The following is a 128,352-nucleotide window of genomic DNA, read 5'->3' on the forward strand; positions in this document are numbered from 1 at the left end:
GAACTGGTGGCTGCGATGTTATCGGCAGCCATTGTCCAAGCTCCATTCAGTGCCACGGTTCAAAGCCACTTCACAAACAATGGGACACTTCACCACAGGAGGTACAATTGCGGCTAATGTTACCTCAACGAGCTTTGTACAGCAAAAGGCTCCTGCACACACTACTAACCACTCACATGGGCCACTGCACGGTAACATCACAGGCCCTGCAAATGGCCTTAGGGGAGAGTATGTGAAAAATCTATAGCTATATATCTCAGGTAGAATAAAATGTCCACATGATTCACCATTTTCCTCTGCTGTGAATAAACAGCTCCACAGAGGGAAAACAAGGAGCATAGACCAAAAAAAACTATTTAGGGGTAGGGATTTGCCGGAATCTACTTCCTCCCCTTCCCAATCTGAACACTATGCCCTGCATTTTTGAATCCATTTATGAACTCCTTGGGTGGCTCTGTCTGAAGAGTTAATTCCACCAAAATCTCCGTTTTGAGACACCTCAGACTATAGGGACGTTCAGATCTGAATCCAGCCCCAAACTTCACAGGTGAGACTTCTCTCTTTCATGGACCCAATCCCTCTTCTCCAGGTGGGAAAGGTCTGGATCCAGCTTTGTATTCAGAATACATTGAGCCAGACCCCTCAGCTCATGACAAGCTGCACAACCCCTTCGATTTGAGTGGAGTTATTGGATTTGAGTGGAGTTATGTCCTATTTACATTAGCTGAGAATCTGGCTTGCTGTAATGTGTATACCAAGAATCAGCAACCTTTGGCTCACGGCCCACCAGGGTAAGCCCCCGGCGGGGTGGGCCGGTTTGTTTACCTGCCGCATCTGCAGGTTCGGCTGATCACAGCTCCCATTGGCCACGGTTCGCTTCGCCAGGCCAATGGGGGTTGCGGGAAGCAGCAGCCAGCATATCCCTAGACCCGCACCACTTCCAGCAGCCCCCATTGGCCTGGAGCGGTGAACCGCGGCCAATGGGAGCGGCGATTGGCCGAACCGGCCCAGCCCACCAGGGGGCTTACCCTGATGGGCCACGTGCCAAAGGTTGCCAATCCCTGGTGTATACTCATTTTCTTGATAACGGAGTGAAGGAGAAAAGGAATGAAAACAAATACAGACAAACCTCATGGGCCCGTTCCTCTTTCTTTCATTCTATCCCTTTATGTTCCACAATTTGTTTCCTACAAAAGAAAATTGAACTCAGACGGATGTCTACTTCTTAAAATATTAAGATAATTGAACAGAAGCTGTTCCAATCCCGGCTCAGCTCTGAGCTTTGCCTACACACACAAGTTGCACCAGTTCAGCTTAAACTGATTTTAAAATAGACTAAGTCCAAACCCTGTGTGGACTCTCTTGCTGGTTTAAAACTAGTTACGGTGGTTTAGTCTGCAAGCCAGGTTTAAATTGATTTAAGAGTGTCTGCACACAGACCTGCACTAGTTTAACGCCATCATTTTAAAATCAGAGCTTTAGTTAAACCAGTGCAACTCTGGGCACGGACCAGTCCTGAGATTTGAGAATCTCAGTGCAAGCTCGGTACTACGCGTTAGAGGGTTTCGGGACCTTGCACAGATGCTCAGGGAGGAAGAGAGGACACAATGAAGCCAATGGGAGCGGAGACCACTCTAGGAAGCATTGTAAGTGTGGGTAAGGCACAGTTCTACTCCTGTCCCTGCCACAGGCTTACTGGGCAACCCCGTTACCTTCACTATAGCTCAGTTTCCTCCTCTGGAAGAGGAACAACTTCGAAGGGAGTCATGAAGCTAAATCCATGAACATTTGGAGAATGCTTTGAGAACCTCGGATAGAAGGAGCCATAGAAATGCCAAGTACTATTATACTGCATTGGACGGACTTGCAGCTCAGCTCAAGGAGACTATCTGCATGATAGGCTATATAAGGGTTACCAAAAAGTGTAAGAAAAGGAACAGGCCTTAGGCGTCTGTCACAGGGAGGTGCCATCTGCAGTGCAGGGGTGTTATCCCCTGGTGCCATGTGTCCGTAGCCACCAGATCAGGGTGCTACACAGTGCAGTGTCCGCTCTCTCCTTTGTAAATGTCCTGCCTGGATTCCTCATGGCTAGCCCCATTCTCCCAGCACCCCTTCAACAGAGCCACGGGATGGGTTCATGGCTGGAGGCCAGCCAAGCTTTTCAGATAGGCCGGCTCTATATTTACTTTGATAAACTGGAAAAACCTGCTGGGCTAGCGCCTTTTGTTTTATATTCCCCACCCAAGCTCTGGGAGTACAAAAGGCTGACATGCGTGCCATAGGGGTGTCGCTGTCAGACAGCAGGGCTGGCCAAGGACTGCTCTGACGGGATTTCGGCCAGTGGTCCAGGCCCCGGTGTGGCTGTAGGACAGCTTACCCTGGTTTCAAGCAACTGCAGTGTACAGCAAGTTACCAAGTCTCCATTAGGGGGTCTAGCTGTGGGCAACCATCGGAGGCTGAAATTCCCAGTGCAGCAGGCAAGGCCTAAATCAAAGGCTGAAAGCGTGGGTACCTGCTCACCCACTAGGCCCAAAATATCTACATTTGTCTACACAAAACAGGCAAATGTGCACTCACATGGATACATGTGGATAAAGGCCACAACGGCTCACCCACCTCTCTCATATCCTGGGACCAACACAGCTACACCAACACCGCAAACAATTTCTCCTGCAATCCATCCACGTTATGGATTTTAGCAAGAGTTTCTGGATGCAATTTCCTGTGTGCACCTATGTTTTACACTTAAAATTAGGTCATAAAGAGCAATAGATCATTATGTATGGAAAAAAATTAAAACCTATAGGCTTGTTTCTGCTGCTCCCTCCCATTCACGGGTGTGCCCACTGTGCATCTGATACAGTCAGCTTTGAGTACGTGTACAAACCGTAGTCAAAATGTACATGCTACAGGCGACATGCCCCGTGCACCTGGAGAGTCCAATCAACCCCCAAATGGGCAGATGGCCGTGATGTTATCAGCAGCCATTGTCAAAGCTCCATTTAGTTCCAGAGTTCAAAGCCACTTCTGTAAATAATCAGACTCTTCTAGGGAGAGCTATAATTGTGAGCTAGTAAAATGCCAAGGAGCCCTGTACAGCATAAGGCCCATGCATTGTTCTATCAGCTACTTGTGTCTGCCTCTGTACATTACAATATCCCATGCCCTGCAGATCTTTGACTTGGATAAGAATTTTTTTTAATTATTTATTTTTAAAGGGTGGGATTTTTTTTTATATATCTCATCATTGGATATTTCCTTCCACAACATAATGCCTCTTCAAAAACCAAAGAGGAGAATAAAATACTTCTCTCCCCCTCTCCCCGAACAGCCTTCTCTCTATCATCTCACCCCTTCTTTCTTACAACAGAAAACTGAAGACTTCAAATGTTAACTCACACCAGCAGCCTTTTAGAATAGTTACATCCCTGAGAAAGAGTTTACCCACTGCTGAGTCCTGAAATGCAAAAGAACTCTCAAGTCAAGCACTGAGGGGTTTTTCAAGCAAGCAGTCAGACTTACCGGATGTGTATATTGATGATGTAGGGGAAGCTGCCACATTTTATAAGTTTTCATAACTGTTCCCTGGGGTGTCCTTCAGTATAATTACCAGATAATAAGCCTGGTATCCTTAGGAATCCAGTGCCATGGCAGAAGGGTCACCAGTCACTTAACTCTCTTGCTGAGGATAGCTTCTCCCGCCAACATAGCTACTGCGGCTCACTGGGGGCGGTTTAATCATGTTGACTGGAGAGCTCTCTCCCATCAGCATAGAATGGCTACATGAGAGATCTTCCAGCGGCGCAGCTGCATCAGTACAAGTTCTCTAGTGTAGACACAGCCTAAATACCACTGTTGTGACTGGACTGGACAAGGCTGATACTGTAGGCATCCTAGTGATCCCCATCCTGAAAAGGGATTATCAAGGCAGAGAAGTGAGTGTTGGCGCGTGGTTTGATCAGGGAATGAAGAGGCATGACTGCTGGGGTCCATTCTTGGCTCTGTCATTGATGTGCTATCCAACTTTGGGCAACTGACTTCACCTCTTTTGCCTCAGTCCCCTCCGACTGGAAGACGATTGTGATGACTTACACACACTCCACATGGGAACAGAGTTACAGTTAGTCAGTGTTTGTAACTGTGATCGCACCTATCTCAAGGTTTTTCCTTTTGTAGTCTACAGGATTCTCTCCCTTAAAATGGATTGATAGCAGCAAATTAAACCCAAGAGAAACTCTTCACTTATTTGCAGTAAAACCCCCTTTTCTGATAGCTGGTCCATGGGGAGTATAAAAATAATTCTGCTCATGTCACCCCCTCTTTAGATTTCAGTCCGAATTTTTTAAGATCAGAAAAGGACGATACATGGCACAGGAACCTGGAAATATTGAGGTAACTTGCAAACATTTAATGGAAAAAAGAGGGATTTTCCCCAGTCAGGTTTTGAACTAAGCTGGTTTGGCTTAGCTCTCTCTGAGATCTTGAAACGTAACTAACCTGGTTTTCCCCAGTATACACATATTTCTGCACATGCCGAAAGAGGAGCTGAGACTCTCAGCATCAGTAGCCAGCGGGGAGGAGCGGCAAGGGGCTCTACAGTTAATATACTGAGCAAGTCCATGCGATTCAGCACCTGTAGATCACGTGCCCTCTGATCTTTGATGCCTGCCAGGTGGCAGCAATATCCCGTCGTATTCTTTTGTTTACCAGATTTATTCCAGAGCTGTTTTTATCAACTAACACACATTTTTACCTCATGATTTAGTGAGGACACCACTTGGGTTATACCTATATGCCCTGAGACACCTGCTCCCTGGGTCACAAAGATCCCTTTAAAGCTTTTTTTACCACTTTGTCTAGTCAATATCAGCAGCATATTACACTTCTTTGTAGAAGGAGCTAATCAAGTAAGGGACAGCATTGTCTAATGGCTAAAAGGTGGGGCCATTCTCAACTCTTCCTTTGGCCCACTGCAGCACTGGGCAAGTCACTTACCCTCTACCTACCTAGAAAATGGAAACCCTTGCCTGTCTTACAGAGATGTTGTAACAATCTACACAGCTCTTAGGAAGATATTAGTATTAAATACTTTAGACATATGATGAAGTTGAGACTTTTTCCTCGTGATTACACATCACACTAACTGTTGGGAGCAGAGGGGCGCCTCGCTACATACCCAGGACAACCCTGCCAATGACGTGTAATGTATCTAGAAGCTGCCAACCCTAACTTCTTTATGAAGCCCGCTGCATTCTTATATTGAGAGCTCTGTGAAAGATTCCATCCTGGTTTTCTGCAGCTCTTCAACAAGGTGCATTTAACAGGTGAAATTACTCCAACTGGCAACATTTCAAGGCTCCATGTCTCATTCACGAAGAAAAACATGCAGTGCATTAAACTCCAAGCTAGCACATAAAATAAATGTTTCCTTTATTTGCAAGATCCAGCATTTTCTCAAATACGTTACCTGTTCAAAAATTGTTTCTAACATTTATAAAACCAGATGGCTAGAATGTCTATGACTCTTACAAGCTATAAATGATGCCCATATATTGTATGGACTCTAGCATCTGTTAAGAAAACAGAGTTAGGTTTTTCACATATCCTACACATTTTTCCCCTGTTACATGTCAATCTATTTCAAAGGACCAGATCAGCTTCTTTCAGTGAAGTTCAGTCTTTTGTGCGTGAAGACAGTTTACTTTGTTGATGGGTTTTCAGATTTAGCTTGTGAGAAATGGCAGCTGATAACCTTTTCCCTGACCTTGATTTTCTCCTAAAGTTTGCTTGAAATTGTTGCATCTCTACCAACATCTCAGGAACTGGAGGAGGAGTGACATTCTGCAGGTCAGCATACTGGATACAGTGATAGACCCTGGCCTGGACGAGACAAAAGAAGTCTTGTTTGGAAATTTTTAGAGGCTTTTTTTTGCACTTTCAGGCCTTGTTCTGTAGCAGTCGTAGAAGGAAAACAGGCAGCAGTAGTACAAAAAAATGACTGTACTGCGCCCCCCCCGGCCCCCATCAGCCTCCTGTTCAACATCCAAAAATTGCCTGCCTTCCTTTAGAACCTCTGCTCCATCCTAAGTCCTACCTGCCTCTACCCAACTTCTGTTCTTTTCACATTCCTATCATTTGCCTCCTTTCTGCTCCTGTCCATCTTACCATTTGTGCAAGATCCCTCTCCTCTGCAGTGCCTATATCTGAAACTATCTTTCCATTGTCAAGGACTAAAGACATCTCCCTCAGATATTCAGGCCCTGAGGGTGTAGCTTCCAGTGGAAAGACATTAACTTACCTGCTCTTTGTTGGTAACACAGGCTTTTACATCTGGGAGGAATTCAGATAAATGACGCCTCATTTTTTGCTTGTAGGAGGAGCCCAGGATCTCACTCTTCTGTGATAATTACAGTAAAAAGAAGGCAGTTTACTACATTTGTTTCCCTGTGCAAGATTCTCCCTCCAGCCCTCTGTACATTGTCCCTTTTAAACAGCATGTCAGACAACATAACTGGTTTGCTCACCAGCTTCCCCTTCTTTTCCCACTGGTGCCACTCGGCCTCAATTTGTTCATCCATATAACGGGTCAGTCGCTTCTCTTTCTGGATCATTTTTTTTAAATTCAGATTAAAATCTAAGATTAGGTCTGATTCTCCTCGCAATAAATTCGTCAGCATGGAATGCTGCCTCCTCTCCTGGCTAAGCGCATGCATAATGCTTCGAGTATCTCTGGGCACAAAGGCATAAGGAGAGGATTAAACTTCCACAGCAAACTAATAGCCTTTCCCCTCTTCCCTAATGCAGCAGAATGGAGCCCACCCTACTCATTGAACTAGGAAATATTTAAAGCAGATGCTGCATTTGGACTACGCAAAATAATTAGGATAAAATAAGAGAGGACTTGAACTGGAGCTTCTCTGGGTTCAGGAAAAGTCAGCATCGTTTCTCATTCGCCCCTCCCTGCCCTCTTATCTAACATTTTCTCAGCTCTCTGCAATTCCTAGTTCGTGGTGGGACTCAGCACTTCTACTTCTAACACTGGCTGCTCTCCCGAGGCCCAGCTCTGCCCTCACTACTCTCAGTGGTTTCAACCAGAGCTGATGGGTGTATGTGAGGACAGGACTAGACCTATGGAATTTAGTGTCCAGTCAGACAAAGAACAAATCTTCTCAGAGCAGCCCTAGAAACAGAGACATATCGAATGCTTTCGATAAGGCTCCATACATTTTTCTTGTGAATGGAACCCTTTGGGAATGGAAAAATTGATTGAATTTATCTCAAGTCTAAATATTACAGACCCCAAAAAGTCCAAGGCTATATGTCTACACTGCTGACCTTACTGCAGCACAGCTGTACCTGTTGTAAGGTCTCCCATGTATGCTGATGGGCAAGAGCTCACCTGTCAGCATAATTAAACCACCCCCAACAAGCAGCGGTAGATATATTGGCAGGAGACGCTCCACACCGGCACTTTTGTCGGTGAAACTTGTGTCAGTCAGGGGTGTGGTTTTACTGACAAAAATGCTAGTGTAAATATAGTCCAAGAGAGACAGCCCTAAAAATCCAACTTGGAACCATGGAGAAAGAGATTGAATACCTGCTGAACAGAGATTTATAACAGATCATGGCAGCTACTGGGTTTACCCCCCACCCTGCTGACAAAAAATGAATGAGTTAATCAGTTCCTTTAACCATCCCTGTCCATTATTTCGAGTTCAGATACAGACTGCACCAGCATACTGAAACCAGACGTGAGAAAGACAGAGGCTATCGTATTTACCCTCCACACAAGAAAGGCATTTGCTTAAATGTGACTCTTCAAAGACGCATTCCAGTTCACTTACTCCCAGTGCGGGAACTTGCCCTCATTGAGCACTTTCAGGGTTTGAGTGGAACCAACCCTTCGGATTTCCGATGGCACCTTGGCTGACCTCAGATACTGCAGCCCAACGTTCCACAATGACTGCCCAAAGGTCCCTGCCATTTAAACCAGCAGAAAAGAAAGGTCAGAATGAGGGCTGAATGGATAACCCAGACACAGCAATTAACAACTGCCTACAAGCAAACCTCTCACTCTTGTTTGCCTTTGGAATGACTGGCAATTCTCCTATCTCTGGAGAAACAAAGGTTTTTGCAAGTGAAGCCGATGATAAACACAGGACTTTATGGTCATCACTATGCTACAGATCCCTAGAGCTGGGTGGAAATGTATTGACAAAACATTTTTTCTTCAGAATATGCCAATTCATCAGAACTGAAGCTTTCCATGGAAACTTATTGGCTGCGACTAAAATTTCATCAGGAAGATTTCTCCGATCCAGGATGGAATTTCTGGTCAACATTTCCTTCATTTCCCTCAACAAATTAGATTGTTTTTTAAAAATTGACAAATTGGATTGAAATCTTCTTTTTCTCTTTTAAAGTAAAATTTACAGAAAAGGGGGAAATCCTAGAAATGGGAGTTGTATGGCATCATTTTTCTTAACTGCAATACTGTATGCAACTGGTGTTATTTCTACAACCTGGAGGCTCCCAGTCGAGCCTTTACTAAAGACCAACTTTATCTTCCTAAGGGCTGTCACATATTTATCTTTAATGTTTTAGTAAGAAATAGCACTATGCCTGGGATGGCTTCAGGCAGCAGCTGGGCATTGCTAGCTCACCTACAGAGGTTCGTTCCCTCTAAGGCACCTGGCATTGGCCGCTGTCAGAAGACATGACACTGGGCTAGATGGATCTTTGATCTAACCCAGTTTGGCCATTCTTATGTGCAATGTTCTCCCTGAAGATTTTCAGCTGGGTCCTGAGCCATGAGACAACTTCCTTGTAGTTTTAGTTTCACAGTCTTTGGTGAGAGTTGGCTGACACTTTCCGTTCTGCAGCACTTTCCTCACTTTATAACCAAAACGGCATTGATGGGCTCAGAATATTTCTAAGGATGTAGCTTTTTGGTGCATCAGCTGTGGTCCAATTTAGACTGAGCTGAGAGCCAGCCATCCTACCCAAATAAAAATCCGTTAGAGTTAACAAATTGCACTTAAGTTAGGAAGCCAGTTTTATCTAACAAGACAGCAAAAGTGACACATCTATTTGTCTCTTCTGTCTCATAACCAAGGTGGATGTCTAGAAAACACCAGCTGGTATGAATGGCTTTAGCATTCCAAACCATTGTACCTATGTGCCTGCCTGAGAGCATCCAGAGTTTGACGTTGCAATCATAGCTGGACGTGACAATTAGTCTGAGCTTTTCCACATATACAATGTGGGAGACGTTTTTCAGATGACCCCTCCAAGAGTTTAGAAGATCTGGGGGGATAAGGGTGGTACTCCAGCCATCCAGGACCTGCAGAACAGATGACATGAGAAATTAATTTGTGAAGATGCTCACTTGGGAGGTCAACAGCTTTGTTTAAACATGACACAAACCTTTATAATCGATAAATAATCTCCACACCTTATCTCAGCTATTTTTATGGCAGTTATCACCATGGTATTTAAATACCATGAGAACATAATCTACCAAGAAACAAACTTTTATCCCTTCAGGTTTGTGGACAGCAATGATAATGGTATAAAGCTAGTACATAAGAACATAAGAATGGCCATACTGGGTCAGACCAAAGGTCCATCCAGCCCAGTATCCTGTCTACCGACAGTGGCCAATGCCAGGTGCCCCAGAGGGAGTGAACCTAACAGGTAATGATCTAGTGATCTCTCTCCTGCCATCCATCTCCACCCTCTGACAAACAGAGGCTGGGGAAACCATTCCTTACCCATGCTGGCTAATAGCCACTAATGGACTTAACCTTCATGAATTTATCCAGTTCTCTTTTAAACCCTGTTATAGTCCTAGCCTTCACAACCTCCTCAGGCAAAGAGTTCCACAGGTTGACTGTGCGCTGAGTGAAGAAGAACTTCCTTTTATTTGTTTTAAACTTGGTGCCCATTAATTTCATTTGGTGGCCCCTAGTTCTTATATTATGGGAACAAGTAAATAACTTTTTCTTTTTCACTTTCTCCACACCACTCATGATTTTATAGACCTCGATCATATCCCCACTTAATCTCCTCTTTTCCAAGCTGAAAAGTCCTAGCCTCTTTAATCTCTCCTCATATGAGACCCGTTCCAAACCCCTAATCATTTTAGTTGCCCTTTTCTGAACCTTTGCTAATGCCAGTATATTTTTTTTGAAATGCAGTGACCACATCTGTACACAGTATTCAAGATGTGGGCATACCATGGATTTATATAAGGGCAATAAGATATTCTCAGTCTTATTCTCTATCCCTTTTTTAATGATTGCTAACATCCCATTTGCTTTTTTGACTGCCGCTGCACACTGCGTGGACATCTTCAGAGAACTATCCACGATTACTCCAAGATCTTTCTCCTGATTAGCTGTAACTAAATTAGCCCCCATCATATTGTATGTATGGTTGGGGTTATTTTTTCCTATGTGCATTACTTTACATTTATCCACATTAAATTTCATTTGCCATTTTGTTGCCCGATTACTTAGTTTTGTGAGATTTTTTTGAAGTTCTTCACAGCCTGCTTTGGTCTTAACTATCTTGAGCAGTTTAGTATCATCTGCAAACTTTGCCACCTCTCTGTTTACCTCTTTCTATAGGGTTCTATAGTTCTGACACCTTTTTGACCATAAACTGTAACTATCTTGATAGCGGTATGCATCAGCTGGCCAAGTCTTCCTTTTGTATCCCAGTTCCACTGGGAATCTCCTAATGGGTTGTATCCAGTACAATACTAGGGAGTCTACAAAGTCAGGATCTTCTTGGCCCATATTTCTCAATTCAAAGAAGGCAAGTATATTTGTTTTTCCCCTCTTGCTATAAAATCACATCTCGCTGAGCCAGGAAGGGCTGAAGAACCTCCTCCCTTCCTCACTGAGGTGGTGTCAATTTAGTGCAGGTCACCTCCAAGGGTGAGGAGAAAGGTATGTTTTCCTAATGTCACTCCAAAAAGAGAAATAATCCTGGTATTTATTTTGAAAATAATGTCATGCATCAGCACATCTAGTGATACCTTCCCAAAAGCAATGAGACCAATCCACATAGCTTAGTTAATCTACCAAATATTTCAAGAGGTGGTCACTGTGACGCTGGCAGGCCAAGTGCCAGCTCACACCAAGGCCCCTAGGCCTCACAGTACGATGACAAATGCACGGCTGGAAGCCAGTCTGACTCACCTGTGTGTTAGTATTGTTAAAATAGGTATCAGATTTAGAAAAATGGGTTTAGAATTTATGAAATGCTTGTGAGTTGCTGCCTGCATTAATCTCACTTCTAATGTCTGTATCCCGGGTTATAAGATAGCATTTAAGTGTTTACTCTGAAAGTGTAAACCTCACAGTCAGAAGAGAAGCATTACCAAGTGTGAAATATTAGTTTTCCACAAGGGGTGTCATCTCCTGCCCAGCAAAAGAAGAACCACAGACATCAGACAAGCCATTGTGGAAAATCCGGGGACAGAAGACTTTGCTAATTGCTCCCCTCGCACTCACAATGAGGAGACGTGCACAAGCACTCGTCCCACCAGCTTGAACTCTGGGAGGAAGGCAATAAAAATCCACCATGAAGAAACTGATATCTCTATGCTGCTTGAACAATGAGGGGCAAAGATTTCTAAGCATAAGCAAGGGATCCCCAGCTGTTTGCCCTGGGTTAACCCTAAAGGGCTTATAGAGCTTGCATATTACAACAGCTTCTATTACCTTTTGGAACTTAAGACTAACTCATTCGTATGTGTTTATCTGCTTTAACTTTGTAAAGAACTCATTTCTTTTTCTTAGTTAATAAATCTTTAGTTAATTTATTATAGGATTGGCTACAAGCATTGTCTTTGGTGTAGGATCTAAGGTGTAGCTGATCTGGGGTAAGTGATTGGTCCTTTGGGACTGGGAAGTTGTAATTTTTGGTGTAAGAGAGCATCTATCACACAAAGGCAAGTTTACTGGGTGGCAAGATAGATAGGAGTACCCAAGGGGACTGTCTGTGACTCCATGTTAAGCCTGTTATAAGTGCTTGAGGAGTTCACACTTGATCCTTTGTTGGTGAAATCTAAGTATAGAACTCTCAACCAGTTTGGGATTTGTGCCCTGCTGCTACACAGTCTGACCTGAGGCTGTTATTCATGCTTGAGTGCCACTCCAGACAGCTTGACAGTCAGACTTCCAATAAGCTTCTAAAAATGCGTGGGCAATATTTGTGGATATAGGGTGGGATTTTCGAAAGCACCTACATGATTTAGGAGCACAAGTCCCATTTATCATGCAGAGACATCTTAGAGGCCTGCAGAAAATTCAGTTCACTACAGAAAACTCTTGAAATGCCAACCCCACCCTGAATGTGATGAGAAGAGTTTAAGGAAACAAGGCTATGCTACTGCTAATTAATATAATGTATAAACTCTTTACAGCACAGATTCTGAAATGCACTACCTCATTAGTTTCCACAGATGGATTTTTTCCGGCAGGAACTCTGCAATATTTTGGGATTAGGTCACGAAACACGTTCTCATTTCTATGAGATGTTTCTGTCTTTCCTGCCCTGGAAACTTTCTTTACCTCTTTTGATTTGCAATAATTCTCGATATCCCAGATCTAAGGAGAGACTTTGTTAGTAATTTTTTAATTTTCATTTACAGAAACACCATGTTGCACATTCCCCTGAAACTGGCTAGGAAGTGACCAGTCACAATGCTCCCATTCACTATAATATGAGTGATGCATATAACTCACCCCCCAGTTTTCATTCTTGTGACATCTGTAGGGACTAAAGATAGTCCCATTTGCTCTGCAGCTTTGTTCATTCATTCACTGGGTTTTAAATTAAGGTCTCAAGTTTTCACACAGCTCATTACTTTCCCACCCTTTCAAATGGAACAAGCTGTTTGGTCTGTTTTGAACAGCAGACAAGTTACAAATCCTATGACTTTATTCCTTATCTTCAGAGTCAGACTCTCAAAGAGGCTGTTTCTCAGATATCATAAAACAATCACCTTAATATAGCCTAGGGAATCTCCAGTCAACAAGATGAAGTCCTCTGGATCCGTGGACATGGTACCGACTACTGCATCTACATCATCACCATGTACTGCCCGAAATTTGCCCAACATCCCCCCTTCACTACTGACTGACCAGGCATAGATGTAGCCACCTGCAGAGCTGGTTAGCAGAATGGCTGTGTCAGGGGACTGCTCACGTGTCTCCAGGAAAAGTATCTGCAAAAGAGAAAGCCATAGCAACACGTTCCCTGTCCACTCTCACATCCACTCTGATTGCTGGGTAGGTCAAAGAGAAATGTAGATGTCTAACCTTTTCCACAGCAGCTGGGAGGCCCTTCAACTCTTCCTGCCAATTTGGATAGTTTTGCTTTTGGTTGCTGGTTTCAGCAGTATCTTGGTCTTTGGGAGAATCACTGTCTCTGTCAGTATTTTCCCCTCCTGGAGGCTTTGCCTACAGAATCAAAAACACCACCACATACCTATAGCCAGGCCTTTCACCGGAGGCTGATTAGGTTCTGCTCTTCTTGACAGCAGTCTCTGCAGGGTGGTAAGACATGACAGTGATTTTTTGAGGGGCCAATATTTCTTTCAACCTTAACTACAAGAAGTTCTCATTATAAGGCCAAGTCATGAGACCCCCTTACAGAGGTGAGTAAGGGCCAAAAGAAGCAGAGAGCTGTGTAAGAACCATGCAGTGGCAGCAGGGGGTGGGTGGGGAGTGAAAAGAAGCAAGAGTACCAGGAAACCACCTTGAATTTTTACCATTTGCTGTTTATGGTGTGGTTCACTGTGTAAAAGACAACAATGCTTACACTGTGACATGTCTTCACCCCAGCTTGGAACAAGCCAGAGCTTGTTGTGGGTTTAGCCTAAAGCACAAGAGCCTTCACAGAACCATACCTGCTGTGCTTTAGCTTGATCCCGTTGCTTTTCTCTGGACTGTCTTATAACAGATGGAGCAGGAGCCAAATTTCTGCCTTGGCCAAAAAAGGAAACCGAAGGCTTCCCAGTCGCTGAAAGCCTAGTTGAGGCGCTAGTCCTCGAGCCTGCCCAACTCTTTTTCCCAGATTCAGCATAACCGCTCAGCTTTATGGATACTGATGGTTTCTTTGGGATGTTTCCTCTGCTGGGATCTTCCTTACTCTCAGTAAACACCTAAGCAATGGGAACAAAAATTGCATTCAGGGTGAAACTGTCCCTAGAGACTTTTCCCATCTTCCTTCTTCAAACTGCTACATCCCATCCCACCTGCTGGGCTGCATGACTGAAGCAGCAATGGGTTCTTCACTTTCAAAGCAGACCCAGCCATTCTGGCCAGCAACATCACTTTTCTGCTGCAGTAGCTTAAGGAGAAGTAGAATCCCTGTTTCTATTGAGAAGTAGCTGCCAGTGGGACTAAATTAGGGTCTGATCTTTCTCCCATTCATAACTTCTGTGACTTCAGTGAGAGAAGGATGAGCCTTTAACATGTGGAACAAATACCAATGCAACATATTTTCAATACAAGATCTGAGGGTTCATAGTGGTCAAAACTTCCCACAGTCCAGCCTTGTAAAGCATTGGAACAAAAGGAGGGGGGAGAAAAATTGTTGTTCTTAACCTCTGAGGATAGGACAAGAAGCAATGGGCTTAAATTGCAGCAAGGGTGGTTTAGGTTGGACATCAGGAAAAACTTCCTACCTGTCAGAGTGGTTAAGCACTGGAATAAATTGCCCAGGGAGGTTGTGGAATCTCCATCATTGGGGATTTTTAAGAGCAGGCTGGACAAGCACCTGTCAGGAATGGTCTAGATAATACTTAGTCCTGCCATGAGTGCAGGGGACTGGACTAGATGACCTCTCCAGGTCCCTTCCAGTCCTATGAAAACATGATGCATCTTACAAAGCACACCACAGATCTATGCTGTCCCACAGTGTGCAGATGCTAGCTCTGTTCTGTAAGAGCTAAACCAGAATTCTGGGCACTGACATGCGGATGAAACATCAAGTGACTCTTCATGCTCCACAATTTCAATCTGTTCCAGTGATAGGACAGCTGCTGTTTCAGCTGAGATGAGCGTGCTCTGATGTGGACAAGCACAGACTTGTTCTGTGCCTCAACCAACTAGAGACCAAGAGACTGATTAAAAACACAATTGACTGTACTTTAACTATCTTGTTTCCGATTGGCTGGAGTATTATTAATATTCATAATTTTATTTGGATAACTTCTCTATCACTCCCAACTTAGTGTGTAGAGGATCCATCTTGTGTCCAATAGCACAAAACAACTGTAAAATTCATCAGATTTCCAGGTCCCCATTCAGGAAATGGAAGAGCAGGGACGTTATAAATCAGGATTGCAGAACGTTCGTAGAACTAAAGGCACACAGCCTGGCTCCAGCTATCATCCGTACCTAATTTTGATGAGCAACAAAAAATTAAACTTTTTTTTAAATAAAATAATATATTTTCTAACTGTAAATCATAACAGCACAAGAACGGCCATACTGGGTCAGACCAATGGTCCTTCTAGCCCACTATCCTGTCTTCCAACAGTGGGCAATGCCAGGTGCTTCAGAGGGAACGAACAGAACAGGGCAATTTATCTAGTGATCCATCCCCTGTCCTCCAGGCCCAGCTTCTGGTAGTCAGAGGATTAGAGACACCCAGATCATGGGGCTGTGTCCCTGACCATCTTGGCAAATAGCCATTGATGGACCTATCCTCCATGAACTTATCCATGAACAGACTGGCTGAGACCTTGGGATTTTTTTGCCTTCCTCTGCAACTTGGGCCATGGGTCACTTGCAGATTTAAACTAGTGTAAATGGTGGGTCCTCTGTAACTTGAAGTCTTTAAATCATGATTTGAGGACTTCAGTACCTCAGCCAGAAGCTATGGCTCTATTTCAGGAGTGGGTGGGTGAGGCCCGCAATGCACAGGTCAGACTAGATGATCATGATCCTTCTGGCTTTAAAGTCTATAATGCTTTTTGAACCCAGTTATACTTTTGGCCTTCACAACATCCTGTTAATGACTTCCACAGGTTATATGAAGAAGCACTTCCTTTTGTTTGTTTTAAACCTGCTGCCTATTAATTTCATTGGGTGACCCCTAGTTCTTCTGTTATGTAAAGGAGTAAATAACACTTCCTTATTGACTCTCTCCACACCATTCATGATTTTATAGACCTCTCTCATATCCCTGCTTAGTTGCATCTTTTCCAAACTGAACAGTTCCAGTCTTTTTAATCATCTTTCACTTGGAAGCATTTTTGTTACCCTCCTTTGTACTTCTTCTAATATATCTTTTTTGAGATGAGGCAACTAGAACTGCATGGACTATTTAAGGTGTGGATGTACCATGGATTTATAATAGTGGCATTATGATACTTTCTGTCTTACTATCTACCCCTTTCCTAATGGTTCCGAACATTGTTCACTTCTTGGACTGCAGCTGCACATTGAGCAGATCATTTGAGAGAACTATCCACGATGACACCAAGGTCTTGAGTGGTAACAACTAATTTAGATCCCACCATTTTGTATGTAGCGACAGAGGAATCCTATTAGCTGACCCTGTTATAATGTAGTGCACGCATCCCCTCAATTTAACAGTAATCGGAAGGCATCTTTAACATACTGCAGCATTGAATTGTGTAGGAAACAGAGCTGGGCAGCTGTTCTTGAACTTACCCTGTTTGGCGTAAGGGTCAAAGGACTCTGGGATGCGTTAAACCTGCAGACTGCCTGTCCCGAGTCTGTACTCCAGATCACTACATCTCCATCGCAGGAGGCAGTAGCCAAGAGTTGACTGTTGTATTTGGCTATAGATAAGATGTCCTCTGAGTGGTAGGATTTCCAGTGTTTGTATTCAATTACCTCATTTTCTTTCACATCTCTGGTAAGCAAGATCAAACAGTCATCCAGGAAGAACAGTGTATTTAATAAAAAGAAAAGGAGTACTAGTGGCACCTTAGAGACTAAACAATTTATTTAAGCTTTTGTACATCCAATGAAGTGAGCTTTAGCTCACGAAAGCTTAAATAAATTGGTTAGTCTCTAAGGTGCCACAAGTCCTCCTTTTCTTTTTGCGAATACAGACTAACATGGCGGCTACTCTGAAACCAGTGTATTTAATGAAGTTAGAAGGAAGTGGACTGTAAAGTACAACAAATCCCTCTCCAGACCATAATCTACTTCACCTTTTAGGTATTGGTATGTTTAAGGAAACATTTGGTACACAGCAGGGTTAGAGATAACGAGCCAGCAATGGGAACCAAGGAAATACATTTTTACATTGGATCGTGTAACCCCTGCCCACTTCCTACTTACAGGTACCATGTAACTCTTTTACTCCACCCAGTCACATATATCTTCAGATTGATATACAGAATTCCACTGATCTACAGGAAAGACACAGACACAATGCTAAGTTATAACTAGTAATTGCCTGGAAAACATCTGCTCACATATGCAAAATCCACACTTCCCCCATTTGTGCAAAATTTGCACAAATCAGATAATTGTGCACCAAATTACCCATCACTGCTGTCACACTTGGTCAAACTGCATGTAGGAAGGCAGGTTTTATATGCACAATGGATGCCTCTGCAACGTTTGCAGGGTTTTTACAGACAGTTTGATAGTCTGGCCCTAAAAGGGCCCCTTTTCCAAGTAAAATTGTTACTGGTATTTCAGTCTGTCAATCTCCTCCCACTTACTTATCCTAGGAGATAAAACACTATGGTAGCACCACCCTCTGCTCCCTGGCAAGCTGAATCAAGGATAATGAAATGGTGTTTCTACTCCAGGCTGGAGCAGAGGAGAGATGGACGTGACAAGCGCTGATAAAACACATCTCTCTCCTTTCATGCGGTGCTGACCTCCGTTTTATCCAAGTGAGGCATCTCAAGCAGACAGGCCCCATTGTTGAAGTTCCAGAATTTGATTGTCCCATCTTTCAAAGCAGTGATGAGGCGTCTCTCCGGCCCATCAAAAGTCATTGCTGTTATTTCGGTGTGCTTGCCCTCCGAGGTCATAAACTGCATCATCTTTTGCCCAGTCATGATATCCCAGACTCTGACCATCCCACGATGGCAACCACTCACCACCTGCACAGACCACCATGAAGAAGTACATATTGTCAATCTATCAAGTTCTCGGCATTTCAAGGTCATAAGACATAAAGGAGGGGAGCAGATCAGTGCATTAGACATTGATATGTCATTACGGCAGTTTATTAGTGACCACAGATATTAAGGCAGTTTATAATCCTGGCACTCACCTGTTTGAAGTTCCTGTTATACAGGACTGTACATAGCGGCTGGTCATGGGACGTGACTTCTGAGTTAATGGTTTCCATGAATTCTAAATCTCCATAGAAAATTCCAATCTGGATTGAAATAGATTTAAAAAACCATAAACTGCAGAAACAAACATTTCTGCAAAAAGAACCATCAGGATTTGAATAAAAGATGAATTATATGAATCAGAGCTGCCACCTCTAGGCAGTGAATGGAACATAGACTAAAGGTATCTACATGCTTCAAGAACAGGGAAACCATCAGCAAAGATAGCCCCCCAATATTACTATACCCCCCAAAGAAAAATAAACCAGGACCTCAAGAACATCTGCACTGCTGTGTTACTGATACCAAAGTGCCACTTTCGTCCATTGAAATACCCAGACTATAATGTTTTTTCAGGATGGCCATCCTCCTGCAGATACACTGGAAGAAACATTCGGTTACATCCAGCTATTCCTTCTTTTAGGGGGGGATATCTGGAACTGATGTCAGAGCATCAGTTGGCCTGCAGAGCCCTGCATGGATACAAAATTTGTAACCATGTCTGATCCGCAATCCTCAAAGATGGTCCACATATACCCAGGGATATACGCAGATCTGCAGGGCTCCAGATATAGAATTTGGATCCGCGTCCATCCCCAGACACGGTCAGTGAATATCTGCATCTCTATTCCAAACCGCCTACTGAATAAAAATCCAGCATTTACTAATACCGCCACCATGTATCACTGACAGCATTTAGCACTTTATGTCATCAAAGCACTATAAAAACACTTATGGGCAGGACCTTGCAAAGTGCTATGCTCATGCAGTTCCCATTGACTTCAATAGGAACTAATGGCACCCTGTGGAAAGCACTCAGGACTCTGCAGGATCAGACCCCAACAGAGGGCCAAACCCTGCTCCCCTGACGAACGTGAGCAGTCCCACTGATGCTCTGTTCACTTGAACAAGATGAGAATTTCAGTCAAAATCTTGTTTACAATATCCCTGTGAGGTAGCTAGAGAGTATCACTGTCCCAGTTTTGCAGTACAGAGAATGAAGTTAGTTGACCTCCACTTGGCCACAAAGCATGCCAGTTGCAGAAACGAAACTAAAAAGTACATGCTCCTGAGTTTGTCTCCACTAGGCCATGCTGTGTCTCAGTGGGTGGACATTCACCTCAGGCACAAGGCCCCATGCCGGACTGGTTGGGATTTTTTGATGGTTTTTCAACAGAAATGTCAATTTGGTGAAACACAACCTGCTGATGAAACGGGGTCTGCTTCAGCAAGTTTCCCCATTCAACAAAACGTAGAGGAAAAAAAACTTTGAAAAATAGTTGGAACATTTCATTTTAACATTTTCAAAAAGAAAAATACTGGTTCTGCGGTTCAAAACAATTTCTCATTTTGAAACTTAAGTGAGACAGACTGAAAAAGTTTAAAAAAAAGAAAAAAAGGGCCAAAATCAGACATCTCAAAATTATCAAAACAAAAAACATTTCAGTTGACCCCAACCAAGAGCTTACACGACGTCTGTTCAAGCCGGGAGGCGTGATTCCTTGCTGGTGTACAAAAACCTGCCCTGGTTCTGCTCCAAAGCCAGGACAGCACAGACAGCAACTCCGGTTCCCTGGGTTTGTACTTGAGCCGCTAGCCCCCACAACACCTCCACCCACACCGCTATGTTTGGGTGCTCGCTTGAGCAGAACTAGCTCAGGTATGTCGATGCCAGACCTCCCGGCTCAAACAGGGATGTGCTTTCCAGTTTTTTACATTTGTGAACAGTCAAGATTTCAATCTTCCATTCCCATGCTGATGGTAACATTTTCAAACTCTCAAAACCATTTGCAGGTTGGGAAAGACATTTCCTACCCAGCCCCAGTCCCATGTAAGCCCTAAAGATTTAAACGGTGCATAAGCCTTGAGTTGGCCCTTTGCACAAGAGTGAATTTAAATCAACAAGACTAAGTCTTTGAACTTCAGTCAAAAATTAATCCCTCACTGATGTCTGCGAGAAAGATGAGCAAAGAAAGGAGAAAAAATATGTTTTTCCCTTTTGTGAAAGAAAAGGGTATATTATGTCTTCTGTTAAATGGTAAAATAACTAACTCACCTTGAAGGTGGTGCAGATAAGCATATTGTTTAACTCGCTGTAATAGGCATCAACAATCGGGCAATTTCCTAACGAGATAGTCCTGCCAGGAATGGACTGGAGACAAAAGTGATCAAGCAAATCCCAAACACGGATATTCTGAAGGATGCAGGAAAGAAACCAGAAGTCAAAGGGATTAAGGCATTTGTGAAGCACATTAGAGAGTTCATGCTGTTTGGCAGTTCAACCCAGAGGAAATACACTTTTCCCATACGTTCAGGCCAATATCCAAACATGCACAATCCCAATGTAAGGTTTCGTTCACTGCAATAGCCCAGGAATGGAGGCAAAGGACCTACCAGATAGACACCGCCTTCCCCAAGGAAACCAAATATCAACATTCTCCAGGAAATTTTTGTTTTGCTTGCAGAATTCCAGAGAAGGCAGCATTAAAGTATGAAGCTGCACTAGCTTTAAATTACAATACAAGCTATATGAATGGAATGCTTAGGGGGGTTGGTTCAAACCCACAACCTACAAGGAGATTCAAAGCTAAAGCTAAAATCTTAATATTTTAGCCTTTTCTACTGCCTTTTCTTCCTCCCACCAATGTTAGTGAGCTGAGCACAACAGATAAGGATACAATAACAAAGGCTCTTTGTACCCGACATCTGCTCAAGATGGAGCTACAAACAAAGGTGGAATGGCATCACTGAAGATGGCCAGGGACTGAGCAGTGTTACTGATTCGCTCTGGGTTTTGATGGGGTTAAGACAAACAGGGCCAGAGGAAGGCAAGGAGGAGCAAACTGCATTTTCATGTTTTGGGAGCCCCTAACTAAACAGATGTGGGAGCTTCCCAGGCTCCTGGCAGCTATAATATTTGACTAACTGATTCTGGTGCCCCTCGGTACCCTGCACCTGGCCCACAGAGGATGCAAAGATATAGTTTTCTATTCAGCCAAGCTAGTTTCACCAACGTTTACCCTCTTTTTGAAGAGCACGCACTAATTACACCAAAGGCTCCTCTCTCCTGCTCCCACGTCTAGCACTAAAGAATCTCTCTCAAACCTAATACAAATCCAGCTGGTCATTCAGGCACAGCTCCTGCACACATCATACCCACAGAAGTGTCATCTAGTAAGTTCTACTGATATTTAGAGGACGATGCTTTCCCATTGCCCGAGCACAGAAATATATGGCTGCAAATGCAACAAGCCATTTTTCCTTTAATCCGGACTTTGTACTTTGTCTTTGGAGATGCTGAGGATGGTGTTTCTCTTTCCATTGACTATGATGTGAGTCACAGCAGTAACGTGGCCTTTCATCAGCGTTATGGGGCTGTTGGTAACAAATGGATTCCATATTCTAACCAGTGGATCCAATCCCCCGGTCACTAATGTAAAGAAAATACATTTTAGTTACAAAAGAAGGCAAGGACGTACCTAACTTCTCCAGCATCCCATGAAGGAAACACTGGAACAGGACATCAGAAGACACTTAGGCCCAAACCTAACCTGTCTCCTTGTTCGAATTCAAAGTAATTACCACACTTGACACACAGAGGAGAAAACCTAGGACCATGAGATGAGTAATAGGGGGTGAAGCACAGATTGGGAGAGTTCACTGTATCCAAACAGTGTGTGTTCTTCCACAATCTCCAATGGATAGTTATTTTAAAATAGGTTTTTTTCCTACATGTGCTATAAATCTTAAATAAGGCCAAGCCTGTGTGTCGTCACTAAGTCTCCTATTTCTAGTCTAAAACATTACAGCATTCTAAAACTGGCTTAGAGAGCGACAGATTCCACCAGAGAAACACAGTGTCACATGCTTTAATCTGCAATGCAAGTACACGTAAAGGGATTCAGATGTCAGGTGTCTCACATTTCTCTATGGATGATGATGTAGGGAATTTGTATTGATTTTTTTTGCTGATTGATAGCTTCACTGAAAAATTTACTCAGGCCACTAAGAGCAGGAGGCAGAAGAAAAATCTCATTGCCCATGCTCCACTTAACCCCTATTTTGAGGGTTTCAGTGGGATTGAAATGGAATACCATATAGGCCGTGTGCTGGCTTTTACATGAGGTAAATTTCACACATACAGAATACAATCAACCTATGGAACTCCTGCCAGGAGATGTTGTGAAGGACAAATCTATAACCGGGTTCAGAAAAGAACTAGATAAGTTCCTGGAGGATAGGTCCATCAATGGCTATTAGCCCACGTGGTCAGAGATAGAACCCCATGATCTGAGAGTCCCAAACTCCACCATTATGATGAGGCCACTGCCATTAAAGTAACCAGTTTCTGCTTGTCCCCTACATGGCTGCTTAAGACACGGCTCTCTGTATTTGAACTCAGACTCTTTCCCAACACTTGCCTTTTTATCAAAGCTTTCAACACAGCAACTATAGATGGAGTGCAGAGATCAGTGGGGTGAAAAATGGGCTTTGATGATGGTGACTTACCAAGCACGTTCATCTCAGGTGAATAATCGAAGCAGAGAATGCCTTTCTTTAAAGCAATCGTTGATGATCTAGAACAGAGAAAATAAAATGAACAGACTTTTGCAAGAACCACAGCTGGCCCTTTTAAAACATATTCCAGATTTGGTGGGCAAGGCTGTGGAAAATACATCACTTGTGTGAAGGACACTTTATGCTAATTAAACAGGGGACCTCCTGCATAGGTGGGGTGGTCAGAAAAGGGGGAAATACAGACAGAAGCATGGAGAACCAGAAGGAACAGCAAGAGAGCTCTATAAAATTAGCGAAACTCTGTAACCTGCCCTACAATGAGCTCAAACTGAAGCCCCCGATCCAAAACATCCCCAAACTTTGGAAAAGTTCCCCTCCAAAGGGTGTAGCTCAGACCCATCTCTAAGAAGAAATGATTAAGGAAGAGAAGGGACCAGGGCTGGCCTTCAGCACAAGCAGAACAAGGGATTGTTTGGATCTCCACATCCCATACAAGCTCCATAACTTACAACTGTCACCAGCAGGAGCCCAGGGGAAAAATACTGCAGGTCCTTTCACCCTCTGCGAGAATAGGACAGGAAGGGGAGGCAGACTCACTTCCCGACTGCTAGGGCCTCTTGCATTGGGCTTCTACATATTGTTAGGGTGACCAAGCAGAAAAGAAGTTGCAAAGAGAGAGGAAGAGCAGGGTGAAAACTCAAGGCGGAGAAGTGCTATGTCGGGGGGAGAAAAAGAGAAGTTAACCAGGAGAGGCAGGATCACAGAGAACGTGCCCCTTGGTGGCTGGCAAAGAGGAAATGCAACAGCATTCATATAAAGAGAAGAAATGGAGCAGCCTGTAAGGAAGGAGCTGAACACAACCATCCCCGAACCCATTCTTATGGGTAGTACAATAGTTAAGAGCAGGACAAGGCCCGGACTGGGACTATTCAGTGATTTATTATCTGAGAGCCGGGGGTCATAACAGAAGAATAACGCCCGACACTCGAAGAGAAAACACCTGCAGAGAAGCTTCGGCTCACCTATTGTCAGAGGGATTGTTCTCTGAGAAGGAAATGAAATAAAGATCTGGGCAGTGTGCTGTTCTATTATTTTTGAGTCCTTGGAGCTCCATCTCAGATGATATTCGGACCCCAGGGGGACAATTCACCCCACTGACAGCTGTCAATTCCGTGACTTCCACCAACCCATTTCAAGGTACACAACCCACTTCTAAAAGCAAAAGCAGCACCCGTTAAAAATAATGAGTTGGGGGGGGGAGCACAAGGGTGAAAACCATAAAAATGGGATTGGTGCAGAGCAAAAGGCTCAGCTGCATTGGAACAGTAACCTCAATAGCTAGCTCACGAGTGGAGACCATTAGAAATGAAGAAATCGGTCTTCACGAGAGGAAAAACCACTTGCAAACAATTAGATGATTTCTAAATAAAATCTCTCTCTGACTGTGTCCTTTTTATCCCCTCATCATGAACACACACGAGCAAAGATTTGCAATACAAATGGACACAGAGCAAATTCTAAGCCTGCCATATGACCCAAGGTCCGCTCAATCACTAACCAAGCTACTGTTTGAAAGGAAGCTGGATCAGAACTCATGAGCGTTCGGCCACCTTGCCAACAAACCAAAACAATACCATGAAACTTAGTTAACCAGCAGCACAACTTAAATACCAAGTTATGAATACTCAAGGGGTTAGTTAGCAAGTGACCCGCAGGCTGGAATTTATTCACACAAAACTTCCATACAAATAGCATAATAAAAATGTTGCAATGATCCAGGCTAAAGCTGCCAAATAAACTGTTCAGTGTGAATTGCTCACACAGCTCTCATCTACATAAAGGAACAAAACCAGTAATTCTCTCTTCGCAGGTAAAGGAAAGCCCCGTAGCACCACCTGCTGGTAAATCTGCCGCTTCGCAACCGGGCGTCATGAAATTCTGAAATAGCTATTTTAGCATTAATCCAGATTTCCTTGAATTAGGCCAGAGAAAGAGAGAGAGAGAGAGAGAGACACACACACACACACACCACCACACAACTCTTCAGAACTTACCCAACATACAGACACAGCATGGGACAATGTCTCTGGATTTAAGGATGCACAATCATCAGAACTGCAGACAAATCCATTAATAAAGCAAGTTTGTTTAGTATTAAATGCAGATGAACCCAATGTAGTCCCGCACACACCATCTTTACATTCACAAATCACTGGAATCCTTTCCTTTAAACCCATCTGTCACTAGAGGAACATATTTCTACAGTAAGAACACCACGACCAAACAGAGAGATTGTTAAATTATATGCATTATCAACAGAAGACTTGGCATTACTCTCTCCAGAGGCTCCAAAGACAGATGAGTTTCAACACCCAGGTGTCAGCAGCATGCGATTGAGAGTTTAAACTCGACTCCTGGAGGTGGTTATTTAGCATTCACATCTTTTGTTATTCCATGATCGTTTGGACAGATTGCAGATGCAGAGGCCTGCGATTTCCAGGCCAACACATAACTGAGCCTTTTCAAGAGCAATAGCCACCATTGTCAGAGGGATTGATTTCTGAGAAGGAAAGAAATAAAGTCTGGGCAGGGTGCTGCTCTAGTAGAGCAAAGTGTTGCATGTATTGGGAAAGGGGAGAGAAAATGGTGATTACCAGGGGCCAGGGAAAATTGCAGAGGGAGTAAAATTGTGGATTCAAACCATTGGCCGCTATCTGCACAATTTACAGTGAGCCAGCTGCTGAAATATGTATTTGGCCTGTTGCCAGGATGCTAGCTAACTACTGGGCTTTCTGCTGCACCCCATTAGCTTTCAGGAGGCGATGGACTGCTGCCAGCCCTAATGCACTTGAAAGCAGAGAAGGACAGGGACAGAATACAGAGATGACAAGGGCTGGGAAAGAAGGAATGAAAAAAGCAGAAAGGATTGAGGAAGAAAAGACAAAGAAGGAGGAGAGAGGGGTATGTAGAAAGCAGAAGGGGAGAGAAGGGGATTAAAGGAAAAGGGAGATGAGCTAAGGCTGCAAAGAGAATAATCAGAGGAAGGAGTGAAGGGTAGAGAGAAACGAGGGAGGTGAATGGCAGCTGGGGTACACAGTGTATACAGCTTGTGAACACTAGCAATGTATTCAAGAAAACCTCATCTTCCCCTTCCTTAAACATTTTCAGAAACATGGTCTTCACCCTGTGCTTGTCCTGCCGGATGTGTATTACTCTAGATCCAACCCCTGAAACATTTGAATTAGCGATAGGCCTGGACTGGAAACATTGGATGCAAACTCCCCTCCCCATCTCTGATGTTAACTTTGGGGTGAGCTGAACTTTGGATCAGAATTTTGCTGCCCAGTTTCATCCAATTTACATTCACCTGCCCATTCCCCCCACAGCCTGCTGGGCCTGCCCTAATCCCACCCCCTCCTCCTCACAACACGGAGAGTCCTACCTGTGCTGCTCCCCAATGGCAGCTCAGCTCTCGCAACACTCAGATTCAGCACCACTGCCTACAAACAAGCACTGCACGCTTGGGCCCAACAGACCAGGAGCAGCAGCAGCAGGACGGGCACCCACCCCCAGAAAACAGAGCAGAGGACTGTTCCCAAGCTTCGCTACACTGAAGCCCCACTTCACCTTGCCTTGCCTCGCCTCTTGAAGACGGGAAGAGGGAAAAAACAGGAAGTCAGACATCACTGCGGCTGCATTTTGCTTAATTACACTTCAGCAAATCTAATAATAATTTCTTTTTAGCTAAAAAGAAAAGAGTCTAAGAGACTTCCATTTGTTTGTTCACTTTTCCTGTGGAGTACAGCACTTGAGGTTTACAGGACACTAGAAAGAAGTCCAACCCAAGCAAAATTTTAGATCCAAAGCCCCCCAATTGCTAGGGAAGTTTGGACCAAGATTGGGACTTCCCAGCTAGACCTTTGCTCTGTGACAGATCAAACCAAACCCTTCAGCCCAGCAGCTCTGAGGACATTTGGGTCTAGGTTAGACTTCTCAGGTCAGGCCCATCTCTCTAAAATATAGACGACATAATAGAGCTGGAGCAGTGTCTTCCCATCTTCTCTGAAATTTTCCTCAAGAAACTGTTCCGTATCCAGCCATTTTCCCACTGCCTAGAGGCCCCAGAAATGACTGTACTTACAGCCTGAAGTCTGTTGGAAACTTCATCTATTTACAGGCCACTGAGTAGTGTCCGTTATGGGCCCCTTTACCCCCGTTCTGTAATTTAGGTTTCCTGAGCCCTGCCTGAAAGCTGAGTCCCAACAGGATTTTCCTGGAGGAAATGGAATTTTAAGAGAACTGTAACATTGCCTGCTACCATTGTGTGATGGATAATTTACAGAACAGACAAAGAGACCTGTCTTACTGGGGTTTACCCATGATATGTAGTGGAAGTGAAGTAAGCACCATTGCTCTCTTATCAGCTGCTGAGCAGGAGGCAACAAGATTGAGCTGAGGAATGAATCTTATCTGGTGGCACCAGTCCCCATGGAGACCCTGGAAGAGAGAGGAAAGACTTTGCTTAATGACACTGCAGGTCATAAACAAGAGCACAGAGAGCTCATTCTGCGTCATTACAATCGTCAGTGGGGGCCAACAGTGCCACTCCCATTCAGACATTCCTGGGTTCACGTACAGTTTGAAGAAGACAGAAAAACTCCAGCGAAAAACAGTGAAATGTGAAGCTGAGGAACAATAAACACAGGAAAAGTGGGACAAGGAGCAGAGGCAGAAGAAAGAGGGAGAAGAGAAACATTAGGGTGGCACACACAGCAGAACCCCGAAAAGGGAAGGGCATGGTATTTGATTGGATAAGTGCAGTTTTGAATTAAGAGGAGATGGTTCATCATGTACATCAAGAAATGTGAAGAGGGTCATAACTTGGACATGGGGATTGAGAGGGTTCAGACCAAAAGGATCCTTATAGACAAGGCTCTTCTGGGATCCAGGAAGCAGCGGTGCTTTGCATGTGCATTAGCCATTGTAGCGAAGGGACGTGGTCTCCCCCTCTGATTGACGCGGAGAGACCCACTGTCGCCCCTTGGTGGGCAGAACCGGGTCACTCGTGGCTGTCAGAGGAGCAGGACATCTCTCTCCCCCCAGCTGCTGGAGCCTGGCTGCTATACTTCCAGAGACCTGGAGTTGCTGCTGGGGCTGCCAGACAAAGGGGGCACTGAGGAGCTGTTGGGGCTGCCACGAGCTGTCTACCCCAGCGAGGCAAATGATGACCCCAGAACCCAGGTACCCCCCAACTGGGAGTGTAGGAAGGAGCCCAGGGAAGCTGTATAGTGTTCAGCTGTGTGACTGACTGCAAGCTGGTCAGCGTGTGATGGACAGATTCCCCCACTGACCCAGTGGCGGACCAGGGTTAGGGCCTTGGGCTGGGATGCAGTGCAGTGGGTGGGCCTGCATCCCTCAACCCCCGCCACCCTACCGTCAGGGGCGGCAGCCTCCATTTTGCCTTTAGGCCAAGAGGCCTGCATTGGTCAGACACCCACCCGAGCTAGGACACCAGATGGTTTTCCTGACTCTCCCATCAGAGAACTAGTCTTTCCCTAGACTACTGAGTTGCTCTGCCTGACAGCAGGCCAGAGCCCTTTAACTGATTACGGCCCCATCCTGATTGAAGAAGCCAGGCCTAGCGATGTGCCACTACCCTGCCCGACCCATTAACTATGTGCTGCCCCGCTCTGGCTGAACGTTGGACCCAACTGCTGCCCGGCCTGGACTGAGGGCCAGGGCCTATTAATTGTTGGCTAATCCCCCCCCCCAAACAGAGCCGCCCTAGGAGTATTACAGTGACTGACAGGGAGAGACCCACAACCGCCCTACAGCCAGCCAGAATGGTCTGAATTGGCTGCTTGCTGAGCTGCAAGATCCTGAATGGCTGGCTGGCGGAAGGATACAAAACGGCCCAGGTGTAAGTCATTTTGGTTTGCAGAGCCAGCCTTCGGGATGTGTAAACGGCGCAGCCCCTGGTGGCGCTCCGCAGCCCATACTCCGCTCCACGCAGCGAGCGGCAGCAGGTCCCAGAACCCAGCTCGACAGATTCAGACTCCCAGAACTTGCATTACAGCACTGAAAGTAGCTGTGCAGGGTTCAGGCTCCGGCCCCGAAGTCCACCCTCTTCCTGAGGCTTCAGACTCCGAGCGCCCGCCCAAGCTGCAACATTTATGCAACCACTTTTAACGCTATAGGGAAAACCTTGCAAGCCTGACTCTGTAGACCTGCGCTCCGAGACTCACCACTGTGGGCTGCTCCTCAGTGTAGACACACCCCGAACGGCCAGAGTTCTTGGTCTACGAGCAGCAGCAGTAAAGCACACTTTTCCTTTTTACGTAAGAAGACGGAAGGAATGAGAGCAATGGGCGTCCCACAGACCTATTATTAGTAATGTTTGATTATGGCAGCACCCAGAAACCCCACTGTGCCAGATGCTGCACACAAACAGGAAGATGAGGCCTCTGCCCCAAAGAATTTACAGATTAAGAAGGCGAACAACATACAGAGGCTGTGGGAAAGAGAATTCTGCTAGACATTGTACATAATGGCTTTTAAGTTTTTTAGTTTGTAATTTAATAAAGATCAACTTTCCTCAACTTTCTTCAGGATAGGGGAGCAACAGGAATCTATGCAGGAATGGGGTTTGTCCCAAAATGTAACTTTAGACAGAGAAACTCACTGGCACTCGGAAATTTCTGTACAGGCTGGCCTTTCCTTTCAGGAGAAGATGCACTGGAATTCTGGCTAAGACGCCTGATGGAGAAAAGCCATATATTAATCCTGACCCAACACCTGCCCCATTTCTCAACAGAAGTTATTTTAATTGTGCTGAAGTGCACTGAAGGCAATAATAGTAACCTAAACCCCATGTGTGACCTAGGATATATGGTGTACAGGATAGCTAGTCACAAGGGACATTCATTAATGCCTGGAAGGATTACATGGTATTTTCATAGATCCACCTTAAATGTCAAGACACAAGCATGGCACTAAAAGGTTTAAAGTGTTAGCTACAATCCATGCTTAGGAGAAGTATTAGCAAATGCATTCAAACAGGATATGGGCTAAAAGATGAGGATTTGGATCCAGGTCACATTTTATCCAACCCCTCAAAGTTCACAGATGTTCAGAGAAATGGTTCCAATTTGGCCCCACTTGTGTTTCAAACAAAGATGGACAAAAAAGAAAAGTTACTTATGCTACTGGCCCTCTGAGATGAGTAGTCTAGTACATTCCACTCTTGGAGCGCATGTGCCCTTGCGCTGGAGATCAGTCTTTTGGCCAGCAGCATTCACTGGGGCCACATGTGCCTTAAGTGTCCTCATGCTCCCTTACCAAAGGCATAAGGGTGGAGCAGGCCCAACTGCCCCTCAGTTCCTTCCCCACTGCAGAATCCAGGTGTAAATGGCCTCCGTGGTAGTGGGGAAGGAGGATGGGTCATGGAAGTATGGCAAGAGACCACCCTGGCTTAACTAGGAGATCTTCAATGATCTAAAAATCAAAAGAGAGTCCAACAAAAAGTGGAAACAAGGTCAAATTACGAAGGATAAATAAAAACAAATAAAACAAGCATGTAGGGACAAAATTAGAAAGGCCAAGGCACAAAACGAGATCAAACTAGCCAGAGACATAAAGGGTAACAAGAAAACATTCTACAAATATATTAGAAGCAAGAGGAAGACCAAGGACAGGGTAGGCCCGTTACTCAATGAGGGGGGTGAAATAATAACAGAAAATGTGGAAATGGCAGAGGTGCTTAATGACTTCTTTGTTTCGGCTTTCACCAAGAAGGTTGGTAGTGATTAGACGCTTAACATACTGAATACCAGTGAAAATGATGTAGGATCAGAAGAGGCTAAAATAGCGAAAGAATAAGTTAAAAATTACTTAGACAAATTAGATATCTTCAAGTCCCCAGGGCCTGATGAAATGCATTCTAGAATACTCAACGAGCTGACTGATGAGATATCTGAGCCATTAGCAATTATCTTTGAAAAGTCATGGAAGATGGGAGACATTCCAGAAGACTGGAAAAGGGCAAATATAGTGCTCATCTATAAAAAGGGAAATAAGTACAACCTGGGGAATTACAGACCAGTCAGCTTAACTTCTGTACCTGGAAAGATAATGGAGCAAATAATTAAGTAATCAATTTGCAAACATCTAGAAGAGAAAAAGGTGATAAGTGACAGCATGGATTTTTCAAAAACAAATCGTGTCAAACCAACCTGATAGGTTTCTTTGACAGGGTAACAAGCCTTGTGGATAGGGGGGAAGAGGTAGACGTGGTATATCTTGACTTTAGTAAAGCTTTTGATACTGTCTCACATGACCTTCTCATAAACAAACTAGGGAAATACAACCTAGATGGAGCTACTATAGGGTGGGAGCAAAACTGTTTGGAAAACCGTTCCCAGAGAGTCGTTATCAGTGGTTCACAGTCATGCTGGAAGGGCATAACCAGTGGGATCCCACAGGGATCAGTTCTGGGTCCGGTTCTGTTCTATATCTTCATCAATGATTTCGATAATGGCATACAGAGTACACTTGTAAAGTCTGCAGACAATACCAAGCTGGGAGGGATTGCAAGTGCTTTGGAGGATAGAATTAAAGTTCAAAATGATCTGGACAAACTGGAGAAATGGTCCGAAGTAAATAGGATGAAATTCAATAAGGACAAATGCAAAGTACTCCACTTTGGAAGGAACAATCAGTTGCACACATACAAAATGGGAAATGACTGCCTAGGAAGGAGGTCAGGCTTGACAAAGCCCTGGCTGGGATGATTTAGTTGGGGATTGGTCCTGCTTTAAGCAGGGGGTTGGACTAGATGACCTCCTGAGGTCCCTTCCAACCCTGATATTCTATGATTCTATAAGTACTGCGGAAAGGGATCTGGGAGTCATAGTGGACCACAAGCTAAATATGAGTCAACAGTGTAACGCTGTTGCAAAAAAATGAGAACATCATTCTGGGATGTGTTAGCAGGAGTGTTGTAAGCAAGACACGAGAAGTAATTCTTCTGCTCTACTCCGCGCTGATTAGGCCTCAACTGGAGTATTGTGTCCAGTTCTGGGTGCCACATTTCAGGAAGCATGTGGACAAATTGGAGAGAATCCAGAGAAGAGCGACAAAAACGATTCAAGGCCTAGAAAATATGACCTATAAGGGAAGATTGAAAACATTGGGTTTGTTTAGTCTGGAAAAGAGAAGACTGAAAGGGGACATGATAACAGTTCTCAAGTACATAAAATGTTGTTACAAGGAGGAGGGAGAAAAATTATTTTTCTTAACATTAGGAAAAACTTCCCAACTGTCAGGGTGGTTAAGCACTGGAATAAATTGCCTAGGGAGGTTGTGGAATCTCCATCATTGGGGATTTTTAAGAGCAGGTAGACAAAGACCTGTTAAGGTTGGTCTAGATAATACTTAGTCCTGCCATGAGTGCAGAGGACTGGACTAGATGACTTGTCGAGGTCCCCTCCAGTTCTATTATCTTAACAGTAATCATATACAATTACCTAGAGATTCGAAAAAGTGGTGCATCAGGACAGAGACACTGAGGAACAGGGATGATTCTGGTTTTGCAAAACCTGCAACAGAGTTTGTTTTTTCAAAACCAAAACCAAGTACTTTGGATCTAGCCCTGCTTAGGGAATCAGGATGGTTAAGGAGCAAGCAGAGACCTGAGGGCCAGGATTCCTGGATACTACCCCGACCCTGTGTGACTTTGGACAAGTCATGGAAGGTGTCATTTTCAGAGGGGCGAAGCACCTGTCAGCTCCCTGAAGTCAATAAAATCTCAAAGTCAGTCTCATAACACTTCTGTGTTTGTAAAATGGGTAACACTTGCTCTTCCTCCAGGAAGGGCAATTCAGATAAATCCTCAGTCCTGGCTCATCTCTCTAGTATATCAGACAGGAGAACATGTGATGGTCCAAGCATAGCTATAAAGTATCTGTACCTGGTGTAGTTATATAGTGACGGACATTGAAGATCCCATTTGCGAGAACGTCCAGCGAGGAGAAGATCAGAATGTTTCCTTTCACATCGCCAATACAAAACACTCCTTTGTACCCATCTGTCCTGACTCAGAGAGAAAGGAAAGAAAACAGATCAGACCCCCCCATGTACATTGCCACTTCAGGCAAGTATTAAACTAGAGCACTAGTGGGGATCACAAATAGAAAACCCAGTTTTCAAACAGGGCCAGCTTAACTGAACATTTGTGCTTCAATTGGCTCACAGGCACATGTAGTAAACACCCATCTTATGCACCTAAGTGCCAATCTAAGCATGCATAGGCAGGACCTGGAGAGCCTATTTGAGAACTCATCTTTGGAAAGTGAACACCTAGTACCATAGCCGTGCACTGGGCACAAGACAGATGTAGGAAGCAAGGCCGTCGTCTCTCTGGAAGCAGCTTTTTTCAGATTGTCTGAAATTTTTTTTCCAGGTAGTATCTGAAAGCTGAAATGTTGCTCCATTATACACAGCTGCAATTCAGATACAATAGTATTTATTTATTATAAGCATGAATTTGAATTAATAAAAGTGACCATCCCACACTCGGCCCCCTTGACAAAGTTTTAAGGATCCTAAACCAGACTCCAGCAATTATCCAGTGAAAACACTACTGCCAGGCAACCTAAATATGGTGAAGAGGGAGGATTCAATACATTTTCCACTTGACTATGCTTTTGGTAGACTCCAATGCTCACTGAAGTCTCATGAACAACTGAAAGAGAAACATTCAAGAATAATTCTCTGTCCATGATAGTCACTGTCCCCTCGACACACGTGACCGCACAAGCGGCATACCAGAGACAGTGACACTGAGATAAAAGACACTGAGTCCTTCGGGAAGTCATTGAGGGACACAGAAGTGTCAGGCCTATTGGAGGAGCCACACAAAACATATGGCCCTTGCAAAACACATTTTCTTGTTTTTAAAAAGATTCATGAGCAGTTGAAAAAGGGGTGTGTAAAAAACAGAAGAATAGGGTTGAACCTCCCTAAACTCCTGTCACTACACTATTTAGTAAGAAAACAGAAAAGGAGAGAGTCTCACTATTTAAAGTAAGAGAATGTAGGTGACAAATCTGCGGCATCTCACAACTTGCCATTGTCTCTACAATATATACGGTGGCCGCTCAGAGCTTCACAGCAGCAGTAGATAAAGAATTCAGGTCTCTTCTACTCCAAAGAGCACAGATCCATGGCCTTTAAGTGTTAGCCAGTACAGGGGCTGTGGTTCAGTGAGCAGTTCTCTCTCCGTCCAGTAGAGGGTATCTGTGCTCACGAACATCCCCCAGTTCATTGCAATAGATGCATCCGATGAAGTGAGCTGCAGCTCACGAAAGCTCATGCTCAAATAAATGGGTTAGTCTCTAAGGTGCCACAAGTCCTCCTGTTCTTTTTGCGGATACAGACTAACACGGCTGCTACTCTGAAACCTTACAATAGACAGGTACTCATTTCTCCTGCACCCCGCACAGCAGAGGAGCCATGGGACTGTGATGCAAGTATCTATTTTAAAACCGGTAACAGCCCTTTCGGAGAAGCAGGTAACCTACCAGTAATCCAAGGCCGTAACACAGCTGTCAAGCTCAATGAGGGAAAAGAGCCTGTCACATTTGTTGCCACTGATATCAAAGAATTCTGTGTAACAGAAAAAAAGAGAAAATCCCACGAATCTCAAAATTAGCATCAACATCTCGACGTTTGGTGTTCATGCAAAGACAGACCTTTTGAACCTATCACATGCATCTGTGTTTATTTAGACATTCTGCCATGCAAACATGCCGGTTGCTGAACAGGTACTGCAACTGACTGACACTACTACAGCCATACAGAGCAGGACCTCGTGCTCGCTGCAGACAATGGCAAGGCTTCCGTTAACGTCAGTCAGTAGTGCGGGATAGGGTCCAGATCGTCACAGGAGGGAATGATTTGTCTCTATTTACCAATAATCTGATCAGTAGACGCTATCGCCAACAGGTTGATATTAGACAGACACACCATGTCAGTGACCCACATCTGCTGACTGGGCCGTCGTCCAGACTGGTCAAGCTACATAGAAATGGAAACATACATTGAAAACTCAAGTAACCCCAAAGTAGTTGCAAATCCCACTCAAAGCTCACGTAATCAAGCACTACCATGCATCAGTCTATGGGCTTAAGCAGGATGTAAGCAATGCATAGGCATTGGGCTTGCTGTCTGACCTGAGGAGAATTTCCCCCTAAGTTAGCAGCAGCTCTGGTATTTTCCACCCTGAATGAGAGCCCCAGACCAGCACTTATTTTTAAATAGGAAGAGTTTTACTGCTGAAATGGTAGAAAGATGCAGTGATTCAAGGGTCTAATTGATCTTGTCCTATAGTGCTCATCTCTCATTCATTATCTTATGTTTAGTTTATAAGAGGAGAAAACTTAGCAGATAGATCAAAACTTGAGCTGAGACCAGGTGCTTCTGTTTAAAGAGATTCTCCAGGGAAATTAATGCACAATATTCCTTCCATGAGAAATGGTTCATTTTCCCCTTATACTCCCTCAATATTAGGGTTTTTGTGAGTGCTAGAATCCAGAAGAGAAGGCTTTGACCCCACCCTCTGCATCCAGTGTAGCAGAGCACTGCCTTGCCACTTACTAAAGTGATTTGGTGATTTAGAAATACTTCATACAATGGGCAAAACTCTCCCCTCCGATCCATGCTGTGGGTCTCTCATCTGCAGTGGGGGGCTCTGTGGTGCATCCACACTTGTGGAATCGCCACTCATGGCAATGGGATGTCGCACATGCAGAACGAGCACTACATATGCCAAGGAGACACCTGCACCGTGTGTTCAAGCTCCATGAGGGCATGGGTTGAAACCCCCAGGGAGGCCACATCCACCTCATTTCTAGAGGGCTAAATGGGAGGGTGTCATGGTCTGGGAAAGGTTGAGAGCCCTGCATTATGTGGATTAGAGAGAATCTAGCCCTTCACTTCGATCAAGTTCATGAGCCACGTACCTGGACAGTGCGGAGTAGTTTGAACGTGTCACTCCAGTAGAGTAGGATTCCATCCCGGCTGACCGTCAGGAATCGCCCTGAGAGATTCCAAACACTACTTTTCTTGGCCTTTTCATTCCTGTCCATTGCCTGGCCCTGGTTTAGGAAAAACTGCACCTTGATGATTTCCTGGCCTTGGATCCTGAGCAAGAGAAAGGAGTGAGATAGGAGAAATGGAGCAGAATGGTCAGGAAACAGAAGGGTAACGTAGGCCTGTAAGAGGGCAGGAATGGAGCAGGTGGGAACACAAGAACTGAAAGGTGATGACCTTATACAGTCTGATGGGGCACTCAGCACTTAGCAGAAATTTGAAACTCCGGCCCTGAGCTGAGGAGCTTTTGATGCAAGTTAAGTCAGTCTCAGGCTCACAGAGAGAGAGAGAGAGAGAGAGAGAGAGAGACACAAGGCAAAGTGGTGGGAGTGGGAAGGAGATTGTCACACTATCAGGTTATAAGGTTACTGGTGTTCACACTGCAATGTCTCCAACCCCTTAGCACAAAGATACATTACAGCATATAGAGAAGAAAATACCTGTTGGAGGGACTGTCATGTGTGGAAATAAATTGAAACCCGGACACATCACGTGGGATGTTTTTTTTTCAAGCTGGAAACAAATTGTTAGTGAAGATGGGCTGAGCCTTTGGGTGCAGCTTAAAAAACCCTGTATACACAGGATAAACTAGATGATCGTAAGTTTAAGATCAAAAGAGACACTAGGACTGAAGTATTTACGGCGTACCCTTTTTTGTGAGGCCTGGACAACAAAAGACCCACCTGTCCCTTTATTTAATACCCTAGAAACTGAAGCCAGCCAGAGTCTCCATGGTTCTGGAGCATGCTTCTCTAGTCGCTAACCTCCGGTTCATGCTGCAAAGCTCATCTATTGCCAGGCTCTATCCAGGTAGGAAGGAAAAGGGATGCATGACTGGGGGGAGAGTTTTGGCTGGGTTGGAGAGGATCTGAGTTTAAACAAAACAGAGTCAGAAGCAAGTGTGCAAGAGAAGTTAGCCATATTTCACCACACTCGCTCTTTGTTCTTCATCATAGCACCAACCCCAAGTGGTATCACACTGGCAGGTCTGAGAAAGAGGCAACACCTCACTTTCAGGTGACCCCCAGAGAAGGGAGTGTTGTCGTTTCTCATGCTCTGATTTGTTGCTATAACAGCAATAATCTACTGTGTCCCTAGTTATCCTCACAATATGCTACTGAGACTGAATAAATCCTGACAGGAATTCATCTCAAGCAGCCGTTTCACCTAGGCTATTATCTTTCATAGAGGTTGTTCCTTAAATGATTAGAGGCTAGTTTATTAAGCCAATTTCATATGGGAAGATGACATGTTTGTCATTTGCTGTTAAATGATTTTTAAAAAGACATTTTTCGCAGCTAGGATGTCACAAGAACACACTAAACTGGAAGACAAATACAAGCGGCTTTAATGTGGCTCACTCCTCCTCAGACAGTAATGGCTAAGAGCTTACACTGGAATGATTTTCATGGGGGTCTGAAAATGCAGAGGAGATTGGCTTTTCAGCATGTCATCCTTTCCTCTGTACTCTCGTAATATATAGTTCAGATATTCTTCCTGTGAGAGAGAACAATTTCATCAGTATAGTATAAAAAGGAGAGCAGAATTAATTATCTCAAGTCCTATGGTGCTGACAGATGCAGCAAGAACTATAGCAAAGATAATAGGAATAGCAGGAAACTCTGCCTTCCCCCAACATTAAACCAAGGTAAATAAAAATCAGGAAATTTTTGCAACTGCTACATAACCACCATTCTCTTTGATTAGAGCACAGTATTACCCAGCCCACGGAGCCATCACAATCAGTGTCAATTTTCATAAATATGATATCAATATCTTCTTCAGTAATATTCTCCATTATCTTCTTCATTGCCTTGCGGAACTCCTTAATATCCAGCCCTGGGAGAATAAGCACAGTATATTCAGCCCTAAACTTTTCCAGACAATTATATCTATTGAAAAAATAGACTGAACAGAGCATATCAAAATGGCAATTAAGTATCAAAAGCAATTCCCCCCAAAAAACAATGTGGGCAGATTTCTCGATAATTTGCGCATACAAAAAACACATGCAGTTGGATATCTAATTTGCTCATACAATCTATTGCAACTGTGTAAGTGACATATCGATGGGTGCAAATGCTTATAAATTACCTGTTTACATATGCAATTTCCAAATCTGCATGCACATCTGCAGTAGTTGTGCACACTGGTAAGCACCAAATAAGTGCAGAACTTCTTTGAAAGTCTGATCGTGGGCAAACAGATTTTTGAACAGGGGCCCCTAACTAAGATTTTCCTAGAGTGTCTAAACCTGACTCACAACGTGGAGCAATGCTCTTGCCCCTAGAAAGCTTTAGCCCAAGTTTTATTGCCTACAAACCTTGGTCCAGTGCCTAAAGAAGGGAGTGAGGCAGCTTACAGATTTTCATGGCGAGCAGGTTATAAAATAGGAGAAAAATAAGAGAAAATGCTTTTCTGTTTTCATCTAGTTTTCATTTCAATTGAAATTTTCCAGACTGCTCTATTTTCACTTGTACCCTATTGTGTCTGCTGTTAAAATAATCCCTCTGAAACCTAAACTTTACCATTGCAGAAAAATCATCCTGCTGGGGGTGGCTGGGTACAGTACGTGGCTCTCAGACACGCTACGCACAATGTCTCTGTCAGCCAGTATTTAAACTTAGGCTGCTCTTTGGCAATACTAGAGAACTACACCCAGGATCATGCGGGGATGTCCAAATCAGCATCTCTCAAAGTCAGGCTACAGATCATCCCTCCTCAAAGACTAACAAAAAACTCAGCCATAGGGAAAAAAGCCTAAGCATAGAGGAAGGTTAATATCTAGCTACATGTCTAGGTAAGTACAGAACTGGGAACCCGAGAGTTGGGGTTTAGCCTTGGTTCTGACCTGTTGCGACACCTTGGATTAGTTACATACTCTGTGCCATATTTTTCCATCTGTAAACTAGCCTGCTGCCACACTGAGAGCATGTGAGGCTTAACTTATGCTCTTAAAGCAAGTCAAGATTTTCAGCTGGAAGATGCTATGGAAGTATTCATGTCATTATTACAATGTGTGATTTTACCCTATTTAAACCAAACCTAATTAGAGAGAGTGGTAAATTTGTTCTCTTGGCTTCCTGACATCTAGCAACTGAGGAAGAGGAAATCAGAGTCTGCTTCACCATATAGAAACCCAACGCTATCACAAAGAATGGGTGATATAGACTCACTGAGAGAGGTAAGCTGGAAACCTCTCTAGTGGAAAAATCAGGTCCAAAGTAACGAATGAAGCTTGAAGGGGCTAATCTGGTGGATGCTGTTGTGTAGACTGCATGCTTCTTAACAGCAACAGAGATAGCTATGAAACTAAAACAGTGACCAAAAGAGCAGTTATTTAGAAACTGAAATGCTTTGGGAAATGCTGCATCATCACCTCCACCCTTGTCTAAATCCGCTTCCCGGAATGATTGCTCCAATTTTTGCAAATGCTCATAATTGATCTGGTCCTCAACTTGCTGGGCACGGGAGGTATCGGTGGATTCTGGGAACCTCCGTATTTGTTTGGGAGATGAGCAGCTCGAGACAGATTTCCTCAGAAGTCCAGTGAGCTGAAAAAACAGTTGGGATCAAGAACAGCATGTGCAGAGTTTTTATTCCACCCAAGTTAGCCCTCTTTACTCAGGTCTTACAGAAATGGGGCAAGAGCAGGAGGCCAGGAAACATCTTATAAGCAGTAAACTTATGAGCGCATGTACAGATAAGCAAGAGAAATGGCCCCTCTGCCAAAGACCTTAGAAACTGAAGGTCCAGTTCTCTAAACTCTTGTTCATGGAAGTAGTCCTCACTATTGATAGTAGCCCCATGGACTTCAACAGGGGTAAATCCATGACAGTGCAGAGACCCCACACAAGGTCTTGTGCACCACAACTCTCACTTAAGCCCCACTGCATTACTACAATATCATTAATTTTAAATCACTTAAGAAATGCAGGACCCAATTTATAGCTTCCACCAAGCAATTACCTTTACATAGAGGGTTTCATTGGCTGGGGTACAGCCGGCATAGCTAGCTCTCTGCCATCCTCCTGGCACAAGGGGCATGGCAAAGGAAAGACCAGAAATAAGCAGGCATGGCTAAGCTCTCTCTATTCCCAGCTGCTATGCGGGCCCATTTGTCCCAGGCAGCTGGGTGCAAATCAGCACAGCACTCAGGCTGTTTCAATCTGTGCTGTGAGCTGAACTGGCCCCTCTCTGGTCGAGGATAGGAAAGGAGCAAGATGAGCATAAAGCCAACATTCCCTGCACCCACTCAGCGACTGCACAGAGTTTAGCCCCAAAGCCAGGATGAACTGGGCACATTGTGGTTTCAAAACAGGAAACACTGTGGTAAGTTTCAAGTTTAAAACAAAATATTTCCCTTCCCCATCTGATACCTTAAGGTAAAGGTATAACCATTAAAGCTTGCTTTAAAAAAATAAACACATGACCAGCAGTTCTTAAAGTCATTTAAATCTGAGGGAAAAAAATATAGCTGGATGCAGATATTAAAGGGGACATGAAATACGGCACTTGAGAGAAGCAAGGATATCATTCAACCTTCCAAAATATTGATGTGTACAGTTAAGAAAATAAGACCACCACATCAATTCTGCTCCATTTGCATTTTAGGAACACTTGACAACAGCCCTTTTTCACATAACACTCTGTCCATCAATACCATTTCTGCTCATTTACCTTTTGCCCCATTTGATGCTGTTTAAGGCTTCCTTCATCTTCAGAATCGTTGCCTGCCCTGAAATGTTAAATGTAGCTGTATTTGCTTTGGGGGTGGGAAAGAGATTGTAATCATTAATAAGACTGCAAGTCTTTCGACCCTGAAAATGGCTATTCAGGTAATATTTGTATTAAAGTAATTTCAGTATAAATTAGCATAACCTGAAGTGGGACATGCCCCTCTCTATACTGCCTTAAGTACTATGATGTCCATAGTTCTTACTGTAGAGCTATGTAATCCTGAACTCACATCCTGGTAGCTATGGAAGAATTTGATCATGAGAGGTGCTAAAGCAGCTTGACTGGGGTCTCAAACACGCAGCCCGCAGAGTTATTTGCTGCAGCCCGCCAAGCTCCCCGCCCCGTCCCCCGGAGTTATTTCCTGCGGCCGCCAAGCTCCCCTCACCTACAGCTCTCCCCCCGCCCGCCCCACACCAGCACACCAAGTCCCCACTCCTCTGCCTACCTCCAGGCACTTCCCGCCACCAAACAGCTGTTTGGCAGCGCTTAGCACATTCCAGGAGGGAGGAGGGGGGAAGCCACATGCTCAGGGGACGAGGTGGAGCAGAGGCGGGACAGGGTCAGGGATTTGGGGAAGGGGCTGGAATAGGGGCAGGGAGGGGGCAGAGTTGGGGTGGGGATTTTGGGGAAGGGGTTGGAATGTGAGCAGGGAAGGGGCAGGGCCTCATGAAAGGGAAGGAGTGGGGGCAGGGCTGGAGGCAGAGGAGGGGGCTTTTGTATCTTTATATGAAAAAGTGTCAGTGATGTGGCCCTCAGGCCAATGTAGATAAGAACAGCCAAACTGGGTCAGACCACAGGTCCATCCAGCCCAGTATCCTGTCTGCCAACAGTGGCCAATGCCAGGTGCCCCAGAGGGAGTGAACCTAACAGGTAATGATCGAGTGATCTTTCTCCTGCCATCCATCTCCACCCTCTGACAAACAAAGGCTGGGGACACCATTCCTTACCCATGCTGGCTAATAGCCATTAATGGACTTAACCTCCATGAATTTATCCAGTTCTCCTTTAAGCCCTGTTATAGTCCTAGCCTTCACAACCTCCTCAGGCAAGGAGTTCTACAAGTTGACTGTGTGCAGAACTTCCTTTTGTTTGTTTTAAACCTGCTGCCCATTAATTTCATTTGGTGGCCCCTAGTTCTTATATTATGGGAACAAGTAAATAACTTTTCCTTATTCACTTTCTCCACACCACTCATGATTTTATAGACCTTGATCATATCCCCCCTTAGTCTCCTCTTTTCCAAGCTGAAAAGTCCTAGCCTCTTTAATCTCTCCTCATATGAGACCCATTCCAAACCCCTAATCATTTTGGTTGCCCTTTTCTGAACCTTTTCTAATGCCAGTATATTTTTTTTGAGATGATGGGACCACATCTGTATGCAGTATTCAAGATGTGGGCATACCATGGCTTTATATAAGGGCAATAAGATATTCTCAGTCTTATTCTCTATCTCTTTTTCAATGATTCGTAACATCCTGTTTGCTTTTTTGACTGCCGCTGCACACTGTGTAGACATCTTCAGAGAACTAACCACAATGACTCCAAGATCTCTTTCCTGATTAATTGTAGCTAAACTAGCCCCCATCATATTGTATGGATAGTTGGGGTTATTTTTTCCAATGTGCATTACTTTACATTTATCCACATTAAATTTCATTTGCTATTTTGTTGCCCAATCACTTAGTTTTGTGAGATCTTTTTGAAGTTCTTCACAGCCTGCTTTGGTCTTAACTATCTTGAGCAGTTTAGTATCATCTGCAAACTGCCACCTCCCTGTTTACCCCTTTCTCCAGATCATTTATGAATAGGTTGAATAGGATTGGTCCTAGGACTGACCCTTGGGGAACAACACTAGTTACCCCTCTCCATTCTGAAAATTTACCATTTATTCCTACCCTTTGTTCCCTGTCTTTTAACCAGTTCTCAATCCATGAAAGGATCTTCCCACTTATCCCATGACTACTTAATTTACTTAAGAGCCTTTGGTGAGTGACCTTCTCAAAGGCTTTCTGGAAATCTAAGTACACTATGTCCACTGGATCCCCCTTGTCCTCGTTTGTTGACCCCTTCAAAGAACTCTAATCGATTAGTAAGACACAATCTCCCTTACAGAACCCATATTGACTTTTGCCCAACAATTTATGTTCTGTGTGTCTTTCCTATTGTTTCAACTAATTTGCCCGGTACGGATGTTAGACTTACCTGTCTGTAATTGCCGGGATCACCTCTAGAGCCCTTTATAAATATTGGCGTTACATTAGCTATCTTCCAGTCATTGGGTACAGAAGCTGATTTAAAGGACAGGTTACAAACCACAGTTAATAGCTCCGCGATTTCACATTTGAGTTCTTTCAGAACTCTTGAAGTGAATGCCATCTGGTCCTGGTGACTTGTTACTGTTAAGTTTATCAATTAATTCCAATGTAGTGGCCCTTGTAGTGATTTGAGTTTGAGATCCCTGACCTTGACCTTGAATTGAAGTCATTTAAGGCCTGATTTTCAGACATATGCAGAAAGTCCAGCTAAAGTCAATAGGAACTGCATGTGCAGGCCCTTCGGTGTTTTACAAGTTTGAATTAACCCTTACAATGCCCCAAGAAGGTAGAGACATTTTTATTCCCATTTTACAGATGGGGAAATTAGGGGAGAATTTCAGTGCACTTACACATTAATTTACTACATCATCCTAGCAAGGAAGCAGGATGGATTAAGAGAAGGGTTTACTATACTGGAGGGTGGCTCAGAGAAGAAGCAATAAATTAACTAGGTATTGTGAGAAGCAAAAAGTTCCTTGGGTGTCCTGTCTTTCATCACTCACCATGCCACAGAGGGATGAATACTGATCCTATGAGTCTCTGAGCCCACCAAAAAGCTGCTCAGCTTCTCAGAAGTAGACATTCTCCCTGTTCCTGCTCCTGCTGTGTATCCACTGGGGACTTCCAGCCCAAGGCCCTCAGCAAACTCAACTATGATGTCACCTCTGGATTTGTGACATCACCCACAGAACATCAGGCAGACTTCTTTCCCCAGCCTCTGTTGGAAGGGGTTCTCTTCCTTAGAAAGGCTGGGTGGAGGTCTCCATGCCAAGAAGCCACGGAGCAGCCCATTACTATCCCTCTCCGTCAAAGTAGCTGGATGAGGAGAGGGAATTCCTCTTCAATTGCGCCATCAGGAGCAACACATGCACATGTATGCACCAGAGATGACTTGAGGCAGGAGCTCTACAAAGGATCCATAGAACACAAGAGAGGAACATAGCAGAGGCCATTTCCAGGGATTTATGGCTAGAGATCCTTTCCTTTTCCTGCCCTTTTCAAGGACTGCTAGGAGAGCAGTCTCTGCAATGGATCCATAGTCAGGACTCCCATTGGTCTTGGTCATTAAACCAGCCCCTCACCTTCCAGTGACAGGATGATTGAGAGAAAGCCAAGCAGAAATGAAGTTTGTATTTAGATTTTTTTGAGCTGATCTCACCTCAATTGTCCCTCCATCTTAGGCAAACTTGCTGCTTGTTTATTTGATATAAAATATTGAATCATGAAGTTGAGGTTATGTTGAGACTTATGTTAATGTTATCCCACATTATTTTATCCAGGAAGCTTTACTGTTCTTGTAGCTCACATTGGAACAGCAGTAGATTCAGAGAGATCCTGGAAGATTAAGAGGCAACCAGTTTATGAAGCTACTTTGCAAACGGACATCACTCTTCCGGGGCCTTGCTGAAATTTCTTGCAGACCTCAGAAAAAGCACCCTCAGTTCCTGTTTTCTACATTTCCTGACAGGTCAGCCACAGATTTTTAAAAGGCTGCTGTTTGAAAGCTAGCCAAGCTTACTAAGAAAAATTTGCTTTAAAGAGAGAAGCACATCTTCTGACAAACACCACTGTCTTCCAGATCACGTCTCTATGGCCGGCAGGCAAAGAATGGGTTTGTGCCAATATTTTACTTCTATACGATGTAGAAATAAGGTGGCTGCTTCAACCTTAAACAAAGGGTTTTTTCCCTTCACTTTCGTAATATCAGGAAGGTCAAATTTAGCTTTGTACCTGTTTGGGTTGAAGCCTCTCTCGGACAATGCCGACTTGTGCACTGGAAGTTCTTGGCCTCTAGATAAAGATTCAACACCCACATCCTTTTCACAAATTATTTTTTAATTCCAACTATTAATTCAGCTAGTTGAGTGAAGTAGGGGTTTCCAAAATGAGTTTTAAACCTCCCATTTCCTTGTCTAATATAAAAGCTATAGGTTTTACCCAGGCTGTCTCCAATTTTTGGTATGTATTGCTATTTAGGATATCACACATATCCCACTCTCCAGCTCCAACCACCAAATACCAAGGTCTTCACCCATCCCATCCGGAGAATATACTGTTCAACATTCATAAATGATACAGGAATGGAGGTAAAGAGTAAGGTGGCAAAGTTTACAGAGGATACAAAACTACTATCTTGAGTAGTTGCTGACTGCCAAGAGTTACAAAGGGATCTCACAAAACTGGGTGACTTGGCAACAAAACGGCAGATGAAATTCAATGTTGATATGTGCAGAGAACATATGTTGGAAAACAATCTCAACTATACATATAAAATGATGGGATCTAAATTAGCTGTTACCACTCAAGAAAGATCTTGAAGTCATTGTGGATCGTTCTCTAAAAACATCCACTCAGTGTGGAGCGGCAGTCAAAAAATCAAACGGAAAGTTGGGCATCGTTAAGAAAGGAATAGATAATAAGACAGAAAAGCTCATATTACCTCTATATAAATCCATGGTATGCCCACCTCTTGAATACTGCGTGCAGATGTATTGGAATTGGAAAAGGTTCAGTAAAGGGCAACAAAAATTATTAGGGGTATGGAACAGCTTCCGTATGAGGGGAGATTAATAAGACTGGGACTTTTCAGCTTGGAAAAGAAATGACTAAGGGGGGGGGGATATGACTGAGGTCTAATAAAATCATGACTGGTGTGTAGAAAGTAAATAAGTGTTACTTACTCACTCTCATAACACAAGAACTAGGGGTCACCAAGTGAAAATAATAGGCAGCATGTTTAAAACAAACAAAAGGAAGTATTTCTTCACATACCACACAGTCAACCTGTGGAACGCTTTGCCAGAAGATACTGTGAAGGTCAAGACTATAACAGGGTTCAAAAAAGAACTGAAATTCAAGGAGGATAGGTCCATCAATGGCTATTAGCCAGGCTGGGCAGGGATGGTGTCCTTAGCCTCTGTTTGCCAGAAGCTGGGACTGGGTGACAGGGGATGGATCACTTGATTGAATGTCCATGTTCTGTTCATTAACCCGTGAAGCATCTGGCACCAGCCACTGTCAGAAGACAGGATACTAGGCAACATGGAACATTGGCCATACTGTGTGTCTTGAAAACTTCCTTCCTTGTGTGTCTTGAAAACTTAGGATAAAACATTTTCACAGACCACTCTTATGAATGAACCACTAAAGCAGACTGGTCTGTGAAAATGTTTTATCCTAAGATTTCAAGACACACTAGGAAGGAAAACTGCCCAGTTGTGAGACCAAGGGGCTAACAAGCTAATAGAACAGTAGGATTACCAGATGACCACTAACATCAAGCTTCCCCCTCTCAGGGCAGGAAAATCACCAAAGTTCACCATTGAGAATCAGGCAATGAAGCCCATAAAAAGAAAGCTAGAATGTCAGGGGGACAAAGTGTGCTCTGAACCCATCTAATAACAGCACAAATGCTTTCCATAGGAATACGCCACCATAGTAAAGGAAGCAGAAAACCTTCTATTCAATCATTATAGATGGCAGAAACTACCCCCACCTAATAAAACAAGTGGCTGCAGAATCCAATCGTGGGCCCGCAAGCACCAATCCTAACTCCCATCCCAACTTTACAGGAATTGTTAATGAGCAAGAGGTGTTGCTAGATCACCCTCTTTCATAAAGCTCTTCCACCATAACACAGGGAGAACAAGACACAGACACTGCACTAATCCTGAGAAGAGTCCTATCACCAGGGAAGGGAGAAAAGCAGAAGAATGCACACAGGCCATTAGGGATCCTCCACCAACACATAATTTATCTGGATAAGAGCTCAGGTTTTTATTTTAATTTTTTTTTTAAGTTTTCGAATCTTCATACATCAAAACCCAAAGATGATCTGCAAAGGGAAAAATTAAGTTATCTTTCAAAGATGGAACTCTGAGAATAATTTTTGAATCAATTATACCACCCAACTTGTAAGAAAAAGCAGCAAAGGAGAAGGAAAAAAACTCAGCCATGATTTTACACCTGGCAATTCTAAGCTTAAAGCATCACACCTAAGCTATGCTGCTCTGGAACCCACACCAGTTTGCTGCCATCTTTTGTACAGGTGTAATGAAGCTGCTCTGGAAAGTCAAGCAATTTCCAAAAACAAGGGAATGGCACCCTCTTTTAACCAAAATGCAGTAGGAGTTTCTCTCACAGTGACTAGGTGGGCGGCTGTCATCCTCTGCTCCGTATCACAAGACTATAATCACATGGCAGGCATCTGTTGAAGAGCCCCATTTTGCCAGAGTAGATGTATTGCAAACCATGCGTGGACAGTATTAGAAGACTTCAGTACTTACACATTATGCCTTCAGTGCTGTAGAAGCAATTGGACTCGAGTTTAAGAGTTCCTGCACAACGGGCCAAGTTATTTTCTTAATTGCACAAGTGTAGATGAGCTGTTTACACCAACGATGGGAATAGCTACAGAATTTTCATTATTAAGCTCAGAAATCCATAGAGCATTGCATGGTGCCATTTTTCTTTACACTGGGTTCTTAAGACTTGCGTAGTTCCAGTCAGAGCACTGTACAAACAATTCCCAGCTAATCCTCAAACCCTCTGAGATATAGCCACATCTTAGTAAGCACAGTAGGGGGAAGAGAGCTATGATCAGAACTAAAGAAGGACTTGTGGCACCTTAGAGACTAACAAAGTTATTTGAGCATAAGCTTTTGTGAGCTCCATGCATCCGATGAAGTGAGCTGCAGCTCACGAAAGCTTATGCTCAAATAAATTTGTTAGTCTCTAAGGTGCCACAAGTCCTCCTTTTCTTTTTGCGAATACAGACTAACACGGCTGCTACTCTGAAACCTATGATCAGAACTAGTTCCTAGCTCCCAGTGGTGCTCAAACCACTAGCCTAAGAGGATCCCCAAGTACTAGTTCAACTTCAGCTAATTCTATAAATGTGTTATTGAGTGCTAACATCAAAAGCAAAAACAGGATATCATTTGTCAGTGCAACAGTGGTCACATTAAATATTAAGACAAATGAGTGATGTAAATTCTTGGCTTTTATTTGGAGCCTTTTAACAGTTACAGTAAGAATTGTCATTGCAAACCAGGAATTTTGCAAAGATTGAACAATTAAGTTAAAAAATCAGAGTGCACACCTGTAAGACACATTGGGTACAGAAAGATAGATATAAGCTTTTGGTTGTTCCATTTTGTTTCACATAACTGATAAAACTAAATCTAAGAAAGGTTGGTTGTTTGTTTTCTGAAATAGTCATTCCGGCAGAAAAGCACTTAACATCTATCAGCCAATGCTGTACCAGGTCAGCAGAGTAGCCACTTGAGTTTTAAGTTTATTCTGGTTATTTTCTTTCCAGCAACGAAATTATAAAAGACTGCCAAAAAAGTCTATGATACAAACTTGTAAATAAGTTACCTGTATTATGGATTTCCAAATTCTATTTATGACTTGTCATTTCTTGGTATATTAGGGAATGATGCAGCAGTCTGGAATTTCATAGGACTTTGACTTGCAAGACTGAAAGTTTCCACATTGCGTTGTGTAGACTCATTGGATACCAACTAGACATTTGACTATTTTGTGGTCAAGGAGCACAATTCCAATTATTCCTTCCCTTTTAACCTAAGAGATCTGTTTGCTTTTGGCAGAAGCAGAGGTCAAATTGATCACAGCACAACTCATCTAGTGTCATGGTAAACATGGATCCATCCTTGCTCCTCACCAGGTAGGATCTTGTGATACAGAGGTAAAACCACAATGATCCATAGCACGTAGCTGACTCTTCACAAAATGTGTAAAGCCTACAAATGTAATTTCCCACGGCAGGTCACACAAGCCACATGTTGCTATTTTGCCTCGAGTATGCAGAAAGGATAACAGTGATCTACACAGTTATCAAAAGAAAGATAGTAAGTTTTTGACCTCATACCAAAGAAGTAATAGTAGAGAAGATTTTATGTGCATCAAAACCCCATTTTACCAATGCACTTTCACACTGCAGTACTGGTTTTGTTGCCATCAGTAACTATTCCTTAGGATAAGACCTCTATGGACCATTCCAAAAGTCTGCCAGCATGAATACTGGCAGGACTTTGGGGGATTTATCAGAATTTAAAAGGCAAGACATGCCACATTAGCATTTGTTTCTGCAGAAGCTAGTTAGTACTTGTCTAACATTAAGGCTTGGCTCACTGAAACTAACGGCAAGTTTAACAAGATGACTAAATTAAAAGAGATGTTTGCTCAGAGAGGCCGGTGACTGAACCTAAGGTCAAAAACATGGTATTCTTTTAACTTTGGTGTTCTCGTAATGCAATGCATTAGACTTCATGAGTTAGATACAGAGAAACAGACCAAATGTTGCTGTTACACTGCTCCACTACATTACACCCAAGGAAGGGGAAGCCCACAGTCAAACTATGATTTGTATTCACTGTAAGCCTAAAATACCAAAAGAAGTTCTCTCCCAACAGGATACAGGGGAGCCCCAAGATAAATCAATGCAGCAGTAATCTGAGCAAGGAATGGAGCTATGATTTGAGGATGAAGGCCAACGCGGCAAGTAGTGTAGCTTCAGACTGAAAATACCAGGATCCTTTGCTTAGTCTAATCACATCCCCAGAACAGGACGACTCCAGCAGACATGACACTCTTGAAATACAGAACTTTATTTAGAAACGGCTTAAAGTAGAAAAAACCCTGTCAAGAAAAATCCAGGTGGAATATGGTTTTTCAGTAAAATGGAATTTTAGGGCAACAAAAGTCTAGAAGGCCACAAGAGAAATAGCACCACTGCAATTTTAAACAATGGCTAGTTACTTGCATTTTATTTTATTTTTGGCATTCACTGAAATTGGGTTTTCCTCTGAACTTCACAAAGATTCATGCACTACACAACAGTTACCATAAAATGCTCGCCTTCTACACACATTTTAGGACAAGCTACAACCAGAAACAAATGCATACAAGCACATCAGGACTGATCAGACTCAGGGTGGGTGGATCATGTGTCCTGTGGGATCTTGCCAAACACAAACAGCAATGAGAGGAACTTGATAGCAAAGGAAGGGACAGTTCAAGAATAAAGTATCTTAAATATTAATATTAAAGTTAGTCTGGGTACTGTATTTTCTGCAGCAACATTAGCTTTTCTATTAGCTAACACATTTTTTGTCCCCAGAAGGTTACTGTACTGGCAAGTATCACTATTAAGATACACCAAGAGCTGAGGAAGACTTCCCAACAGGCACAAAATAGGTAAAGCCTCAACCCGCTCACTCCCTTTAATACAACAGACACTTGCATAAGGCAGGTTCTGTTAGGTCCATTGATTTAACCAGTACTCTAGGACGGGGGAGAGAATGGGAAACAGAAACAAACATACCAGAAAGGACACCACAAAAATAGAGGGAGACAGGACAAGTAGAAAAATGATCCAGAGAGTGAAGTGAGAAACTTTTGAAGAACCTTCTAGGCAATACGACTAGATACATGTTATTTCTCAGAAAATATAGTTCACGGGTTTGGCAAAGTTGTTAGTCACAATGTCAGAGAAAGATTTAGCACTCAAGATAATTTGTACGTTTGTCTGAGCTCTTCATACTCCCTCCCAATCTTATGATGGGCAACATTAAAGCCTATTTTGTCATTGAGAACTAACCACTTAGTAAGCGACTTTACACAAGGATGAAGTTTTATTTTACTAGCCCCTTTTGAGTAGTCACATTGCCACACAAGGCCTCCCAGACAGCAGTGTAACGTAGACACTTTCTTACCCCATTATGAAGCACATAAAATCTCCTGTCACATCACTTTATAATTTGGCATATGGAAGCATATTTTAAATACTCTTAAGGCATTTTTATTAGAAGTTCTCTGCCGCAATTTCACATTAACTCAATCTTTCAGTGAGTCAGTCATTAGTTTCTCTACTACACACTCCACCTCAGTAAGATACAGAAGAAAAGACTTTCCACAAACCAATGTTTAACCAGCAACCAAACAATTCCGCAGCAAGCTTCAAAATATTCAACCTCTTGTTCCCTAAATATACCAACTAGATGTTAATACTGTTCTGCTACGAAGTGAAAAAGAGCTCCTAACTCAAACCCATTGGAAAAGAGTAAAACTTCTGCAAAGTGCACTTTAAGAAGAGGTACTTTTTGCTTACGAAAAGAAACCAGTGAGTCCTCTAAGAATAATAAAGTGGAGTATTTTACAGTTAAGCACATGATTTGGGGCAAAGAATTCTGATGTTCCTGCTCTGCTGGTACAGTATGTGGACTGTTAATACTCTTCTTGTTCCTCTTGTGGTGCTCCTTCGTCAGGTATCACAAAGCCTTCCTGAAGGGGGAAAGAAAGAATGTATTAATGGAAGCAGATGTCAAATGAGGCCCACTGATCCAGCTGGTTGCACATACCCTTCCCTACAGTTTTACTTGGGATACTGTCAAGGAGGTATACACTCACTTATGAAAGACCAGACACAATACTAGAAAGATTTTCCCTCTCAAATCTTGGATCCAATTGTCACAGAATTTCAAGTATTTTTCCATTCAAACTGAAACTCCTGCGTAACCACAAGGATACTATCTAGAGCTTTAGTACAAAAGATGCCTGCCCCAAAGCACATAGAAGAAAGCAAGATTTGACACTGGCTTCATGGAAGACTTCTAGTTAGAGAAAATTCACTCGCTTGCCAACTAGTAGCTTATGTAAAGGCAGACTTACATCTGTTGCATAAAGAATTTCCACAATCCTCTGCAACACTGGATCACTCTCCCCTTCGTTCTCTTGGCAGATCAATTCGATATTTCTCAGTTTGCCGAAGTAGAAGTCCCTCTCCTTCTCCAGATCTTCAACAGTAAGTTTCAATACATTGATCTGCCAAAGAGTCACACATGACCATTTCTCCACCAGAGAGAAGTCTGCAAAGCATTTACTCAGAAAGCAAGATTCTCACAGTTCACAAAAAAAGCAGCTTTTCGTGATGTATGAGACCACTTTGGGACTAATCAAGACCTGCACTGGTCTATTACTGAGACTCAGTTTACTTCATATATGTTCTATTTCTGTGCTAGACATCCAATTCACATGAGGGATGGTCCTCTTTGCAAATGTTAAGGGATCACTACTTCATGCAGGTAAAAACCCAACCATCTGCCCACCTTATTCTTTTAGAGGCTAAATTACCATTTACATGAGGTCAGTTTAGTTTATAACAGTGTGATCCATGACATCTCACACTGACTACTGCAGCATAGCAGCAGCCATTCATAGTTTAACTGCAATGCTGCTAGATGTCTGCAACAGTGCTGTACGATGAAGTATCAGGATGTAATAGATTTAAGTTAGTGTGTGTGTATGCCATGTTGCACAAACATTTGAATTGTTTGCTATATTTCCAAGACCCAGTCATTTCTTAACTTAAATAAAGATTCAGGTAGATTAATCTAGAGCACTTTCACTTAACCTGACAGTCCACAGGTTTAACACTCACCTGCTGGATCAGCTCTGCTGATTCATCCTCTACTATTCCTACGGGAGCCTTTTTAACCATTCCAGTGCCAGTTTTAGGAGCTGCTGTGGTTCTCTGAGTAACAATGGGCCTTTGAGGAGCTAGAAGGCAAGATGCAGTGTTAATTCTTAGCCTAATCATTTTTAGAACCAAGTCCCCTCAGGAGTTATTTCCATCCATGCTTAGATAGAACAGTGAAGAATTTGAAAGCCAGTGTAATGCAGCAAGAAATGCCCCAAGCTCCCCATGTGAAGTGTCCCTTCTCCCTGGCAAGGGTGTTGGTACCAATCATCGCCATTTTCTTTAAGGAAGAAGCGTCTGTTCTTGCAGCCTTCATTTCTGTGGCTCCCAGGAAACTGTCATCTATAAGAGGTATAGCAATTCTAATGGTTACACACTATCTGACCTGAAGATGCCTGCCATGCCAAACCTACAGATTAAGTGTCTCACATGGAAAAGAGCTTCCTATCCTCCATGAAATAAGAAGTTTAGCACTACAGTGTGATCTCAGGCATATGTATCATGATTTGATTCTGTGTTTTGAGAGACTGGAATCTTTGTGAAATAGAGGAAAGCTATGAACTACCACAATTTAATGCACTGAAATTAAGCAATGAGTCAGTTTTGCTATTTAGGTTATTGAAGCTCTTATCAACTAGAAAGACTTTCGGAAGATCTTCAATGTTTCCTTTACCTGCACTGCCGGAACTGAGAGCTTTCTTGGGTTTGTTCAGTACTGGAGCAACAAGGGTGGGTGCTGGAGCTGTTTCTTGGCCTTGTCGAGCCGCAACAGGGTCATACTCTTTCCCATCATAGTTTGCGTCAAAAAATTTTTTGAACCATTGAACAAATTCAAAATTGTCCTGAAATTTTCCTTTCACTAGTTTGTCCACAGGGATTATCTGGGGAGGGAGAAATAAAGCTTGTTAAACAGAAGGCAAATATTCTGAGAGTAAAGAGCAAGCTCTACAAAGTCACAGACTGTGCTCAGGATTGTGTAAATTCAATCTCTAGTCTAAATCCAGGGAGGATTTCTCTTATGTATTTAAACGCAGGAGTGGTCAAAGATTTTTCTCCATTAGTTGGAATGGAGAGATAATTGGACCCTTAAAGTTGAGTGGCGACTATCACATCTTATACCATTAGGTAGTAAGAATTTCTGCAGTGAGTTCCAATGTCAAATTTGCTCCTCCTATCATAAAGTCTGTCCATCTCTCCCTACTCTACCATCTTAACTTCATGCCAAGTCTCACCTGTTGGCCCACCCCCCCCCACACTCCTCAACACCCAGTTTTGGGATGGTTCCTCTCTCCCCCAGCGCACGCCACCCTGCGAGAAGGGAGATAGAGAATTATTAAAAACTTGAAGGTCAGTCCAAATGGGCAATGACCAAGGCTAGCCATCTGATGGTTATTCAGTGATCTGAGACATAGCAGTCCAGCCCAGTTCTTACTAAACAAGAACTGCACAAAATAAATAGCAGTCTTAGCCCATTCTCTATATCCGGTCAGTGCACCTATCAATTCACCCTTAGATGAGGTTCCCTCAAAATAAGAGATAACATTGAAATGTTAATATTGAAACCTTGTACTGATATTGCTATGCAGTACCCGTTACATGAATAAACTGCACTTTCCATGAACACAAAGATTATTTAAAGGAGGACTTGTGGCACCTTAGAGACTAAAATTTATTAGAGCATAAGCTTTCATGAGCTACACTTCATCGGATGCATGCAGTGGAAAATATAGCAGGGAGATTTTATATACGCAGAGAACATGAAACAATGGGTTCATGTTCTCTGCATATATAAAATCTCCCCACTATATTTTCCACTGTATGCATCCAATGAAGTGAGCTGTAGCTCACGAAAGCTTATGCTCTAATTAATGTGTTAGTCTCTAAGGTGCCACAAGTACTCCTTTTCTTTTTATAGATATAGACTAACACAGCTGCTACTCTGAAACCAAAGATTATTTAAACTGTGAAGCATCACTTTCACAGGTCTACTCTACAGCAGCTTGGAATTTGTGGGAAGTAGTAAAACTTGCAGTCCTTGGGACCATCACACCAATTGGTTGTAGCCACGTCTGGCACAAACAGAGCAGGAAGCTCAACTGCAGTACCTCAGAAGAGTTGTAACAGTATTCTGTAAGCAAACATGTATGTTTCAGATAGTGAAACTCATTCTGTTTGTAAGAGCCAGAAATCCAATCCTAGCAGCTCAATTTCCAATTTTGGGAAGTCAGAAGGGTAAGTGCTGTCATCTAAGCTGATGACTGGCAGACACCCAGATGTAAACAGAAATCCAGGTCTAAGCCATAGGGTTCATACAGCTGTGCAGCTGGCAGTACTGATAACTTGAAACTAAAATGTGTGCACCCAAGTGCAAGGAGTACCAATTACAATTCCAGCTTACTTTGTCAACACCCATTCGCTTAAAACCTGCTTGTAGAATCTTGAAGTTTTGAATGTATTCATGTTCCAGCTTTGCTTGAAATTTCACTTTCTTGAGTGCTACAGAACCAGGGAAGAGCATGTCCAAAAACTGACAGTAGGCAGCACCTGCCAAGAAAAACAGAATGTTTCCATAAGCCATCTTATACAAAGAGAAGTTGGGCAAGGTCATATCTTTTATTGGACCAACTTCTTTTGGTGAAATAGAGAAGCTTTCAAGCTACACAGAACTCTTCTTCAGGTGTAGTTCAGAAGCTTGTCTCTTTCATCAACAGAAGTTGGTCCAATAAAAGACATTGCCTCACCCACCTTGACTCTCTAATATCCTGGGACCAACATGGCTACAACATCTTATTCAAAGTAAGTCAGAATCAGAGACTCCTGGGCAGACTATTTACTGCAAGAGAGGGGAAATATGAAGGTTATAAGGTGGTCCCTGTTATGATTTGAACCCTTATTACACTGCCTCCATAACTCACTGAGTGAGCATACTCATTGGACATGTAACTAGGATCTGCACCATGACATTACTTCAACAATTAACTCAGTGGGGTTGTGTGGGATAGATAACTAGTCATATTCGGCTAGGCAAGAAAACCTGGTTCTCTAACTAGTGAATAAATTTGAGATTATTTTAGAAATTAGAATAAATAAATAAAACAAACAGCACTTATCCACAGTGCTTGGTGCCCTGGGAGTTAAAAGGCCATATCAATCCTCACTCCCTAACAGAAATCCAGACATAATAAAAGTAACAAAAAAGCCAGTGCTTCATTCCACCCACCTCAAAGACCTCTCATTCACTTCCTGTCCCCACATAACTACAATTTAGAACTTGGGGGTCGGGGGGGGGATGAAATCCACTCACCCAGAAAAAAATAGAAATCTTTCCCCAGGAAGTATTAACTTAGATTCTGCAAAGATTTTAATTAACAAAAAAGAAGTTGCCAGCCCTTCCAGTTGGCTGCAGAGGTAATATGTATTTGGTAATAGGTTTGGAAGGTGAACTAGCCACATACATGGGAGGTGCCTATCTTGGAGGGGTTATTTTTTTCCTGATATACCAAAGGAGTCCATGTCCACATTCACTGGTGACAACAGAAGCCAAATACCCTGAACTGTCATACCAAGACCGGTGGCACACTTTTGTGGAAAATTTGTAAGAAGTCCGTTTAACTGCCAAGAACATAGAATTCATAGAATCATAGAATATCAGGGTTGGAAGGGACCTCAGGAGGTCATCTAGTCCAACCCCCTGCGCAAAGCAGAACCAATCCCCAATTAAATCATCCCAGCCAGGGCTTTGTCAAGCCTGACCTTAAAAACTTCTAAGGAAGGAGATTCCACCACCTCCCTAGGTAACACATTCCAGTGTTTCACCACCCTCCTAGTGAAAATGTTTTTCCTAATATCCAACCTAAACCTCCCCCACTGCAACTTGAGACCATTACTCCTTGTCCCGTCCTCATCTACCACTGAGAATAGTCTAGAACCATCCTCTCTGGAACCACCTCTCAGGTAGTTGAAAGCAGCTATCAAATCCCCCCTCATTCTTCTCTTCCACAGACTAAACATCCCCAGTTCCCTCAGCCTCTCCTCATAAGTCATGTGTTCCAGACCCCTAATCATTTTTGTTGCCCTTCGCTGGACTCTCTCCAATTTATCCACATCCTTCTTGAAGTGTGGGGCCCAAAACTGGACACAGTACTCCAGATGAGGCCTCACCAATGTCGAACAGAGGGGGACGATCACGTCCCTCGATCTGCTCGCTATGCCCCTACTTATACAGCCCAAAATGCCATTGGCCTTCTTGGCAACAAGGGCACACTGCTGACTCATATCCAGCTTCTCGTCCACTGTCACCCCTAGGTCCTTTTCCGTAGAACTGCTGCCTAGCCATTCGGTCCCTAGTCTGTAGCTGTGCATTGGGTTCTTCCGTCCTAAGTGCAGGACCCTGCACTTATCCTTATTGAACCTCATCAGATTTCTTTTGGCCCAATCCTCCAATTTGTCTAGGTCCCTCTGTATCCTATCCCTGCCCTCCAGCTTATCTACCACTCCTCCCAGTATAGTATCATCCGCAAATTTGCGGAGAGTGCAATCCACACCATCCTCCAGATCATTTATGAAGATATTGAACAAAACCGGCCCCAGGACCGACCCCTGGGGCACTGCCAACTAGACATGGAGCCATTGATCACTACCCGTTGAGCCCGACAATCTAGCCAACTTTCTACCCACCTTATAGTGCATCCATCCAGCCCATACTTCTTTAACTTGCTGACAAGAATACTGTGGGAGACTGTGTCAAAAGCTTTGCTAAAGTCAAGAAACAATACATCCACTGCTTTCCCTTCATCCACAGAACCAGTAATCTCATCATAGAAGGCGATTAGATTAGTCAGGCATGACCTTCCCTTGGTGAATCCATGCTGACTGTTCCTGATCACTTTCCTCTCATGTAAGTGCTTCAGGATTGATTCTTTGAGGACCTGCTCCATGATTTTTCTCGGGACTGAGGTGAGGCTGACTGGCCTCTAGTTCCCAGGATCCTCCTTCTTCCCTTTTTTAAAGATTGGCACTACATTAGGATTCTATGAATTCCAAGTTCCCTTTTGCCTTTAGTCCTAATGTGTGGTCTAGTCATGCCATCTGCAGCTGTTAGGAAGGGGAAGAATGCAGGAGTTTCAATCAGGCTGCTGTTCCTGCTTGGGGCTCCCACTGTCTCCTCCTGTTATTGGAAAAGAGCTTCTTCTCCCTTCTCCATAACCTTCTGATGGTGCAAATTAAGGTAGGAAAGAAGCATCTGCAACTGAACCCTCCAGCATCGTTTTCTTCTATTCAGCGAATAACTCCAGTGTCTGCCTCTGCTGCTCATGACATTCCCCAGGAAGTTGACATGACCAGTCAGTTTTCATTGAACAGCAGCAAAGCTGTTTCATCTTGCTTATTTCACGCTGTAGAGAAATGAGCAGCAGCACTGGAGAGGTCTGTTTTCAGACACTGGAAAGTGACACTACGCAGTTAAGAGCAAGTATGCATTTTAAAGTTTTTCGTTGCAATGGTGAGTGGTAGGATCTAAGACCTTTAAAAATTAATCAAGATTCTGCAGAAGCTGATGTAGGTTCTCTCACTCCCCAGGGCAAGGTTCTCATGGAGTTCAAAATAAAAGACACCAGCAATCCAAAAGTCTTTATTCTTATTCTGATTTAAAACCTTGGACACTGGGTAACTCAGCTCAGTTCTTTGATTCTTGTAACTCTGTACTTTTGGTTCTTTCTACCCTTGCTGACCATTTCTGCAGCATCTTATTAATAGCACCTCACTCTCCTTTCCTTCTCCCCCTCCTTTGTCCAATCAGGAAATTCCATGTTTCCCACCTACTGGATGTCCTGCCACTGTCTCATACTCACCTCCTAGAACTGAACTATTTTCTCCTGATCCTCTCCACCTTCCTTATCTACCACTACTTTTCCTGTATCCCATGCTCACAACCTTGGTTTAGTCTTCAACTCTTTTTTCCTTCCCCGTATCCTGTCTCGAGGTCTGTTACTTCATTTTTATCAGCATCAAAAGACACCCTTTTGTTTCAATTTCCAGAACTAACTCCTTTAAAATGTGACTCTTCAGGACCATAACCCTAACACACTTCCTTCTCTCCCCCTCCAAGTCTATCCAAAACACCACCATATCAAAATCCTCTCAACTCCAACTATATCACCTCAAATCAACTTGTTGGGCTTTGCCTCCTTACCCCATTAAATTAGAGCTCCTTGACCTCACCTTCAAAGTTCTACCAGTATATTTTTCCCATCTGCTGTCCCAGTTCAATCCTTAAACTCCTCCCAGGCCTGCCACCTTACTTTTCTTTTCATCTTTTTAGTAACCAGCTATTCATAGAAGTTGGTCACCACCACCACTATAAACAGTGGCCATTATCTAGTTTGCGTCTTTCTTTTCGTGTTGGCATGAAAAGATGCTTGGAAAGTCTACTTCCCGTTGATGAAATCCACTTCAAATCCTTCTTTAGAACTCAGTTTCTCCCAGGAAGCTTCCCCTCTCCACATCAATGATTTCACTTCATTCTCCCTTCCCTGAACTTTTGTCCTATATCTTAAACTATAATCTTCTAAGAGGAATACAACTTTCACATTAAATGCAGGGTTTCAGAGACAGTGTCACAGCCAAGTTATAATGCAAGACAACAGATTAACCCTGATTATGGATTTGTCTATACTAGAATTTTAACTAACCACGTAGTTGTAGCAGTGTAAAGGTGTATCATAACCATGTTTTACAGTCTCCAGCTTTTGCCTATTTTGTTTGACAACAGGGCTATGAGCTGAAAGTTCAAGGCTATATGCTAAGTTAAGAGTGGAGCGTACAAGTCTTCAGCTTCCACAAAGCTATAGAAGCAATCCTTTGCACTCACAACTAAGATAGTTTGGGGTCCAGGGTTAGCAAGCCTCAAATCAAGCAAGATCCAGTGACAGACTACTGGATGCTCTTAAAACCCCTATTCGTGCCCTGTCATCAGCCCTCTTACCTGAGCACAGATGTTCAATCTTTGTCAGGTTCAACTGCAAAGACTCGTTGATCCAGGCAATCATGTCATGTCGACTCAAGTTATCACTGGTCACTGAAGTAGAATACACATTAACTGCCATTTTCTGAAAGATAGAAACCACAGATTAAAGTTTCATACTAAAGTTGTATATGGGTAGAATAAGATCTGCTACAGACTTGACTGGTTAGAACAGTAACGTACACCCTGATTTACACCCTCCTGTTGCGACAGAGGGCAGATTCTAACAGGGCCAGGTAACAGAACTAGCTGCTGGAAATACCCCAAGTCATCGGAAGCGGAGAGGAATGGATTTAGTATTTTGTGAGAGACAGATCAGCAGATGCCACCCAGACTTCCCCGAGCACGCTTCCACCCGGACGTCTGGGATGAGCTGGTTCAGCCCTCTTGCCCCTGGCCCCGAAGACTGCCGAAAAGGATAGTCCGCTACACTGCGGGGCAGGGTTCCTGGTGGGCCGTACCGCGTGCAGGTGGCAGGGCTGAGGCCGCTAAACCATTCAGCCGCTGCTCGGAGAAGCCGCTCGCCACCCCCGTCCATAAGCAGAAGCCACCCTCTCCTTTCCCGGTACCAGCCTCCAGGGCAGTCGCCTCCGCAAAAAGCCAGGGCCACTCAGAGTCTCTTTTTCACACCGACACGGGACCGAAGGAGCGCGACCCGCCCGCTCTGCAGGGCTGCCGGACCGGGCAGGAGGATCGTCCCGCGGGGGGCGGTCGCCGCTGGAAGCGTCCCGCCGCCGCCGCCGCCCCCGCGCACAGCTACAGCCCCCCCCGCATCTCTCACCTCTCCGCCCCCGGCGCCCGCACGGCCCGGCCATCGCGGCCCCCGCCGGCGGGGCGCTTCACGCGGCCGCCGCCCCCGCCCCGGCCGTTACCGGCCCTGCCCGCTGGGCGGCGACACGCGCCCGGGGAGGGGGCCGCTGCTGCCCCAGGCCGGCCCGTCAGGGCTCAGCGGCCCGGGGGCGGGGGGGGCGCCTCAGCCGGCCCCCGGCCCCGCCCCAGCCCCAGGCCTCGCGCCGGGCCTCACGGCCTGCCGGCCCCGCCCCCTAGGCCCCTCCCCGGCCGGCCCGCGGGCCCCGGCCGGCCCCGCGACCCCGTTACCTGCCCCGGCTCTGCCCCGTCTCCTCCGCGTTCAAACCGGCCCCGCCCGCCTGCCCGCCCGGGAGCAGCACGTCACGCGCACTGTACGTGCTCGCGTCACTACCCGGCGTCCGTTGCAGCGAGCGTCGCTTGTCACCTTCCCTCGAGTTGGGGGGGGCGAGGCGAGGCGAGGCGGGAAGTAGTTACTAAGGGGCGGGGCCGAGGCCTCGTTGCTAAGGCGCAGCACGGCCCCCTCCTTGGGTCACGTGATATTATTTAGCCCCTCCCCCGTTGAGGGCGGAGGATTGCTGGGGTCGGTCATTGGGCTACCTTGCCAGACTCCGCCCCCTTCTGGGTCATCCGCCCCCAGCCCCTCCCCGCCCTTCGCTCATCGCTTCCTCCACACGGCTCACAGCCCCTCCCCCCCGGCTCACTGCCCCTCCCCCCAGCCCCTCCCCGCCCTTCGCTGCCCCCACACAGCTCACAGCCCCTCCCCCCCGGCTCACTGCCCCTCCCCCCAGCCCCTCCCCGCCCTTCGCTTCCCCCACACAGCTCACAGCCCCTCCCCCCAGCCCCTCCCCGCCCTTCGCTGCCCCCACACAGCTCACAGCCCCTCCCCCCCGGCTCACGGCCCCTCCCCCCAGCCCCTCCCCGCCCTTCGCTGCCCCCACACAGCTCACAGCCCCTCCCCCCCGGCTCACTGCCCCTCCCCCCAGCCCCTCCCCGCCCTTCGCTTCCCCCACACAGCTCACAGCCCCTCCCCCCCGGCTCACTGCCCCTCCCCCCAGCCCCTCCCCGCCCTTCGCTGCCCCCACACAGCTCACAGCCCCTCCCCCCCGGCTCACGGCCCCTCCCCCCAGCCCCTCCCCGCCCTTCGCTGCCCCCACACAGCTCACAGCCCCCCCCCCCGGCTCACTGCCCCTCCCCGCCCTTCGCTGCCCCCACACAGCTCACAGCCCCCCCCCCGGCTCACTGCCCCTCCCCGCCCTTCGCTGCCCCCACACAGCTCACAGCCCCCCCCCGGCTCACTGCCCCTCCCCCCAGCCCTTCGCTGCCCCCACACAGCTCACAGCCCCTCCCCCCGGCTCACGGCCCCTCCCCCCAGCCCCTCCCCGCCCTTCGCTGCCCCCACACAGCTCACAGCCCCTCCCCCCCGGCTCACTGCCCCTCCCCCCAGCCCCTCCCCGCCCTTCGCTGCCCCCACACAGCTCACAGCCCCCCCCCCCCGGCTCACTGCCCCTCCCCGCCCTTCGCTGCCCCCACACAGCTCACAGCCCCTCCCCCCCGGCTCACTGCCCCTCCCCCCAGCCCCTCCCCGCCCTTCGCTGCCCCCACACAGCTCACAGCCCCCCCCCCCGGCTCACTGCCCCTCCCCGCCCTTCGCTGCCCCCACACAGCTCACAGCCCCCCCCCCGGCTCACTGCCCCTCCCCGCCCTTCGCTGCCCCCACACAGCTCACAGCCCCCCCCCGGCTCACTGCCCCTCCCCCCAGCCCCTCCCCGCCCTTCGCTTCCCCCACACAGCTCACAGCCCCTCCCCCCCGGCTCACTGCCCCTCCCCCCAGCCCTTCGCTGCCCCCACACAGCTCACAGCCCCTCCCCCCCGGCTCACTGCCCCTCCCCCCAGCCCCTCCCCGCCCTTCGCTGCCCCCACACAGCTCACAGCCCCCCCCCCGGCTCACTGCCCCTCCCCGCCCTTCGCTGCCCCCACACAGCTCACAGCCCCTCCCCCCAGCCCCTCCCCGCCCTTCGCTGCCCCCACACAGCTCACAGCCCCCCCCCCCGGCTCACTGCCCCTCCCCGCCCTTCGCTGCCCCCACACAGCTCACAGCCCCTCCCCCCCGGCTCACTGCCCCTCCCCCCAGCCCCTCCCCGCCCTTCGCTGCCCCCACACAGCTCACAGCCCCTCCCCCCCGGCTCACTGCCCCTCCCCCCAGCCCCTCCCCGCCCTTCGCTGCCCCCACACAGCTCACAGCCCCTCCCCCCCGGCTCACTGCCCCTCCCCCCAGCCCCTCCCCGCCCTTCGCTGCCCCCACACAGCTCACAGCCCCTCCCCCCCGGCTCACTGCCCCTCCCCCCAGCCCCTCCCCGCCCTTCGCTGCCCCCACACAGCTCACAGCCTCTCCCCCCCCGGCTCACTGCCCATCCCCCGAGCCCCTCCCCGCCCTTCGCTTCCCCCACACAGCTCACAGCCCCCCCCCCCCGGCTCACAGCCCCTCCCCGCCCTTAGCTCATCGCTTCCCCCCACACGGCTCACAGCCCCTCCCCCCCAGCTCACTACCCCCCCCAACCCTTAGCTCATCGCTTCCCCCCCCCGGCTCACAGCCCCTCCCCCCCAGCAGCTCATCGCTTCCCCCCCCCGCTCACGGCCCCTCCCCCCAGCTCACTGCCCCCCCACCCCTCCTCTGCCCTCCAGTCCACAGCTCATCACTTCCCACCTCCCCCCCCGCCCCTCCTCTGCCTTCCAGTCTCCCCCACCCTTACCTCATCGCTTCCTCCCCGACTCACAGCCCCTCCCTCCAGCCTCTCCGCCCCCAACCCCTCCTCCTCCTCCCCCCCAGCCCCTCCTTTGCCCCAGGCAAACTGCCCCCCCCCCCAGCAAACCCCGACCATCCTGCACAGAGACCCCTCTAGGTCCCAGCAGCCTCCAGTTTCCCTGTTTGTTTGGCCTGTTGTCTCTGGGGCTGCATAGGGACCCTGGCGGGAACTGAGCTCCTCTCCTCGCAGGGGAGGGCCAGGGGACTCTAAAGACACATGCACACTTTAGGTAAGAGAATCAGCAACGGCTGAGGCGTTTACTCAGGTTTGTCTTTTGCATAGTGGCCATGTCTCCCCTTACTGCCCAAGCCAGACCTTGGCAGCCCCCAACCACCAAGTAGGACCATGTTCAGCCCCACCCAGCCACCCATCCCCATTTCAGGGAGATAAGCCCTTTCCCGCTTGACCAAAAGAGAACTGGCATGGCTTACCCCACTCTCTAGGACTGGGGTGGGCAAACTTTTTGGCCCCAGAGCCACATCGGGGTTGCACAACTGTATGGCGGGCCGGGTAGGGAAGGCTGTGCCTCCTCAAACAGCCTGGCTTCCACCTCCATCCACCCCTTCCCACTTCCCACCCCCCCTCAGAACCCCTGACCCATCCAACCCCCCCTGCTCCTTGACCCCTGACTGCCCCCTCCCAGGACCCCCTGCTCCTATCCAACTCCCCCTGCTCGCCTCCCCCCAGAACCTCCACACCATCCAACCCCCCCCTGCTCCTTAACCCCTGACGCTGCCCAAGAGGAGCAGCGGGCCAAAGCCCTGCCCACGTGGCGGCATGGCTGCAGGGGAGGGAGGACAGCGGGGGAAGAGCCGTGGGCTAGCCTCCCCGACCAGGAGCTCAGGGGCCAGGCAGGACAGTCCTGCAGGCCGCTGTAGCTTGCCCACCTCTGCTCTAGGAATACATCATCTGCCACTTCAACCTCCCAGGGTATAAAAACATTTGCCAACAGGAAAATAAGGCATCACCAGTCCTCATCACTGGGTACAACAAATGAGTAGCCATTGCTCATCCTCAATCCAGGGCTAAAAGAAATCCTCACAAGATGAAAGACAAGTGTAAATTGTTCTTTAAATCTGCATGGAATCTACCTCAGTACTATCAGTCAATGACTCTGTCTTCCCTGCATTCACATACTCAAACTTCTCATCGCTCCCTAGAAGACCATGTTAGCCTGGGTAGGTGTTAATAGCTAAGGACCTGAATCTTCTTTGTTCTTCAGCCTGTGTTGTACTTTTCACCAGTGCTCTGCACTCACTTTGTATAGCTGTAGATGGAGACACAAGATGCCAGGCAGTGGAGAATTATGTCTCCTTGTTGTATGTCTCCATTGTACATATTGCACATAGCTAGAGACATAATATAGAAAATACCTCATCTTTATGACTACAATGTGCAAAAGCAAACAACAAAAATACAAAGTTTATGCTGCTCCTTGATGCATGTATATTTTTAACATATCTTGCAGTTAGTTTCCTTTTTTGTTTATCTTGAAGATATGTCTTTGCTCATGTGATATGTAGCACTGTAACGTAAGGAGCATGATGAACACAAACAAGAGGAGTGTTTCTTTAGCAATAACTATTTAGAAATTCCTGTCCAATCATGTGAGTTTCTAATGCTTTAGAGAGCAGAAGGTTCACCAATTATAATTTATATATAGTTCTTTTTGCAACAGCCTTCTCTAGGGGCTTCGCTCTCTAAAAAACAGTTCAGAAAAACAGTTAAAACTTCTAATTAGTATCACGGGCTTTAAGAAAAATAAGGGAAAAGTCTTCAGTCAGGCCAGACCAAATTCTCTGGCAGAGAATTCACAGCCAGGAGCAAAGGCTTCTAGATGACCACAAACATCCCTATGAAGAGAAGTCAAGCTGTAACTGATAAAGTACCACTGGCTTCTTATCCACTTCAGAGTGAGGAACAATGTGGATATGATCACCTCAGCTAGGTGTTTAAGATGCTTGGTAGATAACCGTGTGGGTGTGGTAATAACGCTTCTACTCACATGATAAGAATACTAAGTGGACAGCTAACTAATTTTAAGCACATTTCTTATCACCACCATTTCCCAGCACAGTACTGTTTTTTTTTTTACTTTCTCTTGTTTCTGTTAAAAAAAAATTGTCCAGTCGTATAGAAATACTGATTTTAATTAAACTGTGATAAATGTTAAGGTAAACTCAGGGCATTGATCTTTTTTCTTTTCCATAAGAAAAGCAGTAAACTGTTTAGACAAGGCAGAGTTTTGATTTTTCACACTTTGGTACTGGGCCCATTTTACAGAAAACATGAATTATTGCAACACAACAAAAATACAAGCTTGTCGTGATTTTAAAAGATCACCCACAAAAGTTTTGACATTAAAATCCTTAGTCTAAAAAAAATAGCACCAATGAGAGTAAAAGGCTTTTAAGAATCATTAAAATAGAATTCCTGAAATGCAGCTCTCTCCTTAAAACATTTGTATAAACACGTAATAAAAGGCAGATTTCACAGGGAAAAAATATTTTGCGGAAAATTACAATTTTTCATGTAAATTTAATGCCAAGACAACTCTTATTCCTCTTTTCCTTATCTTTGTTTGCTTTCCAAATCTTCTGCATTGTATTTATTAATTTTTCTTTTGATGAGGAAGGGAAGGATATAAAAACTGGGATAGAGAATTCAAAGATGAAGCTGAGTTGAGGTTGTGTGTGTTAATTCAGTCTGAAAAAAGGTCAAAGGCTAAAATAAATGGAGGACTCACATGAGGATTTTGTAATCTTCTTGTCTCATTTGAATTTAAAGTCTCAATTCTGCCATGAGCTCCATGTGGGCAGACTCCTGCAAACATGCAAAGCTCTGTTCTTCTCTGTCGGGTTTTGCGGTCCACCCACTTGGAGCTCAGGGACTATAAAATGCTTTCACATTACAGTAAACTAGGGCTGGGATGAGGAATTAGTGTTCTAATCCAGATCCAGAATAGGTTTAGGGTTCAGAGTTTAGCTTTTGTTTCAAGAGTTTGAGACGAGGTAGGCATGCAAATGCATGTGGAGTTACTCCAACTTTGCACACAAAGGCACCCAATTAGCCAGCTGCATGTGCATTAATGCATGCAGACTTGTCAGTTGCATGCTCACTTGAGAAGAGCATTTTGAACACCTGCATCACTTGAAAATCTGGCCCCATGTGTCTCCTGAGTCACATCTATGTAGTTTATGGGCGTGCAATGAAGAAGGGAGATGATAGGCTGCTTCTTGTCCCTGAGTTGCTTAGAAAGAATGGAGGTAGCACATAGGAGAGCGCTGTTTTGGAATCAGTGCATTCTCAAGTGGATGTCACCTGGGAACAGCTAACTGACAGGGTTTCCAAGTGCAACTGGGGAGGAAGTGCCAAGCAGGACTGAGAGGAGAGCATTACTCAGTCTCTCCTCTGTGGGAAAACCCCCGTCTCCCATGGCTCTGACCTGCTTCCCCCTGCTGTCAGTTCCCAGCTGACTCTGGGCGTCAAGAGGAGGCAGGCTGCAGCTGCGGCTGGAGGTGGGAAACAATCTGCACGTAGATCAAAAACAGCTCAACACAGGGTAAGCGACACCATGAGAGGAGTAGGAAACATGAGAGTTTTCATCCACTGGAGATGATGCCCTCTTCTAGGACCTGGGAAGGAAATGCACAGGGGTCTCCTGCTATCAAGGCGGGGCAGAAGGAGCAGAGATAGGGATGCTCTCATTTCTCATGGATCCCTGTTAAAGTGGAGGCTGCCCTTTAGGAACACTGCTGAGCACAATGCAGAAAGACTTCTGTTTGCCCAGCTTTTCACACAGCCTGCAAGACTGTATGAGGGGGCAGGCAGATGTTTACTTGGCATAGGAGACAGAGGCTTCTCTTAATTTAGAAAAGCAAGAGATGCTTGAAGGCTGCGGAAAAAATGGAAGCCCTTCCAACTACTATCCAGAGTCCATTGGTCTGTCTAGTGCTCGATCCTTTTCTTAGATGCAATGGCATTTGCTTTCAGTCAAATCAGATATAGCAACACTTAATGCAATTCAGCAAAGCACTTCTATAAGCACATGCATACTATTAAGCATGGGCATAAAAAGTGCTTCACTTCACTGGGGCCACTGTTTTGAGTGAAGAACAGAGCTAGGAGAGGACAGAGGAGCTGAAGTCCTGGACTGTTTCAAAAGCATGGCAATATGCACATGAGGGTGCCACTTTTAGGAGAAGCTCTGCGGGGAAAAAAGTCTGACTTCCCTATCAAAGGGTCCTGTGCCATTAGTAGATCTGTCAGAGAGACTGTTCATCATGGTATATGTACAATATGCAAGCGAGCCCTACACACTGGCTTGCCCAGCCCGTGATTAATGTATTTGATGGTGAAATCTTTGAGTCTAGGCTTTATCCAATTCAGGATCCAGCGAACGCCAGTCAGTCTTGGGAGTTTCTTTCAACGTTTCAAATGTTTGTTTTTTCCAGTAAAGGCAGGAAGTAAGGTGAGACCCTCAGCAAGGCGCTGGGGCAGCAGGTCTGCCATAGCCACCATCACGACGGCTGGACCTGATTGGGACGTTCCTTTCTCAGACCATGGCAGTGGATTAGACAGGAAGGTTCCCGTGGCGCTAGATCCATATTTAATTGTTCAGCCTGAAGCCAGATTTTCAACCCTGGTCAAACCCAACTCAGCAAAGGGCATCATCCACTTCACAATGGGTAGCTGACTGCACCTGCCAAGGCCGGGGCCATGCACACAACTGGTGCAGGTGGAGGCCCACCTGTCCCACCTGTTTTGCACACCGTTTTGTGCCTGTGGGCGGGCAAAGATCAGAGTAAAAATGTGACCCTCTATGCTTCTTAACAGACATTAGCTACATGTGCAGGGATGGCAGATGAGATAGGAACAGTGAGACTCTGTCTGATAGACCGTATAATAAAAACTGACTCTCCCGGGGGAGGGCGAGGGGTGTTGAGCGTTTACTCCATGGCAGGAGGGTTTCCTATTCTGTTAACACGGGCCTGCTCCAGCCCCACTGTAGTCAGCAGGAAAAGCACCACTGACTAACCCGGGAGAAGAATCAGGCCAAAGCCCAGGGCAAAATTCCTAGGGTGAAATTTTGGCTGCACTGAAGTCAATGGAAGTCTTGCCATGGACTTCAAAGGGCCAGGATTTCACTCCTGGAGACTTAGTGGGATCAGGATTGAGCAGCACTGTGTTGGCAACACTGTCCAGGTTTATAAAACAGTTAATAAAAATAAAGTTTTGCGGTTTTTAAAAAAAAACAGCATTGAACAAGAGCGCTGCCCCTTCCTGCCCATTTCAGCACATTCGTTTGCAAAACGTTAAGAGAACATTTTCCTTTTCGACTTGGAGCCCAAACCCTCCAGAAACTGATGAATGTTTTACCTTTCTAGCTGTTCAGCAGTTCTTAATGTAAAAATTAAAAGAATGTTTTAAAAAGGAAGGAGTGAATATTGGTAAAACTACAGCCAAACACAAACAACAACATTTCGTTAGCTCTAACTAGAACAGTCATTCTATCACCTCACAGTTCAGTTTCAGCTACATTCAGGTCTAGGAATTTCCACATTCTCATGTAATGCCTTAAAGCAGCAACAAAAGTTTAAACACAAAATTAAACTTTAACAAATAAAAAAAATGTAAAAAGCGATTTGGTTCTTGTATCCCGCTTGTTCGTTCAGTAACCTGACAGGGTTCTTTATACCTGTGGCTACCGTTCTGATTTCTTAGCAACTGTTTTGAGAGGCTGGTTTGTCTTCACAAAAGCTTTGTTTCTACCTATTTCAAGTTTGGTTGCAGCACGCCAGCCAGGGGCTTTCACCACCCAGCCTCTGAATTGCTACTTTTCAATTGTACAGTAAAATGGAATGATTAATGCTCTGTGTCTCATCCACCATACCTACGCTCTCCTGGCTGGGGTAAGCTAGCTTCTGTGTTTGGTATTTTCTAAAGAGCGTTGTCTTCTGTCCCTTTGAAAAAGTCACCCTAACAGGTTCTTTGGTTAAAGAAAGTTTCCTACACTCTCCCTACAGGGCCACACTTCCTTCCCAAAGCGTGTGGCTCGGGGGACCATTTCCTACCAAGTAATGGAGCTTGTGGGCCATTCTCTTCCTTCCCTCTCCCACACAGGCAGTTGAGCTAGTGCATCTTTACCAGAAGAGACAAAGGAATCCCTGCTATTCACAGGCAAAATAATCCTTGAGCGGGGCAAACAGGTGCCGAATGACCGGGACGCTCCACGATCTCCCGAGTAGCTTCTGACGTGCTCCACGCCCCATGTTGGACACATCCGTGTAGTGAAGGGGGAAGCCAAAAATCCTGCAGGGGGAAGGAAGAGAGGAGAAGCTTTTAGAACAGCCGTTACACTTTGATGATGTCTTGTCCTTGTAGTCACTGGGTTATTCCTGAGGGCCAGAACCCTGACCCTGTGCATCGCCCAAGGCACTGGGCTTTGTGCATGAGTTCTCTGGGTGTTCCAGCGGAGGGATTCCCTCACCCACAGACGGTGAGCAACTGTACAGCTCCTGGACTGGAGGAGTTTTGGCCTGTGGCTCTTTGCAGTAGCACGCATGTAGTCCATGCTCTCACCTATGCCCACTTCTGTGTTGTCATGGAGACAGCACCCCCCTACCCTGTATGACACACAGTTGGTGTGGAGTGCCCTTGCATAGCATCACGGCATTATTTCTACACGGATGTCTCATGTGCTGGTCACTATGTTGTCTCACTAAGGGGCACATTTCCACAGGGATGAGGCCCAGACCCCCACTCTGTGGGCACAGTCTCTGCCTACTGTCTCTGCACTGGAAGTATAGGTGAGAGTCCTCAAGCATCTCTCTGATTTGTGCCCACAGTTCCATTTTAGGTACATGTTACGCTCACATTAAAGAAGCCCCCTCCTCCGTTTTACAAATCTGGTCCCAAGACCCTGACCCTGCTCTCACTGACGCCAATGGGAGTATTAGGGTATTTACTTCACATTTAGGACAGTGTTCCATATATGCTACATATTTTTTCTTTCCTGTAGAGATCTGTATCCTGAAAAATCACTTCTGCCCCCATCTGTAAAAGCTTGTCTAGTCTCATGATTCTGGTATGGCTTTTATGTTTCCACATGGCTATCACACACTTCCATACTCATGGTTTTCACAAACCTAACTCAGGTTTATGGGTTTTTTCAGCTTCCATTCAGGTGCTGAAATCTAGTGACCCACGCTACTGTTGGAGTACTTTTCCTTCCATGCATCTATGATCTTGGTTCTCTTGTATTACTGAAAGGCAGAGATAATCTCTCTTCTCTGAAGCCCAGCAACAGGCTACTGTCATACGGAAAAGCCGATGTGCCGACAGTCAGGTGAAATGCAGTGACCGTGCTGCACTTGACTGAAGTGCAGTAATGTATTTATCTGAATGGCGGTCTCTATTATTATTTATTATTACTGCTGTCCACTGAAACACAAGGCAAGTGAATGTATCCAATCACTTGCCTGAAGAGCTCAGACAGACGTGTCGGGCACTGGAGAATCACTGCGCAACGTGGAAACCAGTTTCCACAAGAACTGAACTTTGGAATCCCCCTGAACTAAAGAACAAAGCGCGTTCCACCATCACATGCCTGGACTAATTCCACTGAGAGAACCCCCACAGCAGAGCCCAGCTGTTCTGGCTGAAGAGACCCTGGATGCTCTGATTAACAAATTCCCCTTTCCTGGGGTGCCAGCTTTATTTAAAACATAACCAGGGAAGGGGAAATAAAAGAACCAGACGACACACCCAAGACCTCTCTGCCCAGGGATCAGGACTGGGGGCTCTTTCAGTCATTAAACTGCAGCAAGCAACAGCAAGAGGGAAGCCTACAGAGTCCACAAACCATTGAGAAGTCCCCCTTGTTGGCTCCCTGGGCCATCGCCCTTAGTGACAAGCCAGAAAGCCTGCAGTGTAAACTCCTAGGCCCCTTCCAAGGAGGGTCAACAGATTCTGCTTCTTGCTAAGGAACTGCCAGGTTAGAAAAGGCCACCTCCTATGCCTACTGCACACATCTCTCCAGTGTACGCTGTAGAAGTATTTCCTTTCCAGGAACCAGTTTAAGGCAGGGGGCTTCTAGAGTACGGCCTCACCCTCTTGGAGTCTCACCCTGAAGAGCCAGTGAACTCCATCACAGACTCCCATGGAAAGAGCTGGCAGATGCATGCAGCGCCTCCTACAGATCTTTAAGGGCTTGGCCAGATGGACCCTGCTACTGTGCACTAAAAGTTCCATAGACCCTTTGATCTGAATAGCAGTAGGTCAGTGCGCTCCACGGTACTTTTTGTTCACACTAAAAAGACCCACATGGCCAGTCAGTGCACGGCAGGCTGAAGCGCTGTGGATTTACACCCCAGCCTGCCGTGCACTGACTCTCCCTATAGATATGCCCTAGGCGTGTGGTTCTACCTAATCCCCACCTTTTTTTTCCTCTCCCATCCCTCCACCTCTCTCTGAGTCACCCCTTGGTAGTGACGCTCACCTTTCTAACTCAGTGCACCACAAATTGTCTTCTTTCCCATTCATGAGCACTGGGAGCTGCATGCTTCTCCCCTGCCTGAGGGAGTTGGATTTAGTCGTTATGGTTTGCACTTTCCTCAGCTGAAGAACAAAACAACAAGAGTTGACATGAACTTCTGGGCTTAGTCTTAGGGATCAGATGAATGTTCTGTGGGCTATCCTGCAAAGATCTCGTCCTGAGACCAGGGCTGATCTACGCAGGGAATGATAAAAGGAGGGAGCAGGGATTTTGCATGCCAGCATTTTTAGTATTTGCACCAATATGCATCAGATGCCAGCAACGGATTCTGCAACCACCGGTACATCAGCTCTGAAGAGAAGTGGTTGCACTCGCAGAAGAGGGTATTTGTAAAAAAAAGTATATGGAAATAGATGGAGCTACTTTTACCTGGGCAGTGAAATCCATAGCTCCCAAGAATTAAAAATATCTATAGAGAGATCCAGAGGGAGAGCAGCAATTTGTGGCTCCTGTAGGAATAGCGTTGGCATGTTGGGAACAAGGAAAAGTAGCAGGCCAGGGTTTGTGCCCATTAACCAGGACTGTGCCATATGGCGTTAAGTCCCCACAGTTACAGCCAAACACTCAGCTTTGGGCCTCATTTGTACATTCTCATTTTTGTGTGGACAATACCTCAACAGAAAGCCCCTATGAACAAGACAGAAGCCCAGCATCATCTGTCTCACCAGATCCACAGAGCAGAACAGAGGGGAAGGTAAGGGAGGTGTGGGGGAGGGAGGGAGAGAGAGGTTGGAACCACAGAGAAATCCCTCATTAGGGTTGAAATGAGAGAGAATATCCACAAGTCCAGGAGAAAGCAGAGAATCCTTGAGAGTAAATCAACTAGAGCGTCCACCAGAAAGGACATCCCTTATTATAGCATGCAGTATTATGCGACGGAGCCCCAGGAGGTGCCTGCGTCCCGAGTAAGTGCTATTCGTGGCAAGCTGAGAAATACCAGACTGCCCCAAGGAAGAAAAGGGAAAGGGTTGAACAGCGAGTCTTACCTTTGCTATCCTACTGTACTCCAGGCAGTCCTGAAGCTCAACTCTATCAGTCCTGGAAGCTACCAGAGGCCTGAGAACAGGCAAAGCTCATTACACTCTACAATTAACTCTGTTCTCTAGTCCTTCATCAAGCTTTTCTTTTGTGCAAAATTCATTGCGTCCTCTGCTGTAGCAGGGAATGCGGCATCATTTAAAGAAAAGGTGAAAATCAAATGTAATCCCAGACTGCAAGTCAAGTGGGTGAAAATAAAGCCTCACCATTATCATTTCATACACATGAACACCCTTTGTGAAAGCCCCACACAGCCCTGCTCAGCATAAGCAAGCTTTACGCAAAAGAGGCAACAGACTCCAGAAACCTCCCAAAAGAGAGAAGAACCAAGCAAGGTCATGGGGGAAGCATGACATTAATGGCTGGCCGGGGCTTCTGGTTTTGTTCTTTAATTATAGTTGTAAGAAGTGGGAAATATTTATGACGTTACAAAAAAAAAAAAAAAAACACACCAAGAGATCAGTGGAGTTTTTCTTGGATTCTTTCAAAGACAGTGTGACCGTTGGAGATCTACTTGTGAAGGGGAATAACCTGCACAACAAGTCTGGCAACCGATTACTAGGATTTGTGCACATTCTTTTTGTGCCATACCTAGCAACTGTATCCCTGGCTTGTTGTATCATTTCATTTCCCACCTTAAAATGGCAGGCACAGGTGAGGAGAGAGGTCGTGAGACTCCTTTTCCTACAATGTCAATGAGGGATGGAAACCAAACCTCCACCAGCTTGAGAAATATAAACAGAAAAATGAGTGTTCCAGTGGTAAAGCCCACTGATGCTCAAACGCTGATTCACATTTCTTGACTACTTAAGAGGCTTTAATGAACATGCCTATTTATTAGATGATGCAAGAGCATATAATCTATTTACAAATATCTCCTAATCACATCCCCAAAGTACGGAGCTCTGGGCTCAGATATCAATTCACTTTGAACCGCAGCGTTCTTTAAAGGAGGGTAACAACTGAGTGCTTCTTCCAAGAGAACAAATAAGCTGTTTCCTTCAAATATAGGACCACGCAGGAACCCAGCCGAAAGGCTGCTTTCACTGCTCCTGTCCTTTGGGACTTTAGAATCTTCCACTACACACAGCGAATCCTTGGGATGTACCAGACACAGATGTCACTTGTGTTGCCCACTCCCCCACTCTATCCCTTTCCGAAGTGCTGTGGCTTCCTTACCTGTAAAGCAGAATGGAGCTACAGCTTACAGAATTGAGCTGTTACCCCTTCCCTTCCTGCAATGTGCTGCCAGCTGTCTGAATACACAGATCCTAGGTCGTCTGTGAATCTCTCTCATACTAAGCTTTCCAGAGAGGAACAGTGCCTCTCTCCCTCTCCAGACCATACCTGCCTCTTCAACCACATTATAACGACATTGTACATGCCCTTGTTCAACTTCATTGGCTGGGGTCAGCCATATTACAAAACCAACCGCACCCCTTTACAGGCTGCTAGTGCTGTCTCCCTGCAGAGTTCACTTGTTTCAGGTAATGTACAATAGTTATGCAATTTACAGTGGCTGCCCCTATCCATCAGACACATCATGATGTGATCAGAAATGATTAAAGGGTCAGGGAATGATCCATAATAATACAATTATGGTGAGTCATTGACAGTCTCTCTCTCTCTCTCTCAACAGTCTGAAGGAAACATTTTTTAAAAATTATAGCAGAAGTGATGAGAGAGACACGGTGAGGCAGGTAATATCTTTATCTTTTATTGAACCAACGTCTGTTGAGGAGAGAGACAAGCTCGTCCAATGAAAAGTATTACATCACCCACCTTGTTTTTCTAATACCCTGCGACCAACACGGCTACAACTACACTGCGACAATTGTAGGGTTTTATCCTGTTACAACTGTTGTGGATACCTGACCATTTTAAATTAATAGAAGCAGGTCAAGTAGCAACAACAGCTAGTACAGTCAGCCTCATTTAATCAGCTGTTGTTCATAGGCACAGGTTCTAAATTGGGACATGCGGCTGGTAACTCATTTTCTGCAATGCTCTCAATAGGTTTTCATGGGTAACATTTTCAAGAGTGCCTAAGTCCCATTTTCAAAAGCCCCTTAGGATCCCACGTCTCATTAAAAGTCAATGGGACTTGACTCCTAAGTGCCCATAGATTTGGAAAATGGGATTCAGTCACTTGAAAATTTGACCCCAAACCCACCTCCGTGGGACACCACTAAGACCTCATGCTTTAATTTCTATGCTCAGTTACAAACACGTTAAAGTGCAACTACAGTTTTCAAAATGCAGATGTAACAGAAGCCAAGCAACTGCCCTTTCACTTTCCAAATGCCTATTTCCATCAGGTGCAGCTTTAACTATTTATAACTCCTAAAAGTATTGGCAATTAAAGTGCAATCAAGCATATAAAGTTCAGAAATCCATGAGGGATTCCATTGGTTTATTTTCGTCGGTATTTACTTACTGAGTATTTTGATGTGTGAAAATTCCACCTGCCGTTGCTAGGAATCTCTGGTTAACAAGGTCACGATTAGCATCATTTTATTTAATTGCAATGTAATTTTATTATAACTTTTTCCTGTGAATTTGGTGATGGTGAAAGGGGCTGGACAGAAGGCTCAGGGAGGGTGGAGCCTCTGTCCTGTAGCTTTCTGAGGATGAACAGACTGCAACAATGCCAGCTTTCCCCATGTTGCCCTGCAAATGGGCCTTACTACGGCCCTGGATGGACCATCTCTGGGACGGAGAGTTTAGTTTGAGCTCTACGGTCCTTCCAAACCCTTGTTCCCTTATGCTGAGGCTGTCAGCAGGGGGAAGGCCAGTCAGTGCCACTCACAGTGGTGGGTTTTGGTCCATAGGGAACTGGAGTGTCAGTGTCCTTCTAAAAAGGCAATTGTGCATGTGGGTTTACAAACACTGAACTGGTATCTGTAGAAGCAAGAGACTCTCCACCTGGTGGAAACAGGGTAGTGTTTTGCTTAAGAGAACTGGGTACATTTATCACAATGTCTGTTAAACGTATCAAACCCAGAGTGCTGACCGTATCCCAATCTCACAGCACTAAGCAAGGGAAACCAAGTGCCCTGTGTGGCGGCAGAGGGGAATTCAGATTACTCACTGTCCTGTCAGCTGTACTAGAGTTTGCTGGAGCAACCCATTAGGATGGAGGATAACGAGTTTGAAATTCCTAGTACAGCTCCAGCAAACTGCACGAAGGGCCTGAGCCGGTGCGCCCTGCTATCCAGGGAAGGGTCCCATTGACTTCAATAGGCTTTGGATCAGGCCCAAACTCTACAATTTTTCCAGATTCACATAATTGCTAACGGTAAGTGCAATGCAGAAACAGAACCATTGTTACGACGAAGATAACAGAGCTCTGCAAAGGGCTGTGGGGTGGCAGGATAGTGAGTCTCTTTGGCTCCCAGGAGCTGCACGTGGTGCCGAGGAGAAAAGAACCGGGAGAGCTTCACAAACAGAAGAGTTACCTGTTCATCCCAGGCAGATTGCCCCAGAAATAGCGCGCTCTGTGTGCAGCTGATACCTTGATGGCATCGATCATAACAGGGTTGCACTGCATTCCAAGAGAGAGAAAAAGGGAAAAGATTAAAGAGAAGCAGCTGTGACCAGCATAAACCGCACCACCCAGCACTAACTGCAGCCACCTCCAGCAGCGTTCCAAATCAACTCACTGCACAGAGATGGCTGGCGAACTGCCCTGCTCCTCAGGTAACCAGTGAACAAGGGCTTAAAAGGCCGTCTGTCTAGGACCTTAAATTTCCAAGCGCTGCCGCGGCATCCTCCAGCTCCCTGAAGTCCTGTGTGCCAGTGGCCAGGGCTGGAGCAGCATCCTCCAGCTCCCTGAAGCCAATGCCCAGCATGGGAAGTGCATTCTCTGCTACATACAATTTTAAAAACTCAGTAGATCCTCTCAGAGGGAGCCAGCATAAATGTCTGTCTGTTCTGCGTGCGTACAGGGCCCAGCGCATTGGGGTCCTGATCCAGAATCAGGAATCCTAGGCGCCAATGCAATACAAATGAATAACAATGACACATGTTGATCAAATTCCAGTGTCTCACTGTTCATTACTTTGGGTCAGGGACAGAATTATCCTCCTAGGCAGAGACTCTTACAAGACGCAATAGACGGGCTGCAAATGATGCCACAGAAGTTGCAGCCTTCTCTGTACCACCGTCTTTGTTGTTGTGAGAGTTAATGCTTTGCACTTCCCTAAAACCTTCCAACTGGAAATATCAAAGCACTTTACACTAATCAACGGAAGCTCACAATCCTCCTGCCAGGCTGCTAAGAACTATTAATCCCATTTTACAGATGAGAAAACTGAGGCACAGAGAGGGGAAGCCATTTGCCCAAGGTCAGAGAGGAAATCTGAAGCAGAGCCAGAAATAAAACCTATATCCTCCAATTTCCAGCTCTGTGCATCATCCTCTAGAACATCCTTCCTCCCCAATTGTTTTGTTTGAGCTTTTTAACCTCAGGTCCCTACACAACCACCGCCCATACATATTCTTACAACCCAGCTTCATCCCAGGATGCAAGAGCCTGCCCGTTCTAGGCCCTTGTCTGCAGAGCAGGAACGCAGGGAATGGTCTGCAGTGACTCCTACCTCCAAAAATCGAGAAATGTCCCTTTTATCATTGACTCTCATGGCCACGACATTCTCAAACATCCAGAAGAAGGGTCGCTCTTCGCCTGCCTTGGGACGTGCGTAATTGAGGAGATGATAGAACTCGAAGAACAGCCTCCCAGTTCCCTCTGCAATAGGGAACGTATAAGATTGTGAGGGCTTACCCCAGCCCAGAAAGGAGAGAGAGACTCCCGTCTGCCGGAAGAGCGATGGCGCAGGCAGGAACAGCAAGAGCTTCCCTCACACAGCGCTGCAAATGCGTCTCCACCCTGAACTAGTAGTGGGAACCCCTTCCAGAGGTAAGACAAGCTCAGTCTCCAGGGTCCATTCAGTCCTGGACCTCCCTGCAGCAGGTGCCAACTGGGAAACATATTAACACCATTTATGGCGGCAGTTTTGGACTCCTGTCCACCAGGAACTGGAATGAGACACCAAGTCATTTCCCAGAAACCACCAAACAGTCACCAGAGCAGATGGTAGAATCTTGGAGCCAGCACCAACCCCGGCCGGATATGAACCAGTGGGCTAGAGGTGAAATGTTCCATTCCCCATTACCCACCACCTCCCTCCAGAAACAAACAGTCTTACCATACAGACCCTTTCTGGCAGGATTCACAATAGAGAGATCGTTACAGGGACTTCCACCAATCACCAAGTCAAAAGGACCCCATTCCTCAATCTAGGACAGACAATCAGATTCAGTGTCAGTGAACACCAGGTAACAGCCCTCTCCCATTAAAGTATGTGCCACTGGGGGCACGACAACAATTGTATCACAGGTCTGCACACTCAGCTCACACTTCTCCTTTTCAGTAGTAAATAAAACAAAGTAAATCCCCCTGGGCGTGGCAAGTGTGTTTGCCAGCCCTTCCGTAGAACACATTTCTCTTGGTTATGCTCACGTTTCTCTTGGTTATGTTCCTGACATCATGCACATATGTGATGTTCCCTTCATGCCGGACAGTTCCCACAGCAATGGAATCTTCACAAATCTCAGAGGCAATGTATTTCTCCACTTTAATGCCTAGGTCCTTCAGAACCAGGTAACCTGTTGGGGAAAAGACACCCAGCTTGAGTTCTGGTCAGGTGGTTCTCATCAGTCCCCCATCCTCCTCCATCGGCCCATAACACACACTCTGTGCCACCCTGGTGCTTCATGAGCAAGTGCAAACGAAGGATCTTCTCTATGTCAGTAAGGGTGGCAGAATCTGGTCCTCTGAGCTCCCCCGCCACCCTTGAAGATCAGCTCCATAGAGAGATGCCTTCAACGAACACTTTGGACTTCTCCCAGGAGCACCCATTCATTCTCTCCAGGGTGAGGGAGGTGTGTGCAGAACTGGATCTTCAGTAGTCAAGCCACCTGCCCTGAGACATTTCCCCACTGGGGGCTCCATCTTACAGGGAAGCCCTCAGAGCTCCCTCGCCTCTCCCTGAAAAGAGTGGGCAAGAAGGCTGCTCAGCACCTCAGCGAATCAGGCCCTTGCTTTATAAAGCTCAACTGTTCCAGCTTTCAACATTTATGTCTTGTCAAGCTCACTATATAGAATCCATTCCCCACCCACATCCAGTCCAGGACTTCGGTAGAACTTATATAGCGTGTAACTGCCAAATTCATCCTAGGTTTGGCAGAGGACACAATGTGTGCAAGGACACACTGCCCTGGGTGCACTTAGTGAGCATGACATGGTCTTATGGCCAAATTGGGTGCATTTCAACAAGCTGATGGTTCTTCACCTTGAAGCTCAATTATAGGGTCAAATCCTGCCCTGGTGTAAAAACAAATACAACTCGACTGACGTCAGTGGAATTGCGTCTTACATACAGCAGAACGCAATTTGCCCCAGATGTGTTGAAAGAAAGACGGACAACCTCCCCCACCCAAACAGGCCAGTGGTTAGGGACTCAGCTGGGATGCAGGAAACCAAAGTTCAAGTCCCTGCTTGGTCTGATTCAGAGAAGGGATTTGCACCTCATCTCCCTGGCCCAAGGCGGGTGCTTTACCTGCCAGGCTGTTCGGGGGGGGGTCAGTCTCTCTCCCTCCAACGCAAAAATTAAGACGACATTTCAAAACCTCTGATTTTTTTTTTTTTGCAAACTGGAATTCTCGTTTCCCAGCCAGCTCTACCTGGGACACAATGTTGGCATCAACCTCTGGCTTGATTTGCTCTCACATTCTCCATATCAGTTAAAAAGCAAGCTGGGTCTGTGCTCAGGCTCCGCTGGTGAATGGAAGGGACAACAGCAATTGTGTCTCACGTGCCTGCCCTCTCCCACCACAACTTCCCTCCGTCGAGCAGAAAGAGCAGCTACTCAGATTCTGGACTCTTCGTCCTCCGCATTTAGTTTTAAGGGGTGGTTTTGTGGGTAAAGCACTGGACTCAGAATCCTGGCTCTGCCTCAGGCTCATTCTGTGTGAACTTGGCCAAGTCACTTCTTCACTCTGTGCCTCAGTTTGCCTATCTGCTTAATGGGCATGATGACAATGACCTAGCACCCTGGGGTGCCATGAGGCTGAGTTCATTCACGTTTGTGAGGGGCTTGGAGCTCCCCGGATGGCAGGCGCGAGAGCAGTGTGAATCAGCAAGATTTAATACTGTTAGTCATTCATAAATAATCAGCAAAATTTAATACTGTTAGTCATTCATAAATAAGCTCTCTTGGCTCCTCACCCGTTGCTATGCCATCAAATAGGGACAGCACTCTAATTGGCCTCCTCTCTGTTGCAGGGACTGCCGGGTAGATTTTAGGCGCATCCTGCAATTAAACAGAGAGAGAAATGAAGTAGGCAGCACCTTCAGCCCGGCTCATGCTCCTATTGCAGCAGGACTCCCCTGCTCTGGGTAACATCTCAGTGCCCCACGAGGCAGGCCCAAGCCCTGTCATTACGTGGCTCTCAGCTGGCATCTCTTCAGGAGAGCTTCTGCTGGGGGTGAAAGGATCTGTAAGCCCAGAACCCTTGGGAGACGTGTGAGCAGGAAAACACAAGTCAGTAACACAAAGGGCACCACGACTGGGTCAAATGCTAACAGAAAAGTGAGGATTTTGAGGAGTGGTTTTAAGAATCCAGCAGATTCCCATAATCCCAGATAAGAGTCAGCAGGACCCCTCAGGAAGATGCTAACCTCCCTTTTATAGGCAGCACAAAGGATTCAAGCACTCAGAGACCACAGTGACGCATGCCATACAAGAACCAGAGAGATCAAACATTCCCTGTTGCCTCAATTCCTCCTCCCTCTTCAGCTGTCCTTCGGCCATTCTGCTGCTCTCCCCGGGGCACATCCTCGGCTCAGGAAAGCTGTGATGGCGCCACTGAAGTGCACTGGCTAACTAAAAGCAGCTGAGGATTTGCCCCTCCACCTTCACGTCCATATGTGTAGCTAACATTTCCTCTCTGCTGCTTGCCCTCCTGCTGTATGGCCTGAGGCTGCCCCAGTCCAGACGACTCTGGGTTCTGTGCAAATCCCCACTCCCATGTCCTACACAGCATCATGTCCTTTCCCATCGCTAGTGTCCTTCAGTATCTCTTGCCCATCCCCACATGAGATCTGTTGCACTCCTGCCCCAGGTCGATTTCCTTACATATTCCTGTCCTTTGTCGCTGGTGAAGAAGTCTTGCAGCCGTACGTTCCAGTCCGGCCGGCGCTGTAACACCCCATAGCACTTCTGTGGTTGACACATGTAACAGCTCCAGGGCTCTTGCTCTTTTGCCTTTGCTGAGGTACCTTGCCCTACCAGGACCTCCAAGCATTCGACACAAAAGCACCTGCGCAAACCAGGAGAACACGGTAACTCCGAGTTCCAAAGGCTCCTCCGCTGAGCCACCTTCCACCTCCAAGATTATGCTCGTAAATCTCCCCAGGACAGGACAATATCATGGAGCCCAATTCTCTCATCTCTCCCACCTTTCAGGGAGACAGTAGGTCCCCAGGACTTCTCTGGCATCCCTGTGGAATGCATGTATCTCTAGGTGTTTAGAGCTGATGACGCCAGCTATGTGTTCAGCCAGGGTATTCACGCCCCTGCATCCGGGGCAAGGCACATGCTATTCTCTTTAAGGGCTACGTTCACAGACCCGCTCAGGTATGAGGCAGGCCGGTCTGCTGAGCACAGCACACCACAATCAGGCCCAGGGAATAGTGCTTTCACCTGGGAATTGCTGTCCACAAGCCAGGTCTGATCAGCGGAACTCACTGAGACAACAGTGCGTAAAGAGAAAGGCTGTACACTTTTGGGTTACAATCTGGGGAAGGCGAGTCAGGAGCCACTGGGAAAGTATTACAGAGACTTAAAATAGTGTCTTCTGAACTATGTCTGAAGTGGCTTCTCCCTTTCTCTGGCTGGAGTTTTCAAAGCAGCCAGCCAGCCAGGTCCTATTGAATTTCAACTCCCTCCAGTCTCCTCTGAAAATCTCAGCCCCCATTACTGCACTGATCAGCCTGTCCTAGTCCACACCTATGGGATGCATAAAGGTTGGAGGCCAACATTTTCAGATCAGACTGCTTATCCCATGGCTCCTCAACCTAGGTACTGAAACCCAACTGCCCAGATTTTCTAGCAGTGCTGAGCCCCCTCCCCCCGCAGCGTCTGCCCCAGGAATTCAGTGTTCCCTCTAATTTTTCCCACACGTGCGGAATGAATTTTGTTATTCACACCAAGACGGAGGTGATGTGTGACACGTCACCTCCACCTTGGTGCACATAACAAAATTCATGTGGCAGGGGTGGGGCCAAGAGATTCGGCATCTGGGAGGGGGCTCAGGGCTGTGGCAAAGGGCTCGGGTGCAGGAGGGTGAGGGCTCTGGCTGGGGATGCTGGCTCTGGGGTGGGGCCAGGGATGAGGGGTTTGGGGTGCAGGCTGCCCCAGGGCTTCAGCGGGGAGAGAGAGCTCCCCCCAGCTGTCTATCCCTGCAGCAGCACCTGGGCTGAGGTGGGAGAGGTGCCTCTTCCCCTGGCCGCGGCAGGTCCAGGGCTAGGGGAGAGGCATCTCTCCCCACCACAGCCCTGAGCGCCTGTGCAGTGCTTAACAGGCTGGGGCACAGCCGCGCAGCTGAGAGGGAACTTAGCCCAGGATCTGCTGGAGAAGGAGAACCACCAGTGGCGGGTGCCTACCTGCAGCAGCTGGCATTGCTACACAGCAGCAGCTCCTTGCCTTCGCAGCAGACGGTGCAATAAGATTGGTACCCGTCCTCATCGTACATGTAGAAGAGCTCCAGGAACCGATCCTAGCGAGAAGCACCCAACAGAGAGTTAGAATCCCGGGGTCTGCTGCAGAGACAGCCCCAAACAGCACTAGGCAAGATGGAGAGAACGGAGGGGGCACATGGCGCACGCCAAAACCCCTGAGGCTCCAGGAAGGCTCTGGCTCATGCTGAGAGGCAGCAAGGAGCTTTACCTCTCCGGTGTCCCGTGGGAGTCTCCCAGAGCTCCTGGATGCACAGGGCAGCAGACTCTGCATCCGCACGTTCCCATAGGGGCCGGATCCAATTCCCAGGGGAGCCAATGGAATGAGTCTCACTGACTTCCATGGGCTTTGGATCTGGTGTTAGAAGGGTGCCGCATGCTCTCCCCTCTGATGGGCAGGACAAGGGTGTGGCACCCTGGCTCCACCTTCCCCTGCCCTATCCCGGGAGGGGTGACCGGCACCCTCCCCAGCCTTGGCGCACAGTCACAGCGTGGCCCCTCCAGCATCCCTCTGGCAGAGCGAAGTATAACCCCGACACAGAAAGGTCAGCAGAGCTCCCGTAGGCCCTGGGGCTTCCCACACCAGCTGGTTCTCACCCCACACCGCTCGGCAGCTGCTCTCAAAGCCTCGCAGGCTGCAGTAGCCAGAGTCACTACACACCGACAGTGACCTGACCCAGCCTTCTCCCCCGGCCCCCCCCACCCACCCTCACTAGTGACTTACCCTGCAAGTCTGGCAAAGGCCCCCCTCAAACAGCGGGTGGAATGTGGCTGGGTTTTTTCTCCCGCACGATAAACAACTGTCTGTTTAATACAATGAACACACCCTTTAAAAATAGTGTTATTGATCCCAGTAGCACCTAGAGGCCCAGAACGAGAGCGGGACGCCACAGTGCCAGGCGCTGCACGGACGCACAGTGAGAGACAGCTCTCGCCCCGAAGAGCTCAATCTAGGCAGACGAGAGACACAGGAGGGCAGAAAAGAAGGATGATTATTCCCCGCGTTAACGACAGAGAGCCGCAGCAAAGAGAGACAAAGGGCCCCGATTCAGGTGCTCAGCACCCACAATGGGAGCCAGATGTCCCAGGCAGCTCCGCTCCCAGTTTGCTTTCGCCTTCGTTGCTGTAATCAGTGAAAAGGGACCCCTGAGAATCGAGTGGCAGGCAGCAGCCTCTTTGCCACACACAGCCCTTTGTTTATCACTGCCCCCTCCGTGGCTCTCACCACAGCACCCACCAGGAGTCCACAGGGCCCTACCTGCTAGTCTGCAGAATGAAGCATCTTAAGAGCCAACCACCACCTCTGTGACATAGGTATGATCATTATTAGTACTTTGCAAAGAGGCACAGAGAGTGAAAGTCAGTTCTGAGTCAGTGGCAGAGCAGACTAGAACCCAGCCGTCCTTAAATTGCTACCACCATTCCCGACTGGGCCTTGTCTCACTACACTCCTGTCCCTTCCGGAGTTTCAGTTTTGCCTAGTTTGTAAGGAAACACTGTCCACAAAAACAACAAGGAGTCCGGTGGTACCTTAAAGACTAACAGATTTATTTGGGCATAAGCTTTTGTGGATAAGAAACCACTTTGCCACCGGACTCCTTGTTGTTTTTGAGGATACAGACTAACACGGCGACCCCCCGATACGGTCCATAAAGATAGGCTACTTCTCCCCTTTGCTGCATCCCACTGAATACTGGAATAATTATATTCCAGCCCCCGCCTCATTGTCTCCATTTTCCGTCGACCATTATACGGCCCTTCGCCCCATCTCATTTTGTCAACATGTTTAGGTATAGCGGAATTCCAAGAACAAACCAATTTCTGACCAACTTGCATTTGACCCTTAACTTTTAACCAGCAGACTGATCTCTTAGACTGAAATTTACCCCTGTAAGTACAGAGGGCCAGCGAAAGGTCTATCTACCACGTAGACTCTCCTGAGAGGAGTCAGGACCCAGTCCTGCAAGGATACACACATGCTTCACTTTGTACATTGACAGCAGCCTCAGCGAACTCCAAGGCACTGCTCCCAGCGTCTGAAGTTAAACACATGGGTAACTGTTTGCAGGGTCAGGGCTGTAAATGAAGTTTGCGTAGTGACTGGCCCTCCTGCATTTCAGCCTGAGTGACTGGCCCTCCTGCATTTCAGCAATCTGGAGAACTTCACAATAATTCCACACGGTGGAATTAAACAGGGAAGACAAATTATCTTTCATCTGAGACCGTATCCAAGCACCTGACTTAGCCACTGACTTTTGACGGAGAGAAAAAAGGAAACTAATTACCTTCAAGGCTCCTGTTGTTGTTTGTGACTTCAGAAACCATTTGCTCTTTACAAATAAAAAACAAAAGGAAAATGTGCTCAGTCCTTAAACGATTTTATGTAGCAAACTTTACATATAGCCTATTTAATAGCACTCAAGTTCCTTAATTTAAACCAATATAGCAATATTGCATATTCACACGAAGGTATATAGTATATATTCACATATTATGTACTTATCTTATACAGACTGTGTGTCCTTTTAGGAGCTTTACTCCAGTGGTTCACTGCTCTGAAACAGTCCAGACAGTCCCAAATGAACGTGGGGGACAATACAGTTAAATACATTTTGGCAGAAAACGTTCTGTATCCGTATATTAGCAGGCAAAATGAGGAAGTGCGTGAATGGCCGTGCCTAGATTCGGCTGTCATGCTACACATGTCTATGTGCAGATTAGGGTATGTGCAGATAAGGGCTGTGTGTAGCGGGGGCGTATACAGGTTATGTGGGTGTGCAGAGGTGTGGATACGGTACTGACACAGCTAGACAAATACTCCAGCTCCCACATTTCTGGTGCTACACCAAAAAACCGTCGTTCGTTCAGTGCTGCATGGGAGGGAGTCACAACCTATCACCGTCCCAGAGGGGTTTCTCTTTGGTGCTTTCTATGCCTAAGTTTTTGCTGAATTGTGACACCCACCCTTGGTGCCACGCCCCCCCATCTCCCGAGTTACCTCTGCTCTGGTCCTCCTCCACCCGCTCCTTGCTGTTGTTGCAGAAGTTAGTCTTTAGTCGCTTGGCTGGGGGGCAGTGTTCAGGGGCACAGACCTCTTCAATGCCGTTCTTGAGGGGAGCCACTCCATTCTCTGTGAAAGGAGAGCAGCCTCAGGCTTCCCAGATTCTGTCCGGTCCTGACCCACTACCCTGGCTCATTACAGTCTTGAGAACTTCCAAGAAAGGTGTTGAATTTCTCTCTCTCTCTCCTTTCTTTCTCCCTCATCCTCTCCAAGGATAAGTTGCCCTACTCCCGTGGCCAAATTTATCCTGGTCTAGTGCGAGGACCATGACAAACAAAGGCCAGAGCGCTCCCGAACTAGAATCATGTTACATGTTCTTTCAGTGGGAAGCCTCTTCCGCTAAGACATGCTCAACCCGATGCCATGTTCCCCACAGCGTCTGGCAACGCGGCACCCACACCCCGTCCTTCATGCAGGGATTTAGTCTGAGCTTCTGATGAGACCCTCAACATTCCTGCTGTGCGCCAGGAGAGTTAATCCCGATGCCAGACCTGGGAAAGGGCTGCATGTGCTGGAGATGATTGGGAGATTGGGGAGAGGGCTGGGAGATTTCTTTGCACCTGGCATGGTTCACCCCCCTCTCTTTCTCACACACTGAGCCCTCTCAGCCAGCCATGACTCTTGGAGAGGCGTCTCAAGGGCCATTCTTACTTTTTGCCTTTGCTGGGCATCAAAATATTTCCATAGAGGAGGAAGCTGTGTCCCCCGAGCCCCTCGTGCCTGCCCAAGCCCTGCCTGCTGAGTGAACACAACCAAATAACAGTTTAGTTCCTGGAGCAATATTTTTATGCCAACGGAAAGGTGCTTCGTGTCCTTCCTCTGGCCTTTTGCTAAGCTGCTGCTGGGCACCTTTGTCTACTGGCACCTACTGTGCTACTGCCCAACCAGGGCCAAACGCATCCCTGGGACAACTCCACTGCAACCCCTAGAGTTACACTAGAGACAGCTCTGGCCCAAGGGGATCCTGACCAGCAGATGATGATGCAGACAGGAGGAAAGAGGTTGGCCAAGGCAAATTAATTCCCCACTGCAGGTTACACTGTGGGGTAAGCAGCAGCTAACCAAATTCAAATGGCCAGGTGCATTGACAAGTCCCAACCAGGCCAGCTCTGCTGTCTGGCTCACAAAAGCAGCAAACCTGGAGTTTTCGGTGGTTTCAGTCCCTTGCATCCCATAGGCTTGAAGCCACTGAACGCCCAGTCAATCATGGGCTTTAGCTGCTCTTCCAGAGACTCCCCAGTGGTGCCTGGGAACGTCTTCCCTGCCCGACTCCTTGCAACCTGCCAGAGAGAGAGGAGAAGTTACCATGTTCTGCACAGCCGGATGACAAGTCAAAGCATCTCACAGTGGCATCCCAATGACGGTCTCACTTGGAAACAACCACTCAAGGAGAGGAGTACTAGTGGCACCTTAGAGACTAACCAATTTATTCGAGCATACGCTTTCGTGAGCTACAGCTCACTTCATTCTTAGGAGCTTACGCTCAAATAAATTGGTTAGTCTCTAAGGTGCCACAAGTCCTCCTTTTCCTTTTGCAAATACAGACTAACACGGCTGCTACTCTGAAACCACTCAAGGAGAGAGGGCGAGAATCATGGGGGCTCTCTGTCTTCTAGCCTCTGGCTGAAATGCTGAACCCAGGCGACATGGCTGGCCTGACTTTTCTTGCTTGGATGCAGCCTCCTGTGCCAGCCCTCCCCCCAGACATATGTGCACACTGGGCTCATTCATATCAGCACCTGCAGCAACAGCTGCTCCCAGGGGTGGGGGACGAACAGGCCTTTCCTTGAGGGCAACGCTGCCAGACATTCCAGCAGTGGGTGTGCCAGCTCCGGAGGGCTCTCTTGCTTCCTCCGGGGCTTTCCCTCCCAGTCAGCTGGGAAGAGCGTGCCTGCAACCAGCCACGTCTGCGAGCCCCAACCCAGACAGGAGCAGGAGGAATGAGCCCAGAGCCACTGGCCCAAATTCCAAAGGCAGTGGAGTCCCTGCAGGTTTGCAGTGAGTAACCAGGAGTGGAATGGGTCCCACTGTACGTACGAGATATTAGCGTCACGAGGCATTTAGCCCCAGTGCCAACAACAAGACCTGCTGCTCATCAATCATCAGCAGGGAGCAACTGCTCCCTGGATAACACCCCTGAGCAACTGGGGAGCTGCTGCAGGAGAAGCAAAGATCCTGACACAGAGCCAGACTCAGCAAGACCAGCGTGACTCTGGTGGAGCCAGCAGTTACTCCGATCCCCCGCAGCATAAACGTGAGCAGAGTCCGGCCCCAAGTCTGCACCTCGGCATGGTGCCAGGAGAGCGGTGTGAGCATCACTGAGCCCACCCCAAACAGCTGGGTAGAATCACTGACCCTTTGCAGCGTCCCCGGATCTCAACGCGCCCCCCACATCTTAACCAACACCTTGATAGCAGGAACTCTCCTCACCTCCCCGTGCACGGAGGGGAAGGGTCTTGACGAAGCTTATGCAGTGAGAGAGTAACAGATCAGGGAATGGAAGCCAAGAGTCCCGACTCCGTCACCTGCTCTCCCCAGAGGAGGGTGGCAGCAGGGCTGTTTTTAGAGGTGAAGGGGCCTCGTTTCCTGGCCCAGGCACTTTCACCCTCCTTAGTTTCTTCAGTATTAATGTTGAGCAGACCAGCTGCGCCCCTGCGCCAGCTGCCTCAGTCACTCTGGGCAACACAAAGTGTGCGCCTCACGCAGCAGATCACTAATTACAGCCTCAGCATGGGTGGGATATGGCAGGTTCTAACTTCCCTTCCTATGTCCCCAGTGCTCCCCATGCAGGCCGGAGCCCTGAGAAATGCTATGCCGCCCTGCGTTGCCAAGAGATTCCCGCTGAGTGAGCAATCTTGCAACAAAGCCCAACACTGCTCTCCAGTTACCTCCAGGGCATGGTGTACGGCTCGTCGATAGGAGACCAGCTTATTAAATGTGGAGTGGTTGAAATGCTGCCTAAAAGCCACCAGACCCACCAGCTTGTCTGCTGAAACCTAGTAAGAGAGTGATTAATACTTAATAACAGATATGATTATTATTAATAAAATACAAATAATAATAAGTACCATGCACTTATCTAGCTCCTTCCATGTAAGGACCTCAAAGAACTTTATAAACATTAAGTCTTGCAAAATCCCCATGAAACTAAGTTGCATTATCTCCCCCATCCCACACCAAGGAAAATGAGAGACTTGCTCAAGGCTAAAAAGTGAATTAATGGCAGAACCAGGAATAGAGCACAGGTGTTTTGGCTCCAGTCCCTTGCCTTAGGCACACTAGAGCACATCTATATTTACAATATTTAGTCCTGCAGAGAAGAAGAAACCTGTAACAAACAGAAAGGCAATTAGCAGCGTTTGCAAAAGGTGCTTGAACAGCCAGACACGGAGTCAGCTTGTTGTTTACTCCTCAAAACATCCGGTCACACAAGATGCCTACGTGACATGGTTTGTTTCCCCCAAGAAAGCTCTGCTCAGATCCAGCATCTAGCTCCTAGTGATCTCAACCACCATGCGTCGTCCCTGGGGAGTGGGAGGCAGGGCTCACATTGCTCTCCAGTGACACCAACATGCGCAGAGTTGTTAATGGGCATCTGGAGGGAGACTCATTCAGCCTCTCTCTGCTGGAGGGAGGATCCGTGCGATGGGGAGAGTGGGTGAGTGGAAGGGAGAGTGTAAAGAACATAGGAATAAATGGCTGACGCTTTAGGCTCCAAGGTGCTCTCAGAGGATCTCACCAGGCTAAAAGAGCCCTGAAGCCCACGTTTTCAACCAGCCTCCATAGCATCACCCACAACATTCCTGGGGGCATCCATTTCGCCTGTGCAGAATGGGCAACTTCCGATGCAAATGGCCATCTGCTCACTCCCCTGCCCATTCTGCATGGGTCGGAGGTGGGAGAGCTGCACCTGGACATTTTCAGGTGTGGCTAAGGAGAACCAGCCCCTGTGGCAGAGTGTTTTTCATAGAACCACTTTTTAATCTGAATAACCTGAGAAGTCGGACACTAAAATCTACTCCCTTAATCACAAGCTCTCCCTCCCGTTGTTGTTGTAGGTTTGCTCCGGGCACTCCTGGCGCTTCTGCTGCAGATGGGCTTATTTTCTCTTTTTGTTCTTATCAGAATCTTTGTTTTTGAAAATGAAACCATGCAAAAAAATCCAATCCAGGCTTTGCAAACAGGGGCAAGGCAATAAGATCCTGGAGGGGATCACAACGACGAGACTTGGGCACCCTCTACTGGCCATCTGGCTGCCTCTGCAGCAGCACGGGAGAAATGTCACACAGAACACGGCAACCTGAGTTTCAAGGAAATCTGCAAGACAAGAGTCTCCAGCCTGACCTCTACCTCAGGCTGAGCAAGACTGCTGGAGGGGGGCAGTGAGCATCTGCAGCCCCTGTGCTTTCAACATACCTCGGAGAACTTCCCGTCCCCAAACCATTGCACCCAGCGCATTCCGGAGATTGCCTGACGTTTGGATGTGACTCTGTAGGAGACGATGATTGCAGGCCACCAGGAGAAGCCCTTGATCTTCCCCCACACGAGCTCCCCAATTCCAAAATCTTTCCCATCCTGAAAAAAACCAGGGCAATGCAAATCAGCAGCAGAAAACACCAGCCAGACATTGGAGGAGGAGCCCACAGAGAAGCCAATAACAAGCGCCCTCGAGTGATCGTGAAATTGCCCAGCTGCAATGTGTACACAAAGCATTCTGTTTGCACCTCTCTCACCTTTACACGACGCACATGAGTCAAGCTACTCGTGTGTAAGCATTTACAGGATTGGGCCCTGAAAGCTAGCTCCTACTCCCTCCCAGATGAATGACAAAACTGCCCTTGATGTCAATGAGACCAGGCTCAGGCCCTAAGTCACCAGGGAACAGGGAATTTTGGTTCTAAGCTACTGTCTATAGGAAAAAGAAAAGGAGTACTTGTAGCACCTTAGAGACTAACCAATTTATTTGAGCATGAGCTTTCGTGAGCTACAGCTCACTTCATCGGATGCATACCGTGGAGACTGCAGCAGACTTTATATACACACAGAGATCATGAAACAATACCTCCTCCCACCCCACTGTCCTGCTGGTAATAGCTTATCTAAAGTGATCATCAGGTGGGCCATTTCCAGCACAAATCCAGGTTTTCTCACCCTCCACCCCCCCCCACAAATTCACTCTCCTGCTGGTGCTAGCCCATCCAAAGTGACAACTCTTTACATAATCAAGTCGGGCTATTTCCTGCATAAATCCAGGTTTTCTCACATCCCCCCCACCCCCATACACACACAAACTCACTCTCCTGCTGGTAATAGCTCATCTAAACTGACCACTCTCCAAGTTTAAATCCAAGTTAAACCAGAACATTTGGGGGGGGGGGGGTAGGAAAAAACAAGAGGAAACAGGCTACCTTGCATAATGACTTAGCCACTCCCAGTCTCTATTTAAGCCTAAATTAATAGTATCCAAAATTTAGGCTTAAATAGATACTGGGAGTGGCTAAGTCATTATGCAAGGTAGCCTGTTTCCTCTTGTTTTTTCCTACCCCCCCCCCCCCAAATGTTCTGGTTTAACTTGGATTTAAACTTGGAGAGTGGTCAGTTTAGATGAGCTATTACCAGCAGGAGAGTGAGTTTGTGTGTGTATGGGGGTGGGGGGGATGTGAGAAAACCTGGATTTATGCAGGAAATAGCCCGACTTGATTATGTAAAGAGTTGTCACTTTGGATGGGCTAGCACCAGCAGGAGAGTGAATTTGTGGGGGGGGGTGGAGGGTGAGAAAACCTGGATTTGTGCTGGAAATGGCCCACCTGATGATCACTTTAGATAAGCTATTACCAGCAGGACAGTGGGGTGGGAGGAGGTATTGTTTCATGATCTCTGTGTGTATATAAAGTCTGCTGCAGTCTCCACGGTATACATCTGATGAAGTGAGCTGTAGCTCACGAAAGCTCATGCTCAAATAAATTGGTTAGTCTCTAAGGTGCTACAAGTACTCCTTTTCTTTTTGCGAATACAGACTAACACGGCTGTTACTCTGAAACCTGTCTATAGGAAGTATTGTAAGATTTTCAGAAGAATAAGGGAAAGCTTTTTCTGTTGGCAACTTCACACGCAGCTATGCCTCCTGGGCACTAACATACAGTGCATGCCTCCTCCTGCACTCACGCAACGAGCATGCCCCCTCCTGCTTGTGTCCTGGCTTGCACTATGCAAAAAAAAAAAAAAAAAAAAACTCAGAGCAGCTTTTTCTCTGCATTCAAACAAGCCAGTCTCAGGCGCTCCTGGTTTCACTGATGCCGAGACACACAGGCTTACCACCTTCACACTGTTGGCTGCATCCTCAGCTGGTGGAAACTGGCGAGGTGAGTGAGCTCCACCCATTTCACCAGCAGAGGCCCTTTTCCCCCGCAGAGGTACTAATTATGCTGTGTTATTGGGCATGCAGCAATTCTCCGAAAAGGGCTATATTTTTGGAGTTCAATGTACCCGCCCTCGTCATCCACGCCATATATCATTTGAAAGCTTATTGTGTGTGCGTTTAGATGAGGTATGGGGACAGCAAGCGGTGCTGTAAGCTTGTGGGCAAGGTGGGACAAGGAAACCCAGGCTGGGCCAGTGTCATTTTTTGCATAGTTCCAGGAACCGTGCAGCATGCTTATGACTACAACTTTTTACTGTCTACGTTCATTTCAATGCCACAGTGTGGCGGTGTTGTTTGGCCAAGGCTACCAGACGACAATCTATTAAAAGATTTTTATTGGTTTTGCATGTGCAAGGTTCCCCCTGCCCCCGGAATGAGTATGCTGATTACCATGTTGCAAAAATGACAAATATCAACATTTTGCAATATACTCACATGAACTGTTTTCACGTTGCATATTCTTAGTTTGCCAAAGTATTTCACAAGTCATTAGAATAGGTTTTTTTTTTTATATTTTCAATTGAAATTTGCTGACCAGATCAGTCTCACACTGAAGGTTGCACACCAGTAGCCATAGATTGCATCCCTACAGTTTGTACTGCACAGTGGGTAGATATAGATACATGTGAATTCCTGATGTAATGCTTCTCCACTTGTGAGTTCTTGCACATACATCACACCTAGTCTGCCTGGTACGAGGTTTTAATGTGCAACTGCCTATGCATGCTGTACTAGCCTTTGAAATTTCTAGAAACTCACTTTTTAATTCAGTGGCACTTATGCACAGTATTAGTGTGAGAGAGGACAATCCACAGTTTCACTCTGGGCTTCAACGAGTTCACTAAACAAAAATGACCATTTTGATACTAACGTATAGATCTAATTTAGCACAAGTCAGTGTACTTATACAAAATGAAAAATGGTGGTGGGAATGCTCACAATATACACTGGGAATTTTACCTTTGCGGTGAGTTGCAGTACGGGAAGCTATGGAGGATGCAAGCCCCTTAACGCTGATATTGAAGAGAAAAAAAACTCCCCGCAAACTTTGAAAAATGTGTTATTTGTCAAGAAAAATCAAAAGAATGCAAACCCCTGTCCAAAGCCCCCAGTACTGATGGTGGCAGGAGAGGGGAGTTGTATCAGCGGCTACGCGGTGAGTTTTCGAGTTTAGGTGATGCGCCACCAATGCTCTCTCACAGACGCTGCTTTCAGAAGTACACAAGCAAGTCAACCATGGCACTTGCCAGAGATGTGTTGAATCGAGGGAAGAAAACAGACTCTGAATCTGATCAGAGAGCATCATGTTCACCTGCTTCTATAGCCACCAGAGCAAGCACGTTCTCCGCGAGTGGTCCTGCTGCCGTGCTTGCTTGAAAAAAAAACATACAAGTAAGACAAGACACTCCATAAAACAGAAACATTTCAGAGAGCAACTAATCTAAGGGAGGCACCAGTTCAAGTGGCGAGGACGACATGTTGCACAGAATATCTGTGGAAGGCTTAATTGCTAAGGATGCAGTTTATCACTTGCCCTGCCTTTCTTCCTACCTGAGTAAAATGAATCTTAAATTAAAACCATCTAGTAACACTACAACAATACAGTCGCCTTACAACTCTGTGTTTTATCACCTAGTTGGAGACAATACAACAAGAAGGTTCATCTCCTGTCAAGCTGCTCCAAAGATGTAAAGCCCTGCTTCCCTCAGATGTAGAAACTGCAAGCTATTCCAGTAGCAAATCACAGGCAAGATTAGCAAAACACTGTGGCTCTGTAATTTCATTCCATGCACAGCATGGGCAAGGCAAGTCGACCATTGTTCTATGCCACGCAACAACATTAGCTGATGCTGTCCAAGCTGCTAGTAATCTGAAGCAAGATCTTAAGTCACCCAAATGTTTTGTGAATGTTCTTCCAGTGAGTGAGCCTGACTAACTGCTTTCAAATGATCAAGTGGTTCCTTATAATACCACTTCAACCCTTCAGTCTGAAAGAGCCAGAACGAAAGCCTCAGAATATTATCCAGAGCCAGGTGATTGTAGAGGCCAGCTACTTCTGTGCCCCAACTGGGACATGAGTTTGGTCTTTCTTTGATAGATAAGCAGGCATATAACTCAGCCACCAATGAGTACCATCCTGCTGAAGACACACAGAGAAAGTGCCTCTCAGTTGCAGAATGCACAATGTTTAACAGTTCCGAAGTTTTCACACCACTGCACGTAAGCCTTACTGCACAGCCACCCCGTCAGTTTGGGTCTCTCAGGCTTCACCTTCAGAGACCCTGCATCAGTTATGACGAGCTGAGGCAGCGCATCCCTAGTGCTGCCAAAACCAAAGTAGAAAGACTCCAGGGAGGTGCGTTCATTCCAAACAGAATCGTACCACTTCATGCCAGTGCAGCTCTCATCCATGAAGGAGATGAAAAGATAGACATCAACATAGAGACCGCTGATGGTGTGACAGAGTGCTGGGAACCAATGGCTGGGCCAGCACTCTGATCACTTAAACTCCCATTAATTCCCCCGGAGTGGATCTGAATGGGCCTAATGAGCAGATCAGAATGGGTTTGGGAGGACTAAATGGGTGAATTATCCCATTAGAGCAGAAGGTGGCAGTGGAAGGAAGTACTGAGGAGAAAGGCAGGCAGGCTAGTGGAATTAGAACCAAGAAGGGTCTCTGGATGAAGAGATCTCTTCTCTCTTCAGCAGAGGGATAATGAGAAACAAATGCTGTGGTTTGTGAATTAGTAAGGTGGTAGGAAGAGCAGTGTAAAGAAACTACATCGTGGTGTTTAATGACTGACGGTCTCCAAAGAGCGTGTGAAGACAGACAGAGAGGAGAAGACGGGAGCGAGGCCTCGTCTGTGACAAGTGAAAATAACACCTTCCATTCAATGGCTAGAGCAGTATTTCAAAAAACAGTCTGCCAACAGTCCTGAATTGTTGAGCTTCAATCTAACCATCAACAGGACAGGACAAGTGTACGTGCCTCTGAGAGCCTGATCCTGCGAGATGCATCCTTAGCCCTTACTGCAGACAACAGGAGCTGAGGGTACTCAGAGCTCTTTGTAGGGGACACTGCATCCTACATGCATGGATTGGGTCTGAGAAAAGACCCAGCGAGCAGGCTCAATCCGTCCCTCTCAGCTCTGTGTCAGGAAAGGCCCATAATTACTGGCTAGTGATTAGGCAGTATAGTCCGCAGTATAGTCGCTTGCCTAGGCCAGGACGCAGGGCGAGCCATGTGGGGACAGCACAGTCTCTTTGTCAGTCAGGGCGCTGGAGGGAACCACCAGATCTGCCCCTGTCCAGCAGCACACTGAAGAATCCCTTTCCTACCCTTTACAGCGAGTCCTGTCTCTTCTCTAACACAGGAGGCATCACCGGGAGGGAGAGTGATGCCTGGCCAACTGGCCCTCCCACCCCATTCCTGACCATGGGCAAGAGAAAGGAAAAGGTCTGAGGGGGAAAAAGGCAAAGAAACTAAGGAGGTGGACAACCAAGAATAACCCTGATGGGGGCCCCAAATCCTGGTCCTGCACGGAACACAAAGCAAACAAGCTAAATCCAAACCAACGCCTATTCCTTCAGTAATCTAACCGGTAGGATGGGGGAGGCAGCAGCATCACATGTGCACATCTTCAGGCTAAGCTTTGGTGTGCATTTAGGTGCCTAATTATGTAGCAAAATGCAACTGCACAATTCCAGCGAGCCTCTGACCATGCCCCGGCACTGGGACGCTGTCACAGAGCGATGCTCTGGAACTACTTCATATGAAGCCAGTCAGGACTCTGGGGGCACCTCCACTCTCTGAGCAGCCTGTCTCCAGGGCAAGAAGCTTACACAGCTTCCACCTTCCTAGATCTGACCTTGGAGCATTCAGCATCCCCTTCCACATCATGTGCTTCCCACAGTGAGTCCGCCCGGGCGGGGCTTCTGAGGAAGCCAGAGGATCCTGCACCCCAGCTCCGCAGTCAGCAGTGACTCTCAGCCAGCCAGTAAAACAGAAGGTTTATTAGATGACAGGAACACAGCATAGAACAGAACTTGCTGACACGGAAATCAGTGACTTTCAGCCAAGTCCATCTTGGGGAGTCCTGGGCCAGAAGCCCTGGACTCCCCCTCTTCCAGTCCCCCCAAGCAGACTGCCAGCTTCCAGGGACCCGACCTCCGACACCCCTGTTGCTCCTCCTTCTCTTTGTCTCCCTTCCCAAGCAAAAAGTCACCTGGTCATCACCTGGTTGCATCCCCCTCCTGAGTCTCAGGTTACGAAGGGCACTGGCCATAGCCTGTCTGCAGGCAGCTGGAGCAGCCTCACCTTCCCCAGAGGTCTCAGCCAAAGTCATACCCCCCTATTCCCACCACTGAGGTATTGGTGCAGCACACAGGGAAACTGAGGCACATACAGTATTCAAGCAGAACAGTAAGACTCACATACAACTTAACAAGGGAAAATCCCCACTTCGTCACAGACGCCCTCACCCACGGGAGCAACCAATTCGTCCTCTTTGGCACCTCCTGCTGGAAACAGCAGTGTGTGCAAGGGAAACAGCTCTCAGCCTGGCCCATGGCACACCAGGGATTCTTTTGGAACATCTAAACCTCCGCACCACTGCTTGCCCTCAGGGCTTCTGCTGGGGGAGAGCAGCTGTATTGTACAGCACGGGCTCCACAGAACGGTTAACCAGAGCATCCCGGCTCGGTTCCCTCCCTGGCCAGCACCGCACAGCGAGGGCGGCAGACCCCAGGGTGGAGCAGGGCTTGCAAGTCACCTCGTGCTGACTCAGCCCACTTACTGCCACCAAGCACCTAAACAGAGCCCCGGGCCTCCTGCCCACCTGGCTGGAAGAGGAACCTTGACATGTGCAAGGGCACAGGAGTCAAAGGCAAACAGCAGGCAGAAAAAGAGGTTGCCATGAAATTCCAAATCGCGTGCCGGGCGGGTCCGAGACTGCAAAACCCAGGAGACACCTGCCCCATCTGGGGAGTCTGTCCTAGCTCTGGGTACTGTTTTGCTGTCCCGAGATCTCAGTGAGGACCCAATACCATTCCTGGGTGCAAGACAATGATTTGTCTGGAACAGCCAGAGCTCTGGCATCACTGGGCTCCCCTACCTGGTATTCCACCACTTCCCCTGCAACTCTGCTCCTCTGCTCCCCGGCAACGAGCTCGGGGGGTCCGTTCTGGTCCTCCTGGGTGCTGCTGGCAGACGTGGTACGGCTGCTCTGGGAGGACTCCTTGGAATCCTCTTCAGTGAGGTCGATCAGGGGCGCCTGGACAGACATGCCCGTCCTCCTCTTAGAGCACTGGGGAGAAGGAATAGGGCATGAGAAGCCAGAAGAGGAAGGCAGGGAGGGAAACAGAGGGGAGGGGAGGAGAGAAAGAACAAAAGCATGAAGGGCCAGGAAGGCAGCACAAACCCATCCTGCGTCACATTATCCCTGCAAACAGCATCCCCCAAACGCCCTAAAACACCACATTTCCAGGCTGAGCATCAGAGAGAGCCAGACTCACCCCAGCCTCTTCCTCCAGAGCCCTGGACAGGCGCCAGGATAAAGCTTTGCTCTTGAAGCCACACTACATACCACGTGGGCTCCAGTTCTGCCCTCGCCAATTCAAGCTCTCCCTGTGTGTGGTCCCCTGCCCCAGGCAGAGCCCTACCCGAACAGGAGCCAGGGACTCCAGGTCATTCTCTTCTTTAAGTTTCGTCTCGTGGAGATTCAGACCTGCCTGGAATATCATGCGAGCTGGAGGCTTCTGCCTCAGGCTGCTCTCCCAGCCAGCAGCCCCGCGCGGTCGCACCTGGAACCCAGAGAGGACAGGCCTTGGTTACACCCTTCATGCTCTTTCCCCAGCATAGAGTCAACACAGAGAATACGTTTAATCAGTACTGATGCGTTCCCACAATGCACCGCAAGGGCCATGCTGTGACCATGGGCCAGTTTCATTCTACTTGTAGGGCCAACAGCCATCGGAGAAGGAATTGGGAGTGACAGCGGCAGAGGCTACGAAACGGGCGTGGTCCAGTGGGCAGGGCACTAGCTGGCGGGCAGGAGGCCTGGGTTCTCGTCCTAGCTCTAGCACAAACCAGCTGGGAGATGTGGCGTGAATCCCTCCATCTCTCGGGGCCCCTTTTGCCTCCTACCTTGTTACCTCAGCAAGAGCTCGGTCAGCCTGACACTACCTCTCACTGTGGGACTGTACAGTGCAAAACGGGGCCCCAACCTTGACTAGAGCCAACCGGTGCTACAATAACCATGTGTATTGTCATGTAGTATCTCAGCATCTCATTGCATGGGCCTGGTGCCTCTAAACTACTTGATATTCCACCCCCAAGAGACCCATTATTCTGTCCTTGGGGCAGTTACCTTGCCCCAAGAAAGCCCAGCCCAGATCCTAGAAGGGAATCCCTGTTTAGAGGGACAACTTTTGTTTTCGGTCATTGTGTTTCACTGACTGTCTCTACTCCTAATACCACCATTTCTTGGCAGAGAGGTAACCACACACATGTTTAAAATGCAACAAAAAGGACCTGAGATTTGGCAGCTATTCTGAATGCTGTGGACTCTGGAACACAGCATCTGCAGCTGGGCTGTACTTCGGGGAGAAGGTTTTCTCTCTGCAGTCCCTTCCTAGGCCCTACCCCTCATATACCTATACACACACAGGCTGATTCTGCAGAGGCTCCCTCCCATGGCAGCTTTTCCCCTGTGGTTTGCAGATCTCATGTTCAATGAAACATTGTAAACCGGGCGGGCTTCCTGCATCTGGGGTAACAGAATTTTAAAATAAAACAAGTCTTCAAAGCGGCCTATGGGTGAACAGGCCCTTCAAGCAGACAGAATTTTAACCCCCGAGTTTGTTTTAGAGCTTCTGCCATCGAAAGGTCTGTCCTCACAGGAAGATCTCTAGTTTTGGGGTTTCAAAGTCAACACAAAGTTATGCTGGAGGCCAGAAAGGCCTTTGAATTCATCGTTTGACACATGGAAGTGAAAGGCAAAAGTAACCAGCCCCAGTTGCAGCAAGGTCCCAGCTCGTGTCTGGGGGAGGCAAAGGTTTGCAAGCTGGCTCCAGTTCCTTCTTTCCAGTCTTTCACGCTCAGCCATGCGTTGGCCTTCTCTATAGCACCTTCCACACAAGGATCTCAAAACAATTGAAGAGCACCAGTGAAAGAGCCCTCCAGCTCCCATGCGAGGCAAGTACTCCCCCCACATTTTAAAGACAGGGAATCTAAGGTGGAGAGAGGGGAAGGGACTTGCTCAAGGTCTCACCATCCATGGAGAGCTGGAATTAGAGCTCCGACCTTGCGCTTGGATCACAAGACCATGTACCCTTGTAAAGGAATATAAAGCTTACACCTTCTACACCCCTCTCAAATCCTGGGGCGAGAGGGGAGGGAATTATTGACTGTGTCTCATTGTTGACACGCTCTTCGTTCTATAAACAGGAGATAACCCAGCTATAACTGAAGGCTGTTTGGCTTTTTGATTTTCTTTTTGATTAAACTGTCCCTCAGAATTTCTCTGGTTTGAGAAAGAAGCTAGAGCAGTTTGGCTCCCAAACTGCCGACAGAGACTGCAACAAGGGCCAGACTGGATCAAATGCACGGTCCATATTGAATACATCTAGGAAGCTGAGATGCATCCTTAGCCCTTACTGCAGACAACAGGAGCTGAGGGTACTCAGAGCTCTTTGTAGGGGACACTGCATCCTACATGCATGGATTGGGTCTGAGAAAAGACCCAGCGAGCAGGCTCAAGGGACCCAGGCTTGTCACAGGGCCAATTCCCGCAGCACTTCCTCAGGCCACAGGAGTAAAGAACAAATGAGAAGCACAGAATTTGGCCCACGCAGTTATCAGCAGCACTTCCCAGCTGAGCTGTGCGCCTGTTTCACCGAATGGGCTGTTAAACCACCATGCAGACACGTGCAGTGTCTCTCAAATGCGGCCACCAGCAATTTCTTTGCCGCCAAAAAGCCTGGGCAGAGACTGGGGGCACGGGCAAAGTAGCACACGGCTGCTGCTCCTGACTAGCTGTTACCCAGGGCAGCGAGATGCACTGCCTTGGCGCCGGCCCTGGTGCCACCACAGGGATTGGCACCCTGCACCGTGCAGCCTCCTTGGGGGCTCCAGGCAGTGCCCCTGGAGACGTGGGGCTGGGGTACAGGGCGCCGGAGGAGGCTCTTGTCAATGGAGGCGGCCGCAGCATTCGGTTGCCGGGGCACTCCCCTGGGCAGCTCTCCCACTCCCGCCTGGCTGGGGCATGGGGAGCCAGGCACTTCACACGCAGCTGTGAGTTCCCAACCCACCTTCCCTGGGGCGTCTCTCACTGCCAGGCCACAGGAGGCAATGGATAGGCAGACGGGTTTGTCAGAGGCCACTAAAGGCCTCTAAGGCCACCAAAAGATTTGTTGCGACAACCCCAAGGACACCACAGAATACAGCCCAGGGAAACCAGAGCACAATGTTCCGCGAAGGGAAAAAACTGACCTCCTGAGCCTCGCCGAGCTTCATGGGCCAAGACAAGTTTTCCTTGGCGAGGTCTTCCTTGGCAACCTTCTTGCTCCTAGTGGACACTATTCGTAGGTCCACAGCCTCTACAGGAAAAAAAGTCCAAAGCAATACTGCCCCCAGTCAGTTGCTCTGGAATGGGACCCGCTTACAACAGCATGGAATTTGGTATAAATCAACAAGTCCTGATTTGGAGAAAGAGAGATCTCACCCACGACCCTCCCACCCTAGGGAAGAAATCTGGCCCAACTCTGAAGATTTTGACATTCTCAGACCTCACCTCTGCAGGATTGCGAACCCCAAGCATTCAAACATCATCAGTCAGCTGTCAACAAATTGTGAGATTGCCTTAAAAATTGTAAAGGGTTTTTATTTTTTAAATGATAAATGTTAGGCCTTTAGGGTGCAATAATGGTAACTGCCAGTTCAGAGAGAGCTTTGCAGCAGCAGACCTCAAAGCGCTTTACAGAAGACGTCAGTATCATTATCCTCATTTTATACATGAGGAAACTGAGGCACAGAAGAGAAGCAACTCCCCCAAGGTCATCGGCAAAGCCAGGAATGGAACCCCGGTCTCCTGAGTCCCAATTCAGTGCTCAACCCCCTAAGCCGCGCTGCCGCTTCCTCTTTGTATTTTCAAGCTTTTCTCCACAGCCACACAGGCTAGAAATTTACTCCTTTCTCTTTTTAATTAAAGCTGACAGTCTGACCCAACCACACGATTCCAGGAGCTGGGGCACTGGGGAAATCTATTCACTATTACAAGACTCTTGATAGAATCGCAAGAATTGGCAAAACTCCTTTTGTGCATATTTATTTGCCCTCTGTGTTGCTTGCCTGGCTCAGGGTGGCACAGTCAAATGACTCAGGGAGGCAGAGCACAGCTGGTCACATGATTCAGGATGGCAAAGCCTGTCACATGGCTCCGGGCAATTTGCAATAGGAGCATGTGTTGCCATTGTTAATTATGATGTCTCGTCAATGTGCTCTACGGCTCAGAAGATGCCAGTGGTTTATTATTAACTTGTGCAGCATCAGTGAAATAAATCAAGCACACCGAATACCAGCATGTGAATCTGCCCTACTGCGCTTGCTCACTGCCCACCTTGGACCCAGTCCTGCTCCCTCTCAAGTCAATTGCAAAACTACCTTTGTCTTCAATGAGAGCAGGATCCAGCCTTACAAAGATAAGAGCCACCGTAGAGAAGCCCGACCTATACCAGCACCCAACGCAATGATCTCCGCTGCACCGAGCACCACCCCCAAGAGGTCAGCCGTGGAAATCCAGAGCCCAGCCCATGCTGCGAGTACAGTAAGAGGAGACTGACCTTGTGTATTGAGCCTCCCATTTGCTTCCAAAGCTGGGGGAGAAGCTTCTTCTTCAGCAGGGTCACTGCAGCCTCCATTGACAAAGACCAGCTCTGCCCTGCAGTCTGTCTCCCCATCGCCATGGCACTTGTCTCTTTTCATGCTAGCCTGCGGAAATGATTTGCAGTACAACAGGGGAGAAATTTAGCCACTCACTAAATACAGCCAAGTCAAGTCTGAGAAAGACAAACTGGGCTGCATAACCTACTAAATGCAGCCCAACTGAACATCCACTTAGCGGCTTTCTTAAGGCCTGGTCCAATGCCCATGGACATTAATGGAAATTCACCGACGCAAATGAATGTTACATCAGTCCCTTTCTGTACCCCGTCCTGCTCAGATTCACACACGGCTCTGATTCTCCTCAATGTTGCTCCTTACATCATTCTCCATGGGGCCAGGTAACAATCTGAACGGCGCGTCTAGGCATTAGTCCTGAAGTCAGGCCAGTTTCACATGCCAGTGACTTCAGTGGAGGTGCTCCCAATTTATCCTGGTGCGCATGAGAGGAGAAATACCAATCTAACAGACTGGATGGACATCCTTAATCTAGAGCGGAATTTCTTGTTCCGGATTTCAAGCTGCTGTCCCCAGTCACGCTGGAGGAAAGAGATGTCTCCAAAAAGCCTATATTACCAGGGAAAACCAAGTCCCCATATTGCCACTAGACTGGTTATTTTCCTTTGAGAAATGCGCAGAGGGGATTTGTCCTGTAGCTCAGGGCAATAGGATGAGCTGGGGCAGCAATATTAAAATGCACCAGCCAGACAGCCAGTGGGGACAAAGTCATGCAGATCACACTCAGCTGCAGCTCCCCCTGAATTCCAAGGGGGCTTGGTTGCAACAAAGACCGAGCGAGAGCTGCAGAATCCGGCCCAGGGGACGTGGTTTATTCTAGTTCTAAAAAAAACAAATAACGCAACAACTTTGATTCCTAATGTAAGGAGTTTATCGGGGAGTCCAGACAACACGTACACAATAGCACACTTTCTGCACAAAAATCCACCCACCCTTTAGAAAATAAAGAAATACAGCAGGTTAGCAGCTCAGGTCCCCACAATCGCAGCCCGGCTCCAGCTACTTTGGGAAGGCAGCTGCTGCAACTGCAAAACCTGACATCAAGACAAGGTCCGTTACAAACATTCCGTTTATTGGCATTTACACCAATATCAATAGCTTAAACAACTCTCTTTGTGCACTGGCAAGCAGTTGTAGTGTCTGGTTAAACAGATATAAATCTCCCACTAAAATGCTGCCCGGCCCTTCTCAGCAGGGGCAACCAAACCAAAGCCATTGTGAGATTCTTATCCAAGCTCCTTTGGAGACAGAATGAACCACAAAGTCAGAAATACAGAACCAAACAGGGCAGGGGCTTTTTCAAATGTTTAAAATGTTTCTGATTCTCATCAAACTGCCCACGCACCTCCTCTCCCTGAGGTGAGCTGCAGAAGGCAACATGGCAGAAAACGCGGGTCTTTTTCTGCAGAAGGTGGTGTGAAGGGGGTTAAAAATCCAGCTTATTATGGGATGCTTTAAACTGACTACAGCCATTGCCACCCCATACAATATGTCTGCTGAAAAACAGAGGGCCAAATTCTGCTCTCAGTCACATTGGTGGGGAGCTGGATTAATGCTGATGTAGTCCAGAAAATACACTTCCAGCCCTATCCTGACATTGCCTCAGGCCTCTGCCTCTTCCAATCCATTCTCAGCATCTTCCAACTCTCTCCTCTACTCTTTGGCCTAACCAAGGCTAGTGCATTGTTTTCACGGTGGTCCATAAGGGACAGAGAAAGATGTGACCAGAGAAGCTAGGCAGGGAGGCAGTGGAAGTGTTCTCTCCCCCAGCACTGACATTCAAGGGCCCCCTTACGCTCCCTTCTCCCTCAGCAGACTAGGCCTGTGAGTCCCACTTTCCAGAGGAGATTCAGGAGCCAGGGACAACGTCTGCTCCTTGTTTCATTGGTGCTAGCATACTGAAATTGCAGGGAGCACAAAGGGGGTGGAGCTGAGAGCATGCATCCCTTCCATGAACCCTGGGAGGCACAGGGTCGCAAGCTACTTGAGAGCAGGGGCTCAGCAGCCAGGCATGTTTAATTATGCAGAAGGGCTTCAACTGAAGTAGGGGCATAATCTTGATAGAGTCAGAGTAATTATTAATTTAAAATGTTTTCTCTTCAGCCAAACCACAGGAACCATTTAACCAAGTCTAGAGCCACTGGCCCACCTAATGAATTGTTTATAGGGGGATAAAACTATTTCAGAACTGGCAGTGAGATGGATTCACTACTACTGCTCAGTTGTGACAACTGGCCGAGGGAGGGCCCAATCCTGCTCCTATGGAAATCAATGGCAACTGCCATTCACTGCACCGGAAGTAGGATCTGACCCATTCTGGACGAACACAGCACATCAGCTCTAGGGGTAGGAAATGCATCCTGAGTGTCTTATTAGAATTTCCTCCTCCTTGGTCTAACTTCCCCTCATCCAGCTAGAACCAGCACCAGCTTCACCTTTTCCTAATCAGCAAAGATTCACTGAGAACGACACAGCTACTGTGGATCTAAAGGACACGAGGTTGCAGGTTTGGGCCTGATCCTGCTCCCATACATGAAGTAAGTATTAGGTTATTGGGCCCAGCCCTACAATATGAATAATTATCAAGAGCCCAGCCCTTCCCTATTGAATCCAACCCAAGCAGTGCAGTTCCAAAGTGTTTTGCAGATTTCAGAAACTAACAACAACAAAAAATGGATAAAATAGAAAAGGAAAAAAAAAAAAGGGGGGGGGGGGGGGGAAGGACTGAAAACATCTTCATTGTAGACATAGCCAGTGAATTCACTGTGGTTGCAGCAGGATCACTGAAGGCCCAATTGGACCCGTCACCCATTTAGAGATCAAACATTTATAACTTTAAATAAGTTGGTGGTTTAAGTACGGGAGAGTCTGTCACCTACAAAATTAAATTCTCCGCTCCCCACCAGAAATGTAATGATGAATAGGGTCTCATAACCCTGTACAGGGTACAGGCAACAGTGTTATAACTAAAGTGATTTTTCAAATCGCAATTGGTTCTAAAAGTCTTCATTTTTGCCTAAAAACAGAACCCTCCATTTCCCGACAGCTCCCCACTAGGGGTCATGCTCTTGCTCTGGAGAACACACATGTGTGGGAACAAAGAGGGGCCCACAAGGAGTTCTGTGGAGGGCCTCAATCTCTGCTTGGGGCCTGATCCAATTCCACTGATGCAGACGCAGCAGAATGGGTGCTTAGAGCATTCTCCTGCCAGCACAGCCATAGTCACAGCAACACACCGGTGCACAAAATGGGGTCTGCTCTGCTTAGTACTCAGCACACCATGCGTTTGTGTCGGCCAGAATTTCTCATCACTGTCGCAAACATACATCCTTAATGTCACCCTGGGGCCTCCTGAGCTGTGGATTGTCAGCTGGGATGCACAGTCTTGAGCCAAAGAACAAAGACAGGGCGGGTTTTTGTTTTTCTCCTCTCTCTCTTTTTCTCTTATTCAGACAAGGGTTTATTCTCTCCCCCCCCCCCCCAACCTGTCCAGCAGTTCCCATGCAACGAGGGGCACTTCACCTGAGCCCACATGTCTCCTGCCCTCCCAATATGTCCTTGCTTGGTCCTGTTTTAGTAAACGGAAGCTCCCAGACTATCTCAGAAGCGCTCTGGACCAAAGGGCTGCAGTGCAGCATCCTCCCTTGGACCAGTGAAGGAAGCCATCTTGCTGCTGTGTAGCAGGAGCCATGATGTGACATGAATGTTGTCTACAACTTTTCCCAGTGTAAACCCATGTTTTTCCTGGGACATTTTTAACTCAACTTGAAGGGCCTGATCCTGAGAAGCACAAAGGACCTGCTGTTCCCACCGGCTCAGAACCTGAGGCCCATATTCACCCAAACTCCCATTGACGTCACTAGTATCTTACCTGACTCAGGACCTAGTGAAATCTTCCCTAGGAGCAGGGGGGTGCTGGTACCCATTGACCAGGTCACTGATGTCCTCTCCAGGTAGTTCTGCATCCAGGACCAGAGCCTGGGTAGGAGAATCCTATCTTTTCTCTCTCTCTCAACTTGGACATAAATGCCTCTGTAATCTATGTGTTATAGGCAGTACAGAAACAATTGAGGTTTCTGCTTTCAGCTCTTCTTTCACCTCATCCGACAAGCATAAAGGAGCCGTCTGGACTGAACTTTTAGAGAAGACGTTTTGACCTTAAGACTGGTTACGCTCTTGACACAGGTCATCAGTCAGGTGTCCATCCCACACCTGCCAAAAGCAAAAAGTCCCCACAAAGTGCACATTCAGATCCTTTCCCCAGAGCACAACAACAGTGTCTGAACACAGGGGCAGAAGAAAGAGAGAGTCTCAAGCTAAGTAAACCCCTACAGCTGTTTGTAGCAATCCCACTGATCCAGCACATCTGCTCTCAGACCAAATGAACAATTACTGGGAGCTGCCCAGACTCGCTAGACTCCCCTCAGCTACTCAGAGACCTGAAAGGCCTGCTGACTACTGCAGCTAGCAGCTCAGGGGGAGCAGCATTTCCTCCCCCGAGATGCCTCACCCGGAAGCTGGGAGTAACAGACTCACACACCTCATAAACAAAGGCAGCAAAGGTCACAGTTTCTCTCTCTAGGGACTCCAGGGTCCCTCCACAGATTTCAGGTTACTACTGAATATTAGGAGTTTATTACTAGAGACAGGCCAGACCCTGAACTCTGGATCCAAACATCTTGAAACCCACCCCTACATCCACATCCAAATTTTGCAAATTACCTCTATCTTTAGAATAAGTCTACACCAGAATCCCGGCTTTGAACAGCCCTGAACTCAGGGGATGTCCAAAATCTGCACCTGGGTTTTGCTGCCTGATCACGGCTGGTTAGTACACAAACATTCAAAGTCTGTAGCGGGCAATAAGGGCTTACTCCTGTTTCCACTCCAGCCACCACTGCTACGGAGGGCTTCTCTAACCAAGCTGCGTTTTTCCCTTCCTAGCGTGCATGAGCGATCCCGAGGGAGAACACAGCAAAGACCAGGCACTTGAGTTTAACCACAACCCCAAAGCTCAACCCCAGGCAGGTACGTAGGGCTGGCCCGAGCGGTAAAACTAAATCAAGTGCCTTATCTCCACTGTAAAAAGAAAAGGAGGACTTGTGGCACCTTAAAGACTAACCAATTTATTTGAGCATGAGCTTTCGTGAGCTACAGCTCACTTCATCCGACGCTCAAATAAATTGGTTAGTCTCTAAGGTGCCCACAAGTACTCCTTTTCTTTTTGCAAATACAGACTAACACGGCTGTTACTCTGAAACATCTCCACTGTGTTTTCACCTCCGGCTCCCTCGTGCGGGATAGCCACCCCAAGGGTAAAAAAAAAAAAGCTTTTTCAGCAGTGAAGGCAGGCCCTGGGTATTACAGTACAGCAATCTACAGCAACAGCTCGAATCGTTAAAGAGCTGAATCCTGTAATCTTCATTCAGACAAGGGTATGTTCTGGGCTGATCCAGTAAAATGCCTTACTATTTTTAAGAGGGCTGTGATTTCTTGTGAGCATCTCAGTCAGGCTCCCCCAGCAACACAGCTCTCTAAGGGGGTCTAACGCACGTGGCTTTCAGAAAGGACTCTCCTTCATGGTGAACCCCAGAGCTAAGGAGTTCCGACGTTTCACTGGGGGTCTTTTAGTATTTCATTGAAAAGAACTGTGTGTTGTTTGAAAGTAAACATTCTCCTACAGAGCTGGTATCCCATACACCACAACTGTACCAGAAAGTGAAACAGGCCAGAACGCACCATACGGGCTTCGGGGCTGAATTTTCAAAAGACAGGCTGTATGCTAGGCCTGCAAAATACGTACAGGCATGGAACAGATGGCTATTTGCATGGACATTTTCTTGGGACAGCCTCAGCACTCACTTTTTGAAAATATTGCTTCACTGTCCAGGATGAATGGAAGAGGGTAGTAACCAACCAGTCCAAATGGTGCAAAGCAAGTTAAAAAACTACAAAGACCTGGCCAGGGTGACCCCAGTTTTTGTGACTGCCAGCCCTGGTTTATTGCAGCCCATTAAATCTAGGAATGAAGGTGCACACCCTGAAAAAGCTCTGACTGATACTGAACAGGATCTGCAACAGCCCACCTCCTTATCATCACAGCCATTGTCCATTAACGCACCACTCCAGTGCCCTGCTCCCTGCACTTAGCTCCCACTGAATACAAAGCTCCAGTGAATATAGGAGACAGAGCTTTTTTCAGGGGCCAGCCCCAGACTGAGAACAAACTCCTCCAGGAGCAAAGAACCAACCCAAACCTCCCCATTTTCCGCTCCAAACGCATGGTACATTTCTTTGACCTGCCTTCTCTAGCGTACACAGATAGCAATGTGTGTATATACAGATTATATATAAAAATTAAAAAAAATTAAAAACATCCAAAACTAAACACCCCCCTGCACACACTTCTTCCCCTGGGGAGAGAAGGAGAGAACAAACATGTAATAGTCACAGTTGCTTAATGCATGACTGGGAAGACACTCAGGTACTATGGTGATGAGCACAGTGTAAGAACCTATATAGAACAGAATAGAATGGTTCCAGGTCTTGATCCCGATATTCAAAGCCCTCCAAGAGGCTGGGCCCAGCTACTCCCGGGATACTTCTGCATCTGGAACCATGATCTCGCCCCCAAAAGTTACATCCCACTGAGACAATGAAACTGTTGAGATCAGATCCAGATCCCAGCTTTGCAGCCCAGGCCATTTCAGGTTTGCCATGCTGGGTAAAGATCATGTTGTACTATTCATTGCTTACAGAGCAACACAGATCCACCCCTGCCCTAAAGAGCTTACCGCCTACATTCAGGAGAAGGAAGGCAGAGACAGCCTTGCCTTCTAAACCCTGACTTGAGCTTCCCCTGGAAACACTATTTCCAGGCCTTTCCGCCCTTCGGAACCTGCTTGTCCCCCTAGGCCCCGTGTCCGTCGCTGCTGACTACTGCAGCTTCAATGACCTGACTCCACACCCTCCCAGTCCTCATCAAAGATGCAGTTGGGCTAGTTTCAGTTTTAATTCCAGAGGAAACAGAGTTACCCTCATCAGGTACATTTCCTCTGTAGGTGCAAAGAGTGCAATGGAAACAGCCTGGTTTTGCCTGTAGATACCTCTGTGTGCATGTCAAAAGACCACAGGGAAGCGTTTTACATGATGGCTGGGATGTCAGCCATGACCCAAAAACCATTTGAATGACAAAAAAGAAATAGCTGATACCAATGGCTGATTTGGGAGCTCTGGGCCATCACTTCCCAAATGGTCTTTCATTCTCCCTAAAATAGAGCATTTTCCGCTAATCCTGAAAAGTAAAGAGGTACTTGGGGTGTGCAGTTTCATAAGAAAAGGAACTTCTTGATTTGCAGATGTGCTCGTTAAAAAGGCCAGTCCCTTCCCTGCCCCACCCACCTCCTGTTTCTACCCCCTACCCTTGCTGCCAGTTTCCCCTTTTTCACCCACAATCACAGGCTTGGAGACTTCCCCAATTTTAACTCTACCGTCTGTCTTTTTTTTGTTATTTCATCCTCTCCCGCCCCTGCTCCCACCCCCACCTTCACCTCAACCTGGCATCACATTTTAAAACGACAGCTGCCTTGTCCACACTAGGATTTCACTAATGTGTGAGTCACCATGTGTTAGCTAAAAAGTGGTGAAAAAATACCTTGTTGCCTAGAGAAAGCAAGGCCTAGGCATTTGCTCTGAAGCAGCTACACACATGGCCCATCACTAGTCTACTGTATTCTATTCTATATGGGTTCGTATCCCATGCTCATTGCCCCAGTATCTGAGCATCTTCCAGTAATGCATTGAGCAACTGGGACTAACATCTATCACATGTTATTTGTTCTCTCCGAGTTCTCTAACCAGGGCAAATCCCCAATGCAGAGAAGAGATTAATTACTCCCAGGTCTGGGCTGAAGCAGGAAGTAGCAGAGAGTTGCTATGTAGAAAAAGTTTGTCAGTTTCCACGGCTGTCAGCTGGGCACCTTTCACCAGTGCTAAACACATACAAGCAACAGCACAAAGAGAAATAAAGCAACAAAACCTCACTCTTTCCATCCACGCCTGTTCCCGCCCTCCGCCCCGGGCCCATCATTCAGACTTCAATGCTATAACAATAACCACAGCAATAAACAAGCCAGTCATTTAGGAAGAAATGGAGTAACTGAGTGTACCTGCAGAGAAGCAAGTAAGTGCATCCCCTACAGTTGGGCCCAGGGGAACCTTCGCTTCTTTCCAATCTCCTACTGTCTGTGTTTCCGTGGATCATTTTCTCTAATACACATTTACCAACCACAGAGACCCTAACTTTCAGCTCTTCCCCATGGGTCTCCATCCAGCTGCATTTCCCATCCACCTGGGACTGGGGCAAGCTCCAGAGCTGCTGCAGAATTTGCTTCTTAGGTACCACCTAGCCCCTTCCCCATTATATCACCAAGGGAGTTTCTTCTCATTGGCCTTTGGGAGGATGAAGCAGAATAAAGTGCAGTTTCTTTAACTGTGTCACTACCTGAAGGCTCGGTGTATGGAACCTGCAGTGAAACGTCTCAACACTGAAGAATTCCCTCTCCCCTTCCTTCCCCAGGCCAGGGGTAACCTGATGCCCTAGTAACCAGCCGAGATCTGCTTTTTAAAAACAAAAAACAAAAACAAAAAAGGTATTTCCAGACAACCGGTCAAAAAACTAGGAATGTATCCAAAGGTACTTGAGCATGCAAATGCCATAACTCAGGTCCCAGTGGGGAACCATTACAGCTGTTATTATTTATGCATTTGTATTACAGTAACACTTATGAGTCCCAACTGAGATCAGGGCCCTATTGTGCAGAGTGCTGTACACAGTCATGGAGATAGGTCCCTGCCCTACAGAGACTACAATCTACACAGACAAGACAAACAAAGGAAGGATTGCTATCCCTATTTTACAGATAGGAAATTGAGGCCCAGAGAGATTAAGTGATTTACCCAAGGTGGCATTCTGACTCTCCCCAACCAGCCCACAAGCAGCCAGAGAATTCCCCTGCCATGGGCACTGCATTGTGCCATCATAGGCAGCCCTACACTGCCCCCACTGCACACTTCAGCTGTGGGAGGCAGAGAGTCTAGGGCAGAGAACTGAACACAGAGCTCTTACTGTTGTACCCCCAGGACCATCCTTCATCTCTGTGTAAAAACTCTTCCCAGAAATAAGTGTGAACTTCCAAGACATGACAATAAATACACTGGAAGGCAATCAAGCTGTTTGACCCATTCCTAAAGCCTACAGCTAAAAGAACCCAACACTCTATGTTTGTGGCACACAATTCTGCACATACTCATATGCAACAATCTGAAAAGGAGGCCAAACTGAGGTTCCTTTAAAAATATGGCCCTTTATGCCTAAATCTGGGGAACACTTAATATAATGTTACCTACAGATTAGAGCAGCTCACTGGGTTCTATCTCTGTCTGTGCCACTGATTCATTGGGTTTCCTTAGGCAAGTCATTTAATCTCCCTGAGCCAAATTCATTGTGTTCCAGATAATCCCCATCCCTCTGCCAATTTCCCACCCAGAACATGAGGGAAAATCCAACTAAAAGTCTGGCTGAAACAAACAGTACTAATGTATGGGAGAGGGAAGGTTCCCAACATTAACCAGTGACCTAAATAATGATTAAATTTACTACTGTGCACTCCTGGGCTTTATAAACCCACAGCTGTGGATGTATGAAAATTCTCAGGATAATCCCCAAGTTGAAGCTCTTTTTGCAGCGTGACATTCTTCTCCATAGATTCCAAGGCCAGAAGGGACCATTGTGATCGTGGAGTCTGAGCCTCCTGCACACCCCAGGCCGGGGAACTGCCCCAAGGTAACCCCCACCGCAGAGCTTTTAGTTCTTGGTTTACAATGGCCAGTGAGGGAGCATCCACCAGGACTATTATTAGCGAACATCAATAAATCCGCGGGTGAGACTCTGTACAAGGGTCCCAACAGCAACCCATCCCCGCCCCCAACTACCAGCCCCGATCATCCCACCACCCCCAAGCCAGCTCCAAATACCAGCGACAATCCCCCAATGAGATCAGCCCCACGACCTCAAAGAACAGCCACCAGCCCCAAATCAAAATACCCTCAACCCCACCCCCACCCCGAAACGCCCTCCCCTCCCCTCCCCTCCCCTCCCGCCGACCCCAGACAAAGCCCGGCCGGCGCCCAGCGGGGGCTGCCGGCGCCTTTGCTGCCGATGTCGGACCAGCGGCGGCTGGATCCGGAGTCCGATCCCGAGTCTGCCCCGCAGCGGTCCCGTGCCCGGATCGTTCCCTTCCCTGCCCCCCCAGCGGTCCCGTGCGCGGCTCGTTCCCTTCCCTGCCCCCCCCCCGCCCGGCTCTGCCCCCCCCAGCGGTCCCGTGCCCGGATCGTTCCCTTCCCTGCCCCCCCCGCCCGGCTCTGCCCCCCCCAGCGGTCCCGTGCCCGGCTCGTTCCCTTCCCTGCCCCCCCCCGCCCGGCTCTGCCCCCCCCAGCGGTCCCGTGCCCGGCTCGTTCCCTTCCCTGCCCCCCCCGCCCGGCTCTGCCCCCCCAGCGGTCCCGTGCCCGGCTCGTTCCCTTCCCTGCCGCCCCCCGCCCGGCTCTGCCCCCCCCAGCGGTCCCGTGCCCGGCTCGTTCCCTTCCCTGCCCCCCCCGCCCGGCTCTGCCCCCCCCAGCGGTCCCGTGCCCGGCTCGTTCCCTTCCCTGCCGCCCCCCGCCCGGCTCTGCCCCCCCCCCAGCGGTCCCGTGCGCGGCTCGTTCCCTTCCCTGCCCCCCCCCGCCCGGCTCTGCCCCCCCAGCGGTCCCGTGCCCGGCTCGTTCCCTTCCCTGCCCCCCCCGCCCGGCTCTGCCCCCCCCCAGCGGTCCCGTGCGCGGCTCGTTCCCTTCCCTGTTCCCCCCCCCGCCCGGCTCTGCCCCCCCCAGCGGTCCCGTGCGCGGCTCGTTCCCTTCCCTGTTCCCCCCCCCGCCCGGCTCTGCCCCCCCAGCGGTCCCGTGCCCGGCTCGTTCCCTTCTCTGCGCCCCCCCCATCCCAGCCCGGCTCTGCCCCCAGCGGTCCCGTGCCCGGCTCGTTCCCTTCCCTGCCCCCCCCGTCCCAGCCCGGCTCTGCCCCCCCCAGCAGTCCCGTGCCCGGCTCTGCCCGCCTCCCGGCTCCCCCCAGCCCGGCTCTACTCCCCAGCCGTCCCTGCCAACTTCTGCCCCCGCCGCCGCCGCCAGGCTCCTTCCCCCCACCCCTGCATCCCGACTCTGCCCCCCAGCGGTCCTGTATCCGGCTCTGCCCCCCACCCCCCCGCAGCCGTCCCTGCCCCCCCTTTTCCCCTCCCAGCCCGGCTCCCCCCGAAGCCCCGTGCCCGCTCTACTCCCCTAGCACGGCCCCCCCTTCCCGGCCCGGCCCCCCCCGCGCTCGCTCACATGGGTGCAGAAAGTTTCGCTCCTGGATACAAAGTTGCAGCGATTGTTGCCGCAGCCCGGCCGGCCCCTCCCCCGGCTCTGCCCCCCGCCCCCGGCGCCGCCTGGGGGGGAGGGGGGCGGGGGCTGCTGCCCGGACTCACCGTTCCGCGCCCCCCCCCCCGGGCCCCGGCGGGCGCACGGAGCCGCTCTGCAGCCCGCGGCGGGCGCTGGGAGCCAGGCGTGACTTTTCCCGGGTCTCGAATCGGAAACTGGCAACCGCAACGCTACGTTTACTTGGCGCGTTAACCCTCCCCGCGCCGGGCCGCCCCTGCGGCTGCTCCACCCCGGGGGCCGGGCCGCCGCGCGTCCCCCCCGAGCCCGGGCCAGCAGCAGCAGCGGGAGGCCCCGCAGGTGGGCCCCGGGGGGAGAGAACTAACCCGGCTTGCGCCCCCCCCCGGCGCTGCACGGGGCAGGAGGCCGCCCCTGGCCGCCCCGGCCCCGGGACACTCCGCGTCGGCTCCCACCGCTGGACAATGAACCCGACGGTCCGTGAAACCAGCTGCTTTGTCCCCAGGGGGGGAGCCCCTGCTCCCCGCGCCGCGCCGCGGCCCCGGCGGGCTGTCCCGCGCAGAGCCCAAGCCCTCTTCGGGGCAAGGAGCGTGCCCCCCCCCCGCCCCAGTTCCCCATCGCCCTGGGGACGCTGAAGGAGCCCAATAAATAATACAGTAATGAGCCGTAAATGTCCTCGTGCCGCTGAATAAATACAGGGTAGGCCCACACTGGGATTACCGCCTCCAGTTCTGGTCGCCCCCATCTCAGAAAAGATACCGTAGGGGTCAAAAAGGGCCAGAGAAGGCCAGCGGGACTGAGGAGGGGGGTGGAGAAGCTTCCATCTGAGGCAAGGTTAATAAGACTGGGACTGTTCAGTCTAGAAAAGAGACCACTGAGGGGGGATATGACCAGGATCTATAACACCATGAATGGGGTGGGAAAAGTCAACAGGGACGTGTTAGTTACTTTCACATAAGGAAAACCAGGGGTCACCCAATGAAATCAATGGGCAGCAGGCTTAAACAAAAGGAAGCACTACTTCACACAATGTACAGTCAACCTGTGGAACTCACTGCCAGGGGATGTTGTGAAGGCCAAAGGTATAACTGGGTTCAAGAAAGAATTAGATACATTAATGGAGGATAGGTCCATCAGTGGCTATTAATGAAGATGGTCAGGGATGCAATCCCATTCTCTGGGTATCCCTAAGCCTCTGACTGCCAGAAGCTGGGATGGACAACAGAGGATGGATCACTTGAGGATTACCTGTTCTGTTCAGGTTTCAGAGAAGCAGCCGTGTTAGTCTATATCCGCAAAAAGAAAAGGAGTACTTTTGGCACCTTTTTGATGCATCCGATGAAGTGAGCTGTAGCTCACGAAAGCTCATGCTCAAATAAATTGGTTAGTCTCTAAGGTGCCACAAGTCCTCCTTTTCTTTTTGTGAATACAGACTAACACGGCTGTTACTCTGAAATTTGGCACCTTAGAAATTAACAAATTTATTTGAGCATAAGCTTTTGTGAGCTACAGCTCACTGTATACATCCGATGAAGTGAGCTGTAGCTCACGAAAGCTTGTGCTCAAATAAATTTGTTAGTCTCTACAAGGTGCCATAAGTACTCCTTTTCTGTTCTGTTCATTCCCTCTGAAGCACCTGGCACTGGCCACTCTTGGAAGACAACATACTAGGCTAGATGGATCATTGGTTCTGACCCTGTATGGCCGTTCTTACGTTCTAAATGTTAAATAACAACAACAAAAACACACTGCAATCAAAATAAAGAGCCAATCATCCTATGATGGCCAGCTGGAACCAAAGGATCGGTAAACCCCATAACCTTCAGGTCAACCAGCCTACACAAGATAGAGTCACTTTGCCAACAGCACTTTGCATATCTACACATCGGAGGATTTCAAAGCAGTTTTTGAACATGAATGAAGCCTCACAACAAATGCAAAATCCTCATGACAAGCTAAGCTGGGGTTACCAATGTTTAAAAAGGGGACAGAAATTTTGAAGTCTGGGTGAGAGAGAGACACAATGTGCCCAGTTTCTGCCCAGGACAAGGTATCAGAGGGCATTTGGGGTTTAATGCCCCATGTCTAATTGCCATTATTTTCTGTACCTGATTCACCAGTAGGTTGCTACAGACCTGTAAGAGACAGGAATATTATTATCCCTATTTCACAGAGGCAAAGTGATTTAGCCAAAGTAACACAGGAATACATAGTAGAACTGGCAAAAAGAAAAGGAGTACTTGTGGCACCTTAGAGACTAACCAATTTATTTGAGCATGAGCTTTCGTGAGCTACAGCTCACTTCATCAGATGTATACCGTGGAAACTGCAGCAGACTTTATATACACACAGAGAATATGAAACAAGTCCTGGATAAGCCTTCTGAAACACTGGAGATTGCCGTTTCAATAAACAAAAAGCCACCTAAACCTATAGCTAATCTGCTTTCTGCTGGGAAGATTAAAACCAGGCAAATAGGTTTTATTTTTTGTTTGTTTTTCCAAATTTGGAAAATAAAATGTTTTCATAAGCCAGACTCTTGAGATGTTGTAGGCCATGGTTCAGAACAGAATTTGTGATTATCGCCAAGCCACATTCTTCTGCCTTATGGAGCCACAAACTCTGCTCCTCTGCTAAAATCCTTTCTGTTTCTTTCTCCCCGGTAAGGAATCCAGTGGCACTTTAAAGACTAACAGATTTATTTGGGCATAAGCTTTCGTGCATTTGAAGAAGTGGGTTTTTTACCCACGAAAGTTTATGCCCAAATAAATCTGTTAGTCTTTAAGATGCCACCAGACTCCTTGTTGTTTCTGTGGATACAAACGAACACGGCTACCCCCTGATACTTTTCTCCCCATTGACTCTCCATCTCACTCAAAGCTCATTGGAAAATGCCCCTTTTCATGTCCTCTCCCCTTCTGTTATTTTTTAACTTAGGGAAAGCATTTGGGGGGATATTGTTTGTATGAAAGGCACAGTACAAAACAAAGATGCATTGTACTGGATTATAATGTAACGTCCCCCGTCCCCACCACCCATCCATAGCAACACTACTGGGTAAAATGCAATGATGCTTTGAATCTATTTCTCAACAGTAAAGGGAGTTTGTCTGTGGATCAGGAGGAGAAAGGACATGCCTTTTGAGAGGATTTGGTACTTAAATTAACCTTTATAGATCCTTCCAATATGCTCAGTTCATTAATTCAGCCACTCCTGCCAAATAGGGCCCCGATCCTGCAACTTGTTCTGGGCAAATGGACTCCAAGGCTATGTGCTCTCCAGCATTGCTCCACACACTGAACCCTTGAGTCCAAGTGCTCCCCAGCATTGTTCCACACAGAGCCCTGGGTCCATCTGCCTGGAAGGAGTTGCAGGGTGGGGGCCTTGGAGCTGAGTTTCGCTGCACATCCCTATCAGGGTGATTCAGAGAAGTCTGGAAAGAGACGGTATCCCTCCAGTAACGAGAAGTGTTTTTTCAGAGTAGCAGCCGTGTTAGTCTGTATCCACAAAAAGAAAAGGAGGACTTGTGGCACCGGAGAGACTAACAAATTTATTTGAGCATTTTTGTCACTCTGCTGGTCTTCCTCAGCCCTCACTTTAAATACATGGAGCCCGTTAACCATCCAGCACAAAGAGGCACTATCTGTCATGACCATCATAACAAAACTGCACTGAATCGGTAACATTCATTCCGATCAAAAGGGACATGTCCTCAGCTTTCACTACAGCTGCGTTCTAGTAACATGCACTGGACCCTGCCAGAACAACCGATGGAAAACCTGCAGCCAGAGCTCCACTGCTACAATGATCAACACCCCCCATAACACACCTTTCAAGATCCAGGGGCCCACACAGAGCCGTCCCTTGTGTACAGCGAATTGGGGCGACCACTCAGGGGCCCACGCTTTGGGGGGCCCCAAGGGCCAGTGTGATTGGCCGGCGCAGTCGGTCCCAGAAGAGACGAATCCGCCACTTCCGCCCCGGGCACGGCCTCTTCCTAGGGATGGCCCTGCCGACCCATGCCTATCACAACATGCGGTATAACTCATCCAGCGCACTAAATGCCCCAATAACAACTAGGTGGGTGAAACCAGACAATCACTATGCACTTGAATGAACTGACACAGGAAAATGACAAAAGATAAAGACACCCTATCACTGTGAACACTTTTCACAAAGCCATCACTCTCTATCTGACCTATCAGTCCTCATCCTCAAAGGAAACCTGCAGGACACTTTCAGAAGATGAGTCTGGAAGCTTAAATTCATAACTCTGCTAGGCACTAAGAGTCATGGCCTGAACAGAGACACTGGATTTATGGCTTATTACAAAAATCTGTAACTCTCTACACCCCCTCTTTTTGTCCTATGACTGCAGAGGTGTTAACAGGCCACTTCACCTTGAATGGTCTCTTAAAATAAGTGCTAAGTACACTAAACAATCTGTTCCACCTTGTATTTAGCTGTGACGCCCTAGACCCTAGAAAGAGCTCTGGGTAAGATGGGCTTGTCTCTCTCACCAACAGAAGTTGGTCCAGTAAAAGATATTACACCATCCCCCTTGTCTCTCTAGTAATCATCTCAGCCCTTCCATGTGTAACTCCTGTGTCATCCCTGACCCTGAACTCCTTCTTTCCGACATCTCATCTGCCTGCAGATTGGCCTCTTGCCTTCTCTGCCGCATTGCGTGTGTATACCACTGCCCCAACAGCACCTCTGCTGCACTCCTCATTTATGCCTTCATCTACCTCATGGTCCTCTTCCAAAAACCTTCTTAAAACTTTCCTTTGCTGTTATGCCCACACTTAGGCTGCTGCGCTAAGACCACTGCTCATCCTGCTGAGCCATATTACAGAACAATAGAAATGTAAGACTGGAAGGGACCTCAAAAGGTCATTAGGTCCAGCCCTCTGTGCTGAGGCAGGACCAAGTAAACCTAGAGCATCCCTGACAGGCGTTTCTCCAACCTGTTCTTGAGGGGGATTCTACAACCTCCCTTGGAAGCCTATTTCAGAGCTGAATTACCCTCATAGGTAGAAAGTTTTTCCTAACATCTAACCTGAATCTCCCTTGCTGCAGATTAATACCATTACTTCTTATCCTACCTTCAGTGGACTTGGAGAACAACTGATTGCTGTCCTCTTTACATAAGAACATAAGAACGGCCATACTGGGTCAAACCAAGGGTCCATCTAGCCCAGTATCCTGTCTTCCGACAGTGGCCAATGCCAGGTGCCCCAGAGGGAATGAACAGAACAGGTAATCATCAAGTGACCCATCCCCTGTCACTCATTCCCAGCTTCTTTATAAGAGCCCTTAATGTATTGGAAAACTATCAGGTCCCCCTTGTAACCAAGAGTATAGTTTGGATTAAAAAAGTAAGTAGAAGTTAGGTTTTGCGCCTAGGTTGTATGGGAAATGGAAATTGCTAGTGTGAAAAAGTTAGAAACAAGTTGAAGACAGAGTGTTACGGGAAAGTAAGCATTAGCAAGGCCATAAGCCAGGGTTATGTTACTGTTATCTCTTGGTTATAACTGATTTAAGCAAGGTTTTTAGTGTTTTTGAGAACTGTGAATGTTCTATTCAAATGCTATCTATATTGATAGTATGGGAAGGACATTGGTGCAGATGTTAATTTAAATAATGTGTAATTAAAGAGCCAATAAGAAGGTGGTAGAAATATAATTATGGTAAAGGGCAGTTTAATGTTAATGAGTTTTATCACAAAGTATAAAAGGTGTAGTTTTGCCAAATTGCAAGTGAGCTCCAATTAACATCCACAGACTACTGTTAGGTCCCAGGATTACACTTCACTCTATGGCAGCAGAAGGATCACCCCTGGATACACTACTTCATCTTGGAGTGTAAGTATAACTGTACTATTGTGTAAGTGGTAATTGCATGCCTGTTTGCTAAACTAATTATTTTCCTTTTAAATAAAGTTTGGTAATATCAATCCAAGTGTCACCTAGTGATCCTCTACTAAATACATTTTCTGCTGTAACCGACCTAAAGGCTCAAACCTGAAAACTAAATTGGTTTTATTGCACCCTTCTCTTTAACAACTTAATATTAATTGGGAACATTTCAACTTAAAGGTTACACAAGGTTACATCCCCTCAGTCTTCTTTTCTTGAGATTAAACATGCCTAACTTTTTTAACTTTCCTCATGAGTCAGGTTTTCTAAACCTTTTTATCAGTTTTGGTGGTCACCGCTGGACTCTCCAATTTATCCACATCTTTCCCAAAGTATGGCACCCAGAGCTGCACACAGTACTGCAGATGAGGCCTCACCAGTGCCAGGCAGAGCAGGACAATTACCTTCCGGGTCTTACATACAACACTCCTGTTAATAAACACTGGAATTATGTTCGACTTTTTCACAACTGCATCATATTTTTGGCTCATATTCGGTGTATCCACTATAAACCCAGATCGTTTTCAGCAGGACGACCACCTAGCCAGCTATTCCCCATTTAGTAGGTGTGCATTTCATTTTTTCCTTTCTAAGTGTCCTACTTTACATTTGTCTTTATTGAATTTCATCTTGTTGATTTCAGACCAATTCTCTAATTTTCAAGTTCATTCTCAATTCTAATCCTGTCCTCCAAAGTGCTAGCAACCCCAACCCTCTTGGTGTCATCTCTAAATTTTATAAGCATGCTCTCACTCCAATATCCAACTCATTAATGAAAATATTAAATAGTATCAGACCCAGGACTGACCTCTGTAGGACCCATCAGAGAGGCATTCCCAATTTGACAGCCAACCCTTGATAACTACTTTTTGAGTACAGTCTTTCAATCAGTTATACAACCACTTTATAGTAATTTCATCTAGACCACATTTCCCTAGTTTGCTTATAAGACTGTCACGTGGGACTGTGTCAAAACCTTACAAAAATCAAGATATATCACGCCTACTGTTTTCTCCCAATTTAATTGTTTCCTTGTGCTCCCTTGCATGTCTGTATCCATCTGTTGTCTCTTGTTTTATACTTAGACTGTCAGCTCCTTAGGACAGGGACCATCTTTTTGTTCTGTGTTTGTAGAGCACAGTGGCTAGTCCGTGGCTGAGGCTCCGAAGCGCTCCACAATGCAAAATATGATAAAATAAATAATATCTCGCATCACTTTCATTAGTTCAATTCCCCCTCCTCTGGTCCCCTTACGTCCCAGATTTCCAGACTCCTGCATGGGCAGAGGGCTTCTTCTGTATTCTCAAACAGATAAAGAAGCATCAATGTGCTCCATCACATCATCCTCATCTCTTCACCCAACATTGCTCTGTAATTGTCAGCTCCTTGGGACAGGGACTCTGGGAAATCCTGGCTCCACTGTAGTCAATGGCAAAACTCTTATTGATTTTATAGGCGTCAGGATTTCACCCCATATCTTTGTAGGCATTTGTACAGCACCTAGAACAATGGCCCTCCCTACAACAAATCCAATAACAATAATAATATTTACTACTTGTTATTATTATTCCCCACTGATTTCAGAACCCAGTGTGGATCTGTCCTTCTAGAATTTAAAATCTTTCATGATTTTTTTCCATCCTACTTTATCACATGGACCCCATTCCTTCCCCATCCCATGGGTTTATCTAGCCTCGCACTTCACTTAGTCCCTCAGTCTTGCTGGTGAGCTTTCTTCTCTGCAGTGGAACGACCTCCGTATATCACACTGACCATCCATCCCATTTCAAAGCTCCTCTGAAAAATTTCTCTGCTCATCTCCCCAGCTTGCTCTCCCGGGGTTATATGAAAGACGCGACACAAAAGGAAGTTGCAGTGTGTTTGTTATGAATGGTAACGGAGCAATACGCCATGCCTTTACTGTCCCTGTGTGCTTAAGTGTAGGTCTAACTCTGTTCTGATTGCATGAAAGTCCCCTTATGCTACCGTGCATGAGAACCAGCAGCTTGCCTCCACTCATAGCTGGGCTGGCGCTTCACGCCTGTTGGGAAATTCTCTTTATTCTTGTTATCGCTCTTACAGGACGCTTCCTGTGGGCTGGGCAGGACCACATAATACAGCCCTTTAATTACAAAATAGGTTAATAATCAATGACATCTGTTTAACCAATACTTTCAGCAAGACTGTAGAGCCCAGTATTAAACCTTCCAAAGACAGGCATATAAAGGAACATCACCAACACAGCTCGGAGGGAGCAGACCAGAAAACCTCCTTTTTCTCAGAGAGAGAATATGAATGTGGCAACCAGGGGCCTAAACGAAAGTGATTCGAATTCCCTGAACCACTGCTTTGGGTTTATGTAATCTTTACTGCTAGAATATTCTTCCCTTCTAACCTGTCTTTCATCTAGGGACCCCATAGCCCTTTTCAAACATGAATTAATTCTTACAACTCTGGGCAAGTATTGTTATCTCCACTGCACAGATGGGTTCAGAAATGAACTGCTAAACTGGGTTCAGAAAAGAACTAGATAAGTTCATGGAGGATAGGTCCATCAGTGGCTATTAGCCAGGATGGGCAGGAATGGTGTCCCTAGCCTCTGTTTGCCAGAAGCTGGGAATGGGCGAAAAGGGATGGATACTTGATTATTTCCTGTTCTGTTCATTCCCTCTGGGGCACCTGGCATTGGCCACTGTTGGAAGACAGGTTACTGGGCTAGATTGGCCTTTGCTCTGACCCGGTATGGCCGTTCTTATGTTTTTATGAATCACAGGAAGAGGAAGTGATTTGTCTTAGGTCACACAGCAAGTTAGTGATAGAGCTGGAAGAAGAACCCAGGAGTCCTGACTGCCAGCCACAGCTCTCAGTGCTGCCAAAACTGTTTACTATGTTATGTACACCTACAGTGCAATATTCATAATAATTTGCTCCTGCAGAAGACTGTGATGTTACACAGGGTGATGGGATCCAGAGGGGAATAACCTGGAGGAGGAGCTGAAATTCTGAGAAACAAAAATCTTGTTCAAATAAGTCTCCTGGTGTGAGTAGAAATGCTCCCAGAAAAGTTGTTTCCAATTTCTCTATCAGGCATTACCAGCTCTTTAACATCAACCAGTCAATACAACAAATAGGAAAGGACTTTATAGATTGCAAGGCCAGAAGGGACCATTGTGATCATCTGGTCTGACCTTCTATGTAACACAGGCCAGAGAACTTCCCCAAAACAATGTCTAGAGCAGATCTTTTAGAAAAACACGTCTACCCTGCAGCTGGGGTGTGCTTCCCAGCCCAAGAGACAGAGTCAAGCTCGTGCCCTGGAAATAGTAATGTAGATGTTGTGGCACTGGCTAGCTGCCAACGTATGGACTCACGGAGCCAGGCAGGCTTGTACTGGGGCGGCACAATGTCCACACTGCAATTTTTAGAGCCCTAACTTGACTGGACCGAGTGCATGTCTGTCTACGTGGGCGGGGAGACATGAGACACACTTCCAGCTGCGGTGTAGACATACCCTTAGGGCAGTGGTTCTCAACTCTGGTCCACCGCTTGTTCAGGGAAAGCCCCTGGTGCACCGGTCCGGTTTGTTTACTTGCCATGTCCGCAGGTTCGGCCGATCACGGTTCACCACTTCAGGCCCATGGGGGCTGCGGGAAGGGCAGCCAGCACGTTCCTCAGCCCACGCCGCTTTCTGCAGCCCCCATTGGCCTGGAGCGGCGAACCACGGCCAGTGGGAGCCGCGATCGGCTGAACCTGCGGACATGGCAGGTAAACAAACCGGCCCGGGGCGCCAGGGGCTTTCCCTGAACAAGCGGTGGACCAGAGTTGAGAACCACTTCCTTAGGGGTACAGGTATTATCCAAGATCTACTCCAAATGAGATTTCACTGTAGATCAGACATAATAGAATGCGTGGTCTGATCCATGAGTCTGGATGTCAGGAGGTCAGAGTTGTATTCCTGACTCATTCCTGACTCACAGGCTCACTCTGTGAATTTGATCAAGTCACTTAATCTCTCTTTGCCTCAGTTTTCCCATCCAGAAAACGGGAATGAAAACATTTCCCTACTTTATTGAGGTGTTATGAGGCTCCATTCACTAATGTTGGTAAGGTGCTTTGAGATCCTTGGATAGAAGATGCTATCAAAGTGCAAAACGTCGGTGTATGGTGTTTAGATGTTGCCACAAACAGAATAAGGAATTTTCACAGGCTAATGGGTTCCAACTGCCAAGTAAAGGCTGAGAAGACACTTTTCAATTTAAAGAAAATAGATGCTGAATTGAAGATGTGAAATTTATTTTCAAAGCAGGAGATGCTTATCCTGGGACTCATTTTAAAGCAAATCATTTTTTATGTTTCCTTGTTTCCTTTTTGCCTGCTATTTCCTCTTGCTGTTTGCTCTCCAGTATTGATGGTTACATATTACAAAGGGCTTATCTGCAGCATAACAAATGCTATTGATATCTACTAATGTGATGAGTCAATCAGTGACAAATTCTGCATGAGAATGGCTCAGGACATGCACATGTCCCCACATCTGATGACTGAGGACAGAAACTTTCTTTCAACTTGAGCCTGAATTTCCATGCACCCACGGTAGCCAAAGGGAGTTTTGGATATGCAAGAAATGCAGCAATGGTATGGGACCTAAGAGTCTTCTACATTGAAAGTAAACCAAGTGACACTATCTCCTTTCAGTTACACAGCTCCACACACTACAAGATACCAGTCTCTCCTCATATGTAAATTACTCCATTCTATTTATCGCATTATTTGGCCAACTTATACGCTCTCCTCCTTGACTGTCTTTCTTCAAAGAGTGCGACCAAAACCAAAAAAATGGTCTGAACAGTACTTTATGAAACGCTAGTGCAGCACCATGGACTTCTGTAATATACCTCACTTCAGAGGTATATTCAATGTCCTATGAGGTGTGATTGCTGAGTTTCCTGCTGATTGCTAAAACAGGATATTATGAACATGTATTTTGATTAGAACTCTTCTTCTTGGACGCTCGGAGTTTCCTAGGGATTCCACTTGCTGCATGAGAAATACTGGAACAGTGCTAACTTCCCACCCAACCCCACATTAACAAGTTCTTTTATTAACTGTCTTAAAGCATTCCCCAGGGAAAGGGAGAAGGATGCAAGCACATTGGTTAAGTGCCATATTGTGAAACTTGTCACAGGATCCACTGTCCTACAGAAAGTTGTCTTGCCATTATTTCACAGCTGTTCCTGTAGTGCAATCCTCAGGGTAATTTTGCTTGGATTTTGCTGGGTTTGGAGGATTATAGCTACAAATAGATTTCAGAGTAGCAGCCGTGTTAGTCTGTATTCGCAAAAAGAAAAGGAGTACTTGTGGCACCTTAGAGACTAACCAATTTATTTGAGTATGCATCTGATGAAGTGAGCTGTAGCTCACGAAAGCTTATGCTCAAATAAATTGGTTAGTCTCTAAGGTGCCACAAGTCCTCCTTTTCTTTTAGCTACAAATATTAACTGATGATTAAAATTTAGCACAAATGAGCCTCTTTTATTTTTCAGAGAAAATATGGTTAAAGTCAGGTTTCAGAGTAACAGCCGTGTTAGTCTGTATTTGCAAAAAGAACAGGAGGACTTGTGGCACCTTAGAGACTAACCAATTTATTTGAGCATAAGCTTTCGTGAACTACATGCATCCGATGAAGGGAGCTGTAGCTCACGAAAGCTTATGCTCAGATAAATTGGTTAGTCTCTAAGGTGCCACAAGTCCTCCTGTTCTTTATGGTTAAAGTGTTTCATATACTTAGGACTCAAGCCTGCAAACACTGCCACAATACAAGTAATTTTCTCACATCAACAGTCTCACTGAGTTCAGGTTGTATAAGAAATAATTGTGATATTAATAGATATAGAAAAAAAATTTGGAGTTGATTCTTCTAGTCAGACCATCAGTAAACATCTCCTCTAACATTGGTGCTTTGCGGCTTAGCTCACTTCTGTATAAAACCATTTGGGCTATCTTCAGAACGAAAGGCCCCGTACAATTGTCCACGTTCTCATTTGCAATGGAAAGCGACAGTCAGCGTCAGCAGCATGGCAGTCTGCAGCACTTTCGCTTTTCACAAAGGCAATACATACATACCGGTCACTCAGGCAGCCAGTCAGAGACTTTAAGGAAAAATGGATCTGATATCACATTGACAGGGAAACAGATTTGGTCCCTGCTCTTGGAAAGTTGCAAAGGGGTAGCTGGAGGCCCCAATCAAGTATTTAAGCACATGATCAGTTCCATTGTCTTCAGTGGGAATACTCCCAGTCATCAAGTTAAACACGTTGCACAGCCGATGAAGTGAGCTGTAGCTCACGAAAGCTTATGCTCAAATAAATTGGTTAGTCTCTAAGGTGCCACAAGTCCTCCTCTTCTTTTTGCGAATACAGACTAACACGGCTGCTACTCTGAAATTTGACTTCAGTGGCATTGGGATGGAGTGCAGAGGGCAGCTGTAATGAGAGTAAGAAGGTGACACTTTTACAATCAAATAGTCACTTTTCCAGCCATAGTTACAATTGAGGCCCTTCTCCAGCAAAGCACTTTAGCCTGTGTTTAACTTGATGACTGGGAGTATTCCCACTGAAGACAATGGAACTGATCATGTGCTTAAATACTTGATTGGGGCCTCCAGCTACCCCTTTGCAACTTTCCAAGAGCAGGGACCAAATCTGTTTCCCTGTCAATGTGATATCAGATCCATTTTTCCTTAAAGTCTCTGACTGGCTGCCTGAGTGACCGGTATGTATGTATTGCCTTTGTGAAAAGCGAAAGTGCTGCAGACTGCCATGCTGCTGACGCTGACTGTCGCTTTCCATTGCAAATGAGAACGTGGACAATTGTACGGGGCCTTTCGTTCTGAAGATAGCCCAAATGGTTTTATACAGAAGTGAGCTAAGCCGCAAAGCACCAATGTTAGAGGAGATGTTTACTGATGGTCTGACATGTGATGAAGGGGGCGGGGGGAGGAATACCTCCAAACAAAACTGGCAACCCTACAAGGTGTCTGGGGAAGGGCAAGGACTGCCCGGGAGGGGGAGCAGGACACGGGGTGCCCATGTAGGTAGGGGGCAGAGTGTGGGGTGCCGGGGATAGGGGTGTGGGAGCCCAGGTGGGGAGGGCATGGGGTTCCCAGGTGGGTGGAGGCAGGGCACTGGGTGTCCAGGTGAGGGGGGCACAGCACAGGTGCCCAGGTGGATGGGGGCAGGGCACAGGGTGCCCAGGTAGGTGAGGAGCAGGGCACGCAGAGCCTAGGTGGGTGGAGGTAGGCCACTGGGTGTCCAGGTGAGGGGGCATGGAGTTCCCAGGGGGGCAGAGTGTGGGGTGCCCAGGTGAGGGGGCATGTGGACCCCAGGGGGTAAGGGTGTGGGGGGCCCAGGTAAGGGGGTGCAGCATGCCCAGGTGGGGGAACAGGGTGCTGAGTGCCCAGGTGAGGGGGCACAGGGTGCCCAGGAGGGGGGAAGGACACAGCATGCCCGGGTGGGGGTGCACGGGGTGGGGAGCCCAGGTGGGGAAGCAGGGAAACCTGGTGAGGGAGCGTGGGTGTGTCATAAATATAAAGGGAAGGGTAAACACCTTTAAAATCCCTCCCGGCCAGAGGAAAAGCCCTTTCACCTGTAAAGGGTTAAGAAGCCCAGATAACCTCGCTGGCACCTGACCACAATGACCAATGAGGAGACAAGATACTTTCAAATCTGGTGGGGGGAGAAACAAAGGGTTTGGGTCTGTCTGGGTGATGCTTTTGCTGGGGACAGAACAGGAGTGGAGTCTGAGAACTTAGTCAGCAATCTAGCTAGAGACACGTTAGATTCTGTTTGTTTGAATGGCTGAGAAAATACGCTGTGCTGAATGGAATGGAGATTCCTGTCTTTGTGAAACTTAAGGTTTTGCCTAGAGGGATTCTCTATGTTTTGAATCTGATTACCCTGTAAGGTCTTTACCCTTCTGATTTTACAGAGGTGATTCTTTTTACTTTTTCTTCTATTAAAATTCTTCTTTTAAGAAACTGATTGGTTTTTTTTATTGTTCTTAAGATCCAAGGGTTTGGGTCTGTGGTCACCTATGCAAATTGGTGAGGATTTTTATCAAGCCTTCCCCAGGAAGGGGGGTGTAAGGTTTTGGTGAGGATTTTGGGGGGAAAGACGTTTCCAAACGAACTCTTTCCCAATAATAAATACCCGTTAGACGCTTGGTGGTGGCAGCGAAAGTCCCAGGGCAAAGGGTAAAATAGTTCGTACCCTGGGGAAGTTTTAACCTAAGCTGGTAAAAGTAAGCTTAGGAGGTTTTCATGCAGGTCCACACATCTGTACCCTAGAGTTCAGAGTGGGGAAGGAACCTTGACAGGATGTCGGGGGGGGGGGCCCAGGTGAGGGGGTGCAGCAGGCCCAGGTGGGGGGCAGGGCGTGGGGGGGACAAATGAGGGGGTGCAGGGGGTCCTGGGAGGTCAGAGCATGGGGAGGCCCAGCTGGGGAGGGGTCCAGGTGCGGGGCAGGGAGCCCGGTGAGGGGGCATAGGGGGTACCAGGCGGTCAGAGTGCAGGGGCCCAAGTGGGGGCACAGGGGCCCCAGGTGGGGGGGGAAGGCGCGGGTGGGGCAGGGAGCCCAGGTGAGGGGGCAGGGGGGTAGTGGGGAGCCCAGGTGAGGGGGCGGGGGGTGGCAGGCGGGGGGTAGGGAGCCCAGGTGAGGGGCCCCAGGCGGGGGGCAGGGCGCGGGCGGTCGCGGGGGGGCCAGGTGAGGGGGCGGGGGGTCGCAGGGGGCAGGGCGCAGGCAGTCGCGGGGGACCCAGGTGAGGGGGCGGGGGTTGCAGGCCGGGGGTAGGGAGCCCAGGTGAGGGGCCCCAGGCGGGGGGCAGGGCGCGGGCGGTCGCGGGGGGCAGGGAGCCCAGGTGAGGTGCTCCACGC

General features: G+C 47.2%; 3 protein-coding genes across 10 annotated transcripts; all 3 read right to left on the reverse strand.

Annotated features, from left to right (window-relative positions):
- Nucleotides 1-5,406: 5,406 nt before the first annotated feature.
- Nucleotides 5,407-41,021, reverse strand: EFCAB8 (EF-hand calcium binding domain 8). Its single transcript, XM_048820558.2, has 26 exons — nt 40,992-41,021; nt 39,402-39,576; nt 37,743-37,861; nt 37,416-37,519; nt 35,893-36,073; nt 34,843-34,948; nt 34,453-34,537; nt 32,841-32,962; nt 29,556-29,629; nt 27,240-27,370; nt 22,865-22,932; nt 21,637-21,785; nt 20,412-20,549; nt 18,292-18,399; nt 17,891-18,118; nt 17,340-17,410; nt 16,701-16,905; nt 13,925-14,179; nt 13,335-13,475; nt 13,019-13,240; nt 12,459-12,620; nt 9,175-9,343; nt 7,845-7,977; nt 6,525-6,729; nt 6,299-6,397; nt 5,407-5,880 (listed from the first exon to the last, which is right to left on the reverse strand). The coding sequence occupies exons 1-26, from the start codon at nt 41,019-41,021 to the stop codon at nt 5,674-5,676; spliced, it is 3,687 nt and encodes a 1,228-aa protein (XP_048676515.1). The 3' UTR covers nt 5,407-5,673.
- Nucleotides 41,022-48,061: 7,040 nt separating this feature from the next.
- Nucleotides 48,062-60,852, reverse strand: MAPRE1 (microtubule associated protein RP/EB family member 1). 2 transcript variants are annotated; one of them, XM_048819990.2, is made up of 7 exons: nt 60,699-60,852; nt 59,562-59,685; nt 54,978-55,123; nt 53,253-53,460; nt 52,541-52,659; nt 51,772-51,924; nt 48,062-51,384 (listed from the first exon to the last, which is right to left on the reverse strand). In XM_048819990.2, exons 2-7 carry the CDS (start codon nt 59,680-59,682, stop codon nt 51,328-51,330), a joined length of 804 nt encoding a protein of 267 aa, XP_048675947.1. In that variant the 5' UTR covers nt 59,683-59,685; nt 60,699-60,852; the 3' UTR covers nt 48,062-51,327. The 2 variants fall into 2 exon arrangements, with proteins under 2 accessions (XP_048675947.1, XP_048675949.1); XM_048819992.2 differs by having other exon boundaries at nt 60,703-60,817.
- A 4,494-nt stretch (nt 60,853-65,346) lies between these two features.
- On the reverse strand, nt 65,347-113,682 carry DNMT3B (DNA methyltransferase 3 beta). 7 transcript variants are annotated; one of them, XM_048820116.2, is made up of 23 exons: nt 110,552-112,000; nt 105,920-106,260; nt 102,981-103,082; nt 101,931-102,078; nt 100,582-100,688; nt 97,752-97,892; nt 97,205-97,396; nt 90,086-90,244; nt 88,558-88,665; nt 86,808-86,949; nt 85,607-85,738; nt 84,894-84,938; nt 83,333-83,412; nt 82,537-82,649; nt 81,008-81,191; nt 80,098-80,182; nt 78,331-78,476; nt 78,017-78,107; nt 77,408-77,556; nt 76,268-76,353; nt 72,758-72,827; nt 71,715-71,833; nt 65,347-69,526 (listed from the first exon to the last, which is right to left on the reverse strand). In XM_048820116.2, exons 4-23 carry the CDS (start codon nt 102,070-102,072, stop codon nt 69,385-69,387), a joined length of 2,433 nt encoding a protein of 810 aa, XP_048676073.1. In that variant the 5' UTR covers nt 102,073-102,078; nt 102,981-103,082; nt 105,920-106,260; nt 110,552-112,000; the 3' UTR covers nt 65,347-69,384. The 7 variants fall into 7 exon arrangements, with proteins under 7 accessions (XP_048676073.1, XP_074974732.1, XP_074974731.1 ...); XM_075118631.1 differs by lacking the exon at nt 102,981-103,082; XM_075118630.1 differs by lacking the exon at nt 110,552-112,000 and having other exon boundaries at nt 105,920-106,487.
- Between the last annotated feature and the right edge of the window lie 14,670 nt (nt 113,683-128,352).

Source organism: Caretta caretta, chromosome 13 (assembly GCF_965140235.1).
Source record: "Caretta caretta isolate rCarCar2 chromosome 13, rCarCar1.hap1, whole genome shotgun sequence".
NCBI classification, from domain to species: Eukaryota; Metazoa; Chordata; order Testudines; family Cheloniidae; genus Caretta; species Caretta caretta.

Bases quoted from the DNA above. Each gene is read 5' to 3' on its own strand.
- MAPRE1 (XM_048819990.2), bottom strand. From the start codon at position 59,682: ATGGCAGTTAATGTGTATTCTACTTCAGTGACCAGTGATAACTTGAGT. The intron at 55,124-59,561 runs GTAAGAGGGCTG...TTTTCTTGGCAG, and splicing joins GATTGAACATCTGTGCTCAG to GTGCTGCCTACTGTCAGTTT. The intron at 51,925-52,540 runs GTGAGTGTTAAA...ACTCTTTGGCAG, and splicing joins CAGCAGAGCTGATCCAGCAG to ATCAATGTATTGAAACTTAC.
- DNMT3B (XM_075118628.1), bottom strand. From the start codon at position 102,072: ATGAAAAGAGACAAGTGCCATGGCGATGGGGAGACAGACTGCAGGGCA. The intron at 100,689-101,930 runs GTCAGTCTCCTC...TTTTTCCTGTAG, and splicing joins TGGGAGGCTCAATACACAAG to AGGCTGTGGACCTACGAATA. The intron at 71,834-72,757 runs GTAAGACTCGCT...TTTGTTCTTCAG, and splicing joins AGTACAGTAGGATAGCAAAG to CTGAGGAAAGTGCAAACCAT.
- EFCAB8 (XM_048820558.2), bottom strand. From the start codon at position 41,021: ATGATCAAATTCTTCCATAGCTACCAGGAT. The intron at 27,371-29,555 runs GTGAGTTTCTCT...TCTCTCTTCCAG, and splicing joins ACAGAAATTTCCGAGTGCCA to GGTCTCCATGGGGACTGGTG. The intron at 5,881-6,298 runs GTAAGTTAATGT...TGTCTCGTCCAG, and splicing joins GTGTTACCAACAAAGAGCAG to GCCAGGGTCTATCACTGTAT.